Source organism: Lipophrys pholis (assembly GCF_963383615.2).
Source record: "Lipophrys pholis genome assembly, chromosome: 1".
NCBI classification, from domain to species: Eukaryota; Metazoa; Chordata; class Actinopteri; order Blenniiformes; family Blenniidae; genus Lipophrys; species Lipophrys pholis.
Genome location: NC_137635.1, coordinates 29,319,754 through 29,463,932, shown reverse-complemented (window position 1 = coordinate 29,463,932; position 144,179 = coordinate 29,319,754). Strand labels below are relative to the sequence as shown.

At 42.4% G+C, this 144,179-nt stretch overlaps 4 protein-coding genes across 10 annotated transcripts; 3 read left to right on the top strand and 1 right to left on the bottom strand.

Moving 5' to 3' along the window:
- The first annotated feature begins 52,039 nt into the window (after positions 1–52,039).
- Positions 52,040–104,043, top strand: kcnab1b (potassium voltage-gated channel subfamily A regulatory beta subunit 1b). Of its 3 annotated transcripts, none has more exons than XM_080488541.1 (15): positions 52,182–52,450; positions 64,823–65,304; positions 78,523–78,566; positions 83,458–83,495; positions 86,926–87,005; positions 87,445–87,489; positions 88,849–88,893; positions 91,543–91,586; positions 95,991–96,077; positions 100,468–100,553; positions 101,683–101,803; positions 101,894–101,988; positions 102,094–102,214; positions 102,297–102,385; positions 102,480–104,041. In XM_080488541.1, the coding sequence occupies exons 2-15, from the start codon at positions 65,090–65,092 to the stop codon at positions 102,567–102,569; spliced, it is 1,200 nt and encodes a 399-aa protein (XP_080344667.1). In that variant the 5' UTR covers positions 52,182–52,450; positions 64,823–65,089; the 3' UTR covers positions 102,570–104,041. The 3 variants fall into 3 exon arrangements, with proteins under 3 accessions (XP_080344665.1, XP_080344667.1, XP_080344666.1); XM_080488540.1 differs by lacking the exon at positions 52,182–52,450 and adding an exon at positions 63,689–64,172; XM_080488539.1 differs by lacking the exon at positions 64,823–65,304 and having other exon boundaries at positions 52,040–52,450; positions 102,480–104,043.
- A 1,874-nt stretch (positions 104,044–105,917) lies between these two features.
- Positions 105,918–122,862, top strand: pask (PAS domain containing serine/threonine kinase; the record flags this gene model as incomplete). Its single annotated transcript, XM_080463551.1, has 20 exons — positions 105,918–106,092; positions 107,519–107,718; positions 107,814–107,984; positions 108,111–108,245; positions 108,338–108,472; positions 108,649–108,838; positions 109,856–110,037; positions 110,127–110,256; positions 111,061–111,238; positions 112,021–112,181; positions 112,345–112,474; positions 112,591–113,129; positions 113,212–113,354; positions 118,848–119,015; positions 119,101–119,226; positions 119,771–119,905; positions 121,538–121,737; positions 121,819–121,952; positions 122,036–122,185; positions 122,258–122,862. 20 exons carry the CDS (start codon positions 105,918–105,920, stop codon positions 122,422–122,424), a joined length of 3,549 nt encoding a protein of 1,182 aa, XP_080319677.1. The 3' UTR covers positions 122,425–122,862.
- Positions 122,863–123,771: 909 nt separating this feature from the next.
- mterf4 (mitochondrial transcription termination factor 4) lies at positions 123,772–129,752 on the top strand. 5 transcript variants are annotated; one of them, XM_080480319.1, is made up of 5 exons: positions 123,772–123,826; positions 125,072–125,393; positions 125,437–125,990; positions 126,062–126,246; positions 127,946–129,380. In XM_080480319.1, the coding sequence occupies exons 3-5, from the start codon at positions 125,438–125,440 to the stop codon at positions 128,327–128,329; spliced, it is 1,122 nt and encodes a 373-aa protein (XP_080336445.1). In that variant the 5' UTR covers positions 123,772–123,826; positions 125,072–125,393; position 125,437; the 3' UTR covers positions 128,330–129,380. The 5 variants fall into 5 exon arrangements, with proteins under 5 accessions (XP_080336445.1, XP_080336443.1, XP_080336446.1 ...); XM_080480320.1 differs by having other exon boundaries at positions 123,785–123,873; positions 127,946–129,372; XM_080480317.1 differs by having other exon boundaries at positions 123,781–123,826; positions 125,072–125,990; positions 127,946–129,752.
- A 6,386-nt stretch (positions 129,753–136,138) lies between these two features.
- On the bottom strand, positions 136,139–140,701 carry LOC308122643 (ras-related protein Rap-2a-like). Its single transcript, XM_080484609.1, has one exon. It carries the CDS (start codon positions 140,332–140,334, stop codon positions 139,786–139,788), a length of 549 nt encoding a protein of 182 aa, XP_080340735.1. The 5' UTR covers positions 140,335–140,701; the 3' UTR covers positions 136,139–139,785.
- Between the last annotated feature and the right edge of the window lie 3,478 nt (positions 140,702–144,179).

The window sequence follows — 144,179 nt, the reverse complement described above, 5'->3', positions numbered from 1 at the left end:
AAATTGTGACATTTAATTAATCCTAAATGGAGTAAAAATTGAACAAGTGCATGAAACTAATTTCCTGGGTGTAATCTTAGATCATAATTTCATTATGAAGTCACATATAGAACATATTAACAAAAAGAATATATGTAAAACTATTAGTATTATTTACAAAACAAGCGACTATTCAAACAAGAAATGTTTGCGTAAATTGTATTTCTCACTTATAATGCCATATGTGACATATTGTGTTGAGGTTTGGGAAAATACACACAGAACACATACAGACTCCATCATTGAACTACAAGAATAGAATTACTAGAGTAATAAATAAAGTTTTGTATCATGAAACCACTTAAAAACTATTTATAGACTCTTGCACATTAATATTCATAGATATTTCTAACTTAAAAACATTAGAAATATTCTTCAAAGAAAATAAAAGACCCCACCGGTATTCTTTTTTTTTTCTTAATTAAGAGAAAATAATTCTAATTTAAGAGGATTGGGCGTCTTTGAAAGAGGTAGTGTGAGAACTAATGTTAAATACAGATGTGTCTCATTCTTGGGATTCATATTATGGAATCGACTTAACGACGACTGTAAATTGTTATTGTGCTTCAAAAAACAACAACATTGAAAGGTAAAATAATTAAGGGTTACAATGCAAAATGACTGACATCAGAAATGATTAAGAAAAATAACTTGGAGCAAGTTTTAGTTCTTTTTCTATTCTTTTGTATTACTGGTGTTCAGGGTAACTTTATGGACTTTTTAAGGGAAAAGCAAAAATAAGCCTCGACTTCAGCCTTAACCTATTTCAGCTACAGCCATTGAAAAATGCACCATAAATTGTCCATGAAAATAAATGGTAGAAAGTGGGCGTGTTGAGGGCGGGGTATGATCTGCGCAACCTTCAGGTGGGCTGTGATCAAGAAAGGAAAGTGCGCGCAGACGTGGAGTATGCACGGTTTTACCGATCCAAATTTTAAGGGCTGCATGTACATTATTAGTAGGAATCCTACGCAACATTTTATAGATGAGGCTCCTGTCCTGTAAACTGTAAATGAAATAAACCACTCATCCATTAAAAAAATCCTGGACTCAAGCAGTGAAACTGAAAACTTCCATTCAAATGTCATAAACATCCTACAGTCGTTCTGTTATTGCTTGATGAGAACCTTTAGCTGCTGGATTAACAGCTGCTGGATTAGCAAGGACTGTTTAGTCCACATTACACCAAAAACCAACATAACCAGCGGATTCTTAATCAAACAAAATACTTTTGTTACCAAAACAAAGAAATTTACAATATTGTAGAAGAAATCAGAAATGTGTAAAAGGAAAAATAAATTAAATAATTCAAACCTATTCTTAATGCAGCAGTGCCATCTACTGGCATGAACAAAAATTGCTCAACATGACGTCTTTCAAGCAGGAATGGTGTGATCAGGTATGGACTGTCACCCTGAACAGAAAGACCCTCCCGCTGCTCTAGGTGATTTGCCTTGTATTGCTTTTGTCTTTTCCAGACGGCTTGACACATCCAGTAAATGCATTGACAAAAAGCAAATGGAAAAGGCAAAGACAAATAAGCAAAGACAAGATAGAAAAAGAATATGACTACCTTTGTATATTTTTTGGTATTATTGATTCTCTTTATATTTCCACATTTATTTCCTTTTAAGTTTGGCACTCCTGTGATCACATAGTTTTACGCCCTGGGTGAATATAAAACTAACCTGTTCAGTCCAGTCAGAGTTGAACTGACGCTTTTCCTGATCGACTTTGTTCTTTTTCCCGCTGCAGCTCAGGTTTCTTTGTTTAATTTTGACTTACTTCGCGGGTTGTGAAATTGAAATCCGTGGACATCCGAGGAGAGCGCGCATTGACGCACAGACTCCAGCTCCGACTACAGTGTGGGATGAGGTCCAAACAAGTTAGACCAGCGCATTTTCCCACCACAAACACCACTTTATTTCACGTTGATGTGCAGCTCATGGGCCAGTGCGGGCCAGACAGTTGGCCGCGGGCCGCCTATTGAGGACCCCAGTTCTAGAAGCTCTCCTCCAGATTCTGACTTCAACTACAACTGTGTATTGATTAAAACCTGGAAATGTCCCAAAAAAGTCCAAGTCTGAGTTCAATCCAAGTTTCCCTCCAGAGACACAAATCCTGCTTCTGTGTGCGGTGGATGAACCAAACCCAGTCAGAACAATGGAGATCCTGTACCAGTCACATTCATGTGTTCATTCACACTTTTCCATACCTGTTCTGTGGAGCTTGATTTGAGGTTTCCAGATGGTTTCCAGCAGTCTGCGCCGACGATCAACCTCCTCCTCGTGCTGGACGATAGTTTGTTCAAACTCTCCCAAAGCCTGAACTGAACTCATTGTTGCTGCAGGAGATGAAATGTTTCCTCTGTGAGACACGACGACACAGCCGAGAGAGTCCAACAAGCTCCAAACAGTAGTGGTGGGCGGCTCGAGCTAAAATATCAATATATCGATAGAAAAGGTTAGTAGTATTGATCAATACTTGCGTGGCTCTGAATGCTCCTCGAACTCACGTCACTCGTGCTCGCTCCGTCCCGCTTTTTCCTGTTTCCGGTCTGACGTCACTCGATCACGGAGTTCTATGGTGATGCATGATGGGAGATAAGAGGAGGCGCAGTTTGGACTTATTTCACAGCTGCAGACCAAAACACTGCAAACTACGATGTCTGAACAAGAAAATAGTTCCTGTGGAAACACCACACATTTATTTAAACACTTAAAAACAGCCAAAAGAAAACTCTGAGCTGTAAAGCAAATAGAGGGAGGAGGAGGGGAATCCCCAAACCACTACTGGAACCGGCACAGAGACAGCAGTCACTGCCAGAGGCCTTTGAGCAAGGCAGCAATATCCAGGGAGCTGATCTATAGAAGGAAAGTTAGATTTAATCATCTCCAGCATTAATTAGTTCATGTTGTTTTTCTCAGTGTAATTGGTCATCGTCTTCATAGTAGTAATTACAGTAGACTGATTAACTATAGACTATTCAGAGAGAAGTAATATATTCAGTCAGTTGAAATAAATCTAAATTAATTATTTTACTGGAACTTAAAGATGTATATCTATGCATAGATATTTACCTTAAATATGAATATTTAGAAAAACCCTTTTGTGTTCACTGTCAAAGTAACATTACTGTTCTTATATTTAGGTTACATGCATTTTATAGTGTTCATTGTTTTGTTAACTCACCTAGAGTTGCACTGCCTTTATTTTTCACAAACAACTGTGTAGTGAAAGGGATTTTTTTTGTTATATTGATATTATTCGTATTTTTTATGAACAAAACCTTTCTCAGTTCTGCAGTGATACTTTTGTGCAGATTTCATTTACCCTGCATATATTGAGTTAGTTCATAAGTCATTTTTATTTGCCAACAAACTTTGTCCTGTATTTTATTATGGTCAAAATGAACTGATAAAAGAAAAAAACCTTCAAAATCATTCAAAGATGATGAAAAAGCTTTATTCCTATTTTCATTCAGATTTGCATATTGATGATGATTCGCTTCATAAATAATGACACATTGCTCTCCCCCACATTAAAGTACATTAGCTGCTTTTCTAAGTAAAAAGTATCGGTATTTGCAATACTAGCCCTGTACTTCAAAAGCCACCGTTCCACTGAGTAGTACATGCCAGCGCAGAGCAGTAGGCCCAACTCTGTTGCGCGGTCCCACTGTAGAAAGTACCGTGAAGATGTAGGCGGGGTTGTAAACAAGGTGGGGACGTGTTGGCTTCACCCGCCGCAACGCCGCAGCCATCCGAATAAATCCTTAAGCCTCGTTCTCTGTGACACAGCATAAACTTTCTCATTGTAAACTGCAGCGTCCAGCTCCTGCTGAATCTCCTCCTCCTGTTACTGAGAGGAGCGTCTGCACCTCGTTAGAAGACGCCATGTTGTGTCGCGCGCCGACGCTTCAATAAACCCAGTTAACAAAACAACCAGTGAGCACAATGCGGCGTATGTAAACAACAACGGAGGTTTACTACGATGAAATATTTAAATATCGCGGGCAAGTCGAGAGTGACGATCGGCACTGACCAATCAGCAGACGGCTGCGTTGTCGCTTCTCTTTACGAGACCCCTTCTTTGGTGCCCGGTACTTCAATTGATGGAAAATTGCAGCTCGTGGTCATGGCATTTTCCGTACCATCCACAACTTTTTCAGTGGGATCATGTGAAAACCTGCCCCGCCCCGCCCCCGCACAAAAAGTGTGGTGGGACCCAGTGGCGGCTGGCCAATAGAGGGCGCTAGGGCGCCGCCCCACCACATTATCTTCAATGAGATAATAAAACTTTATAAATAATAAAATAATATTTTGAGCTGTATGTGTGTATATATATTTAGATGAGCAACATAATAATTATAAAGTTAATGATGAGTAAAGTTGTTTTGTTCATCTGTGTTGTCTGACTGGTGGCGTGTTTCCACCGTGTTTCCACTGTGTTTCCACCGTGTTTCCACCGTGTTTCCACTGTGTTTCCACCGTGTTTCCACTGTGTTTCCACCATGTTTCCACTGTGTTTCCACTGTATTTCCACCGTGTTTCCACTGTGTTTCCACTGTATTTCCACCGTGTTTCCACTGTGTTTCCACTGTATTTCCACCGTGTTTCCACCGTGTTTCCACTGTGTTTCCACTGTGTTTCCACTGTGTTTCCACTGTGTTTCCACCGTGTTTCCACTGTGTTTCCACTGTATTTCCACCGTGTTTCCACTGTGTTTCCACCGTGTTTCCACCGTGTTTCCACTGTGTTTCCACTGTGTTTCCACCGTGTTTCCACCGTGTTTCCACTGTGTTTCCACCGTCTTTCCACCGTGTTTCCACCGTGTTTCCACCGTGTTTCCACCGTGTTTCCACTGTGTTTCCACCGTCTTTCCACCGTGTTTCCACCGTGTTTCCACCGTGTTTCCACTGTGTTTCCACCGTCTTTCCACCGTGTTTCCACCGTGTTTCCACCGTGTTTCCACTGTGTTTCCACTGTGTTTCCACCGTGTTTCCACCAGGGGAGCAAAAATCTTTGGCCACAAACTCTCATTAAAAGTTGTACATGCGCAGTAGCTCATCTACAATGCAAGAGATCGGAGGATGGTGGGGCGAACCTTTCCTGCGCCCCGAGCTGAATGCAGCTGGGCTGACGTCGCAGACGTCTGTCATAAAGTGCGGCTGATTGACGGGTCGAGTCGCGGGAGTTGGAGACGATAGGACAGAGACGCAAAATGGAGAGAGAGAGATTAGTTAATTCAGTAAAATCACTTAAGACGACACCTTTTGAGAGGAGAACATATCAGGAGAAGATCGACATCAAAGAGCGTGGACCTGATCAGCCGGACGTCACAGTCCAGCAGCAGTGAAAAGACAGAGGGAGACAGTCCAGCTGGTCTTTTTCCAGGACCTGGTTTAACAACAAGGCTTGACCAACTGCATGTAGTGAAGCTCCTGCTTGATTCTGCTTTCCTGCCTCCTTTTTCAAACGTCAGGATCCCACCCAGCATGGATTAATACAGGTATTCAATGGATGCAGCCTCACACCATCACTGGAAAGATGTGTGGATTAAAGGTCTTATTTTAGCACAACAAACCTTTTTTTTCCTTAAGGTGCTTGAAATTACACTGACAGCAAAAGATGGTTACACTTGTAAATCTGGTTAAAAGAGGTTGTAGTTTAATTTATTGCAAAACATTAGAAGATGGATGGATGCAATAGAAATACTGACATGCAGTTCCTCCTAAATCCAGTAGGTGTCAGTATGAAAAAGCAGCTTTAGGGAAATGGGGAGCAGGAGGAGGAGAAAGGAGTGTTTGAAGTACACAGCCAGTATTGCAGATACTTTTTACTTAGAAAAGCAGCTCATCTACTTTAACGTGGGGGAGAGAAATGTGTCATTAGTTATGAAGCGAATCATCATCAATATGCAAATCTGAATGAAAATAAAAATAAAGGTTTTTTTCATGATCTTTGAATGATTTTGGGACTTTTTCTTTTAATAGTTGATTTTGACCATGATGAAATGCAGGATAAAGTTTGAAGGCAAATAAAAATGACTTGTTATGAACTAACTCAATATATGCAGGGGAAATGAAATCTGCACAAAAGTATCACTGCAGAACTGAGAAAGGTTTTGTTCATAAACAATATCAACAATATAATAACATCAACCTTATAACCACAAATTCCCATCACTAGACAGTCGTTTGTGTAAAGTAAATATCTTTATAAAGGTATACATCTTTCAGTTCCAGTAAAATATTTAATTTAGATTTATTTCAACTGACTGAATATATTACTTCTCTCTGAATAGTCTATAGTTAATCAGTCTACTGTAATTACTACTATGAAGACGATGACCAATTACACTGAGAAAAACAACATGAACTAATTAATGCTGGAGATGATTAAATCTAACTTTCCTTCTATAAATCAGCTCCCTGGATATTGCTGCCTTGCTCAAAGGCCTCTGGCAGTGACTGCTGTCTCTGTGCCGGGGTCCAGTAGTGGTTTGGGGATTCCCCTCCTCCCTCTGTTTGCTTTACAGCTCAGAGTTTTCTTTTGGCTGTTTTTAAGGTTTAAATAAATGTGTGGTGTTTCCACAGGAACTATTTTCTTGTTCAGACATCGTAGTTTGCAGTGTTTTGGTCTGCAGCTGTGAAATAAGTCCAAACTGCTCCTCCTCTTATCTCCCATCATGCATCACCATAGAACTCCGTGATCGAGTGACGTCAGACCGGAAACAGGAAAAAGCGGGACGGAGCGAGCACGAGTGATGTGAGTTCGAGGAGCATTCAGAGCCACGCAAGTAACCTTTTCTATCGAAATGTCGATATTTTAGCTCGAGCCACCCTCCACTACTGTTTGGAGCGTGTTGGACTCTCTCGGCTGTGTCGTCGTGTCTCACAGAGGAAACATTTCATCTCCTGCAGCAACAATGAGTTCAGTTCAGGCTTTGGGAGAGTTTGAACAAACTATGGTCCAGCACGAGGAGGAGGTTGATCGTCAGCGCAGACTGCTGGAAACCATCTGGAAACCTCAAATCAAGCTCCACAGAACAGGTATGGGAAAGTGTGAATGAACACATGAATGTGACTGGTACAGGATCTCCATTGTTCTGACTGGGTTTGGTTTATCCACCGCACACAGAAGCAGGATTTGTGTCTCTGGAGGGAAACTTGGATTGAACTCAGACGTTGACTCTTTTGCATGTTTCCAGGTTTTAATCAATACACAGTTGTAGTTGAAGTCAGAAACTTGAAGAGCATCTAGAATCACCTGGAACTACCTGACAATACATTGAAACAAGGTTAAAATAATATGAGCAGCCATTGACAAAACGTGGAGGGTATTTCTGGACTGTTCTCAACGTGTTTTGTGGAGTATATTTTAGGTTGTGTACATTGTGATGAAATCCTACACAGCAGCAGCTCAATGAGGAAAATTAGTGGTTTGATCAGTTTTGAATTTTTCTACAGTAGATATTTGAAATGAAATGATACATTTTTGATAAGATTTATTTTGATTTTCTTTTTCTTCTTTTAAATTTTTAATTTTGTGAGAGCATAAAACAATATCCTTCTTACTTTCAGACATACTTACGTTTATATATAATAGGGATGTCCCGATCACACTTTTTTGCCCCCGATACCGATCCGATTTTTCAGAATTGAGTGTCCGCCGATATCAATACTTTCCCGATCCGATACTCACATTGCTATTGCAAATATACTCAACAGTCTATTTTTGGAGCTACTAAAGGCCCCTGCATACTCCCTTTTGAACCCATAAGAACAAGAAGAAAATTCGGCAGTGACGTCAGCCAGCAGCAGAAAAAAAAAAAAGCTTTTTCGGCAGGACTGTTCATACTCCGATAAGAAGCTGCCGAAGTCGCAGGCCACGCCCCCTCACTGCAGGCACAAGTCTGTGAAGCGGCGTTTAAACTTTTCAACTGCACAGTTTATTTCTGGCCTCCAGTGCTTTCAGAAATGCATTTCTCTGAACTTTTTCAGTTATAAAAAAGTTTTTGTCCGAGCGCGATGTTAGTCCAGTTTTAACTACAGGAGCTGACAGCTGTTCGTGATGCGTTCAGGTGCATCACGTCAGCCTACACTCCGGCATTTTAACGAGCTGCGGCGCTCGTACAGTAGCGCTGTTACAAGCTAAATATGATTAGAATATTATCGATAGTCATGAGCGAACTAGAACACGCATGCGCAGCACACGGCAGTACAGAAGTTTCGGCAGTGCGGCTCCTACATAGTTCGGCCAGGGCGGTTGGCACAGCCGAAAAAAATTTGTTCGGCCAGAAGGAGCTGGACGAAGGAAATGACGTCATTTTGTTCGACAGGACCCCGCACTGCCGAACTTTCATCTTGTTCTTATGGAGGATGAAGAGGCCTTTAGATGTCTGAAGCTAAAAGCACTATTGGCAGAAGCTTCGTTTAGCTAGAAATTATTGTAAAACTCACTTATTGAATCAGAATTCTTCTCAGAATGACTTAAGAACTTATTTAAACTTTATTCAGTCATAACAACAAAAAAAACCCAATTACACTCTGCAGTCTTGTTTCTCTTATTTATGTTAACTTAAACAACTTCACCTGGATTTTGTGGCAAAAAAAAAAAAAAAAAAATGAAACCCAGTGAATCAGTTTGACTAACATATAAACTATAAAAAAAAACTACAACATAAACAGTATTCAGTAAAACCAATCAGAAAAACTCAATTCCACTTCAAAGTGTCTTTGGCTGGTTGGGTTGAAAATAAGTCCTTAAAAAAGTGCAAATACAATAATAAAAATAAATAAATAAATCTTAAACATAAATGCTCCACTGTAACTTCTTTGTGTATTAACTTTCAGTTTACCTTAAAGCAGTATGAGAGGTTTGACCTGAATTGTCACAAAACATTTACATTTCAATGTGAATTATAAAAACTTAATTCCGCTTCAAAGTGGTAAAACCTGTTTGACAAAAGTACTCTGAACATATTCTCTCAAAAACTTAATCAGAATATGATCTTTGTCCTCCCTGGCCTTCTCCCAAAAACCTCCGTCCACACCTCACTATGAACACGGCTCAACACGAGGCTTCAGGGCATGTAGTACACATGTCTCGCCTTTAGGGGCGCTGTGACTCACCAAAAACAACAAAAAACCAGAAGAAGACAGACCACATACAAATGTAGAAGTAGGTTTCTGCACAGAACCACATAAACCACAATGTATAACTCTACTTTTATAGGTCTATGGCCCCGCTCCGCCTGCATCTAGCTTCTGCAGCTCATTTATTTTATTTTTTTTTAGATCAGCGGGGTGATCGGCTGGATTTGCCGATCCCGATCACTCACAAATCACCAATATCGGCCCCGATCCGATCTCTACCGATTGGATCGGGACATCCCTATATATATATATTATATATTAGTGCTGTCAAAAATAATGTGTTAATTTAACTAATTGATTTGAAATGTTTAACTCATTGAAAACATTTAACGTAATTAACGCAGTTTTATTTACTACTTTTACCGGTTTACTCCCTTACCGGGGCAGCAGCATGTGCAGCTTCTATGGGCCCAGCACCGTGACAACAGAGCAGCACAATACCGAGTGAAATAATATTAAGGCAGAAAGTTTCACTTTAAAAGTGACCTGAAAGCTGATTGAGAATGTGAAAGTCATTAGTTTTACTTTGAAAAGCTTTGCTCTGGTGGGCAGTCCTGCTGTCAGCATGCCAGTTGGACCCTCCCTCAAAACGTGTGGCCTTGTGCTGTGTGATCAAACTGCACATTTCAGAGTGGCTTTTTATTGTGGCCACCCTAAGACGTGCCTGTGCAATATTCATGCCGTATAATCAGCATCTTGATATGCTTATGGATTTTCTCGGCAAAGGGGAATTGCTCACTAACACAGATTTAGACAAATCTGTCAACAATGTTTAAGAGAAATAAGCCTTTTGCACACTTAGAAAAAGTCTTTCATCTTTGAGTTCAGCTCATGAAAAATGGGACCAAAAACAAAAGTGCTGCGTTTATATTTTTGTTCAGTGTATATAGTCCTTGCTACCACCGTTTTCAAAAATACTTGAAATATTGTTTGTAAATAGACTGGATGATTTTATGGAGAAATATGACCATCAATCTGGGTTTAGGAGCAACGATCAACTTCCTGAGCAGTGATGGAATTTATAGAAAATATATCTTCAGCTATTGACAGTAAAAAATACTCTGTAGATGTTTTTATTGATCTACGTAAAGCATGTGACACGATTAACCTCCTGACTTCTGCAGAAATTGAAGCATTATGGGATAAGAGGTGTTACACTAAATTGGTTAAGAACAGACATTAAAGAATTGTTGACAGTAGAAAAGGAGTTGATCAGGTTAAAAAGGTTTGATATTAATAAGTTATCGATAAATGAAAATAAGACAAAACTTGTGGTGTTAGAACAAATTGTGACATTTAATTAATCCTTCATGGAGTAAAACCTTTACGAGGGTATGAAACTAAATTCCTTGGTGTAATCTTAGATCATACATTCATTATAAAGCCACATATAGAATATATAGAAAATAAATTATCTCAAACTATTAGTATTATTTACAAGATAAGTTACTTTTTAAACAAGAAATGTTTGCATATATTGTATTTCTCACTAATAATGCCGTATATGACATATTGTGTGGAGGTTTGAGGAAATACACACAGAACACATAAAGACCCTGCCATGAAACTCCAGAAAACAATTATCAGAACAAAAAATAAAGTTTCGTATTGTGAAACTACAAATAAAGTATTAGAATCTTGCATTTTGATATCTGTAGATAATGTATACTTAAAAACTTTAGAAATATTATTTCGAGTGAAAAATAAAAATCCTTCCACTGGCATTTAAAAAAACTATTTTTAATTAAGAGAAAATTATAATATGAGAATATTGTATGGGTGAGGTTTTATTATTAAGGGTTACAGTACAAATGAACTGAAATAAGAAATGATTAAGAAGAATAAGTTTTTTGTTTGTTTCTTCTCTTCTCTTGTATTACTGGTGTTCAGGGTGACTTCATGGACTTTTAAAGGAGACATATCATGCTTTTAAATCCTTCCTTTTTACATATAAATCATGCAGTTGTGGTCTATACAACGCGAAACTGCAATGCTTGGGTCTGAATTCCTCATTATTATAGCTCCACAGGCCCCTTTTCTACCCCTTTTCTGATGTGCTTCTGAGAGCAACTCGTTTTGGTGCGGTCTCTTCAAATGCAAATGAGACACTTCATACCCCGCCTCCTCTCCAGGTTGCAGAGGTGATACTCGGTTCAACTCCACCCTGTTCGGCCATCTTTGTAGTTTGATAGAACAGATACAATTATCTAGCGGCGCAGAAACTTTATATTCACACATTATTTACAAAATGTCAACAACGGAAGATTTGTCCATCCAGCCATACATGTTGGAGCCAGAGTCGGACCCGGCGGAGCGAGATGAAAATGACGATGATGCACCTACAGAACAACGTCTTCATATGGATGTAACGCAATGGTGTGTTACTATATTTACACTAACTTCTCCATCCATGCCCACTACTACAATACTGCCTGTATTACAACGACTATTTAACACAGAAGTTACATTATAATCTAAATCGAGCACACAGCGCTAACATATGAAGACGGTGCAACTGCTAATGCTAACAAAACAATGACAGGGACGTCTTATCATCACACTTTTTAGCGTTATATACAGCTTACCGAAGTGCTCTGTTCGTCGTCTCCATAGATAGAAGGAACTGACCGCTCAATCAGACCAAGTCTTTCGGCAAATCCTTCTTTATACTGGCGGAGGTTGCTGAAGCAGTCATTCTTGAAGTGATTCGCGCACACAAAAATGACCTTACCCACAGATGTGGGTACATTTCTGTGAAAAATAAAACTCAACCAGGCACTTCGAAAAGGTTCTGATGCTGGGAGACGGTGTAACGAAGCTTGTGGGTTACTACATCCAACAACCGAACATTTCGACTTATCCTCTCGTAACTTCGGTTGCACTACAAAATCGCAGCGAGAAACAAAAATGGCGGATTGCTCGAAATGTCGATGTCCTAATTTGGCAGTTCCGCTGAGAATACTGTGACGTAATAGTTCAAAAAACGTAATAGAGAATAGAAAAATCGAAATGGATCGCAAAATATGACCAAAACAGAATATAAAGATATCAACGGAGCACCTGAAGAGACTACTTTGAACTTTTCTGTACTTCTAAACACTCTAAATATACAACAACATGCATTTAAGGGCTAAAAAAGTGGATTTAGCATGATATGTCCCCTTTAAGCCTTGGCTACAGCCATTGTTAAAAAAATAAAAATAAATTGTGTGTGAAAGCATTATAGAACTATGAACTGAATGAACATAATTTCAAGTTTTGCACTGGAATTTAAATAAACCATTCATTCATTAAAAAATCCTGGACTCAAGCAGTGAAACTGAAAACTTCCATTAAAACGTCATAAACCTCCTACAGTCGTTCTGTTATTGCTTGATGTGAATCTTTAGCTGCTGAACAGCTGCTGGATTAACAAGGACGGTTTAGAATGAACTATTTCTAGATGGTATATTCACTCATCTTCTCTCATCTTCTCATAACATTGTGTCAACAGTTTACCATGCTACCTGAGATGGAGTGATAATGAGACATGCTGCTTTTAAATGTTCTCAGGAAATGAATCCTCAAAAAACATCAATGTCCACAACTTGATGGACCAGTTCATGTGGGAAAATAGTGGTAACAGTTGCGTACGGTAATTGTTTATGCACCACTGACATACAAATTAAACAGTTTTTATTGTTTTATATATATATATATATATATATATTTAAATTGTGATAATTAAGGAACTCAAGTAATATGACAGGAAAAGTATCTTCTAATAGTTTGAGATAGTTCTTTATTGTCATGACTCATGTGCTAATATAATGAAAAGGTAAAAATCTTTTTTTTTTATAAAGTTTAAATATTTAAAAAAAAACGATTTCATTTCAAATATCTCCTGTAGAAACATTAAAAACTGGTCAAGCCACTCATTTTCCTCACCAAGCTGCTGCTTGTTAAACAGGGGTGGGCAAACTTTTTGGCTCAAGGGCAACACTGACCTTTAAAATGTGACAGACAATGTGACGGTCAACTCCAGATGCATACAGAGAAAACATAAACATAAAAAAGGCATTACGCTGTTAGTACTTATATTCACTTTTAACAGTGAACAGTGTTGTCAATACATTGAAGTGAGTTTTCTTGTTGGAGCAGATCTGAGGTTTCATTTAGGAACTGTGGCGATTTATTTCATTTATTTTTTTATTTTGAACATGCTCAAGTTCAAATAATACAATCAACAGTCCACATCAATCAATTGAAGTAATTTCACCAATCAAACTGAATAAATAAAGGAAGAAGTGTTTTATCAGGTTGCATGATAAACACAACTTATCTTCTCGCCTCTTCCCCGCTATTATATAAAGACTATCTGTTGAAAAGGTATAAATAAATCACATTTTAAAATAGTATAATGAAATATAGTCTATAATAAAGATAATAAAGTGTTATCATGATTATCAAAGGATATTATTTTAAATATATGACAAATAAATACAGATACATTTATTCTATCACAACAGACTTCATGATAACGAGCAGCAACTTTAGTTACAGACTATAATATTTAATTTGATTTATTTTGTAAACTTTATTTAGAAACTATATCTGTACATACTGTTTCTTCTTTTTTTTATTTTCTTTAAATCTTTTAGTTAATTATAGGTTGTTGGACAAGCAACACAAGCTTTTCATTGTACAGTATTAATGTCTATCTGTAAATGTGACAACAGCTTGTACGTGTGTGTTTAAGCGTTTGTGTGTCGAGTGTGTCGGTTGTGATTCACCCTCCTTTGGCTGTCATGTCAGGTAGACATGGACGAGTGGCCCGAACCTCCTCGTGGGCGAGTGTGTACGCATGTGTGTGCGCCCTGGAATCTCTTTTTCTCTGTACTGATTACCGCGCCGGGCCTTTTATCAGTCTTCAATGTATACGCCGATGCATTGGAACCTGGTAAAAAGACTTCAACTCTATCTCTATAGAATTGTGTTTTTATTTTTCAAAATGCCAAAACTGTATTTCTACAGAATTGCCTGTAAGACTGGACTCTTTGACACTTGTCACTTTTAAATTCTATTAGTCAGGTTTGGCACTTTCAGTCAGTAAATAACTTTGTTATTCCAAATAAAAATGACAGTCTTACCTGGTTAGTTTTGTTTAGTGCAGGATGTGGAACTGACAATCGATGATCCGGTCCCGGAGAGTCCTCCGTCCGTCAAAGTAATGGAGAAGTAATGTAACTTTTATTTTGTACTTTTTTTGTCCCTCCAGAGCTCCAACTGCACCGTGACTGTAGGGAGGAGAAGCTCTTTAAACCGGAAACAATCTCCAGTCTAGAGCAGGAACCTCCACAGATCAAAGAGGAACCAGGAGAACCAGAATCTCCACAGATCAAAGAGGAGTCAGAAGAACCAGAACCTCCACAGATCAAAGAGGAACCAGGAGAACCAGAATCTCCACAGATCAAAGAGGAGTCAGAAGAACCAGAACCTCCACAGATCAAAGAGGAACCAGGAGAACCAGAATCTCCACAGATCAAAGAGGAGTCAGAAGAACCAGAACCTCCACAGATCAAGGAGGAACCAGAAGAATCAGAACCTCCACAGATCAAAGAGGAACCAGAAGAACTAGAATCTCCACAGATTGAGGAGCACCAGGAACTCGGTACCAGCCAGGAGGGAGAGCAGCTTATACTGAAGCTTGAAGGTGATTCCTTTAGGGTTCCTTCTATTGAGGAGCAAAGTTCCCTGAGTGAACCAGAAGAAGTACCAGACACTGAGCAGTTCCTCTCTCATGACTCTGAAGTCCACAATGTGAAAAAACATGGTGACTCAGAATCAAGTAGAAATGCAGAGATGAAAAGAAGAAGCATGTTTCAGAGTGATTGTGTGGACAAGTTTCCTGTGTCAGAGAAGCAGGCTGAATGTGAAAAGCTTCTTTGTGAGGAAACATGTGGAAATATTGTCCAGAAAAAACGTAAATTACGTCAGAATTTAACAACTCTCAATGATGAGAAGAAAAGTGGTGAAATCTTTGTTAAAAGTTACACCGGACAGGATGGTTTGTTGGTGCATAAGAGAACTCACACAGGTGAGAAGCCGTATTCTTGTGAATCATGTGGGAGAATTTTCAGTAAACAGAGTCTTTTGACGTGTCACATCCGAACTCACACAGGTGAGAAGCCGTATTCTTGTGAAACATGTGGTAAAAGTTTCAGTCGACAGAGTGATTTGAATTGTCACAACAGAACTCACACAGGTGAGAAGCCGTATTCTTGTGAAATGTGTGGGAAAAGTTTCACTCAATGTAGTACTTTGATGAGACACAAGACAACTCACACAGGTAAGAAGCCGTATTTTTGTGAAACATGTGGGAAATGTTACACTCAATATAGTACTTTGATGAGACACAAGACAACTCACACAAGTGAGAAGCCGTATTCTTGCGAAACATGTGGGAAATGTTTCTCTTCAAGGAATAATTTGCCGCGACATTTGAGAACTCACACAGGTGAGAAGTCACATTCCTGTGAAACATGTGGGAAATGTTTCATTGATCATACTACTTTGATGATACACAAGAGAATTCACACAGGTGAGAAGCCGTATTTATGTGAAACATGTGGGAATAGTTTCAGAGATCGTAGAGCATTCCGGTGCCACATGAAAACCCACACGGAGATGAAATCATGAGACTATGGGAGATGTGTGAATGGATTTCACTTATAAAGTGCTTTTCCACCACATAAAAGCTGATTCATCCTCCATAAGAAAAAGAAGAAAGTTCGGCACTCCACGGTCTTTGCAAACAAAATGATGTCATGTTCTTCAGCCAGCTCCCTCTGGCCAGAGACATTTTCTTCAGCAGTACCAACCGTCCGGGCTGAAGTCTCTCAGTGCTGCTCTGCTGTGTGCTGCTCATGACTGTATCAATCATATTTATATAACGTTTAGCATGAAACGGTTCAGAGAAATGTATTTCTGAAAACATTTGAAGTGAGAAATAAGCTGCAGTTAAAAATTTTAAACGTTGTTTTCCAGAAGTGTCTGCTGTGAGGGGGCGTGGCCTGAAAGTTCAACTGCTTCTTCTCGAGTATGAACTCTCCTGCTGAACAAGCATTCTTTTCAGCAGCTGGCTGACGTCACCACTGAACTTTTCTTCTTCTTCTTATGGGAGTATGCAGAGGCCTTTAGCAGTCCCCAAAGTGCTTTACACTGTTAATCACATTCACCCATTCATTCACACACCAATGGAGGCGGCTACCATGCAAGGCACTCAGTCCATCCACTGGGAGCAGTTTGGGGTTCCGTGTCTTGCTCAAGGACACTTGGACATGTGGACAGGTGGAGATGGGAATGGAGCTACAACAGATCTGGTTCAGGAAGTCCAGCTTGAGCCCAAAATCACAAGGTATCATCCAGTTTGAAGTCAACATTGCTGATTTAAACTCTGTTGAGACGCTTCAGGAAATCATTTAGTTTCTGGTTTGTCACCAAAATGAGAAGATTTCAATCAGTTTGGTTTCCATTTGTGTTGAACTGCACAGAGGCTGACAAAAGGTCCCTGCTTGATAATGAATCTTAAAGAAGCACATTTCATTCTTATTTCTAACAATGCTGCTTTTTGTGTTTTGAAAAATGTGAGGTTAAAAATCTTGTATGAGCAGATGTGAACTTTGAAGAAATGGAATTAAAATGTTGACATGAATCCAATGGCTTTTGTTGTTCAGTGTTTTTATTTAACATAAATGTGGTGTAATTTCATTTTTGCACACTTTTGTGTAGGTTTGAGGCCTTCCGAGTTCTGTTAGAACCCAGTAAATTCTAATCGAGTTTTGTTCTGTCGAATTGTGCTGGGCTGTCCTGTCCTGTCCTGTCCTGTCCTGTCCTGTCCTGTCCTGTGCCGTACCGTGCGGTGCTGAGCGAAAAGCGAGTGCGAGCTGCCCGGTGCAGGGGGCGTGTTTTGGGCGATGCTTGGAAAGACGTCATTGTGTGTGATTAGGTGGCGCTGACTGCCATTTTAGGTGTACTGAATTGAACCGCGTTTGCGGCCATTTTGAGTGTACCAATAGGAGCTGATATTCTTCGTGGTGCAAAATAAAGACTAGTCTATAAAAATTTAATTAAAGATTGGTAGTTTTATAAGATAAGAACAGGGTTAAATTTATAAAAACAATGGAAAAAGGGACCGATAAATAAGGGATTGATTAATTACTTGGGTCCTTTTAAGACACTCTGGACCCAAGCGCCTTTAGGGGCCAGCGGAGATGGAGATGATGTAAAGGAGACGGGGGACGTTAGCTGATAAATTGAAAGAACTACTTCCAAGGGCAGAACAGGAAGTATTAAATACCAAATCGAGGTCGATAGAAAAAGAGAGTGAGATGTGGAAGAGGATAAGGGAGATGCAGACGGAATTAGAAAGAAAGATTGAATGAAAATGAGATTACCTTAGACGGGACCTGAGGGAGCAAAGTTAACAGGAGCAGGTCTGGGTGGAAGAGACACAGGGAACCAGGAAGTAACAAGGAAGGGCCAGAGAAAGTGATTAGAAAGACGATGGTAAGCAAACGAACGACCAAGGATAAGCTACACCGTAGTTCACCAGAAGTGTCAAGGAGGCTCAGAAGAGACTCGGTAAGATCACATAGTCCAGAAGGGGACAGGAGATCAGGCAAGAGCCAAGAGTAGATGAGCTTTTATTCAAGGTTGACTTTTCTACATATCACAACAACATACACACAAAGTACTGAACTGTGGAATAGAAAATATAACTCTAAGTGATTATGCTTCTGTCACATTAACCATTGATATAGGAAACAAGCCCCTTTTCAAATATTGTAGAATGAATGTATAGTCTGATGAGTGAAAGCATAGCAAAATAAATAAAACTAAATCTAAAGGAATATTTCCTAATTTCCACTACAGAGGGTCTAAAGAGCCACATGTGGCTCCAGAGCCGCAGTTGCAGACCCGTGGTGTAGATACTAGTACACGTCAGTACTCTATTACTCAGTACTTTATTAGAGCTGCTCCTTGAGCTGCTAATGACAGGACGAAGACGTCATCGGAAGTTACCACAGTCCATTTTCTCAGGTCGTCCACTCAGGTCACAATTAAGGAAGGATGAGGTAACATGATGCCGTTCGATCATCTCAGCTCAGTTTTCATGTTCCCACTTTAATATCCTGGTAGCAGCGTTGTTTGTTGTCTTTAATGGTAGTTTTATAGAGGAGATAAAAATCTCCGGGCTGCCGGCCACCACAACGTAATTTGTCGGTAACTGAAAGTGTTAAAGACAAAATGCGGAAGAACAGAGAATTAAAAGTGGGCGGAGCGGAATAAGGTCAATAGCTAGAAACGGCCCTGGGAAAGACCATTCTCCCGCTGATCCGACACCAAGAATATACAGAACCAGTATTTCAGATACAGAACCAGTCATTCCAGCAACAAAGTTTACAATTTCAGAAAAACAACAAATATTATTGACTCTAACATGGCAGGGATAAAAAAAAGAAAAAGAAAAAGGAAGTAAATAAACCAGTGTGGCAAACTTGAAAATGATATTTTGACTGTTTAGTTGTTGAACACCTCTCTGTGGATAAAGATCATTCATAAACTTTTTTTTTTTTTGTAATTGTAATTAACTTTAGAAACTCAAAATAATATTTAACCTCAATTGGAAACAACTTGAATCATGGAGCAGAATTTTCAAATTTACATTTATTGATATGAATTTTCCCCAATAAAATATAGAGATTAACAATAGTGCAGAGTTCCTTGTCATTGAATTCAAAATAGGAAATCAATTTTTTCTCTTCAATATTGACTTCATGTGTTGTTTTGTACGGAATATAGTTCTCCAGTTCTTTTCAAAGTGCAAAACTGTATGAGTAACCATAAGCTGTTCCTGAGCGATGACGTGACGTCAGACCGGAAACAGGAAAAGGAAGGGCGGAGCGAATACGCAAGCGTTCAGAGCCACGCAAGTATTGATCAATACTAATACCAAGGTTGGTTTTTTTACGTCGATATTTTAGCTCGAGCCGCCCTCCACTACTGTTTGGAGCTTGTTGGACTCTCTCGGCTGTGTCGTCGTGTCTCACAGAGGAAACATTTCATCTCCTGCAGCAACAATGAGTTCAGTTCAGGCTTTGGGAGAGTTTGAACAAACTATCGTCCAGCACGAGGAGGAGGTTGATCGTCAGCACAGACTGCTGGAAACCATCTGGAAACCTCAAATCAAGCTCCACAGAACAGGTATGGAAAAGTGTGAATGAACACATGAATGTGACTGGTGCAGGATCTCCATTGTTCTGACTGGGTTTGGTTTATCCACCGCACACAGAAGCAGGATTTGTGTCTCTGGAGGGAAACTTGGATTGAACTCAGACTTTGACTTTTTTGTACATTTCCAGGTTTGAGTCAAAACACAGTTGCAGTTGAGGTCAGATTCTGGAGAAGAGTGTCTTTAATGAACCGTGAAGTGTATTTTTTTATTTCTGGACAGTTTTGAACGTGTTTTGTGGAGTTATCTTTTGGATTATCCACATTGTGATGAGCAGCAGCAGCTTAGTGAGGAAAATTAGTAGTTTGATCACAGTTTTTAATGTTTCTACAGTAGATAATTGAAATGAAATTATCTGTTTTTGAGAATATTTATTAAAATTTTCAATGGATTTTTTTTCCCTTTTCATAATATTATCTCATGAGTCAGGACAATAAAAAAAAAGAAGAATATCTCAAACTATTAGATGATACTTTTCCTGTCGTCTTGCTTGAGGTTCTTAATGAACAAAAATGTACTATATATATGGAAAAAAACTATAAAAACTGTTTAGTTTGCATGTCATGAGTGCATAAACAAGTACTGGAACTATTACTGCTATTTTCCACAGAACATTTAAAAGCAGGACGTCTCATTATCACTCCATCTCAGGTAGCATGGTAAACTGTTGACATAATGTTATGAGAAGATGAGTGAATATACCATCTAGAAAAAGTTCATTCTAAACAGTCCTTGTTAATCCAGCAGCTGTTCAGCAGCTAAAGATTCTCATCAAGCAATAACAGAACGACTGCAGGAGGTTTATGACGTTTTAATGGAAGTTTTCAGTTTCACTGCTTGAGTCCAGGATTTTTTTTGATTTACATTTACATTATGTCGTCGGCGTAGCAGTGGAAGTGGAGACCATTTTCACGTATGATATTGCCAAGAAGGAGGATGTAGAAAATGAACAGGAGGGGACCAAGCACCAAACCCTGGGGGACGCCTTGCAGCAGAGGAGTGACGGATGAGGCACAGTTAGTGATGTTGAGGAATTGATGTCTTTCTGAGAGACATGACCTGAGCCAGGAGAGGGCGCTACCGGTGATTTTGAAGGATGATTCCAGATGGGAGAGGAGGATGGAGTAGTTGATGGTGTTGAAGGCTGCAGTGAGGTTGAGCATGATGAGGATGTTGAGGAGGCCAGAGTCTGCAGAGAGGAGGACGTCATTGGTAGCAGGACTGTCAAATGTTCATGGTGATTGCCAGGTGGTCGGAGATATGGGGGTTGAGGCTGGAGAGTTGATGTAGAGTGAGACCAGTGGAGCAGATCCAGTGTGTGACCACGGCTGTGAGTGGGGAAGTTGATGTGCTGCGTGAAATCCAGACATTGTAGGAGTTCTAGAAACTCTGTGGCAGATCTGCGGTTGCAAGGCTCGACATTAAGGCTTGTCCGAAGGTCCGGGGCTAGTAAAAGCTTTGCTCGGGCAAGTGAATCATCTGCCCACCTTGCCTGAACAAACTAGTGGTTTTTAGGGATCCGATATCAATGTAATTCACAGATCAGAAATTTCCGATCCAACCTGTGGAGATTTCTGATCCATGAAGCCTCATCTGTGCTTTACTCTGCTGAAATGACTCCTCGAGTGTTTCCCTGCTGCTGCTCTGCAAACTGTGGACTGGATTTCCTGAACGGAGGCGGGTCTCAATGAGACGCGGAGTAATGACTCAGGAAATCCATTCCACAGTTTGCAGCCAGCTTGGAGGGTAGCGTAGTCGCACTGTGCTATCCAACTTTTCATGACATGTTGCTGTTTGGACGTATTTTACGCTCAAAATACCACAAAGCAACACATCAACGTGGATGTTAGCAAAGCCGTAGTACAGCCAGGCGGTCGCTGTGCCGCCAGACGTCACTGTTTTAAAACTTCAGCTCTCTGAGAACGGCACTGACCGCGGCATCAAAACAATGGAAAGCAGCTCCTCCGCTGCAGCAGGCGATTCACACCTCCATGAAGCTGCGTCCCACTCCAAGCTAAACTCCTTGAAAATAGTCCCAGTCAGTTGTGTTGCGTTCGAGCTGGAAACACTGCTGTTGGTGCTGCGTTGCTAAAGAATTTCTCCAGGGATTAATAAAGTGATTCTGAGGTTTTAAAGATGGAACTAGTTTATTATGAGATGATGACATCACGTAGACCCCCACATTGTCCAAATGGAACAAAAATAGTTTGTACTTCTTCCTTTTCTGACCTGATACTAACCTCAAGTTGTCCTTTGAGAGAATACATGTATACATTGGTACATTTCATACTTTACTGTAGAGAGGAGTTTATTACAGCCTCACATAAAGTCAACAATCATGATAATAATAATATTAAAGCAAACAGAGCTCTGGTATCAGAATCGTATCAGTAGATCTACAAATTCAGGCATCAGGATCTGATCGGTAGTGAAAAAACGTGGATCGGTGCTTCCCTACTGCAGTGTAGGGTTAGTTCCTGAAGCTGTCCCTCCATCAGACACCTGGAATAAGAACATTTGAATGTTCATGAAATGTGCTTCAATACTTGTTTTCAAAATATTTTAGTGACAACAAACTGGATACACAGTTTGTGTTCTACATTACTGGACTCCGTCATGCTTCAGTTTAGTGTCTTTTTATTGGTGTACTCTAGTCACTGAATAATATCAGTTAATGTTTGATTAATTCTCTAGTATGCACAAGAATTGAATTCTTCCCTTTAAATCATCAATGCAGTACTTGTATGTAATACAGACAGTTGTGACTATTCTAATTATTCTAAGGTAATTGAAATGGCTCTGTTAATGTGTAAATAAATTAAATATGTAAATGAACTCTGATAGGCTAAATGTTTCAGGACTTTGTCAGAATCTGCACATCTTGGCCTCAGCATTGAGACGACAGGATACAGCAGAGGGAGTTCTTCATCCCATCACTGTCACTTTCCTCACTGATTGAGTGAATTCATTCGTTTTTGTTTATTTGGCAATCCTAACTGGTGTATTATAACAACAATTACAACAATAGTACTAATAAGTAAATTTATATGGCAATTTTTATACTTCAAATGCAACAGCCCACAATAACCAGAGATCTCTGGTTAGCTCCGGTTCAGAGTTCGTGGGCGTTTTCACGTCGCCCAAACGAAGCAGTTTTATTTTACATTTCACTGTATTTTGTACCAGAAGGTTTCATTAAAGTTGACGTTATGTTAAGATTGTAATCATTTTCAGTACTAACTGTTTGATCTTACAAAAATATAGACGATTTCATCACGTACACTGCGACCACAACAAAGACAAACTTTGAAGTGTAAATTTAAAGGTTATAGCAAAATTTTATATGTCTGGTCCACTCAAGATGAAACTAGAATGTATGTGGTTCCTGAAGTAAATTAAATCTTATTTAATAATTATTGTGTGTGTGTGTGTGTGTGTGTGTGTGTGTGTGTGTGTGTGTGTGTGTGTGTGTGTGTGTGTGTGTGTGTGTGTGTGTGTGTGTGTGTGTGTGTGTGTGTGTGTGTGTGTGTGTGTGTTAGTATTGGTTAGGTTATGTGCTTTTAAATAACCATAACATATTTGGTGTTTGGTTCGTAAAATATCAATTGGTCCTAATATTTGAGTAGTTTTTTTATCCTATTCATTGATTAATCGACCGATTAATCGATTATCAAAAGAATCCTTAGTTGCAGCCCTAAACTGATTTTTTGCAGAATTGCCTTAGTTTAAACAAGTGGATATTTTTATTTTTCGCATTGGGTATGTCTTAATTATTACTTGAATTATTTGATCCTTCGATAAAGTGCATTGTTGTAACATAAAACCCAGAGTGTTATTTACCTTTCAGTATATTCAATTCAATTCAATTTTATTTGTAAAGCGCTAAATCACATCAACAAACATCTCAAAGCCTCTTACAATGATAGAGGACAACAGAACCCAACTAAACCTTCCAAAGCAAGCAGATGTAACAAGCAACAGTGGCCAGGAAAAACTCCCTCGCATGGAGAGATGTTCATAAAAACTCCCTCTTCAGGAAGAAAGCGTGGGGCGGACCCTAGACTCTGGAAGGACGGCCATCCGCCTTGACCGGTTGGGGGGAGAAGTACATGTGATAGGACAGGGAGAGAGAGGAATAGAAGAGGGAGAGAGAGAGTGGCAGACAGGCCAGATAAATACTAATACTAAGAAAAGTCTATGATGAGCGTTGGTCTGATGATGAACCAATCTCAGCCTGGAGTTTAAGGGCCGTGCCGTTGCGGTGGGGTCCCGGTGCTGTGGTGGGGTCGGGTAGTAGGACCGTGGTAACTCCGCTCTGGGAGTCTTGGGTCTGATCCCCTGGATCCTGCTCCCCTCCTGTCAGGGAGAAAAACAGACGGCGGCAGTATCTGGTGGCTACAGTAATGTTGTTACACAGAGAGAAAGAAAGAAAGACGAGAAACAGAAGCTCCAAATGTAGAGTTACTCCCTTTTACAGGAGAGAGAAAATCCCCTCAGCAGTCTAGGCCTAGAGCAGCTCAACTTAGTCCTCCTATTTTATTCCTAATGAGAAGCTGTAATGTTATTTGCACGTCTTCTGTTATATGTTCAGAAAGTTGTCTATTATTTTTTCCTGTTGGGGCTGTTTTACATCAGGAAATGGTTTGTTGCACTGTTAAGAAACTTGCACATTAATCTAAAAAAATCAATCAAACAAAGAATCGTGATTAAAAAATGTAATCGTGATTTTATCACAAAAAATGTGATATACAGTATATTTGCCATATCATCCACCCCTACTTTATATGATCGACTAGTATGTCCTGCCAATCATGATTTATAAGATCTGCCTTCAATGCCATAATTGCCCCTGGTGATTTTATTGTAATCAAATTACTAGTCTGAGTCCTTTTAAAGCGGGAACTGTAGAAGTAATGTAACTTTTATTTTGTACTTTTTTGTCCCTCCAGAGCTCCAACTGCACCGTGACTGTAGGGAGGAGCAGCTCTTTAAACCGGGAACAAACTCCAGTCTAGAGAAGGAAGAACCAGAACCTTCACAGATGAAAGAGGAACCAGAACAACCAGGACCTCCACAGATCAAAGAGGAACCAGAAGAACCAGGACTTGTACAGTTTAAAAAGGAACCAAAACACCCAGAACCTCCACAGATCAAAGAGGAACCAGAAGAACCAGAACCTCATCAAATCAAAGAGGAACCAGAAGAACCAGGGCTTGTACAGTTTAAAGAAGAACCAGAACCTCCACAGATTGAGGAGCACCAGGAACTCGGTACCAGCCAGGAGGGAGAGCAGCTTATACTGAAGCTTGAAGGTGATTCCTTTAGGGTTCCTTCTATTGAGGAGCAAAGTTCCCTGAGTGAACCAGAAGAAGTACCAGACACTGAGCAGTTCCTCTCTCATGACTCTGAAGTCCACAATGTGAAAAAACATGTTGACTCAGAATCAACTAGAAATACAGAGATGAAAAGAAGAAGCATGTTTCAGAGTGATTGTGTTGACAAGTTTCCTGTGTCAGAGAAGCAGGCTGAATGTGAAAAGCTTCTTTGTGAGGAAACATGTGGAAATATTGTCCAGAAAAAACATAAATTACGTCAGAATCTAACAACTCTCAATGATGAGAAGAAAAGTGGTGAAATCTTTGTTAAAAGTTACACCGGACAGGATGGTTTGTTGGTGCATAAGAGAACTCTCACAGGTGAGAAGCCGTATTCTTGTGAAACATGTGGGAAAAGTTTCACTCAACAGAGCACTTTGACAATTCACAAGAGAATTCACACAGGTGAGAAACCATATTCTTGTGAATCATGTGGGAAAAGTTTCAGTCGACTGAGTGATTTGATGAGACACAAGAGAATTCACACATGTGAGAAGCCGTATTCTTGTGAAACATGTGGTAAACGTTTCACGCAATATAGTACTTTGATGACACACAAGAGAACTCACACAGGTGAGAAGCCATTTTCTTGTGAAACATGTGGTAAATGTTTAAGTCATCTCACTACTTTGATGAGACACAAGAGAACTCACACCGGTGAGAAGCCGTATTCTTGTAAAATATGTGGGAAAGGTTTTTGTCGACTGAGTGACTTGATGAGACACAAGAGAACTCACACAGGTGAGAAGCCATTTTCTTGTGAAACATGTGGGAAAGGTTTTTGTCGACTGAGTGACTTGATGAGACACAAGAGAACTCACACAGGTGAGAAGCCGTATTCTTGTGAAACATGTGGTAAATGTTTAAGTCATCTCACTACTTTGATGAGACACAAGCGAACTCACACAGGTGAGAAGCCGTATTCTTGTAAAATATGTGGGAAATGTTTCTATTCACAGAGTAATGTGCTACGCCACTTGAGAAATCACACAGGTGAGAAGCCATTTTCTTGTGAAACATGTGGGAGAAGTTTCCGTCATCGTACTTCATTGCAACACCACATGAAAATTCACAAAGAGATGAAATCATGAAAGACTATTGGAGATGTGTGAATGGATTTCACTTATGAAGCGCTTTTCCATCACATAAAGTTCGATTCATCCTCCACAAGAACGAGAAGAAAGTTTTGCCAAACAAAATGACGCCAAACAAAGTGACGTCAGCGCTGGACTTTTCTTCTTGTTCTTATGGGAGTATGCAGAGGCCTTTAGCAGTCCCCAAAGTGCTTTACACTGTTAATCACATTCACCCATTCATTCATACACCGATGGAGGCAGCTACCATGCAAGACACTCAGTCCATCCACTGGGAGCAGTTTGGTGATTGCTGATTTAAACCCTGTTGAGACGCTTCAGGAAATCATTTAGTTTCTGGTTTGTCACCAAAATGAGAAGATTTCAATCAGTTTGGTTTCCATTTGTGTTGAACTGCACAGAGGCTGACAAAAGGTCCCTGCTTGATAATGAATCTTAAAGAAGCACATTTCATTATTATTTCTAACAATGCTGCTTTCTGTGTTTTGAAAAATGTGAGGTTAAAAATCTTGTATGAGCAGATGTGAACTTTGAAGAAATGGAAGTAAAATGTTGACATGAATCCAATGGCTTTTGTTATTCAGTGTTTTTATTTAACATGAATGTGGTGTCATTTCATTTTCCACTCTTTTTACACTACGTAGGAAAAACTACTGTTTGTTTCCCTGCAACATGTGCTGAACTACATATCATGAAAGTAAAACATTTCAGTGGAAACATGCAATGATTTCCTCCTCTCAAATAATTATTCAATTATAATTTATTAGTAATTTACTATTACAACACATCAGCAGGGTAAAACTAACCTGTCTCACGACGGTCTAAACCCAGCTCACGTTCCCTATTAGTGGTGAACAATCCAACGCTTGGTGAATTCTGTTCACAATGATAGGAAGAGCCGACATCACTATGAACGCTTGGCCGCCACAAGCCAGTTCTCCCTGTGTGAACTTTTCTGACATCTTCTGCTTAAAACCCCAAAAGTCAGAAGGATACAATGGAAATACTGACGTGCAGTTCCTCTTAAATCCAGTAGGTGTCAGTATGAAGCAGCATTGGAGACATGGGGAGCAGGTGAAGGGGAAAGTATGGATCGTATGGAGCTCCATCGGAAAGGAGTGTTTGAAGTACACGGCCAGTATTGCAGATACTTTTTACTTTGAAAAGCAGCTCATCTACTTTAATGTAGGGGAGAGCAATGTGTCAATATTTATGAAGCGAATCATCATCAATATGCAAATCTGAATAAAAATAACAATATGGCACATTGCAAATCGAGATGAGTCAACAAAATAATTGACTATAAAATGCATGTAACCTAAATAAGGAAATTTCAAAGCTTACCATAAAACCATAAAAGGGCCATTAAACAGGATCAAAAATCTTAAATTCTGACATATTATATACCTCTAATTGTATTCTATAGAATACATGTAACCTAAATATAAGAAGAGTAATGTTACTTTGACAGTGAACACAAAAGGGTTTTTCTATAAAACCATATTTATGTTGAAGGTAAATATCTTTATACAAGTATTTATCTTTCAGTTCCAGTAAAATAATTACTTTAGATTTATTTCAACTGACTGAATATATAACTTCTCTCTGAATAGTCTATAGTTAATCAGTCTACTGTAATTACTACTAAGAAGACGATGACCAATTACACTGAGAAAAACAATATGAACTAATGCTGGAGATGATTAAATCTAACTTTCCTTCTATAAATCAGCTCCCTGGATATTGCTGCCTTGCTCAAAGGCCTCTGGCAGTGACTGCTGTCTCTGTGTTGGGGTCCTGTAGTGGTTTGGGGATTCCCCTCCTCCTCCCTCTGTTTGCTTTACAGCTCAGAGTTTTCTTTTGGCTGTTTTTAAGTGTTTAAATAAATGTGTGGTGTTTCCACAGGAAATATTTTCTTGTTCAGACATCGTAGTTTGCAGTGTTTTGGTCTGCAGCTGTGAAATAAGTCCACAGATTTTTCATATGGAGAAACAAAAAGCATTAAAAAAAGAACAACAGTAATAATGAACTCAGATGTTAAGGGTGGCCTTAATGTTTTTTTATGGATTCTTGTGTCTGCAATAAAGATAAAGATGATGATGATATGCAATTTTATTTGATTGTAAAGGAAAAAAATCATTTCAAACTAGTTCTGTGTGCTACAAATGTTTATCCACAAATAAATGTTAAGTATGACCTACAGCAACAACAAAAGTTGAGCAAGATGGCTGAGCGGGAGTTCAGAGTGACGGCTCCTCCACTATCTGATTGGCCAGGTTTAAAACCTGTGGTTTATGAGACTGTTAACGGCAAGCTTCTAGTTGAGGACGAGTTTTTAAACTTTCTCCTGGTCAGAATGAGAACAATGAGCCAGGACCATCTTGTTCTAACAGCTTCCAACACGTTGGACTTGAAATGGCTTGAATCCTGAAGAACGAGGCTGTTTGAACTCCGTCCTGACACCAAACAAACATGTGTGGCTTTTAAAGGTGATCAGAAAAACATCAACAACATTAAAAGTTACTTAAAGGTTTTGAATGAGTGCAGAGAAAACCTCCCACAGTTCGTCTCCCTCTATTTGGATGAGCTACCGCCTGTCACCTCTAACAGCATAGATTTGTCAAACTTACAGAGTAACATGGAGCGGCTCCAGAGTGAAATGTCTGCGCTCAGACATGGAGTGAAACTACAAGCTGGTGTCAGCGAGGGGCTGCATGAAATCACCTCGACTACTGAGCGCAGAGTTGCTGCTTTTAGGCACCATCTGAAACCAGGACATGACGGAGGGCAACACAGGGTTACGCCCAGCGTCATCGCACATGGCAGTGAGGCCTCACTCCCTGGAGCCTCTATTCTGGGTCAAAGACTGGTGAGGAGGATCTCGGCAGAGTTGCCGCAGCTTCTGTGGAGTCCCCAGTGGTGGGCTTCAATATTTGCTCCAACGCCGCTGTGAGAGCTTCAACCGTGAACGCAGGAGTGAGCCCTGCAGGAGTGAGCCCCGCAAAAATGAGACCTGCCGGAGCACCGCAAAGCTCACTGAAGTGGAGCAAAGTTGTCAAGCAAGGTCGGTGTCTGAGAAATGGCGATGGAGACGCCATCATGAGTAACAGCTCTCAAAACTTCCAGCGGAAATAGTAAGTGTTGGAAGGTTCCCTTGTGATTTCAATTCAATACTCTACTTCCTGGTATGAGATGAAAAGCCTTATTTAAAATATGTATGAAAGTATTCAATGAGGATCTGGTTGAACCTCTTGGCAGCTGGTGGTGCAAGAGGTGCAGCTGTTGGTTTCAACAGAAGAAAGTAGAACATCACTGACTAGTCATTCTTCTTGTAAAATAAAGCCCCTCATCTCGAATGAAAGGGTGATTAGAACTGGGTGAGGTTTCTCATTTGTCACTCATTTGGTTACTGTTCAAAGAAAAGTGTCTTTTGTTACCTAATGATTAAAGCCCTGAGGTATCTTCAGCCTTAAGTCCTCACTTTATTGCAGTGTAAACATCTACACAACTACTATGGTTTTAGTTGACATTAAATAATTTCTCTTGACATCCCAGGTTTAATATCTTGATTTTAGAATGGACAGACAGTCATGACTGCTGTCGGAGCCAAACCAGATGACGCCCACCACCATCCCCAAATGCAAGGTCAGTTGATTAATGTTTGGAAAAGCTCTTTCAAAGTGAAATCCGTCTGCCATTTTTAATGTAGTTGTAGTAGTATTTGTACTTTAGAACTGACGCACTGTTTCCTTGAGCATTTTTACTGGGTGTGTTCTTTCCACTCCTGCTGAGCTTTTTATACAATGCTTTAAGCTGTGTTGAGTTCTTCCTGGTTCGAGGAAGACATTTCTCTTTTCTTTCTAACACCTGACGAATCTTTCCACTGTGAACTTCCAGGACAGCGACGTCTGCACCGATGAAATCACAGGGTTCATCCAACAGTTCCTGCAGCAGTAAGTTTCTGCATCTTTAATGTAGAAAATAGTTTTTTTGGGGTGTTTGCATCAATTTGAATGCACTTTAAAGTCTAGAGAACCATTACACACTAAATAGGAATGATAGGAGTGAACAGCAGTTACTCACAACTTTGTGATGTGTGTCACAGGTACTACAGTATTTACGACTCGGGGGACAGACAGCCTCTCCTGGGTGCCTACCATGATGGGGCATCCTTCGACGTGAACACCTGCACGGTGAGTCCACGCTTCATTCTGCAGAGCGGCACGTGTCCCTGTCACTCTTTTATTTCTTTGTTCTTACTCTGCTTCCATCTTTTCTACCCACAGAACACGTTACTATCGTTCACTATCAGTGGAGTCTTCAAAGAAGGTGTGTCATTTATACCCATTTATCAGGTGTCATTTTCATTCTCTCCCTCTGGGGCTGTTTCAGTTGATCATTATTGCTCATGTCTGTATTTCAGTTGCTGTTGATGGTAAAGCTCGGGATACCACCATGGCCTTCTCTCGAGGGTTCATCACAGTCCCAGCAGAGAATTCTGGGGAAGTACAGAGCTCCCAGCCGCTCGCATTTTCCTCCTGTTGTCCTCCATCAATTTAACTGTGGTCAAGGACAAAGTAATTTTGTCTGTTTCAGCTTTGAACAAGAAGCTCTTTGCTGTGAAAATACAGTGAAGAGACTTGTAATTTATTTGTTTTTCTTCATCAAACCAATGCAGGAGGGGTTCAGTCTCTGAAATACAGAGAAAAAAGCTTTGTGGCTTCATAGAATGTCTGCAGTTGGATGGAGAAATATATTGGATTCAAGTGAATTTAAGCAAAATAGCTCTGTAAAATGCACTTAATACACATTTAACATCAGCTTACACTGATGGCAACGATCAACTATTCATTCAAAGACTCGGGCCCAAATTTCTTTCATTTGGTTCCAAATAGAAACATATTTGTGTTATTATTTTAGCTTGTGTGACTCAAAATAGAACTGATAGTTTTATATTTGCTATAGTGTTGTTCATGTTTTGAACTGCAGTGAAAAGACATTTTATCTCCTTGACTTTACCATAAGTCACTGCTCAGTAACTCCAGCAGCTAAATGAGGTGTGATTGTACTCCAGACTTCGTTTTGCCCTAATCCAAGTCACCCTGACAAAGCAGGACATTGTGACCCAACAATGAGGCAGTTTGTGGGATTTGTAAACTTCTACCAGACAAACGGTTAAAAAACCCTTCAAATCCTCCTCATTGATCGTCTTCTGTGTTCCTCCTGACAGTTTGCGCATCACCAATGACCAGCTTTCCATTCAAATGGCCACTGAGGAGATCCCCCGAGCGTCTGTGGCTCCTGCCCCGACTCCATCTTCCACTTGCGTCCCCACCCTCACTGCCCTGCAGCAGGAGATGCTCGCCGTCTTCTCACAGAAGTCGGGGATGAAACTGGAGTGGTCCCAACTGTAGGTCTCCTTTTTTACCCACTTTGCCTCAATGAGGCAAGATAAGCTCTGAATATCTCACCACTTGTTTCCTCTGGCAGGTGTCTGCAGGAAAACAAGTGGGACTTGGACAGGGCAGCACAGGTCTTCACTCATTTAAAGGTGACATTAATGTCTCCATTGTTTTCCTCTTAACTTTGGTGTAAAAACATTGTTGTCGTGCCAAAACTCTGAAACACTTGATCGTTTCTTTACAGACGGAGGGCAAGATCCCAGACGAAGCCTTCACAAAGTGAGACTTCAGTAAGGCGTCAGTGAAATAAAACTAGGGAAGTGTTTTTTCTATTGGGAAGTGTTTTCTGAGGTTTGTAGTGTTTTGCACTTCCAGGCCACCGTATAAAACTGGCAGTAGTATTTATGATTTAGTTTTTTTCATTCATTCTTTGCCTTTTTTGCTTAATTCAGAAAAGTTTTCATCAAGTTACATTTACTGTTTTATGAGGTATACATGTACATCTCAGAAAATGAGAATATCATGAAAATGTGTTTGTCACTCATTTCAGACAGTCAAACCCAGATATGATATAGGCTCATGACACGTAGAGCCTTTAAACCCTTTATTTCTTGAAATGTTGATGATTATGGCTTACAGATAATGAAAACCCAAAATTCAGGGTCTCAGAAAATGGGAATATTGTGGAAAAATTCAGTTTTGGAAAGTCATGGTGTCACACCATAATCAGCTGGTTAATTCAAAACACCTGCAAAGGTTTCCTGACGTACCTCGGTATCTGAAAAAACCATGATATTTCTCTGCGTTTGGGCCGCGCATTTAGACATAAACGCAACTACGACTTGCCACAAACAATGATTCCTGAAAACTCTGGCCACGGTGGAGATCTGGATAAAATCTGTGTCTCTGTTTGCATCTAAAGGGGGAAGGAGGATATTTATATCACAATTCGTGACGTCCTGTTTTTTGTCTAGGATTTTGATTGGTTATCATAGCTTCATGCTTCTTACTTACACTGCCCCCTACAGGTTTGGCATGTTCATAGCAGCTCTGAACCAACTGTATATGTGTGTCAGTGTAAATGAAGATTTTCTTTAAACATAGAGAGGGAAATATCTGTTTTGGTTCAAAACTGGGTGTAAACGTGGCCTCAGTCTGGGTCAGTAGGCTACATAATCATGGGGAAGACTGCTGACTTGACAGATGTCCAGAAGACAGTCATTGACACCCTCTACAAGGAGGATAAGCCACAAAAGGTCATTGCTAATGTGACGGCCCCTCCTCTCCACTAGATGCTTCTGTTCCTGCTGTTGTTTTTCTTTTTGTAGGGCAGAGGACTCATCAGTGGAATGAGTCACACCTGGGCCGGTATGAAGAGTTAAAGGCTCCCCTCCTCCCACACTGGGTGGTGTTTTTTCTCTGGCTGGCCTGGTCTAGCAGGGCATGGCTGCTGCTGCTGCTGTTTTGTTTTGTTTGCCGACAACCACACATACATACGTACATGAACACACTACTGTCTACTGTTTTCCACGTTTTTCTCAGTTGTCTAATTTTTGTAAAAATATATATTGCAGCTTGGAAACCTCGTCAGCCTCCCTTCATTTGTCGCAGTCTCAGAGCCGGGCTGTGACACTGAAGAAGCTGGTTGTTCACAGAGTGCTGTATCCAAGCATGTTCATAGAACATTGAGTGGAAGGAAAAAGTGTGGGAGGAAAAGGTGCACCAGCAAAAAGGATGACCGCAGCCTTGGGAGGATTGTCAAGCAAAATGCTTTCAAGAATTTGGGGGAGCTTCACAAGGAGTGGACTGAGGCTGGAGTCAGCGCATCAGGAGCCACTACGCACAGACCAATAGACATGGGGTACAAATGTCCCATTCCTCGTGTCAAGCCAGTCCCGAACAACGACAATGTCAGGAGCGTCTTACCTGGGCTGTGGAGAAAAAGAACAGGACTGTTGCTCAGTGGTCCGAAGTCCTTTTTTCACATGAAAGTAAATTTTGCATCTCATTTGGAACTCCAGGTCCCAGAGTCTGGAGGAAGAGTGGAGAGGCTCAGAATCTACGTTGCTTGAAGTCCAGTGTGAAGTTTCCTCAGTCTGTGATGATTTGAGCTGCCATGTCATCTGCTGGTGTCCCTCCACTGTGTCTTCTGAAGTCCACAGTCAACGCAGCCATCGAGCAGGAAACTTTAGAGCACTTCATGCCTCCTTCTGCTGACGAGCTTTATGGAGATGCTGATTTTATTTTCCAGCAGGACTTGGCACCTGCCCACACTGCCAAAGGTACCAAAAGCTGCTTCAATGACCCTGGTGGTACTGCACTGGATTGGCCAGCAAACTGGCCTGAGCTGAACCCCAGAGAGAATCTCTGTTCTATTGTCAAGAGGACGGTGAGAGACACCAGACCAACAATTCAGATGACCTGAAGGCTGCGATCAAAGCAACCTGGGCTTCATTACCCCTGAGCAGTGCCACAGGTTGAGGGCCTCCAGGCCACGCCGCTAAGATGCAGTAATTCATGCAAAAGGAGCCAACCAAGTATTGAGTGCATAGTAATGAACATACTTTTCAGAAGCCTTACAGTTTTGTTTAAAATATTCTTTTTATGTAATATTCAAATTTTCTGAGACACTGAATTTTGGGTTTTCATTATCTGTAAGCCATAATCAACATTTCAAGAAATAAAGGCTGGAAATATTTCACTCTGTCATGAGCCTATATCATATCTGGGTTTGACTTTCTGAAATGAGGGAAAAAAAATATTGAACATTTTCATGATATTCTACTTTTTTGAGATGTACCTGCATGTGAGGCGTTCGACCTGAGTACGTAATGATACGTGCTTTAGTTTCCACTGTCGCCCCAGTTTTTGTTCATCTGGATAGAAATCACTGCAGCTTTCATAGGAATAATGGCAGCAGATGGTGATTTACTTATGTCCACCTGGATTTGTTGCTTTGTGTTACAATAAAAATGTTTTAGATCAGACAGCTGACCTTTTGAACACTTGTCATGTCTGCGTGTTCAGTTACTTGTCAGTGACGTGTGTTGATGGAAACTGTTCTAGAGCGGTAGAGAAAACCAAATTCATTTTCAAATTGAAAAGCTGTTCCATACTAAGATAAAGTCACATCTAGAGCTGTGTGAACATTTGGGATGATTAACAGAACTTGTATCAACACAGGAGTCAATATCTTTATAGAAGCATTAGGTTTTAAGTATTTGGTATTTTGATGGGTCTGTAGATTACATGAGTGAACCGCAACCTAGAAATGATGAGCGTGTTAAGTCCAGTTTCCCCTGAACTTATAAATCCTACCCTGGTCCCTCCCACTCATGGCTGATGATGTGTATTTTTTATCATTAAATTGTACTTTATTCATCCCACAACGGGGGAATTCACTTGTTACAGCAGCAGAGAATAAAAAAAAAAGCTAAATATGCAATATACATTAAAGAGAAAAAATAAGCACAACTATGAAACAACAATATACTTCATGTAATGTTATTTTTCTGCAGGTTTTTTCTGTGATTAACTAGCCCCATACCGTAGCACAGACACGAAAAGCACATCAAAACATGTGGAACGTTTAGGTTGCTATGACTTTTCTTAACGATTCCGTAAACACTTTCTGGATAAAAAGCAAAAAACAGCTAAATAAATGTCTGATACAAAGTGGATGGAAGAGGCATCTCATGGAGGAGATCAGAGGATGTTGCCAGCAAGAAGCAGGAACACATTTCCTCGGGAACTTTCTTGGATTTATTTATTTTTTTGACAATTAGTGTTTTGTTAAATTCTACAGATTTTCTGAAGGTGTGTGGATCCTTAAATAGCAAGTTTAAAGAAAAATTGGTCAGTTCAGAATGAATTTTTTTCAGAATAAATAGTGAATTGTGACATGAGTTAGAGTGTGACTTCCTGTTTTGGAGTGAAATGATCACTTGTGTAGGGGTACGTCCGAATTGTCCCTCCTAACTCCTTCACTATCGGCTTTACCTTAACCCCGTGGATGACGTCACAGGGTTCAGGAAAGGTGTTAGGAGGCTTCCTAAAGGAGTTAAGGAAAGGTGATCACGTTAGTGTGGCAGTCGGACAGCACTGTCACTAGGTGACGTCATAATAATGCGACGGCGGCACAAGTTAGTGACGTCTGCCATGGTGGGGAAAGAACTAGAAGTTTCTGAAAATGGACTACAAAAAGTTCATTTGGGTTTTATATGATTTAAAGTTGTTCAAGGCAGATTATTGCTTTGGTAACTTACATGATCTGCTCCCTTTTTCCGACATCGTGAGTTTCCCTGAACGCTCCGATGAGCGGGTTTCTTTAAATGTAAAATTGTGGGGCAGCATGAGCTCGCCTCCTTTGGTAAAGGAAGCATCAGTGGTCCCTAGGCTAAAGGAGGCTCTAAAGGAAGCATCAGTGGTTCCTAAGCTAAAGGAGGCTCTAAAGGAAGCATCAGTGGTTCCTAAGCTAAAGGAGGTTCTAAAGGAAGCAACGAGCCTCCTTTCCTTTGCTTATTGAGAATTCAGACAGTCCTTATCATGGCCGCCACACTAAACAGTTCCGGGGTGAAGGAGAAGTCAATAGTTAAGGAGTTAGGAGGGACAATTCGGACGTACCGTAGGTCTCGTTCCGTCTCCTCTCTGTGCTCAGGGTGTGAATGCGATTGGTTGGCTCATGGGGCCTTCCAGTGGCTCAAGAATGTCGGAGGAGTGTCTTGTGAGGTCATCTTCTGTTCTCTGACCTTCAGAGCAATTCTACACCCTGTGGGCAAAATATCATTGCAATAAATTCTCATCAGTCATTGAGAAATGCTGATCAGGCAAATGGAACCTGCACCAGGCAACAATAGACATCACAGCATCAAACTTCCACATTAAATCATTTTAAGTTTGGATCAAACCATTAAAGGAAGACATAGATGTTTTGAGCTATCAACGCACTAGCCGGCAACCAGTATAATCAGCTTGTCTCATTTCTGCTCAGAACTGTTTATGACATGACAATATATGGGAGGATGCAACTACATACACACCAGTTCGTAGCATATGTCAAGGTGACATCCTGCTTGTGAGAAGATAGTACGATTGTGATGTCTACAACTTCTCAGGAGAGAACACGAGATGTAGCCAGTTTCGATAAAGACAACATGTGATCTCCACACCATATGTGCAGGGAGGAGTGAAAGAAATGCTTATAAACCAACGTTTTCATTTACTCGGGGCTCTTGACCATTTGAAGCCTGCTCCTCCCGGACAGACTGGTGCTTGAGCCCGAGATCTCGTTTTATTCCATGTATTCTGCTTAAGGTAAATATCTGTGAAACTGTGTGATTAATTCCACTCTTGTTTCCGCATCAATAAAAGAACACATTAATGACTGTTTTTCCTTCACCATAAGGACTGGATTGCCTCAGTTCTCCTTGAGGAAACCATGCTGGCTTTGTCTTTTGCCTGTTTCTTCAGGCGGCGCCGCAGTGGATCATTTGCCTCGACTTTATAAACAACCATCTCCACATTCTTTCACTCCATCTGTACATCTTCCCTGAGGTCTTCCTCTCCTTCCATCGAGCACCATCTCTCATGTCCCTTGTCCAATATATCCATGACATCACCTCTCTTCAGCACACGTCCAAACTATCTCAATCTTTTGTTATCATACAGTAATATGACCTCTTCTCAAGGGTGACGCAACTTTGGTTTTAGCCTTGAAAATAAAACTGTTTATTTAAAGAAAAAATACATTTAGAGTGAAACATTGACCCCTGGTGGCTTGAAGTTACAAAGTCTACGGCAGCAGAAACTCATAAAGGGAATTGATCTCTGTAACATAAAGTAGCAGTCTTTGTCCTGGTTGTCCACCGTTCTGCGTGTCTCACATGTCCCTCATTTTACCAGGAAGTGTCAACAAGTCACAGATTTCTTTCACACTGGAAACCAGCCAAATAAGACATCGTGGCTAAACCCTAAACACACAACAAAACATGTTTACGAGTACCAAAATAATACAATCTTGTTAATTAGATGTCTTATGAATCCCAACAAAACACATCCTCAGGTGTAATTCTAATGATGCTCTTGAATGTTGTAATAGATAGTCGTGTTTCCAGCTCAAGAAACAAGCAAACACACTGAACAGAACTCAATACCAACTTTGTTAGTGAGACACATAGGCATAGGAACCGGGAGGGACACGTCCCCACCAATATTGGAGACTTGCACATTTGTCCCCCAATAATCATCCCGCGGAAGAGAAAATTTTTTGATTTTGACATTTTTAACTCTCGTGCTTTTATTTTGACGGTGCCACACACCTACCTGCCACTGCCCCGCCCCCTCCCTCACCCCGCTCCCTCAGATATTTAATAACGGGACTTATTATGAAGGAGGTCAAACGCTCTGCAGGGAACCTTCCCACGAATATGGCTTGTTTATACTATCATGTTGTTAGTTTACATTCATATTTAGAAAGTAGATCTTCTGAATGAAATCCTCTTAATCCTGAGATGCTCATTGCTCCTTTATTTACCTGCAAACTTTGTCAGTGTTCCCAAGTATCGTCAAAGTTTGTCAAACTTTTCTGTCATCTTATTCCAGTACAACGTCCCCACCAAAGAAAAGGAGGAAACTGCAGCAAGACTTGCTTTGTTTTTTTAAAGAGTAATGTCAGCATGAGTAACGTTACTCTACACAAGGAGAACATTGAATCACCTCAACATTTATCAACGTGTTTGACTTTATATGAGATATTATGTGTAAAATGTCTGATCAGGAGAATGATAGAACATGGAGGAAGGAGGCAGGTGAAGCAATACAAAGTGGAGAGACTGAGGAAGCTCAGTTCAGCTCTGAAATTAATGAGTGAAATGTGGATTAGCTCCTTAATACTTTTGAAACATAAAGACTTTTAAGATGAGACAGCTCCAGGGAAGAGACAGGAGAGGTGGAGCGTCAGGGTGGATCCAAAATGGAGAACAGGTGAGGACTGATGTCAAGTTGATTTTCTAAAGATAGATTTTCAATACTTATTTCATTATTTCACAGTAATATAACGGTTTGGGTCAGGTTTTGATGAAGTGATCAGCTGCACTAGAATACCTCACCAGTGTCCTGCACATTTCTATGGTGAGATTCTCCATAGTGACCAATCAGTGGATTCTTTTCTTGTTTAGTTTTAAAATGGTTCACCTTCATGCTCAAGAGCTGCACCTTAGATCTGCATCTCTGAAGACATCCTGTATGTTTAGGAGCAGGAAGGCAGCAGCAGGACGGAGACAGGAGAAGCAGAAGTTCAATTCAAAAGAATCAACTCCATTTTCAGTCACCTTCAGTAAATGTATTTTTTTACTGATATATCAAATGGACCAATAAAACATCGTAAACTGTGCACCTGTGTGTGCTACTAATTTTGTCTTTGTGTGACTGAAATATTTCGCTTTCTAGTACCAGTGCTGCACCTGATAAAGTAAGCGTACTGTCCGGTGATGACATCATCACTGTGCTTTGACGAAAGAGGGAGAAGTGTTTTCTCTGGGTGGCTTGCCCACATCTTAAGATCATAAAACATTTACATACAGATATACATGTATGAATATTGGTGAGCACTATTTTTACCAGAAACATTTGAAAAAGAAGAAAGTGAAAGAAGAGCATTTCGTGAATGTTTTCCAGTGTCGTTCATTCATGACATATTTCTGCTCAAACTATTTACGGATCTGTCAGGTTTCCAATATGTGTCCCCCCCAATGTTAAAGTAATTCCTACACCCTTGATTAGAAGAACACGTAGTAGTGGACTGTGTGTGTGTGTGTGTGTGTGTGTGTGTGTGTGTGTGTGTGTGTGTGTGTGTGTGTGTGTGTGTGTGTGTGTGTGTGTGTGGTGTGTGTGTGTGTGTGTGTGTGAAATAGTTACATTAAATTGAATAAACTCACAGCACAGAAAATCATAAATATGAAGACATGCTTGTGGTATTGGTGTGTACATCTCTCTCTCTCTCTCTCTCTCTCTCTCTCTCTCTCTCTCTCTCTCATTTTTACAGGCGAACTGCGCTTTCCTCAGTTTAAATAAATGCATTGGCAGTGCATGTTGCCCCATCCAAGATGGCGTCACGACACGACGTCACTCCAGTATACAGCGCCAGTCAATGCGGCGTCTCTGTCTGTGGTACTGCCTTTTTTCCTTCTTCTTTTTAAATCAATAAAGACTTAAAAAACAAACAGACAAAACAAGATTTTTTTTTTAATTCACAAAACACACAAACGAAAAAATAAGGTCTTTACACAAGACAAATAAATGTTCATAATACAGGTAGTTATGACACAGAATTCTTGTATAAGCATTGTGCACAATAAAAACGTGGAATTTTAGACAAAAACATTCAAGATATCACAAATTCAAAAACGCATTTCTTCTCATGTAATTAAAACATTTTTCTCTCTGAAGAAAAAAATATCCAGAGTTCCTAAACGGTCGCGTGACGTCAGACCGGAAACAGGAAAAGGAAGGGCGGAGCGAGCACGAGTGAAGTGATAGGAGCGTGTGGAGCCACAAAGAAGAGAATAGAAACTGAAACTTAACGATCCATCTTATCACGCAACTATTGATCAGTACTAATGACATCGTTGGTTTTTATACGTCGATATTTTAGCTCGAGCCGCTCTCCACTACTGTTTGGAGCTTGTTGGACTCTCTCGGCTGTGTTGTCGTGTCTCACAGAGGAAACATTTCATCTCCTGCAGCAACAATGAGTTCAGTTCAGGCTTTGGGAGAGTTTGAACAAACTATGGTCCAGTACGAGGAGGGGGTTGATTCTCAGCACATACTGCTGGAAACCATCTGGAACCCTCAAATCAAGCTCTATAGAACAGGTATGGAAAAGTACGAGTGTGACTGGTGCAGGATCTCCATTGTTCTGACTGTTTGGTTTATCCACCGCACACAGAAGCAGGATTTGTGTCTCTGGAGGGAAACTTGGATTGAACTCAGACTTTGACTTTTTTGCACATTTCCAGGTTTTAATCAATACACAGTTGTAGTTGAAGAAGAGTGTCGAGAATCACCTTGAACTACCTGACTATACATTGAAATAAGGTTAGAATAATAATATGGGCAGCCATTGACAAAACGTGGAGGGTGTTTATATTCCTGTACTGTTTTGAACGTGTTTTGTGGAGTATTTTTTAGGTTCATTATAAATAGGAAAATTAGTGGTTTGAGCTCAGTTTTGAATGTTTCTACAGTAGAGTTTCTGAGAATATTTACTTAGATTTTCACAATTTTTTCCCTTTATATAATTTTAGGCTCGTGAGTCACGACAATAAAATAAAACAATTTTTGCCTTTACCTTTAAAAGTCCATAAAGTTACCCTTAACACCAGTAATACAAATGAATAGAAAAACCCCCCACAAACCTAACTTTTTTTGGAAACACAAGAAAAATGTACACAATTTTAAGTCATTGATAAATTGATATAGTATATAATAACATAATATAACTCAAAAAATGAAACGCATCTGTATTCAACATTAGTAACTTCTCACACAACCTCTTTAAAAGACAACCAATCTTCTAAATTAGAATTATTTTTGTTAATTTTAAAAACATTTTTTAATACCGTGGGGAAGACTTATTTTTCACTCTAAGTAATATATCTAATGTTTTCAGGTATACAGTATCTACAAATAATAACGTGCACGATTCTATAAATAGTTTATTTGTGGTTTCAGGATACCAAATTGTATTATTATAATAATTAATAATTTTCTTCTAGAGTTTAATGATAATGTCTGAATGTGTTCTACGTGTGTTTCCTCAAACCTCAACACAATATGTTTATATATGGCATTTTAAGTGAGAGAAAACAATATAGACAAACATTCTTGTTTAAAAAGTAACTTGTTTTGTAAATAATACCAGTAGTTGTAGATATATTCTTTTTTTATATATTCCATATGTGGCCTCCAACTGAATTTATAATTTAAGATTATACACAGGAATGTAGTTCAATTTGTAACTCCATTTAGAATTAATTAAATGTCACAATCTGTTCTAACACCACCAAACACCATAAGTTTAGTTTTATTTTCATTTATCGATAACTTATTAATATCAAACCTTTCTTTCTTTCTTTCTTCTTTTTCTTTTCTTTTTTAAATTTTCTTTATTTGGAGTCACTTAACAACAAATACAAAACCTTAAAATCGACATTAGAAGTAATCCTTTTTTTTTTAAATTAAAGTAGAATGAATAACACAAATGCAGAGCATGGGGTGTTTTACACTATGAAAAAATGGAAAATCGGGGTTGCACAATGCGTACTTTACAAATGAAGCAATTACAAAAATGAGCAAATCTAAGTGGAATATATTACAAAAACTAACGAAAAATAATTAAATAAAACAAAAGACGGTCATTTTGGGGAAATTAAGTTTGTGGAGGTGTGAATCACCTGCTTCAGCGGAGGAGCTGCTTTTCATTGTTTTGATGCCGCGGTCGGTGCCGTTCTGCTCGGCGAGCTGGAGTTATAAAACGGTGACGTCTGGAGGCAGAGCGGCGTCTCGTTGTACTACGGCTTTGTGGTGTTTTGAGTGTAAAATACATCCAAACAGTGACATGTTTTCATGAATAGTTGGATAGCACGGTGCTACTACGTTAGCCTCCTAGCTGGCGGTAAACTGTGGAATGGATTTCCTGACTCATTACTCCTCATCTCATTGACACCCGCCTCCCTTCAGGAAATCCAGTCCACAGTTTGCAGCCAGCGAGCAGAGCAGCAGCAGGAAAACACTGTGGAGTCATTTCAGCAGAGTAAAGCACAGACGAGGCTTCATGGATCAAAAATCTCTGCAGGTTGGATCGGAAATTTCCGATCCGTGAATTACGTTGATATCGGAACCTGATACCGATACTGGATCGGCCCCATCCCCAGTTGTTGTTTACCTTTTAGTATGTTTACGTTATTTGCACATGTTGGCAAAACTGCACATATTATATAAATTAAAATATGTTCAGAAAGTTCCTTTGGCCTAAATTGTGTTTTATTTTCTTCTGTTTTACGTTGTGAAATGGCTTGGTTACATTGTTCAGAAAATAGCAAATTAATCTCAAAAATCAATGGAACAAAGACTCATGATAAAATTGTGATTTTATTACAAAAATGTTGTGATATATTTGTGCCATATCGCCCACCCCTACTTAATATGATCGATTAGTATCGTCTACAAAAACGTCCTGCCAGTCGAGATTTATAAGATCTGCAATTAATGCCATAATTGCCTCTGGTGATTTTATTGTAATCAAATTACTCGTCTCAGTCATTTTAAAGCAAGAACTGTAGAAGTAATGTAACTTTTATTTTGTACTTTTTTGTCCCTCCAGAGCTCCAACTGCACTGTGACTGTAGGGAGGAGCAGCTCTTTAAACCGGGAACCAACTCCAGTCTAGAGCAGGAAGAACCAAAACCTCCACAGATCAAAGAGGAACCAGGAGAACCAGAGCCTCCACAGATCAAAGAGGAACCTGAAGAACCGGAACCTCCACAGATCAAAGAGAAACCAGAAGAAACAGAATCTCCACAGGTGAAAGAGGAACCACACGAACCAGAACCTCTACAGATCAAAGAGGAACCAGGACTTGTACAGTTTAAAAAGGAACCAGAAGAACTGAAGTTTGAAGGTGATTCCTTTAGGGTTCCTTCTATTGAGGAGCAAAGTTCCCTGAGTGAACCAGAAGAAGTACCAGACACTGAGAAGTTTCTCTCTCATGACTCTGAAGTCCACAATGTGAAAAAACATGTTGACTCAGAATCAACTAGAAATGCAAAGATGAAAAGAAGAAGCATGTTTCAGAGTGATTGTGTGGACAAGTTTCCTGTGTCAGAGAAGCAGGCTGAATGTGAAAAGCTTCTTTGTGAGGAAACATGTGGAAATATTGTCCAGAAAAAACCCAAATTACGTCAGAATTTAACAACTCTCAATGATGAGAAGAAAAGTGGTGAAATCTTTGTTAAAACTTACACCGGACAGGATGGTTTGTTGGTGCATAAGAGAACTCACACAGGTGAGAAGCCATTTTCTTGTGAAACATGTGGGAAAAGTTTCTATTCACAGAGTAATTTGCTGCGCCACTTGAGAACTCACACAGGTGAGAAGCCATATTCTTGTAAAACATGTGGGAAAAGTTTCAGTAAACAGAGTGATTTGATGTGTCACAGCAGAAGTCACACAGGTGAGAAGCCGTATTCTTGTAAAATATGTGGGAAATGTTTCTATTCACAGAGTAATTTGCCACGCCACTTGAGAACTCACACAGGTGAGAAGCCATATTCTTGTGAAACATGTGGTAAACGTTTCATTCAACATAATACTTTGATGAGACACAAGAGAACTCACACAGGTGAGAAGCTGTATTCTTGTGAAACATGTGGTAAACGTTTCATTCAACATAGTACTTTGATGAGACACAGGAGAACTCACACAGGTGAGAAGCCGTATTCTTGTGAAACATGTGGAAAAAGTTTCAGTGGATCGAGTGATTTGACGAGACACAAGAGAACTCACTTAGGTGAAAAGCCATTTTCCTGTGAAACATGTGGGAAAAGTTTCAGTGAACGTTGTTCGTTGCGACGTCACATGAAAATTCACAAAAAGATGAAATCATGAAAGACTCTATGGGAGATGTGTGAGCGGATTTCAGTTCTTTTCCACCACATAAAGACCGATTCATCCTCCATAAGAAGAAAGTTTGCCACCCCAGGGTCTGGCCAAACAAAAAGATGTTGTTTTCTTCAGCCAGCTCCTTCTGGCCAAAGACATTTTGTTCAGCAGTTCCAACAGTTTTAGCTTCTGGTTTGTCATAAAAATGAGAAGATTTCTATAAGTTAAAAATCTTGTATGAGCAGATGTGAACTTTGAAGAAATGGAAGTAAAATGTTGACATGAATCCAATGGCTTTTGTTATTCAGTGTTTTTATTTAACATTGAGTTGTAATTTCATTTTTTCACTCTTTTTGCACAACGTAGGAAAAACTGTTTGTTTACGTGCAACACGTGCTGAACTACATATCATGAAAGTAAGACAGTGGAAGCAGGCAATGATTTCCTCGTCGCTGTCGGCCCCCGTGTGTCTCACCTCATGTTTCCAATCAACCTATGATCTTCTCCCTCTGTGAGCTCCCTTCGTTACGAGTTCCACCTGTGTCCACTCTTTCCCTGAGTCTTTAAACCTCTCTCCCTCTGTTGTCCTTGTCGGCTCGTCTTGTTTACATGTCGCTGATCTTTCCCCCCGTTTTCCCTCAATGGTTTTCTTCAATAAGCACCTGATTTTATGGAACTCTGATTCTTCGCTTGGGTCCACCTGCAATTCTCTGATGGTCTCAAACTATTTATTCAAACAACTGGTGGGTATACCACAACAAAAAATGTCAATGTATCTGATTTGGAATATTTTGACTTCAGTATGATTTTTAAACTTCAAGTTCCTTTAAACACTCTTGTTGAAAAGGTCAAAGTGCTTTGACATTAGATGAGGTTCTGAGGAGTCATAAACTAATTGCTGGACGTCCCCACGCACCAGCTGCCATGGAACGACTTTGTGGTTGTTGCTACCAAATAAACTGAAGACGACTGCAGTAACGTATTTGTCTATAACAAACAGTCCAGACCTTTCAAATGGCCTCTGAGGCTACGTCTCAGGTTGGCTTTCTGCAGTTGAACAGATCAAAAATGAAGCATTTGTGGTGGTTAATACACTTGTTGAAGCAAGTACAAAGACATTTTCTGCAGCCTCTGTCGCTGTGGTAAAAAAACCATATGCCCTTTCAGCTTCTACTCCCACCCACCTTGACCCACTTATGTATTCGCCTCTCTAAAGTGGTCAATAAAGAAGGTAAATGATGAAGTAATTTAGCAAATATAGAAAACAAGAAACATAATTAGCATAAATGCAAAATAAATCAAATTAACTTAAGCAAAAAAGGAAGAAATTAGGCTGTAACCAAACTTAAGTCTAGATTAAACAAAATACAAATGGCTCCAACAAAGACCAAGAACCTGAAGCCTGGAGCGGGTTTCTGGGAGATGCTGGTCTTGATTGGAGGATCACAGAGTAGTCCGGCCTGTGAGGGCGGGGGGCCCAGACTAGCGCCGGGGCTGCAGGGAGGTCGGCCGCCGCCGCCGCCGCCAAGTACTTCTTAACAGGGAGTAAGTGCTCAGTGTTGCATGAAAAATGCAAAGAATAAAATGCTGCTTTTAATTTGCTTAATATTTCTGTTATTGATAATATATATTATTAAAATCAATAAAAGAAAAGACGGAGGAGATCAGCAAGACACTTTGACAGTTTGTCAAGAAATGCAGCGTGCCTGGGAAAGCATTTTGTGTTGACTGACATGTCATTCACTCTGGTTCCCGTGGCTGTGCAGCGTTGTTAGATCATGCATTGACAGTCGAGGAACATTCAGAAAACCTCACATTACATCAGATAAATTATTTTATGCAGATATCAGAAAGACTAAGTGGATTTTTCACTAAATATGTAAGATCTGCTGCTCAAACCACTGCTATTCCATGTTCCGGAGCTGTACTGAAGAGTCAACATGTCCAGCAGAGCAGCTTGTTGCGCTCCGGCTAGCTGTCATCCAGTTGCTGTTAAATTCGCCGCCATCACCTCCAGAATATCAGCTGTGTCATTTCAACAGATAAATTATTTTCTGCAGATATCAGAAAGATGAAGTGGATGTTTCACTAAAATATGTAAGATCTATTTATGGTCTTCTTATTATGTTGTTCTTGCACAAAATACAAGATAGATACTTTATATATCCTCAGGGAAATTCAAGTATTCAGCAGCCCACATGCAACCACAAAGAAATTAAAACGGGCAGGTTAGTAATCACCAGTAGCGTGCGGTGGTGTTTCAGTCAGGGCCAGCAGTGAGAAAATACAACCCCCCCCTTCCAAAAAAATTATTGTTGCCTATGCCGATCCTGCCAATGCAACAGCCGCACATTATGTCCTCCAGTAAAAACAATCCGAATCCGATGTAAGGCCACTATCATGCATCAGTACTTTATTAATACCAACATGACAGCTGATCAAGGAGAAAGAGGCTATGTGGTGATGAATGAACGGAGCGACATTGCGTTGGTCTGACCTGAAACCTGACGGAATTGTATGGGAAACAACACTTTATAATCAGAAACAGCACCAAATGCCAACAGCAGCGCCAATCTAATCCAGAGAAAGTAAAAAAAAAAAACTAGCACTCACCCATCACTAGTCGATGAAATCCATCCTGCGATCCTTTTTGATGAATGGCTCTATGAGGCTGCTATAACCGCTGCTATTCCATGTTCCGGAGCAGTACTGAGGAGTAAACATGGCCAGCAGAGAAGCTTGTTGTGCTCCAGCTAGCTGTCATCCAGTCGTAGTGTTGGTAGTTTCCCGCTGTAAAATGCTGCACAAAGCTTTCGGTCTTCCTCGACTCACAATTTCCATTTCTTCTGCAAACAGGCGCCTTGAGAAAGGCCCCCCCCCCCCCCAAGTAGGTCCGCTATCGTATCACCCGGTCTTGCTGTTAAATTCGCCGCCATCACCTCCAGAATAGCAGATAACAGTGCGTCATCACGCACCTTCCCATGGGCCAATCAGTGAAGCTCATTTCTATGACGACACCAAGACCAGCACTCGAAACTCCGCTTGCCCTGGGGCGTTCCGTCAAAAACAGATCAACATTTGATTGGCTGATGAGACTGTCAGTCAACATTTTAACTCAATAGCAGCGTCCAGCTTCGCTCAGAGGTTAGCAATGTATTTACTGCTGGCCCCAGCAGAGGAAAGGAGCTGTGATGCGTTTTCAGGACATAGGAGATTTGATCCTTACAAGATATAACCAGTCGTTTTCTACATAAAGTTGCATACTGATTCATTCCAGACAAAGATTTCAGAATCACTTTTTATTATAAAAAAAAAAGAAAAATCATTTTTAACAGGGCTAGCTGTGCTCGCGATGCTGCCCCTGACTGCACACCACTGCTAATCACATTGCCAATAATACTAAAGTTTAGTACAGAATGTATTTTTTTTAAATCTACAGAATCAACACAAACATACAGAGCTCCTAGAAAATTGGGAGCAGTTTAAATGTTTTTTTAATTAAACACTAATGCCTACTGAGTCCCAGATATTTATCTTTCTTTGTTGTGAAGCTGAAACCACTTTGTTCCATGTCATTTGAAATGGGGTAACTAATGGTGAGTCTGTGCAGGAAAGAAGGGCTGAAATATTTCAGGGGCGTAGGCAGGATTATGTAAGGAGGGTGGCGGGGGTTGGGTTGAAGCAGTCATGGCAATTTTTGAGGTCGACATTTTGTGTGATCAGTAGCGAGGCCCTGAAGGGCCGAAGCCCTGCGGCGGGGGGGTGTAGGGGCCACTCAAGACCCCCAGAAGCCAACGGATATTACATTGCCAAATGACAAATTCTGAGCATTTTGGGGGTTATTTTACATTTATTGGGGTAACTGATATGAGGTAAAAATTTTACTTTTACATGACACTTTTGTTTGAGTTTCTGACTTTTGCAGTACATAGTACAATTACTTAGAATTTATATAATGGGCCAATCAGATTTTTTTACCACTTGTCACCAAAAACAACATACTAGTATAAGCATGGCAATGCCAGTCCTGCATCCTCAAAGAACCGTGGAGACGCTCAATGTTTCTCCTGTTGGAGATGGTTTGACCCATTTAGGTGTAAGGTTCATAGAAACTGCTGTCATTGGTTTCTTCTTCAGGCCGAAACATTATAGCAGTGGTCCCCAACCTTTTTATCACCACGGACCGGTCAACGCTTGATAATTTTACCGCGGCCCGGGGGGGGGGTGCCAGTTTGAACCGTCAGCCGAACACTCGCTGACTCTGGTCGCTATGTTAACGTTTCCAAATCTGATACAGATACACCACAAAAACGAACATAGAGTGAAAGAAAATTTTAACTCACCATAACGCCAAATCAATGGGAGCCCTGAGCTTGTTTTTCTGCGCTCAAGTGACCGAGACGTAACCGAGAGAATCCGGTCATTTTTCAAAATAAAAGATCGTTTAGACACAGATGATACGTAAAACGGAATTACTTATTTATTTCTTGTGCGGCCCGGTACCAATTGATCCAAGGACCGGTACCGGGCCGCGGCCCGCGGGTTGGGGACCACTGCATTATAGGACATTGTACAACTTTTCATGCCACATCAATGAGCCACAGAATTTCCCCGTCTGCTGATCTGGATGAGCTGTGTCAAGGGCTTCCAGGGATCGTTTACCTACTTCTCCAAAGAGGAAAGGCATCTTGTTGAATCGCCATTCAGGAATGCTTTTCTTCACCATATCTGATGAAATTTCACTGGCTGATTATTTCAAAATTATTTTTTTCCTAATTTCTTTAAAACTTGAACTTCATGGTTACAAACAACAACAACAAAAAGCATTTATTGACATTAAAGCGTGTGTAACACATGAATATACAGTATCTTATCCAGGTGACCTGTTAATGTGTGACAGCTGAAGGCTCCAGAATGTTGGATGTCTGATCTTTAGCGTAGCATTGCTATGTGTCTGAAGCACCGTGGTGTTGGTGGGAACAGTGAAGAACAGATTCACTCATTCAGGACTGAAATAGACTAAAAGCTCTGCACCTGCCTCTCACATCCATCTGAGTGGGAGGACACAGCAGGCTCATCCAGCATCTTCTCTTCATCCTCTGGCTTTTTCTTCACACGGTGACCGTTTTACCTGGTAGTACACCCTCCAGATGCCTCCTTCCTGATGTGGAAAACACAGAAATGAGAAATTAAAGACAATAATACCTTTGCAAATGTAAACTTTAAATGTGCTTTTTGAGTTGCAGTTCTGATTATGTCCACCAGGGGGCAGACAGACACAAACAAGCAGAATTAAGAAAGCAGGGCACACTTACAGCTTCACACAGCTACAAGAGTGAATCAAAATTTTCTTTGTTAGAATAACCTATTATCATAATACAATAGTATAATTGTATTATTTTGGGACTAAAAGTTACTTGTATCAAGTTGTTTCTCTCAAACTCTAAAATCAGTCAGTAGGAAAAAGTGACATCGCTTTATTTTCTGGGAGCAGTGAACGTCTCACCCATAATCTGATAGCAATCTCTTTGGGAACATGTTGAAATATTTCCCAATAAATGGAAACTGTCACCTGCTGGAGGGACCATGAAAAAAAGATCAGGGCATTATTAAAGTGTTGCTTCAGGGTGTCAACGATACAGAGCCAAATTTCATGTTTCTTCCTACTGTCACAAAAATCCAATGATGTCAACCTTCGGGGGATGTTTGAGGAGCAACCAGAGGACTGATAAAGTGTGATGTTCATCATCTGAGGGCCACGAAACCTGATGGAGCCTCAGACATTTTCAGATAGTGAGAGACATTTCAAAACAGCAAAGAAGCACAGATCAGCCCAATATCATGATCAATTATTGTGTCCCCTGTTACCTTCCTAACAGAATGGGCAGAAACTATAGATCTGGTAGAATAGATCATGATCCTGGTGATGGATGACAGGATCATGACTGTGATTGATGTTTTTGCTTCGTTGAATCACTCTTGTCAGATGCTCACCACTGCAGACCAGCAGAGTTAAAATATCTTCTGTCTTATGAACGTGGATACATTAACTGAAGAACGTCTACACTGAAGGTCGCCATGACATGTTTTTTCAAATGCAGTCTCGACCAGGGGGACAAACATCTGGTCTGAACGATGACTTTACAGAGAAGACAATGAAAACTCAATTTTAACCTTGAAAGCAGAAATCCCACGAATTTGTTAGATTTTTATTTCTAGGTGGTATTTTGAATCTTCAGCCAGGAGGTATTGTCAGGTTTCAAAGGTCCCATATCATACAGTTTTCCAACAAATTCACAGAGGTGTCAGAGATCCAACAGAACTGTAGTCAAAGTGTATTCCCTTAAATCCAGCCTTGATCCTGATTTTCATCCAGTCTAAAAGTCCCTCTAGAGCACACGTGTCGAACTCCAGGCCTCGAGGGCCGCAGCCCTGCACGTTTTGCATGTCTCCCAGCTTCAACACGGCTGATTGCAATGAGCAGCTCGTTATCTGGCTTTGTGCTGAATGTGATGATGAACCATCAGGACATTCAGGGGAGGGAGACATTGAAAACGTGCAGGGCTGCGGCCCACGAGGATCTGAGTTTGACACCCCTGCTCTAGAGCCTAGACTCTCTCTCTCTCTCTCTCTCTCTCTCTCTCTCTCTCTCTCTCTCTCTCTCTCTCTCTCTCTAGATATTGAATTTATTCGGTTTATCAGTAATCTTTGTGTTTTTATCTACCTGCGGGTGAGTCAAAGTGAGCGTCCACTACCAGAGGGAGTGGTTATTTCCCTGCATGATGTCTGATGTCTGATTCTCCTGTATGAGTGCATTCACTAAAAAGTGGAGAAAGCCAGTGAGGGAGATGACAGACGGCCTCACACACAGGCTGTCGGGACATATTACTGCTAGAAAAATAATTTCAAAGTGAGTTTTGCATAATATGGGACCTTTGAAAACTGTTTTTATTTATATATAAAAAGAAAACACGGCATGAAGAAACCTGTAGAGGCACTGGATTAAGAAAAACACCCCAAGCAGAGAAGAAGACATGGAGTCTACACATGAAACTTAACAGAGTGCTGTTGCCAGGTTTCAGCGCTTCAAGGCAGAGAGACGGAGCTGTGGCTGCCAGCTTGGTGTGGACATAACTAACGCCCGTCACAATTAAAACGTCTGTGGTACATAAACACGTGTTGATGTGGCCTCAAATATATTTGCATGTACCCATATTTCTTATAACATAACAAAGTCAAAACATTCAGTCTTAGTTATTTACTGATTATTTATAGATTATTAAGCTGTCCTTTTACTGTAGATCAAGCTGGGCTCTGAGTCCCTCCTGACCTGGTAATAGAGTCTCTCCACAGTCGTAAATGTCAACAATAAATCTGACGGCTGGCAGAGACACGCACACATTCAGTTTGATTCCCGCTTTAGTCTCGCCAATCACATTAAAAGTGAAGCTCACCCTTATTTAACTCTCACTCTCTTTATTATCAATGACAGAAATTCTGAGGGAGGTGAGGATTACGTCTAGATGAGATGTTTCTTCTTGGAAACCATCCTGGTAGCTGAGTATTCATTCAACCATCACACCTTCCCTCTTCAGTCCGTCTTGTGGTTTGATATTGTGCATTACAGACATGCTGCAGGAACAGACAGGGTGCTTCACAATCTGCACTCAGATGCATTTTGCATTGGCTGTCCGTGCTAGAGATATACCAGGCAGACACTTCTGACAAGTAGACATAAATATCCGGGAGGCTTTGTTGGGCTTCTCCCACCGGAGCCAACAGGAGCTCAAACAAGAGCCGCCTTTGTCTTTAAATTTGTCAATCATCTAAGAATAAAGTTGACATCACGGGTTTGGCACTCGGACGTTCCCGAGCTCGTCTCTGTCAGCTCCTCTGGGGCTGTTGGTGTGTTCAGCAGCTACATGTAAAGTCTGTCTGATGCAATGGTGGAAAGTGAGTCTGGGTATTACTGTAAATCACACGATCAGCCGCAGGCATGACAAATACTCTCCAGCATTGAGTACAGAGATCCCACCGTTGTCCAACATGGCTGCCATTGCTCTGTACTTACATGGAGACGTGATGACTAAATATATTGAGAGAGATTTGCTATGAAAAGAAAGCGCCCGTCAAGCTGTGTGAGGCGAGTCTGATCTAAACATGTATCTGAAGGCAGCGTGCACGGAGGTCCCCGTGCTCAGGGCAAGAGGGGGGCTGAGGCTGGAGCGCTGCTGCTCTGTCCAGCAGAGGCAGGGTGTCGGAGCCAGGCTGCACCCCTCCAGCCCTACCAGCCCCATCAGCCCCACCAGCCCCTTCAGCCCCACCAGCTGCCCTTCAGAGGGCTTCCAAGCCAGCAGACCTCCAGAGCAGCAGGCTTCGGACCAGCCTCTTCATGTGCAGGGCCACTTCTTCCAAGCTTCTCCCGCTCCCTGCTCCCGTATGGTCTACAGGTAGGACATGGCTTTCTGCACGAGACGCTCGCACACACCGGAAAGCTCAATGTCAGAGGGTTGGATGAGTGCTGGAGCTTAAAGGAGCCATCACCTGGTATTCTCACGTATCCAGTTCCCCTTAAATGATCTTTAGGTCAATTCTTAAAATGTATTTGGAAAAAAAAAAATAGAGCTCATTTTGACCTTTTTTCACACTGCAACTTCCTATAGCAAGAGTACATGTGAGATTCTAACTGGTACGGATGTTCGGCCCGTGTTGATTGGCTGCAGGAAATCTCCATAATGGATAGCGAAAGCATAGCAGTCCTTTACTCGCATGAAAAATAAAAATCAAAAACAATCGTGGAGCCGTCTACAAACATCCACATCACAGAACAACACTCTCCGGAGATTTGAAATGAAATACAGGGATCATCTGCAAATCACATGGAGTTCAAAGTTTAGACTAGTCGCGCAAGCGGCTAGCGGCTAACCGCCTAATCTATCAGAGGTTTATGACATTAGCCTCCTGTGTTGACAACAACTTAGGAGCATAATCAAATAGCATTTTCCCTTGACACAGTTCTGTCACTACTCGTCTCGCCTTGACTCGGTTTTGGTTGTTTTCCATAACAATAAAGTACCACCTCGACATTGGTGGTGAGAATCTGCATCCCCTGCTGCGGAGCGGGCTTCCACTCTGAAGGATGGAGTTACAACTCCGTGTTGCATATCAGCTCAAATGATCAATATTGTGAAATATGGATTGTTACGATCTTGCTTTTTGGCCAAAGGTGTGTTTCACTGTCCGGTGCTTCGGTTTAACTGATTCCCCTGTTAACTGGTGACCAACTTCTTCAACCAGCTGATGTTAAAATGAGACAAACAAACGGTAAAATACTTTAAACTTTAATGGAAATGTTGTAAAATGGCGTTGGCCAGGACATCTACAGATTTTGCTCGGTTTTTAACATCTGCTGTGACAAGGGGATGCTCGAGAACCCCAGCCACCAGGTAACAAGGAAACCGGTTAATCCAAAAGACCGGTTGTATCTGTGGCTCGCAGACCTTCTGATGCTTGTAGCGGGTCGCTACGTCTCGCTCTGAATGCTCAGGTCGGAACTAGGGATGGGGCTGAGCCGATCCAGTATCGGTATCGGGTTCCGATACAGTGTAATTCACGGATTGGAAATTTCCCTAAAAATAGTCCCAATCATTTGTGCTGCGTTGCTAAATAATTTCCCCAGGGATTAATAAAGTGATAAAGTTTATTAAGAGATGATGACGTCACGCAGACCCCCACATTGTCCAAATGAAACAAAAATAGTTTGTACTGCTTCCTTTACTGACCTTATACTAACCTCAAGTTGCATTTTGAGAGAATACATGCATACATTTGTACATTTCATACTTTCCTATAGAGAGGAGTTTATTACAGCCTCATATAAAATAAACAATAATGATGATAATAATATTAAAGCAAACAGCTCTGGTATCGGAATAATATTGGTATCGGCAGATATCCACATTTAGGTATCAGGATCGGATTGGAAGTGAGAAAATGCGGACCGGTGCTTCTCTAATCGCAGCGAGACATCGAAACGCCGGCACCTCATTGTAGCTCCACGGGGTTGATTTCTGTGCTTCTATCTCTGTTCCTGAGCTTTCTTGCTGTTATTAGCTTTTAAATATGGCGGATGAATGAGCTGCTCTCCTGACTCATCTGTGTCCTCAGGCCCCGGCCAATCAGCGGCCTGCCGTGTGCCGAGGTCACAGTGCCTACTCGACTCAGCTCGCTTGGAACCTCAGGACCTAGGTACTACAAAAGTACTCGGTATCAGGTACTAAAAGCCTAAAAACCGAGGTGAGGCGAGGCAAGCTGTGTACATGCTAGTGGAAAGACCCTCAAAATCTGCTGTTTGGGATGTATTCTGTGATTCTGGTTTGAACAAAGAGCCCAAACAAAACAACTCTGCCTCTTTCAAACTCTTGATTTATCAGTCGAGTTTCCACTGAGGTCCAACACCAATATACTGTACATGGAAATGTAAATTCTGGGTGATGACTCCTTTAATGCAGCATTATCTCATAGTTTAAATCAGCTCTTATCCACGACACTGCTGGCATCAGATTTCCAAACTGTTGGAAAGTGTGAATTGTGCATTACCATTCGACCTCATCGCCGGTCTACTCCAATTTATATCTTTTTAAAACCACTAAAAGTTAGTATTTAAGCTGAAATCTGCTCAGCAGGGTGCCTGTCTCGTTAAAATCCTGAAACTTTCATCACTTCCTGATAAGACAGACTGTTAGCTCAGCGAGATCGAGCACTAATTCCCCGCCTCAATTAGACTTTAACTTTAAGGCTCATGAGGCCGCTGTCAGGACAAACCGCTTTCTCCTCCAGGGAATTCAGCACTTTTCAGAGATTATGAGTAACGACTCACAATAATCTGTTTGATTGTCTTTGAAGAGGCGGCACAATCGGCACTTGCATCATTCGATGAAGCGACGTTTTCCAGAAGTGAGGCGTCTCTGAAACAAGGCAAAGTCCTGGGTGTGAATCTCCAGTGATCAAATTGACTGACGGTCATGTTCGTGTGCACAGAGGACTTCAACCTTTGGGATGAACTGATTTATCTTTGTGCTAAGCTGCGTTGGCCGGGGGCTAAAGCTTGAGCACACGGGTGGAAAAGAACATATCTTGATTTCCCAAAAAGACACTTAAGTGAACTCAGAGAAGGTTAATATATATCCAAGCTTTTAATGTATGCACAAATAATTGTTATATACTTAAAGTATCCCTGTATGGATAGAAAATTCAGGTCTATCATGAAATAACATCTCAGACGTCTCGAGCTCATCTTAGTTCAAAGGCCACACAGAGTCCAATATGGTGTTGATTGAGTCGCAACAGGAAAATAAAAAAAATGTTTTTTAGTTTTTTATTCCAAACTTTCCCTTTGTTTGAGTACAGGGCATGACACATATGAAAATCTTAGTGAAATATAGTCACCTGAAAAAAATGTATCCTCCTGTTTTACTTGGAATGAACCTCCAACATGTGTTTGTATTATTAAAGTTTTTAAAAACCTTTAGTGGATAGAAATCCCCACTGAGGTCACTTCAAACTAAAGTCCATTAATAACAGTTTATCAGTAATATATGATCATATTTCTATCACCAAACGCTGTTGGTCATGCCTACTTCCAACAGCACACAAAGACAGGTTTGTTTTCACATGTGGAAGTCAAATTTGTGATCTTAGATTTCGTGGTAATACACAGTAATAATCATAATGTGCGGACAATAAAACATTAGTATAAACCCAGTCTCATCTGAAAGACGTGATGACGAACAAAATGCTATTTCTGTCTATATACAATATGAATACCATTACCACAAAATGAAAATGCTGAAATACAAGTCAATCAATTAAAAATTGTGACAAATTCTAAATACTATAATCATAAACAATTTAAATAACCACCCATTAACTTTATACAAAACCTATAAAAAATACCTATGTGCAGAGCTATATAATATACCTATATTCAAATGTTTTTATCTTTATATATTCTTGTGGTCCAACATTTATACACACTGAACTTAAATATATCCAAAGTGCATCTGAAGAGAGAAAAGGAGCATTACAGTTACAGTTACTGTTACCATTATGTAAAAAATAATGATTCCTAGACAAAAAAGGAGAAAAACTTAACAGATACATGTTGTCTACTAAGCATGTATAATATAGAGTATTTTTCTCTGATATGCATTTTAGATTCGATACAAATTTACTGTCATTACAGTGAAATTTGATTAGCAGATACAAAGAAGCAGTAAAGTCCCCCGGCTAGCTCAGTTGGTAGAGCATGAGACTCACAATCTCAGGGTAGTGGGTTCGTGTCCCACGCCACCTTCCTGTGGGCTCACCACCTGCAGGAAGGTTCTTAAATGGTGCGATGCGATCTGGGTGACAGTGCTCAGACTGTCACCCCCGCGAAACGGATAAGCGGAAGAAAATGAATGAATGAATGAAGAAGCAGTAAACTGCAGTTTCACATGGGGGGGATGCCAAGTTATGGAGCATTCCATTATTCATAATCAGTAACAACAACAACTTTTATGACAACTACAATGAAGGAGTTGTGGCGCCCCCTGGAGGCCACAGCGCTCTTAGCATTTGCCTATGTAGCCTAATGGGCGAGCCAGCTCACTGGCTTCTCATGAACTTCCACAATGCGTGCACACAATAGAACGTAGATCAACTCTTTCAAAACCACAATTTTTCAATTCAAGGAACTTTAGAATACATTTCTGATCATACTGGAATAAAAGTTACACTGTGAACGACAGGTTTACGTTTCCCCCGACTGGTTCGGGCTGATTCAGGCTGTAAATGCAAACATTTGTCTGCAGGTACAGAAACCTTTCATCGACACTGGATCAATGGACCACTGACTGTTTGCACCGTCACAAATAAATGGCTGAGCATTCACATCCTCATATCGTTCAATACCTCAATACGAGCCTGCTGGGCAGGCGCATAAGGTCACAAAGCATCTGAGACGATCCACATGTCAGCATCTGTCAGAGTCACCCCATGCAGCGGCAGGAGCAGGCATGATCCCCACGCTGGTGATCTTAATGGGAAATGTCACGATGGCAGCAGTGAAGACGAGGATGTTGATCTTAATAGCAGTAACAAGTGTGATGGTGTGGCGATAATACCACTGGATGACACACGTGATGGGTTTGATCTGCAGGGTGACCTTGCCTTTCCAGTTTTATCATCATGCCAAAGTTAAAGTTCTCCATCGGTCTTTTATGTTCGCTTGATGGTTGAGGATGAAATCTGCAGAGCTCAATAATTGTGATGATTATGTCTACAGAGACTGCTGCACCCTGCTAGAGCAGATTAGAAAGCCGGAGCTTCCTCCGTGCTACTGCACGCCAAACGCATCACAATGACTTGCACTGTTGGACTAATCTGCAGCGCAGGGACCCGACTGGAGATTTGGACTGATGAGGATTGAGACTGAGAGGAACACTGAAAACAGCAGAACAAGATAACAGAACAAAAGACCTGAGCAAAAAGACGAATAAATATAAAAATTGGAACGAGGAGAGACACAGAGAGACACACAGAGAGAGAGAGAGAGAGAGACAGACAGACAGACAGACAGACACAGAGAGAGAGAGAGAGAGAGAGAGAGAGAGAGAGAGAGAGAGAGAGAGAGAGAGAGAGAGAGAGAGAGAAGCTCTACTGCAGCACTGACGTCATGAACTGCTTCCAGAGGTTTCCCCTCTTATTGTCTCTCATTTTCTCAACAGGAGGTTTGCACTGATAAGTACAAGCATCTATTAAACAATGAAAAGCCGGCGGATTATAAAAAAGTGTGACAGAAATCTTTGAGTCGAGCAGGAGACCTTTCAGAAGGGTCTAATTATATGACACCACTAATGCTAGTCAGCTATTAGGAGGAAACAATTGTCTTATTTCCATAGATAAATGCAGTATTATGGTTAATAACTAAGCACAGGTTACTGCATCGTGAATCCATCCGTCTCCTCTGCACCATCAGCAGCACACTCACCATATGGAAGCTTAACGAGACGTTTCCAGCGAGACAACGCTTTAGACGAGATCAACAGGGAGGAAACTGAAGCCTCTGAGGCTGACATTAGAAAAACGATGTGCAACTCTTGGCAGTAAAAATGAACCAGACCGAATTTTAACATCCATAACAAGGACGTCAGGTAATCATGGCTGTGAATTCAAAGAAACAAGACCAGTTGTGTGTCTGTGATTCAACCAACATGGACACATGTGACGTTTGGAACAGATGGAATCTGTTTTCCAGATTAAATTGTCCTGTGAGAACCAGGAAAAAAGAACGAGACGGACAACAAGTCGTGTTTTTTTACCTGGCAGAAGCAAAACTGTTGACGTTTCCCAACTTCAATAGTGTTTCACAACCAAATTGTGTAAATTTCTTTTCTTTCATATACAAATTTTTGCAACATGGCAAATAAAATCCGTAACATGTGCTAAAAATTCAGATGCTGGCAAGGTTGACATGAACCATCTTAACACAGAATAGATACACGATAAGAGGAACAAATGATAAAAACTGAACTTTACAGATTTTGAGGAGAGTAAATGGAGCCTTAAAAGGTAAAAGAGGTTAAAGTAGCCTGCAAGGCTAACACTCATTAATGTCTTGGAACACGGAAATTACAATGAACAAATAAAAATACACATACTGGCACCAAAACCACCATCATTACGACATTAATCAAGTCACAATGAAGTATAAAAGTTTGTTTTGACATGACTTGTGTTTTATGACGTTAACCAACCTGTGAAAACCGGGAAAAAAGCGTGAGACTGACAGCAAAGGCTGCTAAATACACCAAGCCATCCCACGAGCCCCCTAGTGGCATAATATGATACTACATTTGAAATACGCTATACACAGATTACAATTAAAAATGCTCCTATTCACAGATTTATGCATAATATTCAACACATTATAACCTACATAAATTACAAAAAATTGATCACTCATGTCTGTGTGTCACATATTTTTACTACGAAACAAACTCTATTTCGCTGCGTTCAAAATGACCATCATTCATGTAAAATGGCTTACTTGTGGCACAATATGGAGACAGGGACAAGCGATCTGTGTCTGCATTGGATGGATGCATTGGAGCACTAAGAAACAATATCATCAAACTAAAACCTGTAACACACTGCCAACCTGTTCAGGCTGTACCCTGCCCTCGCCCACGGTAGGCTGGGATCGGCTCCAGCGCCACGCAACCCTGAACTGGATAAGTGTGATAGAAGATGGATGGATGGATGGATAAAACCAGGTGGAAGATATAAAAGATTATAAAAGATGTGGGAGTGGTGGAGTCATGAGTGATTGAGCAGTGGGAAAATTTCCCTTATGTCAGATTTGTGTGTCTACATGAGGAATGGTATGGGGATTTTATTGTGGCAAAACTGTTTGTCAACCGGCTTCCTGTCAATAATATTGACTTTACAAGCATAATTGTGATGTTGTGTTGTTGTTGTTGATGAGGATGCTGTTTGTCATGTTATTGAGTGAAAGTGCCTCGCAGGGTAGATATTATTGGAATATTGACCAATGATTTAATAGTTCTTGCTGATTTTAAATGTAATAAAGCCAACAACATAATAATTTAGTGTAATAAATGTTTGAAAAGAAGTGAATATATTGCACAGCTGGTTATGATCTAATTGCAACCGTGTTTAAAAAAATCAGGTGAATATTTAATAACTACAAGTGATAATGTCGTGATAGATACACAGGACTTCATTTCTTATAGAATATTTTGTGCAGTTTGCTCATCAAAAACATGTATATTGAATATCATAGTCATTATGTTTTTTCATTAAAGCTGCAGCACTTTTTAAGTACGGATGTTAACTCTTTTTACAGTTTTATTGAATTATTAGCTATATTTCATTTAAAATGGCCATAAATATGGTTTATTTCACATTATTGGTCATTATCTGGTTTCCCAGGCTAAAACTAGTGTTTTTATTTTACTTTATTTACTATTTTCAATTTTGATACTCATAGTGGAGAAGGCTTTTCAGTCAGATATATTTTAACAAATGACAGTGTCAGTTTGTATTATGGAGGCAGTGAGCATTAATATCTTTGAGCCTTCGCCTGCCTTAAGGACTACACACAGACAGATCAGGATGCTCATTTAAGCCTCGAGTGCAGAGGTGTCAAATCCTTCAGGTCCTGGAGAGCCGCTCTCCTGCATGTTTTCAACGTGTCCCTGCTCCAACGCACCTCAGTGAGATGAACGTGTCATCGCCACGCTGTGATGAAGCTGATGGCCTCCCATCACAAGCAGGTGTGTTGGAGCAGGGAGCCGTGGAAAAACAGAGCCAGGATGATGGGGCACTGATGCAGCGGTCTGCAATCAGCAATGACGTGAAGGATTACAGTCCTGAGGCCTCAGAGGACAATCTGACTGATATCGAATCATAATGTTCATTAAAACCTGGAGTGCGTGAACATGTGAGGTATATCAAGACTCGACCATCAGAGTTGAATGATGGTGCTCGTCTGGGAGCTGCAGAGGAGAATTTCATTGATTTGAATTCAGAGCTCTCAGAGGCATTTGGAACTGCCTCAGTGATGTTGTGTTTGTGATGTTAATCATAGCAGTAGTTCTCAACCGGAGGTCCTGGACCACGTTGATGGCAGGTGCTAGAGACCGAAGCTGCCCGATGCTTTGCCTGCTCTGATTTGCACATGTTGAAGAACTCAAGAAACCTTTCACCATCGCAATTAGAGTGGGGATACAGCGCCTTGCTTTTATGTTGAGATTGTGGAAATGTCTGTGTGTGTGTGCGTGCGTGCGTGCGTGTGCGCGTGCTTGTATTCAGGAAGTAGATGTGCTGTTAAGCAGCTTTTGAAGTGAGATAATTGACATTCATACTTCATCTCATTTTCATACCCAAAAAGAAAAAAAACAATAGTTTTCCATATTTTGATATATTCATTGATGCAACCGCTCACTGTGGTCCCGGGAGGTCCAGAGTTCCAGATATTGCAATGCAAGAAAGAGTTCTGCAAAACACTGACGAGCATACATTCACCCATTGAGGACTTACTTCCCTTTTAAGGGACACATCTGAAGACGTTGCCTTCTGATCAAAAGACAGCTTTCGAGTGTGAGAGTTGCACCGTCCCTGATGAAGATATAAAGTCCACAGAATACAAAGGAGTTCTCTCTGTCTTCTTGTGAGCTGCTTGTGGGCACAGAGCCAGAGTCCTCTGCAGACAAAACATTTCATTTGATTCTTTAACTTTGTACTTTTGCAATAAATGTCCTCAAAATGAAGACGGATGACTGTTGACCCTCATTCCAAATCGGAACGACACACTCAAGATGCAATCATCTTTTGGCTTTTTTTAATATTGATTGAATGCAAGACTTGAACATCTTTTTCCATATTCAATTTTACATTTCACAGCTGGGACCACCACGCCACAGAATGAAAAACATCACTCATTAAGCACTAGACAGATGCTTTTGTTTTGTTAGATCTGGTAAGCCTTTATTTGTTGGACTTTTCCAAAAATAACATTTATTTATCAGTATTATACTTACAATGAATTCATTTTTGTGTTTTTTTGATCAAATGTTAAATAGTCTTAGCCAAAAAGCAGAAATTACAGCCTCCGCCCCCCGACATTATAGCCTCTGGCACCGCACAGGAACCCCCCCCCCAACCAAAGAGTTGTTGGACTACCTGGTGACCTCCATCAGGGATATGGATGAGGACACCCCAGAAGCCACAGGCCATGCCTACTGTAAGGGAGACATGTCCGCCGGGTTCAGGACATCCACAAAGCGTTTCTTCCCCGTCAGGAGAATATCCTCATTCAGGTTCAGTGGATGTATTCTCTTTCTTACAACAGTTTGAGGAAGACCCCTCAGACCCTCCTGATGGCGCCGCAGAACCGACAGCTGTGGTCCCGTTAACCTGCTGATCCCTGCTGAGCCAACCAGGCCCTACAAGGCATCCTTGTTTGCCTTGACAGTTTCCTGAACTGCTGGTGTCCACCAGTGTGTCCTTGGGTTTCTAACATGACAGCCTCGGGCCACAGCTGCTCAGGTCCTGAGCTAAAACTAAACCAATTATACTTTATTAGATCCCTTGGGGAAATTCCTTTTTTTCCACATTGCCAAACCCTATTTGTTTAGTCCAGAGGTGTGGCCACAGTAAGGCGCACTCGGGAGCTGATGGGAGGTCCAGGGTCTGGCTCAGCAAAAGAAAGCCTTTCAGACAGAGTCCTCTACTCGCCTCCTCTGCTAGTCTGCTAGAACGTACTCGCAGATTACTCAGACATTGCCGATGTCAACGAGGATGTTGCCATTGGCAGTGCACTTTCTAGGACCTTGCCCAGTGGCTCCAAGAAGGCTGAATACTCTGAGCTGCTGTTTGGTGCATAAGAACAAACCACACTCAGTCTTTTTTCCACGGTCAGAGTGACATTCCATGTCCCAATAGCTAGTGTCTGTTTCAGAGGCCCACTCCCACACAAGGTATGAGTAATGCACCTCTCCTCCATGTTGGACTTTACTGGTGATGGGCCCACATAGCGCTCCCATGTTGCTCGCTCGGCTCTGCCAGACGGGGACACGTGAGTTAGCCATTCACCAGGTGCTTGCCAGTGAACACCAACCCGGGCCTGGCTCCAGGGTTGGGTCCAAGTGACCCAAGTCTGGACAATCTACATGATTTTTGTTATGTTTCCTATTCATGGTTTAGATTTGGATGTATTTGTCTGGGCCTTCATTCCACACCTGTCCCCATTGACTTTCCCAACTTGGAGCATGCACTCCCTATAGGAGAGCTCTGGAAACCAGTAGACCTAGAACTAGATGTTCTAAGCTTCTACTGTATTAAACTCTCACCTCCTGTAATGCTCCTGGTAACCTTACAATCGTCCTTGACTTTGGAGAAGAAATGATGGGCCCTTTTTGACTCATACGTCTTGCGAGTGTCGACTGTGATCAAATGCAATCTTCATGATCTAAATAAAGCTGCGTTGGCCTGGAGGTTTGTGGATGCTCAATGAACCATGAAATCCTGCATTGTCACATTACTGCTCAGTGGGGGAGGAAAGTAAGACGCCGCTCTGCTTGAACGTAGCCTTCTGCGTTACTTCACCGTAACACTTCTACTGGGTGGTGAGGCGTTCGTCAGTGTTGGTCTTCCTTCCACCCTTCCACAACAGCAACGTATAGCCTTTTTTTTTTGCAGTGGAAAACATGCAGCTTGTTCCTGCTGTAGATATTTGTGGGTCACGTCTTGGCAGTGATCAGAGAGAAAACCGTGCTGGAAGGAGGGCATGAAGACAGACAACAAAAAGTGGGCGCAGCCAGAATAAACGCCTCATCAGTGGTGCACAATATAGTGAAGCGTGCCTGTGACATGTAGGTTCGTGTAATTAAACAGTTTTTTTATTTCACTGAGACCCTGAATGAGGTTGGTTTGCTTGAGTAAATGAATACTCGTGCATCATGCCTCTCTCTCTCTCTCTCTCTCTCTCTCTCTCTGTATTGCTCTCCCCCTCTTCTCTCCTCCTCCTCTCTCTCTCTCTCTCTCTCTCTCTCTCTGTATTGCTCTCCCCCTCTTCTCTCCTCCTCCTCTCTCTCTCTCTCTCTCTCTCTCTCTCTCTCTAGTGGCACCATAGTGAAAATCACTGCAGTTCTCTGAGCCAGTCATTCAGAGCTGGTTCTCTGTACTCGACGTCTCTCTCCCTCATTCAGCGCTTGGCTCACTGTCTTCAACACTGCTCGCCTCCTCACTGCATCTGTCCTCCTCTCCCCGAAGTGAGGTACCATGCATCCTCCTCTCTCCTCCTCTTCCTCCTGCTCCTCCTTCTCCTCCTCCTCTTCCTTTTCTTTGCCTGTCCACTTCCATTCCAGTGTCCCTTTATCAAACCGAGGACTGTTGCTGCACAGCCGGGCACCATAAAAAGCTCTGCCATTTGCTGGAAAGGACTTTGGAGTCAGCGTGCCGGGTCTGGAGACGGCTGCTCTTGTTGGGATGCAGATCTGCGCGGGACCTCTGCTCTCTGTGTGACGCCGCTCGACGCCCTTCTCAAAGTTACAGGAGAGAAAGTCAAGCTCCTCATCCTCGTTCTCACGGAGCGCTGGCAACTGTGTAAGAACTCAGTCTGTATTATGTGAGCTTGTGTTGTCAGCGGATACATTCACATCAAAGATTTTTATGCATGTACAGTTATTTTTGCAAGAATTTGTCTTTTGGTGAAAGCATGACCTTTTTTTAAAAAAAAAAAAACGTGAGAGGAAGTGTGCATGCGCGTGTACAGTGTCCAGAACACAGTGTAGCTTTGAAGTCATCCTCCCCTCACTCCAGGTGTTTGACTAAACGGCTTTGTCGTGGTTGAAGGGCATGAAAGTCTCCCCAGACACCCACAACTCCTGGCAGCACGACAAGTTCACACACTAAAGACAGAGAGAAAACAGAAACGCACCAACTGGAGAGCAGCAGGCATCTGTTTTGGAAAGAAGTGTAAAACACACAGAGAGGTGAGGGAGATAAAACAGCACAGACCCAGGAAGAGAAAAGGGAGACAGAAAAAAAAAAAGTAGGGCAGAGTTGTGCTCATTCTAAACGTGGTTACATCAGAGGAGCTCAGAGATGTGAACAGAAGCTCTTAAACTGGGAAAACAGAGGTTTTCAACGTCAGACTTGTTCTGCTTTGACAGGATCGTTTTCTTGCTCTGGGCGATCACTTTGTTCAACCGTACATCTTCTTCACACCCGTCTCTCCTCTCTCATGTTTTCAGGTGGAGTCAAACCAGTTCAGGATTCCCATCTCAGCTCGTGACACACTGACCGGGACTGCAGCACTGACATGTTCGATCTCGACCTGATATCAGCCACTGAATAGTCCCATGCTGCCTTCTGTGGTGCCCTTATGAGATTCAGCAGCACCAGGCGAAGCTGGCCTGGACCGCTGACTTTCAACCTCACGTACGGATCGACAGGAAGAAACTGACCCTCGAGCAGTCTCATTTGTCTCGGAGCGGCTGTCGTGGTGTCTGCAAACAGCCATGCAGGTGTCCTTTGCATGCACGGACCACGGCCTGAAGGCCCCTCGTAATGGCGAGCACAGCAAGCAGAACGCCACCAGCCCCAACACTGCCAGCCAGGCCAGGGCCCGCTTCCGCACCGTGGCCCTGATCGCTCGCAGCCTGGGCTCCTTCACCCACCGCTACCACCACAACCTCAAGGAGTCCACGGCCAAGCTCACCGGCATGAAGTACCGGTACGTACACTGGAGGAGACTGTGTGAAAGGAGAGCGAGTGAAGAGGATGTACTTATATTAGTCTCTTATCCTTGAAAGTAAAACGTGTGCGAACCTTCTGCAGCCGCGGTGTGAGCAAAAGGTAATACATGAGACCTGAAACATATCAAAGAAAGAGGTGGGAGGGAAGCTGAGGATATATGAGCAGTGACAGGTGATGAGTGGGCTGGTGCGTACGTCCCTGTGACCGCGTGTTTGCTTCAGGACGGACAGACAGAAATACAGAGAGCCGTCGTCTGATCCTGGACTGCTCATCTCACGTCTTTCTCTGTTTCATCAACGAGCGTGACCCATTTCATATTTTACAATTTGACAACGATCAGTTGAAGGAGTCCGGAAAAACAGATCAAAAGTTTGAATATTAATTTAAGCAGTGGGCAGGATCAATTACCTAATACTATAAAAATACCAAATATTTAATCAGTGAATGTTGGTGCCATGCGAAGTGCTCTCTCCATCCAATGTGAGCAGTTTGGGGTTCAGAGTCTAACTAAAGGGAACTTTGGCACGTGGACATGGGGAGATGGGGAATTGAACCTGCAACCTTCCATTTCAGCAGCAATCACTATACCAGCTGTGTCACAGCCAGCCCAGGATACATTTAAATATTGAAAGTACCAAAGTAGAACATATGGTAGAGATCATACTTGAGCAAAGGTTGAACTGCATACTTCTCATTACTTAATTAGAATAATGTGAGAATTTGTGATTTGTTTCCGCAAGAAAATCAATTTTTATAGATGAACAAATGAAGAAATGACATACAAATAAAGCGATTTTCATTTTTCCAGAGATATTACAAAAACATTTCGTAATTCAAGTGACCTTGTTTGGCAATTTCAAAGAAGTTTCAATGCATCTAGAAAATCATATTTAGGCCCCTGAACCTTCGTATTACAGCAGAACTCAGAAGTGCATCAGAGACACCTTCAAGATATAAGACGTGAAATATGTGAGGATTTTAATTCATCTTTTATCAAATGTGATTGACATATAAATGTCTTCATTTTTAATGATTCTATTTGCCATTTATTTAATTTCAATATCCTACAAGAAACAATTTCAATGATGAATGGGGCAGAAACAGAAACAGAAGACGTGTGGAGGTTACCAGATATTGTTACCGGCCGATGAAGAGAAAATAATCTGACGACAGGAGAAGAGTAGAAGGTGTGCACATGTGCCATTGAAATGCAAATTTGATATTGAGACAGTGAGCATGAATCAAGCTGTTAAATATGTGGACCAGCTGTTCAGCACACGTCACTGAAGGTGTGCAATATGGGCAAAGGAAAAAAAATAAAAACCTCAATAATTAAAAAGAAAGTTCCATCAAGTATGGATGAACACAAAGTTTCAGAACAGCAGCTGTTTATTGTTCTTAAAACATGTTAATTCAAGAGACTCACAGTCAAACTCCAATGTAGAGACATTAAATGGGTAAACATTCAGGTTCTCTCTCTTCCGAGGTAAACTGTACAGCATGCAGGTGTGCAGCAAATAAGTGACACATCTTCTTGTTTTCTGGTATTTGTAATTATAATAAGTTTATATCCAACACAAAATATTAGCTCCAGTCTTCTGAATGCATGTACCCTCTGCAGCAGGGGACACAGATTTCATCGGGGTTGACTACTTTGGCATGACACCAGCATATTCTGCAAATAACTTAATTTTAAGTGACGTCATTTCGTTCAACACGGAACCATTTCCAGCCTCATGAGGTCGACTCACGTCTCGTCATTAATTCATCCGCTGAGACCGGAGATTCACCCATATTTCCTACATGCAAGGCTTATCCATGTGTTCCTGTTGACGCCCGACAACGCTTGTGGGAGAGCGGGTTATCGTCACGTGACGGAATCCTGCCCGCTGATTGGCTCCTGAGGCATCTCATATGTACCTTATGCACCTCGATGATGTAGCACATCGTCAAAACAACATTTACAATAATATCGTAGACGATATATATATCGCACACCTAGTAAAGAGACGTGACGAGTTTGGTTGTAGATGTTTCTGCAGTGGAAAGACGGTCATGTACCAAATAATACAGCCAACAAACTGCTCGAAATGATGATTTTACACAAGACCTTCTGATAACAGTAATCATTCAGGATGTTAAGTTTATCACAATTAATTTCCTTCCAGTCTGTACAAGTCAAAATGCTCCCTGGATGATTAACAGACTGATGATTGGACATAATAGAACTGAGTGTACCAATGGCACACCATAAACAAGACAATACATTTAAATGACAAATTGAACTTCTTTGTGTGTGAAAAAGCAGATACAATGTGATCCAAGCCAAAAAGATAATAATAATTACAATTGACAAAATAAATAAAAGGTGTGGAAAGTAAGAGCAAAAAATAACTAATAAATTCAAGTTAAAGGTTAATATAGTAAATGACAGAAAAACAATAATTCATCAATGAAGTAAAGTAATTCAATGCAATAGATACCTGATATATTATCAAGTACATTGTTCACAATTTGCCATTAACTATTATTACTTAACGATTAGGCCGTTTAATATATCATACTTGATTTCAATAACGCCATTCAGATGGTACAAATCAAAATAAACTGAGTTTGGCTAAACTGGATCGATACTAGAGGACCTTCTTCAGGATGGACCTCAGTTTGGACCAGATCCTCCTCAGAGACCATCAGAGTCCGTCTCCACCTTCCCCACGTCACTGGACTTTCTGATGAGCTTATTGAGCCTGTTGGTGTCGGACAACCTCAGCCTGCTGCCCCAGCATGCAACAGCACAGAGGATAGAGTTCAACACCACAGACTCAGAAGACCTTCAGTACATAGAAAACCTTCAGTACATAGAGGACCTTCAGTACATAGAAGACCTTCAGTACATAGAAGACCTTTAGTACATAGAAGACCTCCAGTACATAAAGGACCTTCAGTACATAGAAAACCTTCAGTACATAGAAAACCTTCAGTACATAGAGGACCTTCAGTACATAGAAGACCTTCAGTACACAGAAGACCTTCAGTACATAGAGGACCTTCAGTACATAGAAGACCTCCAGTACATAAAGGACCTTCAGTACATAGAGGACCTTCAGTACAGAGAGGACCTTCAGTACATAGAGGACCTTCAGTACATAGAAGACCTTCAGTACATAAAGGACCTTCAGTACATAGAAAACCTTCAGTACATAGAAGACCTTCAGTACATAAAGGACCTTCAGTACATAGAAAACCTTCAGTACATAGAGGACCTTCAGTACATAGAAGACCTTCAGTACAGAGATCCCCTTCAGTACATAGAAGACCTTCAGTACATAGAAGACCTCCAGCATAGTGTTTGAGATGTTAACGGACCTCAGCCGCCTCAAACAAATAGAGACGGCTTTGGCCCGTCTTGTAAGGAACTCCAGTGTTGTGAACCTAGTCCAGTTTGGTGTCTATGACCACCAGATATTTGCAGTCCTCCATGATGTCCACTCAGGTCATCCCTCAGCTACTTGGTCTTTGTCACACTGAGCTGCAGATAAAGTTGTCCACAGTCACTCTGAACTCGGCCTCATCAGCCCCACTGGAACATCCAACTCCTGCAGAGCCGTCAGAAACCTTGTGGAGGAGGTCCCAGAACGGGAGACAGGGTTTCTATTTTCTATTCTATATACTGTATGGGCTAAAGTACAGGGTTCAATAAAAAGCCGAACCAATGAGGGATACATTTATTTAATTCTAATTAAGTTGATTTTAGTTTCAATGTTTTAATTGATGAATAGAAGAACAGGAGAAGAGCAAGAAAGAATTTGTCTTTTTTAGTAACTGTAATTGAAAGTTGTTAATTTCATCCAGTGTATTTTGTCAGCATGTGGCTCCGTACAGTTGTGTGTGTGTGTGTGTGTGTGTCATGTGACAGTCAAGTCGAGCGGAGCTCCACATGTGTCTGTGTGGGGGTTTTAACCAGGCCGGGCCAAGTAAACAATGCATTGTCATCTCAGCGAGTGGGCTCTTAACCCAGACCGCAGGAGCAGAATAGTAGCTTTCACCTCACACTGTTAACTCGCTGGAGAGAGCGACTCCGCCGTTTACAGAGAGCACAAGAGGAGGAGGAGGAGAAGGAGGTGGAGGAGGAGGAGGCTGGGAACGGATGAAGTCAGAAAAAAACCAACAGTGGGAGATTTGGATGAATGAGAAAATTGCGGTACGCAGGTCAGCGAGCAGAATGATTGAAAGCAGCTAAAATGTGATAAGTGTCTGCTTGTCACACAATCTCATCTCGTTTCCATAACAACACAGAAACAGCCAACTTCAATCTGCCCCCGGCACCCAACAAGCCTGATCGCCGTGCCAACTGGTTCCCATTTATAAACACTTATTATCAAGCACCAGGAGTGAATTAAGATTTGTTAAGCTCATTCAAAGTTTCAATGGAATCCTCCAAATAGCCTCACTTTTATGTAAAACAATCAAACACCACTTCTCAAAGACAGGAACCTCATGGAAAAGTTATCATCAAACTTACCCTAAAAATGTGATGTTTCAAGCATTTTGCAGATTCAAGTTCTAATAATTTTGGTTTCAGGTTTAAAAAGAATTTAAAAAAATATTCCAATATTTTCAGATTATAATTTTTTCAGTTTCATGACTGATAAGTTAAACGGACCAAGTATGAAGCAAAAAGGCTGTCGAAAAGGGCCTATTTATTTATTTATTTATTTATTTATTTATTCATTCATTCATTCATTCATTCATTCATTCATTCATTCATTCATTCATTCATTCATTCATTCCTCTGATTCAAACAGGCATTCTTTGATTCCCCTGCCAGAGAAGAGGCCATCAAACAAACCATCCATCCATCCATCCATCCATCCATTCATCCATCCATCCATCCATTCATCCATCCATCCATCCATCCATCCATCCATCCATCCATCCATCCAGGACAAATGATGAGTGTGTAAAGAGTAAAATTGAAAAAAGAAAAGAATTGATTGGATTTTCTTCAATAGAAATAACTGTAGTTGCAGGATGTTGATGTTATCTGAATAATGGACTCTGAGGATGCTGAGAGTGATGAGCAGTTTGTGACGTATCATCAGCATTACAGTCAAACAGCCAAACATGAGTGCTGCAGTCAGAGACTTTGGTTTTCTTGGTTTCACTTTCATGTGCATCAGGAGGCATAATATTAAAATTATTCTTGTTTTTCGTTGTTCATTTCAACTTTGTGAAAAGAAACTTTTTCACGTTCTGCTCATGCTACTAAACATAATGAATCTTTCTGTCATGCTACTGATGGAAAGGAGATAAAAATGGCTCCTGGACCGAGCAACAGGCTTAAAATACTTTCTACTTTCCAAGTAGAAGCTTAAAATAAACACAACTGCTTTTCATTGTCTGCGGATCCAAACAGCCGTTTTAATCTGAAGCACAAAGATTACCACTCGGTGTAACAAACAAGTAGTGAGATGTGTGACTTTATTACGAGAGTTTTGCGTTCCAGAATTGGCAGCTCTGCTTGCTTACATTTTAAGCATTTTTTGTTTTTTCATGCAGCTGATCATCGATCAATATAAAAGGGGGATGGATTAACTTATTGTACCCTGCTTGTATGGCTTCCAAAGCCATCTGGCAGGAACTTTTTTTTCTCCTGAAGTAATGCCAACTTCCTTGAAGTTAATCTCTGTGTGATAGCAGATCACACTCAGGCATGTTCTCCAAGATGAGAGCGTGAGGATTTGTGGGCGTACGCGCCGGCACATGGCATCACATACATGAGTACACGTATGTGCATCTGATTTGCGTGGAGCCGAGGCGCCACACTGGAACATCTGAAGGCGTAGCAAGTTGAAGCACAAGAAGTAATGTGCAGAGCGAGCGAGGATAAACTAATAATACCACCACCCCCAGCATTTTAGTTGTCATGGCGATCCAAATATAGTGTAGTAGCATATAAACGCGGTGTCCCCCGGTTGAAACCACGGAGGGCAGTTGACCTAAACCTTCTTTCCAAACATGTGATGCAGCAAAGCGTGCGGCAGATTATTTCTGGTGTGTGGTGGGGAGGGGGGGGTGGGGCACGCCGGACGCCTGGACCGAAGATCATAACGCTCATTAGGCAGCAGAAGGCCTTTTGACGATCCAGGAGGTTTTCTGGAAGGTTCCGCATGGTCGGTTCAGAGTTGTGCTGCAGATGGGCATGAAAAAGCCCGTCTGTTGGTCTTGTGGATGCCAGAGCCTGCGAGCGCAGGGTATACATCACTGTTTCTGTTTGACAGAGACGCATGGAGCAGCTTCATCAGGTGCTTCTTTTGTGACGATCATTTCATCTCCCAGCTTCGCTTTGGTCTCATTTCCTGCCGGGTTTTTTGTCCCTGAAGTTTGTGGAAGAAATTGAATTTCTGTCCCATTTCAGCCTCATAGTGAATGTCATTCAGAGAAAAATCTGCTTCCCCTCGAGTTGGATCCTCGAAATGGATCTTGTTGTTTTCTCCTTCCTTTGAGCTCCGAAATATAACGAGCCAACAGGTGACCAGACCTCACAGCCAAAACACGGATGTACGCGAGTTCATTCCTCCTGAGTCACTGAAAACCAACAGCACCGGATGAATTGTCTTAAAAACACATTCTGAAGCAGATCTTTTGACATGCCCAATTCAAGGAAGTGCAGAGGCTCAAGTAGAGTTCAAGGAGACTTCCTGGATTGAAGTTACAAGAAATTATCTCACACATGAGACTAGAAAGGTCAACATGATCCATGATGATATAATAATAACAGTTGGTGAAGGACTGAAATTCAGTGGATGCAAAGATAAACAAAACAAACAAACAAATATTAACTAACAGGGATTAAAAACTGCAGGTTCTGAAAATGTACTCAAGTAAAAAGTTAATGTGCATTTTAACATTGAATTGTTAATACAGTGACTGTCAACTATACAACTGCCAAGTTCCAGAAGAACATGGACTGGGAGTCATGACACAACGGAGGAAACGTTGTTCTCATTCTCAATCTACTGAGCATGTGCAGAAGAACTATTTACTACGGCCGTGGTGCGGTAGCAGCAGTTTCCGCCTGAGCATTTTCCCAAAGTGTGGTTCTCACCCATCTACATAGAGATATAATAGTTCCAACTTGGGATTTCTCCTTAAGACATTCGTAGAGCACCGTTGTTGTGTAAAGTGACACCCAAAACACTATGAAAGTTTTGTGTTTTTACGCGAAATCGTTGCTGTGTCAGCGTTCCCTCATAGCCTTCAGGCACTCAGATTTTGTGGCGTCACACATGCAAAAAATGATGAAATGATTGTCTATTTAACATTCAACAACACCGGAAGAAACAAAGTGTACGCACCAGGTCGGTGAGGAAACATGACGTATTAATGTCTTAATGATGCTTCAGTTAAAGTATTTTCATGTCCCTCCAAACAGTCCGTCACAACTAAAGAAAAGACTCTGAGGCAAATCAATATCTTTTCCCCTGAACCACCAAAAACTAAGTAAATAAATAGAACAACTGAATAATTTATACTTCAAAACAATAATGTGTGTCTTACTGAGTTATTGAATGAATCTATTCTGATGCACAATGTGTTGGGTGAAAAGCAGCAAAACAATAGATCCCAACATGCAGATGTTTCTTCTGAATTTTCTTAATGAACCAAAGACTAAAATACTGGTGAGTTTTGATAAACATCATCATATACATAGTCACTGAAATCAACAGCAAAATAAAGATTTAATAAGCTTGAATTAAAGAAAATTACATTAAAAAATGACTAATAACTTACATTATGTACAGTCATTCAGCTACTCAGGAGAAATAATTCCACATTTACCTTTTATAACAAGAATGATGATGATGATGATGATGATGATGATGATGATGATGATGATGATGATTATTATTATTATTATTATTATTATTACTGTTGATGTCTTTTTAACATTTGTTTTTGTGACTTATGATATTACTCTAGAATTTTCTGTCCTCAGTTTCACACTCTTATAGTTTTCAAACTTGTTCTCAATGCATCTGTCACACTATCTGTAACTCTCACTTCAAAGACTGTATGTTTTATTAATAATGACCAGACTATGGCACGTTTATTCTGATCTGTGTGATTTTTAATGAGGAGGCATCAAACCAACGACAAACAGATTAACAGATAATATTGTGTCGAGATGAAAACACTGAAGATCCCACTGAGCTTGTGACAAAAGATCACATCTCAGACTGATGCTTGGTGATTTATTTGCCTTGCTGTTGCGCTCTGTATGTTCATGTTTGTGTTTTTTGTCCGACCCCGAGTGTCTGCATGTGTGTTTACATGATTTCATGCATCTCTGCCTCCACTGCTGCAGCACAGACCTTTGGTGTGTTTCCACTCTCCGACTCGCAGTCGTTGCTTTATTTTTCATCATACATCAAATGTCCTCATCAGCCTTCAATAGAATGAAGTTGTTTTCTGTTCCAACATGGGTTGTTTCATCCCTTGTCTCGCCCGATTTGCTGCGATGTGCAGCTCTAATAATGTGAGCCAGGATGTTGCACAACAGGGGCCCCGTGGCGCGGAGCTCCACTCCACCTAAAGACCAAACAAGCCCCCGAGGACGGGAACCAAACAAGCTCTCCGTTTTAAAGAGCCAGGAAGTTTCTGGAAGCACAGCTTTTTAATTAAAGGTCAACGCTGCACTGCTTTTCAGTGAACATAATGATTCTATTTAAGTGTTGACTTGCAAATGTAATTTTCACTTTTCCCCTTAATTGTCCTCTGCGAACAGGCTGTAATCTTTCAGATAATTGGACGTATAAAACCGAAAGAAACTCTGCCATGTGCGCCCCAGCAAAGGAAGGCTGTGAATTAGAAAGCACTGAATAATCAGATTGAACCACAGCCCGGGGAATCGATTTCAGACGTCTTTACTCGTCGTGTAAATTTGACAGTAAACACGAATCGATCGAGGTAAATTGCTTTGAGGCCGGAGAATGTTAGTCTGCGTCACATATTAGCCGTTCTGTTCAGCCAGTCATCGTCATGAGGTCTGAGGAATCCACAAAACACTGAATCAACCACGTTTTTCAATCTACTAACAGGCCGCATGCTGCAGTCACGTTTCTCTGTGGACGAGCTTTTCACCGATCGTTTACCGATCAACAGTTATATTGATGAAAAAGATGCATTTGAGCTTTTTGAATCGCTGATCAGGGAGAAAAACTAACGGCAGCTGGATTGGTGTGTGTGTGTGTGTGTGTGTGTGTGTGTGTGTGTGTGTGTGTGTGTGTGTGTGCGTGCGTGCGTGCGTGCGTGCGTGCGTGCGTGCGTGCGTGCGTGCGTGCGTGCGTGCGTGCGTGTGTGTGTGTGTGTTTCCACAGGGTCCAAGTCAACATTGTTTTGTTGTCTCTTTCATGCAGCACACACACACACACACACACACACACACACACACACACACACACACACACACACACACACACACACACACACACACACACAGAGGCAGGGCCCTGTAGGGAGCTGGCGGCTGTCATTTCCTATTTCCCGTTCACTGTCATATAGAAGGGCTTTATCTGCGGAGGGCGTTTGATCTGCTCAGACTTGGGGCTCGGACTTGCAGCTCTGCAGGCTCTCTCAGTATCCCTCTTTCCCTCTTTCCCTCTTTCTGTCTTCCTTGCACTCTACTCATATCTCCTTCTCTGATGAAGAATCTGTTACACTCTAAATCTCGGCAGTCTGTCTTTCATATTTAATCGTATTTTCAATCTCAAAGTGGTCAATTCCACGTCTTTCCACACCCACACAAGTTCTGGTTTTTAAACGACATTCAGTATCTAAGCAGTGCTTCCCTCCGAGTTGATATCGTGGCCTCCACTGAGGGAGCGATGGGAAGTGAGGAGGTGGGTGTTGTCTAATCCGTCCGCCCATCAAGGTTGACTCGTGTGGGTTTGCTTAGTCTACATTAATCCCCTGCGAGTGAGGAGTTTTATCCGTTTACTGTCAACCTTGACAAAAGTGTTTGTTGGCAAATATTGATCGGAACAATTTGGTGTGGGGGAATAAATTAGGAGAAACACCTGTTGATGCGAGTGGAGAGTCTTACCCAGGTGAGGATAAGCAGGAGGTGATTCCAGGTTCAATGATAAACTAAATGCATCATCCAGATGTTCACTTGGTTTCAGTCACTAATAATAGAAGGGGCTACATACAGTAGCAGCTCGCAGGACGCTCATAAGTGGTGACAGGTTTGTGTGAGGGGGCGTCATCAAATGACTCATTTGTCATTTTACTTCAAGGCTTCTTTTGGGCAGCATCCAAGCATGAGGGGCTGAGCCACACTCACGGGCTTGCACAGTCGTCCATGTGCAACTCAGTGTGTACTTGTCATTCTCCCCGTGTGTTTGTGTGCTAGCATTTACAATAGAATGGTAGATACTCGTGCATCTCTATCCGAGCAGCCCTTTTCCCCTCCTTTTGTCTCCCACGTACTCACAATCGCTGCGTTCTTCTTTGTCTTTTCCTTTGTTGAAATTGACATGCTGTAATCCCCGAATCATTAGCTTGTGCATCTGCACTTTCCAGTCCTGGGTAGATGTACGAATGCAGCGCGGCAGACTGCGTGCATAATAATCGGGTATGGCCGATGCTGCTGCTTCCTGGTTTTCGAAGTGTCAGGAACACAGAAACACGGCAGCTTCTCCAGCTGTTCAACATCAGCTTTGTACGCCCTCCTCTCTCATTAAGTCACCCTGCATGTATTCAAACCAGCACATAAAGGATGCAAATAGCTCATGGAGCGACTCCAACGTGAGCCTTTTTCCAAGGACAATGGAAACGAAGCGTGCCTGCCAGCTTGCTTAATGTGGTGGAGGATGTGCATGAATGAACCACCGCCAACATCAAAACGGTATCAGTGGAGACCCCAGGCAGCAGCGGAGACCCCAGGTAGCAGTGAAGACCCGAGGCAGCAATGGAGACCCCAGGCAGCAATGGAGACCCCAGGCAGCAGTGGAGAGTTTACAGTCATTCAGACATTTTTCCCACAGCAGTAACTTGCAATAAATGCTGTGTCAGACTTTGTGTAACTTCAGTGGGGGTTGTCCTCAGTAACCCAGACTAAACTCCCACAGATCCACAGTGCAGTCCTACCCCCCCCCCCCCCCCCCCATAGCTTCCACTCTATAATACATCATACAATATCCAAACTCCTCCAACAAAGTTCAGACAAAAACGCAACCCACGACTGGTGACAGCAGTGAGATCTGTCTCCTCGTTTTCTCCCGTCACGCTGTTATCAGGGTCTTGATTACAACCCACATCAAAGCAGTCCAGAGATTTATTCAATCTACCTCACTTCACATGTTAACATTGCTGTTTTATATCTCTGGTGAACTAGTGACTTCACGACTGATGCACCCTCACGCTGGACACCTAACTGAATCGGCTGAAGGCACATCTACACAGCACAGGCTCGAATTAGTTCGCCTTCATCTCAACAGGCGCAGGCTATTAGTTGTTAGGCACGGGAACATGTCTGCAGGCTTCTTTTCTACAGCCTCATTTATTGTAATGAGTAAATGCCCTCAAACCCCAGCTCAGTCCCGAGACCTTAATTGGAGATTGTTTCAGTTCCTGTTTGGACAGATTTTCCTCCCGAGACGAAGTGCTTTCAGAGAGGGTCTTTTTTTTTTTTTTTGCTTGCATGTGGCCTTGATGAGTCTGTCAGAGCTGTATGTCTCAATTTCACAGCCCTTGCCTCGTGTCAGTTCCACTATCTGATGACCGCGGCGTCGATCCCCTTGTCACAGCTTTCTTTCCTTGACGGTCTGCATCCATCACGCCGAGGGGAGACACCTGTGGCGGCCGGAAGGAGAGCAATCTCCTCCTGCAGTCGTCGGCACTGAACGATTAAACATTTTGCTCCACATGAGTTTTTCCCTCCGTCTGGCTTGATGCAGCACAGATTGGAAACCAAAACGTGCAGGTTTTTTACTCTGCGGTCTGATGATGCCTCGATTCATCTTCCACACTGGTAATGAGAGTAGAAAGGGCCTCATGGCCTCTCGGGCAGATCAGTTGGATGTAAACAAACCGTTATTGAGGAGACATTCACCAGTATTCTAACTGTATTACTGTGCAGCTAGTAGGGGTGGGACACATCAACAAAGCAGAGAGTGAAGCAGTTCATGTCCTGGTACATGCTGATAGGACGCAGCATCAGTGCTGGAGAGAGAGAGAGAGAGAGAGAGAGAGAGACGAGCTCTCTGCATTTCTCTGCTTAAGACAATAACAGTACAAGGCCTGAGGACTGAAGTGCTTCCTGCTGGAAGAGGAGAAGAGGAAGAAAAGAGGAGCGAGGGGGGAAGCAAAAGTCAACATGTCTCAAAAAGTAGCAGAACAAATCTGCCACATCCAGAGCGCCAGTGTTTTCTTCTATTTGTGGATTATTTTTCAAGGTCTTCAGAGGGTTCCACACTGGGTTCTCACAAGAGGCGGGCTTATTCTCAACAGCATAAATAAACTGCCCCGTCCAGTAATCTCTCATTTATAATTCATGATTGACGCTGATCAAGGTGACCCTCGGATCCAGTGAATCCCCTCTTCATCCCACTTCACAAACAATCAGACATTGCTGTTGTTTCTACTGGAGTTACAATTGATTTTCTTTTTGCCTTCTTAAGCTGGATTTTGATTGAATTCTCCAGTGAGGTGAAATTACGCCGTCGCATGACAATTTGCTCGTTTTATTCCTAACTTTTATGTGTGGGTGGTTGGCAGTTCACAGATCAGTTTTCATGCTTTCATTTGTATTTGTTGAGAAATTCTGGGAATAAGAGATGTAAAGTCGATTTGTTTGGGATCATTTAGGCTGATTGTCTATTAAATGAGCAAACGAGAAGAATCCCAGCATCACATCCTCCCAGAGAGTGTCTGAATTCACATTTACTCAGCATCAAGTCGTTCATGATGGAGTAATATCACAATCTCCCTTTATTTACCATCAACATGCTTTTGGACAGCTGCTGTTTTCAGTTTGAGTCTTTCAAGTTATAATTTGTGAACCACATCAGTTTGACTTTGTTTATGCATGAAGTTGCCCTGAGCGAAATAGAGGAGCAAAGTAATTGCGATCACTTTTGACGGATGACATCTTAGCTGAATAACGCCGCTTTTCTCTGTTTATCCTCCACAGGAACCTGGGGAAGTCTGGGCTGCGTGTGTCCTGTCTGGGGCTCGGTGAGTGCGTTTAATTAGCATGAGCGCATGGAAAAATGCGTCATGATATTATGAGCACACGGTTTCTCGTCTCATGTTGTGTGCGTGTGTGCGTGTGTGCGTGCGTGCGTGCGTGCGTGTGTGTGCTTGCACGCGATATAAGTGGTATATTTAAATATGAATAAATATGAATAGAATGATCTCGAATATATTTTGATGAGTAATACCACTGTGTATTACACGGTGAAATGCTGAAGGATGAACACAATAAGTCATATAACACCCTATAAATCATTAAATGTGTGTGTGTGTGTGTGTGTGTGTGTGTGTGTGTGTGTGTGTGTGTGTGTGTGTGTGTGTGTGTGTGTGTGTGCCCAGCTGCTTAAGGGAGACAAAAGAAAAAAAAAAACTTGGCAAAGTGAAAGAATGATGCAGTAGCGTGCAGGCTGAGCAGATACAGAGACAATCTGTGAATGAGTTAGTTAATCGTCTCCATAGTGATTTATTTTTTTTCAAGCTTTGGCCCGTCACATTAAACAGTGGGGAGGAATAGCAAGGAAGAACATTCATTAGCTGAAACAATTACTTTCATGCTTCACTGTTGGCAGGCTGCAGCTGTACAGCTGTGCCCTTGAGCAAAACATTGATTTTTAGCAGTAGCTGTTTCCCATCCAGGAGAAAATAAGCACTATTTCACTGGTGGGATGGGTTACTTTCAGAATCTAGGTTTTCAGTTGCATTGTGAATAATATATGGCTCATCAATTCATTTTTGATTTGCCTTTCACAACCCCGCCGCATCCATGTGGAAGTTGCTGCACACGGTGCATCACTGAAGGGGCTCTGTGCAATAATAACACTTGGCTCATGGCTGAATTTGACCCATGATGCACAAGTGTTTATTGCTTAGCCTTAATAGCACTATTACTTATGAGCTGTTCCAGCGTTTCACAGATGACAGGTGCTGCGTTTGTATTTGCCCCAGTTTAAATGCCAGACGTAACGTGAGGCGAGTTCACACTACTTCACACTAGCACCTTTATTCAGATGAAGCCTTTAAAATGTTTGAAAGTAAACAAAGAAATAAAGACTAAAACATAACTAGGACTCAAACTGCCTGACAACTTTTAGTTTAGATTAGTTGCGTTATTGTTCTTACTGGTACAGAAGTATTAAAGCCCAAAATACATAACTGTTTTGTGTGATGACAGAATTGAATCAATAATGTAGTGAAACAGACTCAGAGACAAAAAGATTTGAAAGTGGACAAAAATTTCATGGATTGATCAAATTAAAAACTTTTGAACGAAGCATGAAATAAATGGATAGAGAGTAGGCAAGTCAAAATGTCTCTAGGTTTCCACCGAAACACACTTCCCTAATCTTCACAGACGGGGCACTGACACAGCAAAGCTGGCTTACGACCAGGGATGAAACTGGAAGCACAGCAGTCAGGAGCAAAGCCAACACAAAGGTGAAAAACAGGCAGCAAAAAACTTCAGAATCAGAGAACCACTGTGGGAAACAGACATCTAAAACCACCGGACTGTGTAGGCGGGATGGTCATCAATAAGCTGGACGGAAGGACGGGGTCTGGCAGGAAGCCATAACTGACTTTCTGAAAGTACTTTTACTCGAGAGACGTGGAAAACAGGATGCACTCTCATAGAGTGTGACAACTTCAGCTTGATAGCATAGGGGTTGATAGTTTTGTCAATGATAAAGGGTCCCGAGAACCAGGGGCAGCTTTTTGGAGTCAGTCTCCAATGGGATCTTTTTTGGAGGAAAGTCAAACTTTCTGACCTGGTTCATCGGATGGATTTTCTTTTGCTGTCCATAGAAGAGCTGCTCTTGCTTGTCGCTAAAGTCCTCAACAATGGCACAGAGGGAACTGGACAAGTGGGATGAACAAAGGGGATAGGTACCCCAGAGGTGCTTCAAATGGAGGTCGGCCTTTTGCAGAGCTCGTCAGGGGGTTATTGGCATACTCAATCGAAGGGAGATGTTTGGACCAAGATGACATATTAGAAGCAGTTATGCAAGTTAATGTGCATTCCAGGTCTCTTCCGGTCATTATTTGGGGGGGAGGGGCACCCAGAACAGAGGTTCATTGTGTCTCTGAGGTCTTTGCAGAATTCTCTCCAGACTTGGGAGGCAAATGAGGACCTCGATGTGATGCAAGGTCAGCTGGGATGTCATGACGTCAAAAGACACGATGGACCAGTTGATCAGCTCTTTCTTTGGCTGTGGATGGTCGAGGCTAGGCAATGAAATGTTTAAACTTGGAAAAATCAATGATAGTGAGGATGACAGTCTTACCTTGAGATGGTGGCAGACCAGTAACAAAGTCCCGTGGACAGCTTGTGACTGTAAGGGGTCTGATCAGGCCAGATGGTGGTCGGTGTGAGGTCTTGACCTGAGTGCAAATTGAACATTCATTGATAAACTCACAGGTGTTCATTCCCACCTGGGACCTCCAGAAATGTCTCATGAGAAACCCTAAGGTGTGGTTGATGCCAGGATGACAGGTAGAATGGGAGGCATGGGCCCATTGCAGCACCTCCCACCCCTGTATCAGATGCATTGACCTCAACCACAAATTGGAGGGAAGGGTTAAGATTAATCACTAGAACTGAGACGAAGAGGGACTTCAACTCGAGGAATGCTTTTTCTCCTTCTGGAGACCAAACAAAGTGGACAGAGGCCACAGCGAGTTTGGTTAAAGGGGCTGCCACCTTACTTTCCCCTCTGCATGTCCTCTTCGTAAAACTCCTCCAGGATGTCCGGAGTTATTGCGGTGATATTAGCCGGCTTGAGAGCCAACAGCTGTTCCCTCATGTACACAAGCTGACCAGCCATCGGAACCCAGAGAAGTTGAAAAAGTGGTCCAGTCACCATTAAGCATGCAAAAAAAAGGACATATTAGACACAGCGTAGAAAAGCTCACCATAACACTTTGAAAAACGAAACAAAAAAAGTTGAAATACGGCAAAAACAGAGAAAGAATCCGGGAGCAGATGCTGAAGGTAGCATGCATCTTGCACGTGCACTAATTCAATAACCAAATGAGAATATAATGCATCATGTTAACATAAATGTTCAATAGTAAACCTTTGACCTTTTAGCGCAAGTCAATTTTTTTTTTTTAAAAGCTCAATTAAAATTCAGCTGTAAACAAACACAAACCTGCTAAATAGTGAAGTGGCAGAAAAACTACTAAAACTTCAACACCAACACCTGTAATCATGAAGGACAGAGGTCGTGATCTCCTGAACAGTTTCATGTATAAAAACAGACACACATCTACAAGCTGATCTACTGACTGAGGATCACATATGACAGAAAATATAACACACTACCCATTTAGCACGTTTGTTTTCATGAATATGAAATGCCGGGTGTGTTTGCCAGATGGCACTAAATACTGGGAGAAGTTTAAACTAAAACATTGATGTACTGGGGCGCAAGTCGGCTCAGCCTTCAGCAGAGACGCTGCTGGTGTTCTGCTGGCTCGCCACCACTCTTACATCTAGACTTTATTGTATAGCTGTATTTTTTGTGTCTTGTATATCAGGTTTTGATGTTGCCACCATTCATCTCTGAAATTGCTTTTTTGTGCATTATTCAGGATATTTGCCATAAAATTTGAACATATCTAGAACTGCCTCCTCCAACTTGTGCAGCTCCATCTGTCGCTCATCATGTTATTCATTGGAAATCACACAAATGTACAGAAACTGACAGTGCCTTAAGCATTAACTTAGTAAATCAGGTCCTTTCTGTAGAGTTTATCCTCGTGACATGTAACATGAACTGTAGTGGCAGTAAAAGAATACCTGGATAAGAATATGTCAACATATACTGTACTCTCACACAAGTACTTCCCCCAAATACCGTCACAGTTTCACAGAAATATGAAATTTGTCATAAACAGTGTAGGACACATTCCTTTAATAAATAATTAGTGATCGTTACTATAGTTACTTCTCCAAAAGGTAACGAAGTCGGTAACTGAATTACTCCACTATTAAAGTAACTAGTTAATAGGGAAAGTAACTATTACATTACTTTTTTTCTTCTTCAAATGTATATATGTCTACGAATTTGAGTAAGTTTCATGAGCCAGTTGCAGGGTAGAAGAGCATACAGGGAACTGTTCATATTTACTGCACCTCAACAGGTAGACTGGTAGACATGCTGTACTTCAAGTATTTTCTTCATCACAAAAGTAAACGGTGGAACATTATGAAGTTAATAGCAGCAGCATGTTCTCCATGTTAGCAGGGCTCACGTTAGCCACGACAGCCTCAACAGCAAAGGTTTTGGCCTCTAGTTCTGTAGAAGCTTGTGCTGTTAAGAGATGCTTCATTAGATTTGAGTTGCTGACAATGGACGTGGATTCTGATTGGCTGACCATGAAATCTTACTCCACCTCAGCCAATCATCATCCCTTTGGCAGATGTCCCGCCCCCTCACTGCAGGGGAAAACAAACGACATCTTTGCAGCTCTTGTGGCTGACAGCTTCAATGAGTTTATTCACTTCACATGCCACAACGCACCACGTTTCATTGTCGGTCACAATGTCAGGATGGAAATATGAATTTGTTTGATTACCCGTTACCAAAAAAGAAATGCCGTTGGTAACGCTGTTTATCTTAACGCCATTATGCCCATGACTGCTCATAAGTCACTGGGAAATCTCCAGTTGGCCTCCACTGACCCCAGGCTGACAGTGAGCTGTGACGTCTTCACGGCAGGAAGCTTTATTCATCACTGCCAAAAAAATGTCATGTCAATTAATGCCCAACGAAAAAGGAAAAAAATTCTTGTGTTAAGTGTGAAAAGGCTTGTTTTTATGTACATACTGATGTTTTTTTTCCCCAGACTTTGACTTTGACATTTCCTTCCACAGGAACATGGGTAACGTTTGGAGGGCAGATCTCTGATGAGGTAAGACTTGGTGCCAGATTTGTTGTTAAGCTGTCACAGCACATGAGTAGATGTGTGCTGGAGCTAAAAACAAGCGGCGAGTCACATGGTGTCAAATGCTGCTGTGTCGTGATGTCTTCTGAGGTCTGCACTGGGAAGCTGAAGCAAGTGAAATGAAGTATTATGAATTGAATCTTATGAGTACAGAAGTACATGCAGGAAAGGGGTTGGAGGATTTCAATGAGAAAACAGAAGACCTTGTTGGATAGGATACCTAAAGGAATCTCATGTCAAGGTTCATTGTCGCCACTTTTGTGAGTGGTGTATCTCACTCTATCCTCCAATCTATTTCTGCTCCATGATTTTATTTTCGATCCACCTCTTTACTTGGACTGCAGGTGGACGAAATGCTCGAGTAACTTCATGAACAGACTGTTCTCCAAAGTGATGCTACAGGACCAGAAGGGCCAGGATTTCTTACTTAGCCTGATTGCTTCAGTAGAGACAGCAGGAGTAGATGCATGTACTGGAGAGGAGATAAAGAACTTTGTTTCCCTCTTATTCTATCATTATTATTATTATTATTATTATTAGTAGTAGTAGTAGTAGTAGTAGTAGTAGTAGTAGTAGTAGTAGTATTATCATTATTATTATTATTGTTGTTGTTGTTGTCCGTGTTAGCATTTTTAAAAAGTCATCATACAAAATACAACAAATATAAAAAGCAGCACAATCGGTAATGTAAAAGCATTAATCTGTAATGTGCTTAAGCAGGAGTTTATATTTATTATTTATGCCTTCAGAATGATAGCAAACAACACAAAACATTCTTTTAACCAGCAAAAGTGTCAAACGCAGTCTTTGTGAAGAGTTCACACACTTTATTGTTCTATAATTTTACTGTAAGTGAAGAAATGCACTTCTTTGTCAGGTTTTTGTTGGTTCCACTTCTGAATATCTCTCAGATCTGACTGACAAGCCAATAAAAAGATTCAGACTGAAAAAGACACTGACATAAAATGATGAAATAAAATAATACATTAGTTGTTTTATTTTATCGTAAAAAGAATTACGTTTCTGAACATTGGGTTTCACAGGCAATAGATTTATTTGAGGATGATAATCACTTTTATTTATAAAATGGTTTGTTTCTGCAGAACGACAATTGAATTGTTCTGCACAATAAGACATGTAAGGTAGATGATTTCATGTCTGTTGATGGACGCAGGAATTATGCTTATAACAAAGGTTTGATTATTTACTTTATCTATTTCTAACTTTTCTTTAACAATATTCAAATGTTCCTTTAAATGTTTTTGACAGAGCAATTCAAATTTCCATCATATACACAAGAAATAGGTTGTGGTTGTTCTTGTTGTTTTTAATTGATGTATGTTGTACCTGTTGAAATCAGTGAAAACTTGTGCAGTTTAGTCTGCATGGATTTCTAGAGACAAAAAGTACCATTTATAATAATAGTAATACTTTACCCTTTGGCTTGGTTGTGTGAGTGATGTTTGTGTGGTTTCATGTTTGCGTTGAATTCCATGAATTCCCCAGCTTTGTCTAAAGGTACTTTTAACCTGAGCCTCAAGTCTTTGTTAGTCTGTTTTTTGTTGTCAGTCTATTTGATTCTTCTTCTTTGTTTTTCTCTTAATCCAACTTTGATTTTGATCTACTTTCCTTTATACTGTAGATTGATTTTTGTTAGAGATGCACTGATAGCGACACCAGTATCAGGTACTGGGTTCTCTTGCTTAAACTCGTGATAGATCGCCGGCACAAAGTGGCGTGGCATCATGCGTCAGCGGCGTCACCCGCAGGTACGCAGGAGAGCAGGAGCGATGTCCACGGTTTGGAGATTCCTTAATATTAATGAGAATGACAAATGTAAGGCAGAGTATAAATTATGTTCTGGCAAATTCAATTCCAATTCAACTTTGGTATTTATATAGCACCAAATACAGCACAGTCATTTCTAGGTGCTTTTTACGGAGAGAAAACCAACAACTCAACAAAATATCAGCAGGACGAGAAAGAGAGTTCTTACAACACCAGCAGCTTAATCACCAGAGACATTTGGACCAGCAGAGTTGCCCGAATGTCGCTCATTAGTTTACCTGCTCGGTGGACCCATGAGGGTTTCACTCCGAGCCGTGCTACATGCGAGCTGGAGCGTGTGGCGCCACTCAGCGAGCTCGGTCCCTCGGTCTACAGTCCACATAGCGCAGTGTGTAGATATACGAATCGCACTATAGGCGTACTTTCTGCTTTTGGAGGTGTGCCTATTGTCGACACATCAGCTGTGCGCGGGTTGTTCGCAACGAAGCATAGTCTTCGCATGACGTTTGTGAATTAGGCTTTATGGAATTTGGAAGTATCATACTCAGTATTGGAAAGTAATTGTGCTTTTCCACTAGTTTAACCGTTTAACCACATTTCCATTCAAATTGAAAGTATCATACCGTCTGTTTGTCTTATTTTAAATTCAGCTGCTGCAAATGCTAGTGGCAGAATCACCAGCTAACAGGGGCACCAGTGAAACCGAAACACCGGACAGTGCACCACCATCGTAACAATCCACATTTTGTATATATATATATATATATATATATATATTGTAATGGAAAATGACAGAGGTTGAGGCGAGGCGGGGCAAGGCAAGTCGAATCGAGTAAGGCTTAGTAGGTACTAGTGGAAAAGTGCTATTAGTAAAGGTTACTCCTACTTGTCCTGCTAAAAAGTAGAATTGGTGCATCCCTAATTTTGGTGTCAAACTGTGTGTTTGGATCCTTTTAGCAGATTTATGTTCGAATTTCTGTGTGACCAGTGTAAGTTACGTCCTTTTTTCAACCCAAACATTCATCTTCCTTCCAGTCCACTGAAGGCGCTCAGCCTTTACCTTGTTATAGCTGAGATGATCTTCATTTTGACAAAGCACACGTGTTTGACAGCTTGAGATTGCTGCGATCGCATGCTGAATCTATAGCACTCATGGGCGCAATGTATCGTAACAAGATGTTAAAGTGCGTAGGTGTGCAGCACCACAGTAATCATTCTGGTATCAGTATCACAGCAGGCTGTTAAATCCCTGCTCATGCCTCGCGCTCAGGTGGAGACCTTTTCCATTGATCTGGACTCTGAAACAAGGACAGCTCGGGACGGACACTCACTGACACAAACAGAAAATGAACTAAGAGAAGGGTGATCGGGGAGGACGTCATCATGACAAAGCTCCTCTTCAAAATAAACATCAGAAGTAGGTCAGAAGATTCGGGGGGAGACGCTGAGCTGTAAACAACTTTGATCAACAGTGATACTGGTGGTCTGAATCAAAGCAGCAAACAGAGTCACTCTGCTGGGAGTTTCGTCCTTTTTGGACGTGATATTTATAGCAGTACACCAAACCACCGTGAGGCTCCCGAGGTGAACCGTTTCCTGTCTGTGGCAGGTCGCGGAGCAGTTGATGACGATCGCCTACGAGAGCGGGGTCAACCTGTTCGACACGGCCGAGGTCTACTCCGGGGGAAAGTGAGTGGCGTCTCCCGTTTATCCGTCTCACTTCCACAAAGCTCTTTTCCCCGCAGGACATGGGACGTTAACAAGCTTTTAGCCTCAAACAAAAGATTATGCTCCCGTAGAAGTCAGAAATGGAAGGTAACCCCGAGTCTAATGTGATTTACATAATCCTATTCATCACCGCAGGCTCCCTGAGATGTCCACTGCTAAATCACACGCGTCCAACCTGGACATTGTCTCTGTGAATAATGTGGAACGGCCTGCACCCGGGGGGGGGGGGGGGGGGGGGGGGGGGTATTAATTTCAAGGTTGTTGGTGAAATTTAGGCATTCATCCTTAATCTTGACTCCTTCTCATTTTTAATCTGGCACTCATGCTGCAGATGTATGGCAGATAAAGCTCACACTTAGATTTAATCTCAGCATCTGGTACGGTTTCTTTTTCTCCACAGAGCAGAGATAATCCTTGGAAACATCATCAAGAAGAAGTGCTGGAGGTAAAGTGTACTCAAAGAAAAATCCATTTCCTGTCACTACAATGTGTTTTGGATGGCACAATGTTTTGAGCATCCGACTCCCTTTAATTCATAACATGTAAAGGAGTCTGCTCCGCTGGGGCGGGTTTCTTCAGAGATTCGCTCCCATTCTGTCACGAGAGCATTAGTGAGGTCAAGGGTTAAGTCTGGATGATAAAGTCTGCTTCACAGCCGGTGCTCCGATTCATCACCAAGGTGCTGGCCTGATGTTCTTCCATCCAGAAAATTCTTTATGAGCGCCGTCACGCTGGAACGCCATCAGTGAGGATGGACGCTCTCCGTTGTCCGAGTGTTTCATTCGCTCTGGACAATCATTCATGGCATCTCTGTGTACACAGACTAAATTATTAACAAATCCTGAACTTATGGTGGACCCAGAACATGTTCAGAAAAAAAAACCCACGACGAAGCCAAGAATGTCAGCATGAAATGTCAACAAAAAGCAGAGAAGGTTTAGCCTGCAGGTTGTGCAGGAGAAAATGTCACCAGATCACAGAGGTAAATTTGATTTAACTAAAGGGAGCTCCCAAACAATGCATGTGTATGATAGCAGAATCCCTGATTGATTTTTGAGTGATTGATTTCAAACATGTACTGAAAGGGAAGTGGGGGTTACTGTGGATCAGTGTAAATTTACAAAAAATATATAACCCACACATCTGTGAAATCTGATCGACGTCTGGAAATATAAACCTGGAAAACATCAAATCTGTTTGTCAAAACGTGTTCTAGTTACTGTCTCTCCTTTGCCATCGACAGCATCAGCTCCTTTCTTGTGATAAAAGTGGGAGTGAATGTGCTTTTAGTCTTTACAGTCGTTTTGTTTCTATCCTTATAGTAAATTGATGGTTTGTTACAAAGGAAGGTTACATACATTCATTCTTCCTTTTGCTTCTTCTTCGTTCATCATTTTGGAATCTTTTGTTTTGTATTGTTTTGGGGTTTTTTGTCATTGAATGAAAAAAAACTAAAGTAAACTTCGAGGCTGTCGGTGCTCACGCTGCAGAGATAACGCTGAATGATATCGAACACAATTCTCAACAGTCTTCACCTCAACTCACTTTAAATTATTGATCACTCCAGCGAGTGGGGTTTTATAGTGAGAGCTCTGTGTAGTTCAAAGAGGAGTCACTGTGTGGTTCTTCACCAGCGTCGCCCGTCTGCCGAGGCCTGCTGCAGGGCAGAAAGTCAGGGCGCTACAAAGCAAACATGCAGGGAACGTGGACATGTGGACATCATCATGCCAGCACACAAACATCATGAGAGCAACTTTAAAGTCCTTTTCAATGTGTTTTGATGTGTGTGTCTGTCCACCCTCAGGAGATCCAGCCTGGTGATCACCACAAAGCTCTACTGGGGAGGAAAGTAAGTGTGTGTGTGTGTGTGTGTGTGTGTGTGTGTGTGTGTGTGTGTGTGTGTGTGTGTGTGTGTGTGTGTGTGTGTGTGTGTGTGTGTGTGTGTGTGTGTGTGTGTGTGTGTGTGTGTGTGTGTGTGTGTGTGTGTGTGTGTGTACTCAGATGTTGTGGGCAGCAGCAGCAGCAGCAGCAGCAGCAGCAGCAGCAGCAGCAGCAGCAGCAGCAGCAGCAGCAGCAGCACATTGAACCTGCTGCCTCCAGCTGCAGAGTGTGACATGGATCAAATATTGTTCAGGAACCGGCCACAGGCGCGCAGATGTGCGGGACGACAAGCCCCCCCCCCGTTTTCATGCTGTCTTACCCTTCGCCTCAGCTTTCCTGGGCCAAACTGCCAGGAGTCGTATCAGCCTCTGCTGTCGTGCTGAAGTGTTCTGCTCTCCGTCCACACCACTTTTATTCCTCTTCACAGAGCTCTTCAGGCGGGAAGTGGACCCTCCACCACTATACAGTGTATACACTTCTTCTGTACAGGCATAAGGCTACTGTGTGTGCGTGTGTGTGCATGAGACAATATCTGAGGACAATCTTCTACATGGGACGGTTGACCAAAAATCCAAAAGTTCTTCAAACTCTGGAGGGGCAGTGGTTCGGTTCAGTGTAAATTTCATTTTCACCCCGAGGAGTGCGGAACAAATGGAGGCAGAAAAACAAAGCGTGAAATGAAGCAATGGGACATTTAACAACTGAGCATTAGAAACACACTGGGGCGGAAAGAGAAGAACAAAAAGGAAGAGAAAAATTGCAGGAACTGTGAAAAACCGTGACGTGATGGAGTAAACACAGAGCCACTAACAACAGTAAACAAACATTCTTACCGGCTGATGTTTGCAGCCTTGTGAAAGCCACCGTTAAAGAGACTATTGGGTTATATGGATCTTTATTGATTGGCTTGGGACATTACTCTCAAGGAATTTTAAATAAGAGCAGCAAAGAGGACAGCAGCACAAAGTTAAAGCTTAAATTAAACACAGAATATCAAGATATAAAAGTGAAACCTGTTGATAGAAGAATATAAACGTACATAATAAACAAAAGTTTCATATTAGGCACTGAATGATGATTTATGTGTAGGTGTTAATGAAGCTGCCACAGAGCAAAGATTTATTTTGCCTTTCATTTAGAAAGAAGTGATTTGAATTGCACTCTGCACTCCAGCTATTAGAAAGGTATCAGAAAGTAATACATTACAAATACTGACATTACAGAACCCCCTCGGGTCATACAGATGCCTTTTCACAAATTATGTTTACCATTTTAGTTTTTCACACCAAAAAATCATCATAAGACTAAATAAGCGGAAGGTAAAACTAATGCTTATTTAATTGAAAGACATTTTCAGAAAGCAATCTATTATAAAACTAATGGAGACATTTCGGAATAACAAAGCAATCTTTTGTGCAAAACCTGATAGAAACAGTCGTGAGAGCTGCAGACTAAACGTAAACACCTTCCAGCACATATCCAGCACAAGAAAACGAATCTTCCTCATTCCCTGCCTAATGAAAACTGCATTCATTATCAAATCTTGTAAAAAAGAAAAAAGTCTTGTGTTCAAATGGCGACCTTGTGAAATGGTGGTTGTTCACATGGGAAGCTGAAGCAGACGAATGCAGCTGATGGTGTCATAAATGAAGAAAATGAAGGAAATGTTCACCTTGTTGGAGAAGAGCTGTGAAATTCTAACAGTGTTCATCTCATCTTCAAAAACTACCCACTGTGACCATAGTCTGCATGTGCAGTACTCTGAAAGGTACTTTTCCCCATTTCCAGGGAGTGGTGTGTTTCGTAATGATTGCACTCTGGGAGACATTTTCAGAAACACCAAAAGGAAAATGAAAGTTGTTGCGTGGGCCAGGCCTTCATGCATATGGATCCCAACAACTCTTAGCAATGATATCATTTGTTGTATTTATATATACATGTGTACATAGCACTTGTTTGCCTTTTCATTTATTTACAGGTTATTATTCTGTTTGTACATTAGTACTTAATGACATAGTTTTATTGTTAATAATTTACATGTTTACATCAACTGTTTTCTAATTAAATATAATGACGCCATTGGTTATTGACTGCTGTAGTCTTTAAGTTCAATTTGGAATCCCAATCTGGGCCTCAACATATCCTGTATATTGAATCCAAAAAACTGAAGCATTCCACCAAATCCTTGTTTGAAAAGTTCTGAGTTTAGGCGGTGAAAAGCCCAAAGTGTGCGGTAAACATCTTAAACTGACTCTGTTCCTTCAGTCTTTGTAACCTGTCTGAAGGATTAGGCCGTTGATCCGACATATATTTGCCTGCTAATCGCCGGCGTCCTGCTAACCGGTGGCTGTGAATTGGAGATCAGGGCAAACAGGGACAATAAGCATCGTGTTTACTTCCTCACTGCACAGACACAATTTGTTCTCCAGCTGCAGGCACGTTGAGCACACTGATGGCTGCATTTCTCTTTTGCAGTTTAGAGGTGATTTGTAATGCTGGCGCCTGGTTGGTGTGTATAAGGACCTGAATCACTTTGCCAATTGTTTTTGAGTGCATGAATGTGTGTAAGTGTCGAGCACCCTTGACTTGTGTGTTGTTGTTTTTTTACTTTTTGCAGAGCAGAGACCGAAAGAGGCCTCAACAGAAAACACATCATCGAAGGTAACGAGTCTGTTTTGTTTTCTCCGCTGTGTCCTTCATGTCACCCCATCACTCACAGCCCCGCAGCGCTCGCCCTAATCGCCCTCTTTTATCTGTTTTCCTCCTCAATCTTTGCAACCGTCCGTGTCTAATCTTTCTGTTTTATGAGCTGCATTAATCAGCGTAAAACCAGAGTGTTTTGTCTGTTTGATGGTAAAACCTTTACACGTGTCTGTTAGAGAAGCTGTTGCTGTGTTGCCTCCCTCAAACCAGAGCTCTGCCTTTGCCTGAGCCTGAAGCAACACATTTTTCTCATCCCCCTGGCGGCATCCACCTCATGCTCCCAGCAACTAGCCACTCCGGCCCACAGCGCAATGCACCTTCTGCAATGACTCAGCTCTCTTTCACATTATTAACATTCACCACAGCCTCTGCAACTTTCCCCCCACTGTGGAAATGGGGAATAAACCTCAGAAAGGGCTAAAAGAGAAGGGCAGGGGGAAACAGAAAGTGGGAGACCAGAGACTTGGAGGGGAAGGAGAAGTGACGGTGCAAAGGAAAGGTTTTGTGGGGAAAACGGTGCAGCGGCACATGACTTCACAGACTAATGAACCTGCTGAGCGAAGCATCTGCCGGCGTCGCTCTGGCGTGTAGCAGCCACCACGGGCCTGTCAATGAATCATTCGATCGGTTGAGTGACATTTACTGGGTGTGATCGGATGTCAAAACTTGACGATCAATTGCAGGGATGAAGTGCAGATAAACCCCGAAGTAACAACACGGGTAAATGTCAACAGTCTCTCGAGCAGCGAACACGTGTGTTTGACATTTTATTCGCCGGACAAAAGCATTTTGTCGTCTTTGAGCATTTTAAATGCCCTTTCATGGAAAGCATAATTAAATGCATTATTCAATGCAGATGCCCGTAGAGTAGCTTTGTTGTTCAACATCTTTTCTCGGTTCCAAAAATAGACTTCCTTCGCAGCCAATAAACTCCAGCTAATCCACGAGACAGCGGAAACCGCTAGCGATGACGGTGCAGGCTCGGATTAGGACTCTTGTAATGGGTGTTTCTGGGATGGGGGGGGGGGGGGGGGGGGGGGGGGGGTAGTGCAGATGACAGAAGAAGGAATAAGTGGTTTCAACGGCAGTCGGCAGAGTGTAACTCTCAGCTGGGATTAGTGGGTGATGATGAAGCCCCTGGCACTAATCTGCCACGCATGCACACTTACTCCGGAGTGCTGGAATCTGCCTTGTGTCTCTGTTGCACCGCTGTCCTGGTTTGTGACAGTCTTCTGTGTGTGCTTCTCATCTTTCATCTGGTCTGTGTGTGTGAATTGAGGCTGATCTGCTCACAGCACATTGTTGTCATTCCTTATTAATTTGTTAATATGCAGAATTGTTCCTCCAAAAATCCCTGAGCAATCATTTTCTTTCATTCCTCCACTTTCTTGTCGTGCTCTCGGCTTCAAAATGTTTTTTCTCCTGCTGTCATTTATGTAACAAGGATACAACTGCACAGGTGTGAGGCTTTTTCCCCTCAAAGATCTTTTTTTTATTTCTTTTTTTTTTTATCAGGACAGTGTGAGCACAGCTTGGAAGTGATGAACTATTCAAATTAATCACTGGAGTGAAAACTGGTGTCTGGGTAGTTCTGCAATTAGCCAAATATTAAGAGTAATTAATAACAAATGTTCCATTATTTTCAAACGGCTCATGAGCTTCTCCCACACCAGAGGGAATGTTGTTATCGTCTTTATCATGAAGGTTGTTGATACTTACAACCTTGTTGATGTTCAGTACAGCTACACAACCAGAGGCCTGAACTGCCAAGCAGGATTATTTTCTTATCAAGGTAACTTTAGGATTAACTCCGGGTGTTCTGCCCTACCACACGGATTAACTTCCTACCGGGTAAATCAGCATGGTAACTTACTCTGAACCTCTAACCTGCTCCTGAGCAGGTTATGTTCTGAATAAGAGATCAACCAGTACAAAAGCTCCGCCTCCTGACCATTCAGATCTCTTGAAAAATGAGTTTTCGGGGAGAGATGCAGTCCTTTAGGCATGTTAAAACATAACCTTGTCACTGAACTTTGAAACATGTTTTGTTCTTCTTATCCTGAGATAATGAGCTTAATAATGGTCACATGGCATAAATGCAGAAACATGAATTTATGAAGCGCAGATCCACTTGTGCCGTCACGGTGCGGAATCAATACTCCAACACAAAACATGTTCACAAAGGGGAAACTGGTTTAAACTGAAAGACGAGCAGTGAGGAAGCTCTGCTCAAATATATATATATAGAAAGATTTGTGCACGTAGACATAATCCATTTCAAGTGTTCTCTTTTAGGTTGATATTAGAATTCAATAAACTCAATAAATATAAACTAAACAAAGTGTGATATTTTCATGTACAGAAAATGTTCATAAAAAAGTTTGAAAAGATGAAAAGAAAAGTGAAGAATTGATTTGTTTTAGGCAGAAACTGAACTGAGGATCTTGGTGGTTGGATAGTTTCCCACATTAAAACTCAGTGTCATGGGCGGACTGCAGCTCGAGGACATGAAACTTATTCAAACACGCTTACTGCTTCAACCACGATTCCATCCTCTCAGTTTTCAAGCCGCCAGCAATTGTTGTGTGATGTCATTGGCGACGTTGGGTCAAACCATCCTTTTTTTTTTTTTTTTTGCATGATGACATTGAATACTAACCAGAATACAGATTCCACATATGAAGTCATACAACAACTTAAAAACGCACATAAACTTACATTTTGTTAGTATTTTTAAGGCTCTTCAGTATTTAGGTTGTTTTTTATAAATCTCCTCAGCTTTAACCAGCTGAGGGACACACACATTTACAGCTTTGGGGGATTTTAGACACACCAACTTACCTCAAGTGTGTGTTTGAGTGGAAAGAAACTGAAATACCTGGTGTAAACCAATGCACGCACAGGGGGAACATGGAAACTCCACAGACATAAAATCCTCCGAGAATCGATCTTAGTTCCTCCTGACTGTGAGTCCAGAACCACAACATCACTGCATGGTCCAGTATACATCTAAAACTTCCCAACTTTATCAAGTCAGTTTGTATATTTGAGAAAACTAACAAGTAAAATCCACATACTCAAACTGCCTGAGTGAAAGTGGGTTTAACTCCGGTTGAAATAGCACTTACATAATAATGATGACAGGATATATAGGACACTGAGGCTTTTCTTATTCAGACTAATTATATCAGCTCTTATTGAGCACAATGTGAATGTGTCATGAGAGTAATATTATATTTCATTTGTGGGTTGTGTGGGATTTAAACAGTGTCACATTTTGCCGTTTGGCAACCAGAACTTGTAGTTAACTCGGAGTGGTTAACAGCTCTGGTTCACATGTGAGGAGAGCTGGACTGAAGGACGCGCCAGGCTGGCTCCAGCTGCAGGCTCCAGTCACATGTGATCCGCTGTCAGTTTGCCCGCTTTAGGAGCATGTTTTCTTCAAATCCCCCAGGATCTACTTCACCCTATTTCTGCTTTTATTTCACCGAACCAGAACCGCATCATTTCTCCTACACTGATAGCGATTCAAAGCTCACAGAAAGAAGAGGGATTGAGTTTGTGCGTAGATATGAGTCATCATGGGGGTCTACACGGGTTTTACTGTGTGAGCATTCAATCACAGTCAAATTTCACCAGATCTTTTGACATGCGGTCAAACAAAAACTATGAACACTGACGAAATGCCAGATTTAGGAAGTGGAAGTTTTCTGAGAAAATGTGAATGAACCTCTTACTCATTGCGTTTTTTTCTTTTTTTAATTTAGGTGCTTTGTACATATGTACGGATGGGAATTAATAGGATTTTTAAGATTCCCATTCCATTTTCGATTTTGCTCAACGATTTGGTTCTTTCCAGATTCTCATCTAGAACTGAAACCTGCAGTATTACCAGCAGAGGACATGTTAACGTTGCTGCTGCTGCTGCTGGGTTGAGAGTCACTCCGGAGCGGATCCAAAACGTGACATTCATTCAAAGTTATCGCTGTTGTGTGTGTAACATTCTTCTGTTATGTGCGCAAAGAAGATCGTTCTTCGCAGGCCCCGGGGGTGGCGTACAGAAACACAGGTGGAAACAGCCCAGCAAAACGTTACGGTGATGGCGCACCAGGAAGAGACAAAAGCAAATACCCCTTTAATTTTATTTATTTTTTTCACACCTTCAAAAAGAATTGTACGCACAGTGTGTACAGGCTTCTGGCTGGCGGCGCCACTAGTTGTAGCCACAGCTGCCCTGGGGCATACTGACAGAGGCGTGGTTGCCATTTCGCGCCAACGGCCTCCCGACCACCACCAACATTCATGGTCCGTTCATACCCAAACATACGATCGCTAATGTTTGCTCTCGTACTCTCGTTTCAGGTTTGAAGGGCTCCCTCCAGAGGATGCAGCTTGAGTATGTGGACGTGGTTTTTGCAAACCGGACAGACAACAATACTCCCATGGAGGGTGAGTGATGACTGGGATGGGGAGGGGGGGGGGGGGCTGAGATGGGAACAATGCATGTTGTTCAGTAACATTAGAAGGTGGCACATACTGACGAGGCTGCTGCCCTTGACGGACTGGCTGCATTTGCGTTCCAGCGTGGGCGTTTTTCTCCGTCAGAGACACACACACACATACATTACCAGTGATGTGACAATCTGGCCTCCCATCCACTTCTCTATTTTGGTCCAGCAGTCTCCCTCCATTCCTCCTCTGTCTCGGTGGGATTGCGAGTCTCCACAGGGTCTCCGAGCTGCACCCGCTCCCAGCCCTCCCTGTTCTTCAGAAGCAGGATTATCTGGCCCCTCCAGGGGGAAGCTGGTGTATTTTTGGGCCGGTCTCAGTAGATGCAAGCCCTACTGTGCGCTCCACTGCTGTCTCCTCCCACACATCTACCTTATGCCACTAATCATTTCTTTAAGACACTTCCAGTTTCTCCCTCTTGAAGATTCTTGGACTCCTTTGCAGGTAGCTGCAGACCGGGAGGTCGGAGTCCTGCAGATGCAACGAAAATATTTTCCTTTTGCAGCCTTTTCCCCCCTTTTTGCTTCGTCCCCGGTGAGCCAGCAGACAGTGGGAGGCCAATCTGTCATATTTATTGTTCTGGAGGCCTTGTTGTTGCCGGTCATGCTGGTGACTGCCAAGCAGACCCTGCACTCACTCTTTTAAACCTCCCCACTGTTTGACCCCGCAGGCAAAGTGGTTTCTCTGCTGATGACAGGAAGCGTCATCTGACTGACGCATTGATCAGTTGAATCGCTGATGGTCTGACAGGACGGAGAGGGGGAGGCGTCAGAAGAAATAGGTCTTTTATAAGAGCCGCCGTGTTGGTCCATTAATCTACATGCAACATTGTTGGCGTCTACTTCATCATTCATGTCAAAGGAGCAAGGACGCCATCATAAATCACAGCATGGAGGGGCCGTCATTGTTAACTGCTCATGAGATGCTCATTCACTGCCTGCCCTCGTGTGTCTGCACTGTAATAGTGCCTCTAAATTTGAACGCTATCTTACGTTTCTCTGTTTGCACACGTGTGAATTATTGAGTCATGTTACTGAAGCCTAATTTGGATTGACAACATCAATCAAGTGCACAAAGAAGCTACAAAGCAGGAACTGTGTCTAACAATGAGATTTAAAGATGAAGACGAATGTGTCTGCTTGTGTTTCTGTTTGCATTGGTTTTGGTGATTGTAACTACTCCCGACTTTGTGTGAGACAAGTCGCGTCCCCTCCGGGATCAGGCATGATGTCATGGCTGCAAAGTCTGCCTTTGTTACCGTCATTACGTTTTTCACCCATACCCTCGTCCACCTCGACTCCATCTCAACCCACAATCCCTTTTTTCTTGACTTGCTTTTTTTTCTGCTTTATGTTCGGTCTTTCAGCAGGAATCGACCAAATGTGTGTCGCAAACATCTAAATTCCGTCTGACTTCCCCTTCACCTCTGCTTAGTTTCTTCTTCCATTGATGAGACTCTACAGCAGTTTTCCCCAAACTGACGTTTCATCTGAGATGTCACCAAATTCTCACATTATACTAAATATGATTAGAAGGTGCCTCAAGGAAAAGCTGCAGCCTTTTTATTGTAATAAGTACATCAGAGCCTGAGGAGGAAACTTTCCAAGTGTTAGCGCTCTGTCGTTTTCTAGTCACTCAATATGTTATTTAATTTGACAAAGCAAATTGAATCCAGTCAACCGGCTGAGTGTGAAACTAATACAGGAGAGGAAGTAAAGGCAGAAGGAAAAGATTTAGACGTCAGCCGAGCGTTTCTGTCTGAAGAGAAAAGGAGAATTGTAGTTCCACAGCACCAACTCTTCTCTGACACCGTCATCCAGTCAGGACGTTCCCTTAAGTGCTGGAGACTCACCTCTACTGAAACTACTTCCACACCTCCATCCGTATTTCTGTCTTTCACTGCAAACTCAGAACAACTTCTGCACTTTGTTCCGCTCTCGTCGCTGCTCTGTGATACCTGCTCGCTGAGGACGACCAAATGTTCCAGACTCAGAGCCGCGCCGCTAAATGTGGACTCAAAAGCAGACAGGCCGATGCGCTCTCACAGCTCGGTGGTTCGCAAGTTTCATATTTTCTATTTAGATGCAAATGAGCGCACTGTGGCGGTGCATTTCATGGGTTTTAATCTCACTGTACAGACCTGTCTGCTTTCAGCCATTGTGCTCAGCTAACTGGCTGCTGATGTACGACAGAATCAGCCATTTTCTCTCCCCGCTTCATCTAGGTTAGTGTTGTTGGGGGGCTGGAGTCTATCACTGGGGGTACAGGTCATCACTCCATCAAAGGGCGAACACGAGACACACAGTCGCACACAGGAGCCATTTACAGTCACCAGCAACCTGAACTTCTGTGTTGTTGTGTTGTGAGAGGAAACCAGAGACCTTGATTCAAACACTTTCTGCTGATAGACGATAGTGCTGTACTGTGCAAAGATTTATGTCAAAATGGGGAACGGGGGGGGGGGCTGGTAGACCTAGAAAAAACACACACAAGTGCAGAGGTAGAACATGCTAACTCCACATAGAAAGGTCCTCAAACCTGGATTCATACTGAGGACACCCTCACTGTGTGTGTATTTACTACACACAGCGTGGTGTGACTGCTGCATGTCGAAATGTGGAGCCGACATGTAATGACAGCTGAGTGAGCCTCACTATTCCTGCTGTCTCTTCCACTGGTTTGATAGAGTCTAAGACTCCAACTATCTGTAAGGAACAACAAATAATCCAAATTTAGGTTTAAAATTTGATTTGATAAAACAGAAGTAATACAAATAATGTAATCATTCATAAACTTTTTTTTCCCTATTTTTTCGAGTATGCATACATATATTAAATATATATTTACCCCCCCCCCCCCCATAAGGGTTAGAACATATGAACTATACACAGAAAACCCCCTGAGCCGACACAGTGCACTCAGCTTGCTCATTCAATGGTTTAAAGAGTACACACACACACACACACACACACACACACACACACACACACACACACACACACACACACACACACACACACACGCACAAACACACACACACACACGCACGCACGCACACAATCCCATTGCCCACAACTTCACCCACGTCACCCTCCAACAATCTGCAGTGGGTTGCAGTGAGTGGGGTGACAATGGTGTTTGCTGGATGTGTCTCTCACCTGATCACCGCTCTGTGTGGTGTTTGATCACTGGAGCTGATGATTCACCACAGAAACTGCACGTTAAGAAGGCTGTGAATCAAACACCCCTTAGCTGGTACTGAGATGGATTGTTTAAGCCTTCGCAGACTTTTTATGAAGTGTGCGTGTGTGTGTGCGTGTGTGTGTGTGTGTGTGTGTGTGTGTGTGTGTGTGTGTGTGTGTGTGTGTGTGTGTGTGTGTGTGTGTGTGTGTGTGTGTGTGTGTGTGTGTGTGCGTGTGTGTGTGCGTGTGTGTGTGTGTGTCTCGTTGGGAGCAGATGTACTGTTGTTCCTCTCCCCTCCCACCTGCTTCACCCACACACACACTTGCTCTCTGTCTCTCACTGAGCTCCATGTCGGTCCACTGAGAGAACCACTGATGAGAAGGAATCACTCTTTTTTAATCACACCAGGCTGCGGTCTCGTCTCCTCAACCCGGTCTCCCGCCGCGGCGCTTTACATCCAGATGTTTGCACTATGTGCTTATGGAGCAGATGTTTCATTAATGCATTTTAATGCAGTTACTGAGGAAATCAAATTCATTTGTCACGTTGTCGGTGTTCCGTTCGTTGTGATAAGAAAGTTTGTGCAGAACGATGCATTAAAATAAGAGCTACTTCCCCCTTCTCATTAGAGAAAGCCTTGGTGGAAAACTCCTCTGAGAAAACTTCACAGGACTCTATTATTAAAAACAATTTTACTTATCTACTGGTCCACCAACCATTACCTCCCTGCAGCACACACACACACACACACACACACACACACACACACACACACACACACACACACACACACACACACACACACACACACACACACACACACACACACACACAGTGGACGAGTTGTTCCATTGTCAAAGCTGGACAGGTCTTCTTCATTCAACCCCCGCTGGATCATTAGTGTGACCCCGGAGACCATCTCTGCTCACACATGACAACAACACACCGAAAACATGTCAGGCATCCAGCATTCAAGTTTTGCCAAGTATTTCTTTCAGAAATAATGGTATTTTTCTGTTTATGTGTATGACACCAATTAATATAATGATCTTTGTGCAGGTTGTACAAATGTTGCAACTGTGGCGCCACCACCTGACCAGTTTTTGACGGTGTACATATCTGCTCTTTAATATTTCATTTTGTACAGAGATTGTGAGAGCGATGACACATGTCATCAACCAGGGGATGTCCATGTACTGGGGGACGTCACGGTGGTCTGCCATGGAGATCATGGTGAGCAGTAGAAATCCTCCTTCCATGCACCCAATCACAACCACAAGCAAGTTCAATAAATGTAACGCAGCTCCTCTTCGGACGGAGGTCTTCAACCTGCGGCTCTGCAGCCACAAGTGGCTCTTCTGGCCTTCTGAACCTTTCACAAAATTATGCCTAAATTTTGCCTTGTTTTTATTTTATTTGTGCACACAAAGTCATTTTCAAAACGAGTTTTAACTCTTGGTTAAAATGGGCTTTTCAACAATGCATTAATGGCTAAAATCGGGGGGAAACCTAAAATGACCAGTATTTCTTAAAAAAAAAAAAAAAGAAGCTTAAATTAGTGGGGAAGAAATACACAAAAGTGCTTAAGAAATTAGGTAAAACAGCTGAAATATCAACATTGTCTAAAGATTTTTGAAAATGAAGGTTGAAACTGTAAAATCAGATGGAAAAACAGCTGAAAATGTAAGGAAATGTTTACCATCCTAAATTGTAATTGAAATTTCATAAATGCAACGTAAGACACAATTTTTGTTCATATATCAAAACTATATATGAAACTTTAACAGCTGTGTTTTCCTCATTTCAAAAGTTAAATGTTTGCAGCTCCAGTTAAATTTGATTTGGTTTAAAGAGACCAAAATGGCTCTTTTGGTCTTAAAGGTTGCAAACCCCTGGAAAAACAAAGGAGTCATTTCAAAACTACCGAAAGAAACATTTGTTTCATTCATAAAAACCGAGCCTGAAGACGCTGCAGTTTGATTTTATTGCTGTCAGAAGATTTTCCCATTTTCCTGCACCAGCAAACATATATACTGTATATGAAGAAGTGTGTGTGTGTGTGTCACTTCTTTATCAAACTCTGGGCCGTAGTTAAGTCAGGTCACAAACTTTATTTGTTACAAGCATAGTTATACCATGCAGTGAAATGTGTTTAGCACCTGTTCCAGACCTCAACACACAAGAAATAGATGGATAAGTGTGGAAGATAAGCAAAATGAGTGAATCTAATGAAACCAAGGTGAAAAGTGGACGGTAGATTAGCTGTAAAACATGGATGGAGCACAGTGGAAAGATAACAAATCTTTAATGTATGTAGGTTTCTCCTCTATGGTGACTTTATCTCCCCTACTCTTTCTATTAGGAGGCATATTCTGTGGCCAGGCAGTTTAACCTGATACCACCCGTGTGCGAGCAGGCTGAATATCACTTCTTCCAGAGGGACAAAGTGGAAACTCAGCTTCCTGAGCTCTATCACAAGATAGGTGAGTCTATCCTGCAGGGCTCTCTTGTCCCCAGAGGGAGACATGATGGAGTTTGTGCCCTGCGACTCAGTTTTCATGGCGCTTTCACAGGTGTGGGCGTGGTGTCGTGGTCTCCTTTGGCCTGTGGGATTATCACAGGAAAGTACGAGAACGGCATTCCCGAGTGCTCCAGGGCCTCCATGAAGGTAGAAGCTGAATCCTCAGAGCGTCTCTGCCCACATCCTGCCAGAACACCGTCCAGGGAGACTGTTCACATGTCACTAATGCTTCTTCTTGCTCTGCTCCTTCAGCCATACCAGTGGCTGAGGGATAAAGTAACGAGTGAGGATGGAAAAAAGCAGCAAGCCAAGCTAAAGGATCTTGCCCACATCGCGGAGAAGCTGGGGTGCACGTTACCACAGCTCGCCATAGGTAAGTAACAGCCACGCTCGTGTGTACGAACTCAACTCTGCTCCTGCCTCAAAGCCTAATCATATTCTGTGATGGTCTTCAGCCTGGTGCCTGAGGAACGAGGGGGTGAGCTCAGTGCTTCTGGGGTCCTCCAATCCGACACAACTGACAGAAAACCTTGGAGCCATTCAGGTGAACAGGAAGCGACTGTGTGTCATAACGGCTCGTGATTCCATCGTCTCGTCCAGCGTTGACGATGTGACCTTCATTTGTTTCTTTCGTTCAGGTGATTCCAAAGATGACGGCAGGCATCGCCACAGAAGTGGATCACCTTCTGGGCAACCGTCCGCACAGTAAAAGGGACTACCACCATTAGAACAAACCCCATTCAGTGAACTTTGCTCAAACGGCTTCTCAAAGCTCCCGTTTCACAGCCATGGCACCGCAAGCCGTGCCCAAGTGTGTGTGTGTGTGTGTGTGTGTGTGTGTGTGTGTGTGTGTGTGTGTGTGTGTGTGTGTGTGTGTGTGTGTGTGTGTGTGTGTGTTGTGCTCTGCTTGGCTCTTTCAACAGTCCTCGTTCAGTGTTAAGTGAGCTCCTTGCATGTTGCAGCTACAGCAGCCGACCACTGAGCTAAACAGCAGCTGGAGGATCAGGCCCCGGTGATTTCTGAGGAGGAAAAAACTCTTTGCCTCCAACAAACTGTGCAAAGGTGCTGAACCACGGCAACGTGGCACAACAGCATTACATAATCCAGACGTAACGCGCGAACGTGGCAACCAGTGCTAAAGAAGCAACTTTAGAGGAACTTATTACCCTCAGAATCATCACATTAAGCTCACAACAGTAAGTACATATTGAAATAGAGCTGTATCAAAACGTACTTATTGGTAGGAAAAACCTGCATACTAGATGTTTGTGGTGTGTGATGATGTTTGTCAGGTGGCCTGGCCTCAGCAGACTGGATGAACACTGGCCGGTTTCAGCTGGAGCTGAACTGTCAGCGTGATGAATGGTTTCAGTACCGGGTGAACTGAGATCCTGCTTACAATTGTTTTTCACGGATACCAAGAGAGCTAAGTTTAACAAAAAACATGTCTAAAGAAAACATCTGTACTGACTGTTACATATAAATATATATTTCCTTAATAAGCAGCTACGTCAAAATGAGATTTGTGTCTCCTTATGTTGTTTTGTTTTTTTCTTTTTCACTTATGCAAAGAACCGCAGAGTGTACTTTCCTCCAGTGCTGCTCGTCCACTTTTAGTTTGTACTCTGCCAGATTTTCTGTCAGTACCAATCATGTCTGATTCATTTAATGAATGTCTGTGTTGTGGCTGCAACATTTTTCCAGTCAAAACTGGGGAGGTGATGCTCCCCTGGGGGAGTTTGTGGATTAAACAAAGCCATGTAGCTGATGCAAACGTTAATGAAGAGACTCGGTTAAAATAACACCATATGGACCCTGCAGTAAGTGCACCTGGAACACTAGGATTTATTTCATTTCTAACCGAGCTCTCCTAATAGCCAGTTTTATGTATGTTATTTTCTGTTTATTCAGACAAGTATTTTTAGTGTTGTTCATCAGGTTTGTACATGAAAATAAAAAGCTTATCATTCTCATGCGATATATCTTAAAGGTGTGAGTGGGATTTTTTCTATCCATGTGCAGCTCATGTCATATTCCTGAAGTCGATATGAGAAACTAATCTGAAGGTCACATGTACATGTGTGTATATTTGATGGTTCCTTGATTTTGAAATCGAATTTGAAAAAATCGAAAATTGAAACTGTATGATGATCCTGCAAGTTGGTTTAAAGGTTAATATGCTCAGATTCTGGGCTTGAGGACTTTTCTGTGTTGAGTTTGTACGTTGTCCCAGTCTATGTATGAGATTCCCTCCCATAGTCCAAAGATATACAGTTTAGGTTATTTCATCACTATAATTCATGTGTGCATGTGGTCACATCACAGCACCAGGTTGGATAAAGAGGTGTAAAGGATGAATGAGAAGATGAAAAGAACACTCTTTTGAGGGAAATACTGCAAAACAGTATATCCCCAAAATATGCACTGGGGGTCCCGGAGCAAGACCCCCCCCAGGTCCCCCCCAGCTCCCCTCGAGCGCTGCTCTGTGCGGCTGCTACCGATGGGTCAAGCGGTATGAATTGCCCCTCGGGGATTGATACAGTTCTATAAGATAAAATAAAAAATAAAATAGAATTAAACAAAGGTGAAATAACAAATTCAAACATACAAACAAACAACACTGCATCTCTATCAAGACAGTATAAATACATAGTTTTAAATCAATCAATCAATAAATAAGTAATTTCTTAAAAAATGAAAAGGGACCAAATAATTTCTTAATTAAATTCTTAAAATATTTTTTAATAACATTTAAATTTTATTACTATTTTTAAAAACATTGAATAAAGACGTGCTACTCATTCAGATATGTACTTTGTCATCAGAAATTATATCGCCCTCTGAGTAAAACAACAAATAGATACTTTGATAAGAAATTCACACAAAAAGAAAATAGTTCCAGACAGAAGCTGATTGGGATTGGCATGCCGTACAATTTGGATTGTGTTTATTGGATTTGTTTCCATTTTGAAGATTATAGTTTTGACAGGAACTATCAGTATACTTCATGTGATATTCACTTTCCAAATGTTGCTCCATGTAATTATTTTGCCAGTGCTTCATTGATTTGATGATCCAGGTTTATTTAGTATTTGATGTGAATGATCCCCGTGGTGTATGACCCTGCATGGTGGAGAAGTGGTTAATGCTCTAGCCTCACAGCAAGAAAGGGCCTTGCTGTGTGGAGTTTGCATTTTCTCCACCCACAGTCCCAAAACATGCAGGAGAGGTTAAATGCTGAAACTCAATTTCCCCGAGGTGTGAATGCGACCGTGTGGGGTTATTTGTGTTGACCTGTCCAGGTGTACCTGTCCTGGCTCATCGTCAGGTGGGATTGACTCAGCACGCTGTGACCCTGCACAAGATAAAGCGGTAAAGAAGACCACCACAAAGTGTCTTCTCTTAACGTCACCTGAATAAAAATTGCTTTTTCAATTTAATGCCAGGCTGTTCATAAAAGTTGTTTTAATTGCATGTTAAGTGAGTATTTTCAGAGGATTTTGTTCGTCGCCGAACTGAAACAAGAGGAAACGCCTGTCAATGTTTGAGGAGCTGAAAGCTGTTGCTATGGCAACGACGCCGTTCACTTCCGGTTAATTATCCAATGAGCGTGTCCCGTTTGGTAGCTTGACGTTTGATTGGCTGCAGGAGGCTGTCTGTCGCAGCCCGCGGTTTCCAAAAACAAGCTTTATGAAGCGAAAAGGGCGCAACAAAATCCGTTTCTCGTCCAGGCTGAGCCGTCTGTAGTCGTCCAGGTCGAGCTGCAGTCTGTCACAGTGGCTCAGGAGAAGGTTTGAATCAATGCGAGAAGATTCACTGCGCGAGAGCCGGACGGGCTTTGTTTGTGTTAGCATTAGCAGAGAAGTTAGCCGATGGCGAGTGAGCAGGAGAGCTGAGGTTAACTTAACCCTGGGCAACTAGAGTCAACCTAAACTGTCTTTAACCCGCCGACAAGGAGGGGATACGGGTGAGTCTGGTATTAAACCATGTGTGTGTCTGCTGGGCGGATGTTCTGAGCTATAAACGCTCCGTTCTCCACAGTGTTTGCACGACTGCTTCCTGGCTGGATCAGAACGATGTGGTCTGATGGATGTTCAGAGACGAAGCAGGACACCTGTGAGAAAAGACAGACTTTCTGTGTGCTGCGGGATCTGTCCTCTTACTTGCTGGAAGGTGACTCTGGCGTGAATAAGTCCCATCCAGTGTCCAGGAAGCCCAACCTGTGTCCTCTGTATCCTGGATCCATGAATGGTACGTGCACCTGCTTTGTGTGTGTCCTGCGATCAGAGCTGATCTAACATGCAATTCCATTTTATGTGCATATGGCAAAGTGGAACACAGTCACTTCCAGGCACTTACTTCTACCTGATCAAGCATAAGCGACAGTGGAAAGGAAAAAAAAACATTTTAACAGGAAGAAGCCTGCAGAACCAGGCTCAGAGGTGGAGATTCCTGCTGTTCCTGTTGAGGTTAGGCGATAAAAGGGGTGAAATAGATAGAACAGACAAATTGTGTGGAGGGATTCTGCATTCAACACAGCAGATAGAGATCAGTTCGCTGCAGATGGATGGAGGCAGGAGGATCAGAACTCAAACTTCCAGTTCCACTGTCCGAGATGCAGAACCGACTACAGTAGAGAGATAAATGTTAGTGACATGTAATGGTGAAACACTGCCAGTGAGAAAGGAAAGAAGCTCATTGTAGGTCCTCCAGCAGTCTAAACCTACAGCAGCTTCACTAGAATATGGTCCAGGGTGGCCCTAACTGTAAGCTTTATTTATTAGAAAAGTCTTAATTCTAACCTTCAAAGTAGAGGCGGTCAGCCGGTTTCACATGAGAGGAGCCTGATAGATAACAAGTCAGAAATAGTTCATGAATAAGTTTCCATGATCTTGGAGATATATTAGATTTTATTCAGTATTACTCAAATGCAAATTGTTATTCCCAAAGATTAAGTGATTTCTCTTGTGGGGAAACGGCAGGTAATTGTTTCTGGATACAGGAGATGGATAGGTTGAAGGTAAAGGCAGATTATTTTCTCATGGGAAAAAATGATCTTATGATGGGGGCGACTGGCTAAGAGATAAACTGTCTTCACAATGTGGAGTTCACATAGACATATTTTTAATTCAGCATGGTTTATTGTAAGTTCTGCATTCAATTAAAAATCCTCCTCTTAGCGTCCAAGGCCAAAATATCTGTCTGGTCTCCACGTTTTCACTCCCTCCTGTTCCCTTAGATCCTCTTCCCCATTCACCCGTCTGTCTCCTCCGCCTGTCTTTCCATCATGGGGAACAGAGCTTTCGGCCATCTGTCTCTTGTATTGTTTTAACTGTTGTTAATGCTCTGTTTTAACTCCGTTTGTACGGCGTCCTCGAGTGCCAAGATAGGTGCCTTGAAAAGAAAAAGTATTATTATTATAAGTGACATATACTGATTCATTCTACTAAAGAGCTTTTATATTTTTCCTTCCTAAAACCACCACATTTGTGGTTATTCAAGCAATAAGCCTCTATTGATTTGCTGAAATCTTCATTTCAGCTCCAGACAACAAAACATTTCATCCATTCATCAGAAAATACTGTGCTGACAACAATGTGATTGCCTGCTCTGATTACAGGGAGGACGAGGGGAGAAATGTTCTCCGAGTTTCTGAAGCCTCAGTTTTTGCTTTCAGGTGAACATCTGGATGTTTGCACATCTGTGGCCACGAGAAGTCACCCAGACTTTCAGAATGACTCCCTGCCCGCCGTGTCGAAGACGGAGGAGGAAAGCCTCTTTGATCAGCTGATCGCTGGAGACTTCGGTTTGTCAGAATGTCCCGCTGCCTTCAACCTCAACCGAGTCGTTCTCGTGGTCGACCATGAAACCAGAGAGGTGCGAGAACATTTACTGGCTGATGGTGGTGGAGCTTCATGTGTTTTCCTTTGACATTTTAATCTTTATTTTGGCTTTTTTTTTTTTTTTCTTAGGTCTTATCAGCAAACGACTATGCCTACAAGCTGTTTGAATGCACGACTGATGAGCTGATAGGACAGAAGCTTTCCTGCTTTTTAAAGAAAACCAGCCAGATTGTAGATGGCGTGCTGGAAGAAGATCTGCTGCTTGTAGATGGAACCGTGGCTCATGTGTCCGGGAAAGTGGTATGAAATACATATCATGGATTTACTGAGATGTTCTAGTACTGCTGCCACGCAGTGAAAAGACTTTAAATCTCTGCTCCACCGTTACGAGATGAGGTGTGTTTTGTGTGTTGCTGTTGTCTGTAGGTGGACGCTGTGACGCCATCTGGCGAGGCGTCCGTGTCGGTGTTCACCCACAGAGAGTCACAGAATGAAAAACGCTGGACTGTCGTCATTGAACGAGTGGAAAGCTTATCTGCCTTTTTGTCCTTCTCTCAAGATGTAAGCGCACGCTCATTTAGCGGCCCAGTGATTCCTCTGTGGATTCTCTTCACATGTTGATGCTATACATTTGCATTCACTGCCGTTTTTAGGGCATCATCCAAACCTGTGACTTTGCCTTCGCCCACCTGCTCGGATTCCACCACCCAGAGGAGTTAAAGGGAGTGTCTGTTCAGGAGCTAATCCCCGCTTTGAAAACTTGTGTCCACAGCCATGCATTGCCCAAAGTAAGCCTGCTTTACAACTGAAACTGTTTACCTCAGCTGAGCGCCGCTTCCCCGTTTAAATCAGATTTACCAATGAGCTTTACATTATTTAGTGACGCAAAGAAAAAAAAATGTTTTAGTCAACGTTACAACCTCGGGTATTTCTGCCATCTTCACTTGTCCTTTATTCGTTTTAGACGCTGAGGGTTCAGAGAGTGCACGGTAGAAGCAGAGGAGGCGCATCAGTCCCGCTCTGCGTTAAACTTCAGGGCGCAGTCCTCTGTGGAAGCCCCCGGCAGCCACCAGGTGGATCAGTAGATAGCCTGGAAATCTCAAAGCAGCCGTGCTCCTCGCTCAGCACCTCTGATGTCTGTCGGCGGCCTTCAGGTAGGCGGATTGTTCACAAAGGGATTAAAGACATGCTTAATTCTGAGCAAACGATTGTGTAATTCCCTGTCCTGCAAACACATGAAGCACCTTGTAGTTTCAGACCTGAGCCTAAGAAACAAATAGATTGGGGCAGGGACGATAATCACAACTTTGTAAGACTACGAATGTTGCTGAAATATATTAAAACCAATGTAATAAATGTTGCACGCTCATTTTTAAATAACTACAAGGTGTTTTTGTTGGTTCCTGGAAAGAAGACGGTTTTCCAGGAAGTAAACACCATTTTAATCTCGTCCAGGCGTCTGCAACCTTTATGACCAAAAGAGGAGTTTTTATTTTTCTTTTCTTTTCGATTTTCCACCAAATAAAAATAGTCTGGAGCCGTATACTGATCCAAAATGAAGTAAAAAACAAAAATATAATTTTTGATCTGTAATAGTTTACCTTACCTTACATACATTTTATTTTCTTCCGTGGCTAATTTGAGCAATTTCTCTTTTTTTCATGGATTTTTGCTTTAACTATTTAAATAAAGGTGTTGTGCATTTCTTAATGGTTAGAATAGTTTGAGCTTTATTGGCCATTTACAAAAAAAACTTGGCCGTTTTTTGTAATTTTAGCTTTTTTGTTGGGGGAGTAATTTTAGCTCTTTAATCCATTTTTAGTACTTCTGGCTGTTTTAGCAGTTTTAGGTTCTTTAGATGTTTTTTCAGTCAGGAGATTAGATTATTTTTGAAACACGGCGAGCTATGCATATATAATTAAAGTGAAAGCAAAATGTAAAAAAATTTTGTAGAAGTTTCTGGAAGTTTGAGAGCCTCTACAGAGAAGCTAAAGATCCACATGTGGCTCCAGAGCGGCAGGTTGCAGACCTCTGGTCGACTTTAACCCAGATTGATCACTTTTTATTTTATGAGCTCTCATCAGCACATCAGCACTGGAGGCCATCACAATGAGCCTCCAGCCTGTTTTTTAAAAAACCTTCTTGTTTTGTAATGTGTCTGTGTTTCTCAGATGTAAACGTGGACAGCACCGTCCTCTCCACCAACCCGACAATGGAGTACTCTGGGACAGTTTGGGTCTTTGCTCCCACCAACGGTCTCCTCGTGCTGCGTCCCGATGGCTCCATCTCCAGCATCCACAACCACCTGGCTCTCAGTCTGTTTGGCTACAGCCGGGACGAGCTGCTAGGGAAGGTTAGCTAACACGAGCAGCTGAGCGAGGCCGTTTGGACCGAGCGGCGTGCCCACTCTCACTTCTGTCGCTGCTGCTTTGTCATCCACAGAGCGTCACTTTCCTGGTGCCTGGCTTCTTCAGACGGGCGTCTTACTCGGATGTAAAAACCAGCCTTCTGGATGGTTCTCACTGTGCGGCTGGTCGAGGTCCAGCCGCATCTAACGTGTCAAGAAAGTCTGGTGAGAAAACCTGTCTGGGAACCTTTTACAACCTGCTTGATTGGGGGGAAAAACAATCCTTAGAAATGGAGCCGATGACACAAATCAAGATTTTTCTGTTAAAATTTCCACTTAAAGTTCCTCTGCCAGAATACACACGGAAAAAATGAAAAATGTAGGAGCTGGTTTTTGTTGTTGGTGTACATCTCTAATAAGTTGTCAATACCTTTCTTGGGGAAACTCTTCATTACACTCAGACAAACGCGTATTTCCAGCATTTACATTTCGCCCACGTTTGTTGACATCTTCACGGAAACGCCCGCAGATTCCCGAGAAAAGATCCTGTTTGTACACTCGATCTGGCCAGATCTCGATTTGCACTGAAAAAACTATTAACGATCAGGTTCACAACATTTCAGACTATTCTCGTGGCTTGAAGACTCTTTCTGTTGGGAAAGTATGTTTATTTTTCCGGGCTGGACTGAATCAGTCAAATAATTCATATCTTCACTGGAGCTGATGTGACGCCATCTTTGATATCCCACAATCCCTTGCGGCAAGTTTCCAAAGATGATGTCAGTTGGCAAAACCAAAACACAGTTTGATGGTTACAAATTCCGGTTTGTTGGTAAAGATATTGCCTTTGGTGTGACGGATGAGTGGTGATGGTCTTGTTTTCCTGTATTGGTTTATTCTCTGTGCAGAAGTGAGGCCTTTTGATGGGAAGTTGTTTTGTGTTTTTTATTTTTTTTTTATTTTGGGAGAGTAACTTTAAAATGTCTCCCTCCTGTGTCTAAACCGTGTTCTTTTTCATCTTCATATCAGTGTTGGACCCGTCCTCACTGGTCGCTGGAGACATGGGCATGGTGCACCAGGCCATCCTGGGCAGGACCTCGACAGGGAGGGGCCGGATCTTCACTGGAACCAGCAACACGTTGGACAAACAGGGCAGCGCTCTCTCCACCTTATCTCCACCTGCGGTGACTTCTACCCGGATGGTTGCGTAAGTCCAACGGGCACCGGAGGCTCGTCATCAGATGTGACTCGGTCGCTTTGAATACCTGAGGGGCAGCAATGTTTCAGACCGCTGCATCACTGATGACGGACTACCTGCAGAATTGTTCAGTACTTTATGTTTTGAATGCGGTTGTTGTTGGTTCCTACCAGTGATGGAACCTGTGACTAAAAATCTGAATAATAACTCGCATTATATTTTCATGATCGATTGCAACTTAAATATCTGAGAAGGAAGACAGTTATTTTGCCTCCTGCTGGTTAAACGTTATCTCAGTATTCAAAAAGAGCTAATACACACTGCAGCGACTGAAGGTTTGTAACATCTCTTCAGTCAAACTGTCAATTAAAATAAAATAATTTGTCCCACAACAGAAAAATGTCCGTTGTTGCAGCAGTGAATGGACAGTAAATAAGAATACTAATAGAAAAGTGTACAAACAAAAAATACATATGAAAAACAATAACGGTAATGATGTATAAACACAATAATGGTGACAGCGTTTTACTATATTATTGGAAGTTATTCGATTGAACACAAGAGATTATTGCTCAGAATATATTACTGTATATTTAGAGTAGTAGGACATGGATATGTTTTCTGAACAATTATGATCTATATATACAATACTGAAGCAATCATCCACGAATTTTTGAGATTATATCTTTTCCAAAACCATCAATTTTCTCTATCATTCCATAAAGATTCGACTCACAGTTCTCTTTTCCAGCTGAAACTGAACAGTGATATTTTCCCCGATGTGTCCTCAGGACCAATGACACCAGAGAGCTGATGGAGGCGGCAGCCCGGGTCGCCCCCTGCAGTGTCCAGCTCCACGGCGCAGACGACACCCAGGCTCTCCTCCACACACTCGGCCTGGTGGAGCCTCCTGTAGAAGACTCCTGCTGTCATGATCAAGAACTACAGCTGGGTGAAAACATTCACAATAATCGACCGACTACCAAGACAATGCCAGGTGGGATCAAGTGGAGTTTGTGTTTTATTTTAATGCAGGCTGCATATACCTTTTTAATGTAAAGAAAGGACACTGAGGTTGAATGTGTTGTATAGAGGAATGTTTTCTGTCCCTGCAGAGCCTTGGACTCAAGACGGTTGTGCTGCTGGAAGGATCCTTTGCCACTCTACTGATAAAGAAACTGAGCAGCACTCATGTTCTTCTTTCCTCCAAAGCTCGAGCTTCGAGGTCATCTCGCTGGCGAGCAGGTGAGAGACGGCTTACCACTTTGAAACTGGACAGGAATCAAGTCTTTCATTTCACAATGTTTTGACCTGAGCCCCCGTTCTATAATTACTTGGTTCATTCAAACGTATTTTCTCAGATCTTCCTCTGGCTTCTGTGAAAAGTCCCCAGCCCCTGGCGTGTCTGATCCGCCCCAGGCAGACGGGGCCAATTCCGCTTGTGCTTTTGACTCGGCCAGCTGCTTCCTGGACATCAACACTGATGGCGACGTGGTCACCCGGGCGCTGGCTGACCTGGATCTGAGCAGTAGTGTGGAGGTGATCAGCAGCGGAGGCTGCCCCAACCAACACCCCATGTTGTCCTGCGACACGGCGGAGCTCCTGCAGACTCCGTCAGCATGCGTTATCGACTCGGACCAGGAGGTGGAACCATTGGAGGGAGAGGGACTGACTCCGAATGAAGAACAGAATCACTACACAGATCGTTCTGCAAGCGATAAAGGAAAATGCTCAGACTGCTGTGTGCAAATGAATGACGGCGTTCAGCCGGGGATGGAGGTTCCTGCAACGTCCACTCCCAAGCAACTAAAGGTGAAGAAGCAAGCGTCCACAGACACTGCTCGTATTCCAGAGGGACAATTCGAAGGAAGTGGCTACCACAGGGATGGCACGCGGATAGGTTGGTACTAATGAAGTTTTTACACTTGTAATCTTTTCATGAGAGTCATTAAGAAAGCGGCGTGTGCTTTTTGTCTCTCCAGATGTGTTTTGTGACGTGTGCAGGACAAACCTTCCTGACGGGAGCTCCATGTTCTGTCTGTGGATGAGCAGGCGGGTCCAGCAGGCGAGGCCACTGCAAATGGAGGAATCACTGCACAGCCAATCAGCAGTCAGTTTAGGACAGGTCAGTGGCTCTCAAACGGTCCTGATGGCCTCAGAGTGGTTCTGAAGAAGTGAATACACCAGGGCTTAACTGCTACTGGAATAGAGCTTCCAAGATACTAATGTATATTTTATCCTCACACAAACACCCATGAACAAAACTGTCACATTATTCGCATTTTAGCTGCAGTCAGCAGATCAATATTTTATGTGTTGAGGAATGATGAAGGTAGAAGTGACACTGCGACATTCTGTCACTGTTGTGTAAGAGTCCGCAAAGTGAAAAACCTCTGATAAAATTGTTGAAGGTGATTTTTATCTCTTAACGTGATGCAAAGTGGGTGAACAGATGAGAAATCGGTATCGGTGCGCAGTTTATTTATTTATTAACAGGATAACCCCTTGTGGTGTAACATCTCGAGGGGGTCCTACATCAAGCATCTTGAAACAAAATGATAATTAAAAATGTCCAAACAACAACATTCAAAACACGCAACATGCATACAGGACAGTGGCTTTCGGCAATTGTACGGCCCCTCGTACCGACTGTAGGATTTGGTACAAAGAAAAATACCTTCCCATGAGCTAATTGTATCCTAATCAATGGATGAAAGCAAAAGACAATAACAAATTCAAAGTATCATAGTAGTAAAGCTGCAGAGGCAATAAAAATAGATATTGTAACCATCATTAGCTTTCCCATTAAGTTGAAATAAAACCAAAATGCACCGACAGCAAAGAAGTTATTTTTCTCTTTTGACCTGGAAAGTTTTCATCACTTCCAGCTCGGCTCTCATGTGATTCCTCACATGATTTTGTTCTCAAGAGGAGTTTATTCACTAAATAATGTAAAATTATGCATGAAATGAATAAATTCTTATTTTATTGTTTATAATAGGCTCAACATGGAGCAGGATGCAACATTTGATATTTTCAATAAAAATTGATTTTGATGTTTTAAAAAAACTAAAAACATCTCAAATTGAATAAACAATTGAACATTTGTGAACAATTAACTATTTCCACAAAATGCAGAAACTATCGGTCAACAAAAAATGTTAATAAAGAGGAAAACCATATCACGGCAGACATTTTTGCCAATTCTTTATCAACTGTCTGGTTTTAATGTGATCAGAATCGTTGGTGTAAACGGTCTCACAGAGCTTCAAGGGTTTTAGTCCAGACTTCCGAGGCCAGAGGAAAAACACAACACGTTGGCTTGAGTATTGCAAAGTCATTCATGAAATGATTAAACAAACAAACAAACAAAAAACTCCAAACAAAGGATGTAAATTAAAGGTACTTAATGAATGAATCTGCACAAAAACCGGTTCAACAGCAAAGAGGGGGGAAGTTCCTTTGTAACATCGACGGCTGGAACAAAAGTGCAAAGAATCAAAACTAATGATAAAATCAAACCATGCAGTATTTTCCATGATGCAAAGTCCCGTGACGCTCCACAGAGCAGTCCTCTAACCACATCCATTACTTCGCCTGTGAAAACTTTAGATTGACTGTGATTGTAATGAATGAAGCGGACACAGCGTCACACAACTCCTCATGGCTTCTTAAGAACAGGATTACATGCTGCTGCTGCTGCTGCTGCTGCTGCTGGGTCACGTGATCATCATTCAGTTTGACAAAAAGATGATCCAGTCAGCTTTATTTCTAGAGCGCTTTAAAACAGCTGCAGCTGAAGCCAAAGTGCTTTACATAACAGAGTAGTAATGATCACAATAGAAGACGAACCTGGAAAATGATAAAATACAGTAAAACAAACAATAAAAGCAGGCAGAGAAGACTAAACACATGTTTTAGCATGTAAAATGTCAGTGACCTTGAATGAATAGTAATGTATTTGTACACATAAAGACACATAGTTCCTTTTGAAAAGTAACTTATCATGAGTTTAAAATCAAGGCCGAGGAAAGAATAAAAAGAGAAACTGTCCACCCGTTCCCGACCTCCCATGGCTTGTAGGACAACTGGTCCAGAATTTATTTGAGAAAGTCAATTCTGTACAATGTACTTTTACAAATTGTTATTTCTAATTGATCTTTTATATATTTTTCATACATCTATTATCTGTCCATATACATTTAGTCTAGTATCATATGGTTTTTCATTCTCTTGAGAATTACTCAAATTTAGCTTCTCACACCTACACTGGCCTGGTCACACCTCAGATCTAACCCCAACCCTAAAGACGGCTTCATAATGAAATATATATCTTGTTTTTGTGTCGTATTTAATAATCCTTCCAATCAATAATGCTGAAACATTTAGTCGTGGAACCATGCACTCGTCCGACGAAAACATATATATGGGAGGCGTCTTTTGAGGTCTAATGAGAAACGTGTGTGTGTGTGTGTGTGTGTGTGTGTGTGTGTGTGTGTGTGTGTGTGTGTGTGTGTGTGTGTGTGTGTGTGTGTGTGTGTGTGTGTGTGTGTGTGTGTGTGTGTGTGTGTGTGTGTGTGTGTGTGTGTGTGTGTGTGTGTGTGTGTGTGTGTGTGTGTGTGTGTGTGTGTGTGTGTGTGTGTGTGTGTGTGTGTGTGTGTGTGTGTGTGTGTGTGTGTGTGTGTGTGTGTGTGTGTGTGTGTGTGTGTGTGTGTGTGTGTGTGTGTGTGTGTGTGTGTGTGTGTGTGTGTGTGTGTGTGTGTGTGTGTGTGTGTGTGTGTGTGTGTGTGTGTGTGTGTGTGTGTGTGTGTGTGTGTGTGTGTGTGTGTGTGTGTGTGTCCGGGATTAAACCGACTGATCAGACACGTCGTCAATGCGTCTCTACAGGTTCAGCTGAACAACTTTAGATTTAAGTCAAAGAAATGATAAAACAATCTAATGTAGTTTTCATGTTAAATTGTTGCAGTAGATGATCAGATGTGTATTTTTTAAATATTGTGTTTTTAACTTCTTGGAGAAGGGACAGAGTAATTCTGATCTGAGATGTTGTGCTGTAAATATTTCCATCTTTAGATGCAAAGTACAAGTAAACCCTTAACGTTTTTTTTATGTTTGTAACAGCCGCTCCTCTTTCTAAAACATCAGTTAAAACTGCAGTTTACATTCATTTCCATACCCCGCCCCCACCACCACCACCTTACAGTGTAAAAACACAGATAATCCCATCATCATAATCACCCCTGGATGATAAACAAAAAGAACAAACTCCCACGTGGACTCCGATCTTCACTGAGAGCCGCCTCCTTCGGCTCCGATACATCAGGAGTCGTCTGAGCAGCGTACAGAGAAACACGAATCTTCTCTGGACGTGTTCTGGCTCAGATTCTTCTGTCTCTTTATAAAATGTAAATCTCTCTGAGGTTGAGATCGGCGCTCTGAGGGGGTTTTACCGCAACTTCCAACACTTTAATTTGTCTTTTCAACACCGAGATACTTTGATTCGGCTGCAGATTGAATTTAGAAATAATCTGATGTTTTGTTGTTCTTGCACGGTGGAATATTTGCATATTTACATAAAGTGTCTTCATGCATTTAGATCTCCAACTAGAAACAAACATACATTTATTTTTCTGATATTTGGGGTCGATTGTACATTTTTCATTCAGATCGTGGTTCTGCTGTTTCTTGTCATAAATGGATCTTTCTCGGATCTTTAAGGTTTTGAAAATGGTTCAGCTCTAAAAGAAATAACAATTCCAGTGCGCAAGAGTGTGAAAGACCCTCCAGAAAACTTTGTTACCAAATGTGTTTTCTACATTTTTAAATTAAAACCCAAGAATTCTCCTACAAAGCCAACCTCCCAGCTCCATAGGGAGGCACCACAGAGCTGAAAATATCCTGAAAGTGGTGGAAATCAGCCACTAAGCACAGCAGTACTCCAGATCAAGTGACACCATTTCCACCTGGGGAAGTTCTAGAAGTACCCAATGTTGTAGGCAAAGCACCGTCAATTTAAATGTAAATATGCAAATTACAAAAATGCTAATTAGGTCCCATCAATGAAAGAGGCTTTCAGTCCTGGTGCAGAACCCAAACTTTCAGTTGCAGCTGCTACAGACTTTGGGGGACGACGGCAACTGGACATCATGAGTCCACCACAGACCGTAAAGCAGGATGGAAGGACGACTCGTCCACAAAACTGAAACCCGGGAAAACTCGTCCAAGGATGAGATTTCAGAATTTTTTTGAGAAAATAAATCTAAATAATATTTTATACATTTTTCATATACGTCCATTTATATTTTGTATAGTATCATATGGTTTTGTTTACCATTCTGTTAATGGTGAACAAATTGAACAAGTGCATGTAAATACATTTTAAGGAAGTACTTTTGATGAAAAGCTCAGTTTGGAAGCCGCAAATAAATACTCTGAAGTAACAATTAGCAAAAAAATATTGACCTCGTGTAAAATCAGATCAGTATTTGATCAAAATTCAGTCAACATATTATATAACTCCCTCATTCTTCCATGAGAGTTATGGTGTAGAAATATGGGGAAATAATTCTAAAACACACATTGATCATATATATATATATATATTTTTTTTTTTTTTACTTCATAAGAAGAATTGGACTCAAATCAAGCTGATTATTATTTTGTTCCAACAAATCCTCTGTTTGGCATCAAAAACCCTAAAAATACACGATATTGACGACCTTAGTACACTGGCATGTTTTTGTTTCAAATATACTTAATAATCCTTCGAAATGTGTCAAATATACTTTGAAATCCTTCAAATCAATAATGCTGCAAAGATTAGTGGTAGACGAGGTGTCCGGCGCCACATGGACGAGTTGTCCAGGGTTGCAGTTTTGTGGACAAGTTGTCTGCACCGTAGAGCAGCACCCTACGCATTGTTTCATCGACTCTATTATTATGAATATTTAGGGAAGAGCTCACTGTTTCAGAAGACTTAAAGCTTGCACTGCATGTCAAAGAGAAAACATCAACATACCACTAGATGTTTGGTGGAGGGGGCATCATGATGTAGGGCTGCATTGCTGCGTTGGCCTGTACAGCCCGTCGGGAATTCCCAGATTTATCGGTGCATCGTCATCGGGGTTCATGTCGGAGCTCATAGCTGAATCCAGCGGAGATACTGTGGAGGAGGAACCTTGATTTCAGGGCGGCATTGCTAAGATGTTGGTGAGAGAAGACCTTTGGTTTGAGGAAGCTGTGACAGAAGCGTCCCAGGTTGGACTGGATTGACCACCTTTGCTTGAGGCAGGGAACTTCAGAAATCCCATCTCATTTGCAATTCGGTCCCTTTGTCTCCCCAAACGACTCTGCTGCCTTTCATAGAAACCTGGCGAGATAAAAACTCACCTGGTCGCAGTTCCTGTGACACGACGATACTCATCAGGCCAGGTCTCTGATACTGTACATAACAAAGGGCTCTCAAGTGCTCCTGCACCGATTGGTGGGTTCACAGTATTTCTACTGGTCTCTCAGGCCAGTGGGTCAGAAGTGACGGAGCCTTGAGAACTTTGAGAGCCTTGACCAGGACCAGAAGCTGCTGTGCCTCTCTTTTATTCCTCAGCTGTTCTGTTTTCAGAGGATCGGCGAGGCCGCTCTGAAGGACACAAAGTGCTCCACCATGGACTTCGAGCAGTCGCAGGCGTGTGACGGCCAGTTTGAGGAGGAGTACCAGCCGCTCAAGTCCGTGGGCAGAGGAGCCTTCGGGTTCGTGTGGCGGGCGGCGAGGCGCTCCGACGGACACGAGGCAAGAAAAAAAGACTCTTCTCTCACCAAATGTATTTTTAAAACGCGTCGTGTGGGTTTTTCTAAAGCAAAGCAACCGTCTGCAGGTTGTGGTGAAGTTCATCAGCAAAGCCAGAATAGTGAGCGACTGCTGGGTGGATGACCCCATGCTGGGACGGGTGAGCCAGGAGATCGCCATCCTGACGCGAGTGCAGCACCACAACATTGTCAAGGTCAGTTTATTATTGTTTATGAGTTGAACCCTGCGGCTTAAACAATGACGCGGCTAATTGATGGATTTTTACACGAGTTTCATTCCACCGATACGTGGGTGGTGCATTCAGGTGCATCACGTAACTCTGACCCGCTGCGCTCTGTGGCTGAACAACCGTCCTCAGAAGAAAATCTTCCTCCTCTGAAATCACAGCAAATAACCCATCAAATACTTTATCAACAGAGATAAAACCCTCAGTCTTCATGTAATTCACTTGGTTTCTCTCTCCCACCTGCAGCCCCACAGCACATAATTTTCTTTATCAAAAAAGAAATTTAAAAACAAAAAAAAAGTAATCCTGCAGTAAAAGTCATGTGACCACATGGACACCTGCGGCTTATAGACAAGTGCAGCCTATATGTGTACAGTGTTTTTTGTGTGTTTTTGTTGTGTGAGGCTTATATTCAGTTGCGCTCATTAGTCCGGAAACTCTGGTAATCTACTTTTAAGTTCGACTGTCTTTTTCGCGGTTTGTATGATGTCCAGCCGGTTTGTGTCCTCAGGTGCTGGAGGTGTTTGAGAATGGGAGCTACTTCCAGATGGTCATGGAGAAACACGGAGACGTCTTGGACCTTTTTGAGTTCATCGACATGCAGCCGAGGCTGGATGAGCCTCTGGGCAGCTACATCTTCAGACAGGTAGAATCTGACAGTAGAACAGGAGCTGACATGAAGAGTCCTGGTTGGTTCCTGGTTTAAAGTGACAGTTTTTTTTTACCAGACTTTTCTTATAAATGGGCAAAAAGACTTGAACAATCAATATATTGAGGATGATTGACAAGCGTCCATATCAGGTCCGTAACTACTTGTAACCGGTTGAGAGAAACTCTGTAGTATAAGATACTTCACAGGCTGCAGATTACTCCTGTCATCTTAAACAAGATTCGCCTCTCTGCACTAAATGCAACTTGGAAAGGAGGACGTATCTCCACTGCTTCTGGGAATGCAAATTCATTTCCAAATTTTGGTCACTAGTTTCAAAAGAAGTCAGTGGGATGTTTATTAATTTTATTTTTAGAGACCCTGGGGTTTTCCTCCCAGGTTTTCTGTCTAGAGTCCAACATCTCTCCACATCACATTTTAAGCTGTTTGAAAAACTCCTAGTTGCTCGGAGGTGTAATACTGTGATACTGAGTCACAACACTCCCACCCAGTGTCACTCTCTGGTACAGGGAGCGCTTTAATATCCTCCCTCATGAAAAGCTACAAGCTGCGGTAAAGATCAATTATTTTTAACAGTTTGTTCACCTTTCCTAAATTATTTACCTGCAGGTCGGACAATTCTACTATTGAGGAGCAGACAGTTTTCTGAATGGAATAAAATCTCCCCTATAACTCGAACACAGAGTTTAACGGCCGTTTCATAACTGGCAACAGTTTGTTTTTATTTTTTTATCCTTTATATTTTGAATTCACTAAATCTAGTTTATTAATCTAGTTTAAAAAAATTTAACTTGCTCTCTCCAACGCTCTTAAAATAATATTACTACTATTGTCATTATTATTGTTATTTAGTTGTTACTGTTCTTGTCAAGTACTCAAGGACTATATTTAACTTTTCTGCTTTGTTTTTGTGTGCATAAAAACTAATATTGCTCCGATAACAATTTTGTGTCCCGATACCGATACCCGGTTGCATAGTATCAGCCGATACCGATACTTTCCTATACCACAGTGTTTAAAAAAAGATATGGCCTGTTTTTCTTCCATTTCTTAAGAACTGCATACACACTTTGTTGTATAAATCATTTCTATCATGGCTTCATCTGGCTGCTTAACCCTTTGTGAAACAGGGAGAAAACACCAACACAGTAAATGTAGGACAACTTTTTTATTTCCTACCTGGTATGGGTGAAACTGAAAAAAGAATAAACTTTTCTTAAACCTGAGTTTTAGCTCACAAATGCCCAAAAATTGTGCAATATCCATGTACGGGTAAATACATGTAAAACAGTAGTGCCATCGCAGTTAAATTTAAATTAAAATAACAAATAATATAGATATGAGGCTTTCCTTGGCATGCACTGAATACGTCACCATACATGGATCAGGAGTCGGGGCAGCAGTGAGTGAGAGTCGGGAGAGAGAAAAACATGCGGCGCTGCGTATCGGCGAGTTAATAGTTCGGACCTGCCGATACCAGCTTTTAGTGTGGTATCGGCCCCCCTTCCCGATACTGGTATCGGTATCGGCACAACGCTAATAAAAACAATAAAATGTCTTCCAAACTTCTTTTTTTTTTTTTAAAGCGACTGTTTTGCCTCTTCCCAGCTGGTGGCGACAATCTTCTACCTGAGGTCTAAAAACATCCTCCACAGAGACATCAAAGATGAGAACATCATCATTGACAAGAGCTTCCACATTCGGCTGATTGACTTTGGCTCCGCCGCCATGATGGCTACCGGGAAACTCTTCCATCGGTTCTGCGGCACGCTGGAGTACTGCTCCCCGGAGGTGCTGCAGGGGAACCCGTAAGTGTCGCTGTGAAGCTTAGAACAGCACATTCCCAAAGCCATGTTGACATGGTATCAACATGTTGTTGATGTTTGCAGATACGAGGGTCCAGAGCTGGAGATGTGGTCTCTGGGAGTTCTGCTCTACACTCTTCTGTTTGGCGAGAATCCTTTCTGTGACGTGGGAGAGATCCTGCAGGCCCAGCTGCGTCTCCAATATCAAGTCTCTGAAGGTTTGTCTCCACTGTCTCACTCTCTGTGACGTTGGTTTTCTTTTTTTCCCAGAAGCTTTACCAGCCTCGTGTTTTGCTTTCAGATCTGCAGTTTGTGTTACGAGGACTGCTGCACCCGGATCCCACTCAGAGGATGACTCTGGACCATCTGCTGCTGCAGCCCTGGATCAGCCAGCCCATCTCCCTGGCAGAGTACAGCTGGTCCGAGGTGGTTCCTCCCAGCCCGAGCCACCGTGAGTCTTTTTAACGCCGGAGACATCCAGCCAATGTTGTAACACACCAACGAGCCTCTCGTCTCCACACAGGCTCGCCGGGTCAGGAAGCCAAGCAAGACCCGCACGTCGGACCGGACCTGTTCCCAGACGATGGTGATGAGACTCTGCCTGATGATGAGGAGGAGGAAGATGAGGAAGAGATGTTGTCGAGGGCCGCTCTGGAATCCGAGCTCCAGAAGTATCTCCACCAGGATTGAAGCCTGGATTTCATAAACAAACACGTGTTCCTGAAACATTCGGTCCACAGGAGTGAAAAGCAAAAGTTATCAGAGTTGAAGACGACGAAGACTTTCAGCCTTTTCTCCCTCATTACTGATCACAAAGGGCTTCTTAACAGATTTCTAAGAGCTTCACTGGAGTGCTTTATATTTCCTTTTTTTAAAAAAAACTGTATCCATTTTATATTTATTCTTTTAAGTTTGTGAGGAGTTGAAGCTGTGAACTTTTAGAAATGGTGACCTGCAAAATCCACAACTTCAAGCTGAGAGGAACCACACAGGAGGACTCCGACTGTTTATCAGAACAGGTTCCTCCAGCCGTCCTTCCCTTCACCAGATTTCATTATGAAGATGTGAATAAGATATTTACAAATTTTTATCTATTTATTTGCATTCAACAATAAATATTTTACCACGAACGGATTGTCTGTCTTCTCTGGGTTCAGACCCGTTTTTAGTCACAGCTTTCTCCTGTTGGATCAATCCAAATTTTAAGTATTTATTAAACTTGTTGGTTGAGCTTTGTTTTTGTCTTTAATGAAAAAAAACCACCCAGCTTGCTTCACATTCCAGAAATCAGCATCACTGATGGTACAAGGTTGAGTTACTGCTGATGAAATGAGCGTCACACACATCAGGAAAGGCATTATGAAGTATTTCCCTCTGCAATTTAAAAGGTAATTCTATTCTAAGTGTTAAAAGCATTGAGATGTTTCCGCATCTGCTCCCATGTGGGCATCTTTATAGGGAATGTACTGAATATTTGAACAAAACTTTGCTCAACCTGATTCTGCATCCATCATGACAATGTTTCATGTTCTGCTGCTACTGCCTGCTACTTTCACCAGTAAAGATTAAAGTCTCGGCATCTCTACATCAGACAAATGTCTGCATTACATGTGTAGATTAAACTATGGGTTTATGATGTGTTACTTAGTGATGAACCTCAAATAAACATTTTCTTGGACAATGACTAATAAAACCCATGCACGAGAAGAACATGCAACTGCCACACAGGAAGGCTCCAAGTCTGCTCAACCTGACATTTCTGAGTATTGAAAAAACACTACAATATATATAACTTATTCAACACTGAAAGTTTTACTTCATAAGCAAAAAAAAACAAAACTCTTTTTTCGAGATTTTAATGATAAAACAAGTTATTAGTGAAGGGAATAATATGTTAGCGTCAGCTATATAAAAGCTAACAATAAAACTGTGAAAACAGTTAATTAAATGTCTTTGTATTATTTTGTTTATATACCAACATAAACGGAACAGTGCAACGCGGAACCTTTGGTCGTTAACCTCAAGTTGTTGCACGGAACACTAAACGGCGGACTGACGGACCAGAATGGGATCCTGTGTTGTTTTGAATCAGGTGAAAAATGTTTTAAAATTATGTTCTCAGATATTTCTACTTTAAAGGTAACTATTATATTGTACGTACGTCTTTTGGAAAAGCATAACATGAAACTGCTGTAATCCTGTAGCGGACTTTATTCACGTAACTTTTATGTTTGTTAACTGGAGCTAAAAACAGCGTTTTACCTTCAGTTCACTGTAACGAGAGTACTCCGAAGTAATCTGAAAGATTACTCCCCGCTATTGCTTCACTAGCATCCAACTTGCTTTTTCCAGTCTCCATTCAGCTTTAAACGCAAATGAAGCTAAAAGAATTTCATGTATGGTTTTCAACAGAAAGATGCTACATGTAGTCAGTGTCCCTCAAAATGTCCTTGGATCTCTGAGACTGAGGAAAAATACAAATATCTCAAAATTGTAGTACAAAATTATGTCTATTTGTCCCTTATCTGGTTCGCATGTACTTCATCTGTGTATATATATATATATATATAATTATCTACTTATATGTACATAGTCTCTTCTCTTATCTGCTTCTATCCTAACTCTCTTTAACTATTTGTGTAACGTGGAGCTGCTCCGATGAGCCAATTTCCCTATGTGGGATTAATATAGTCTATTCTTTTCTATTCTAGTCTACTCTATTGTGCTTATGAAAGCCAAATCCAATGTTGCTTTTCTTTGTCCTATCAAATCCTGCTTTACACGTCCCACCAAACAACTCCTGGTTAGAATGACATTTCTACTAATCTTAGATTCTGGAGAGTTAATCTGCAGATCTCCCTAAAAAATTATCCCTTTTTCCTATCCTGCTATTCACTTTTTGTTGAAGCTCCATCCCGTATATGGACACAATTTTCAGTCCATGTTCCAGTAGATTCATCAGTCTGTGGTCCCCAGTTCAGTTTTCTGCTTCCAACGACTTTAATCAACTGCAACAGACCTTCATACTTTACACATTCATTCTACAAATAACATCACTGCACTTCCTTTTAGCTTTTATTGATTTGTTTCTTAATATATATCACTGTCAACATTGACAACATCTTATAAGATTCTTATACGATGATGTGACACAGTTTTTTATATATATATGTATATATACACACAATGTTCTTCGTGCCACATTGCTGCTTTCTGGCCATCAAGTAAATGAGAACTTGCTCTCGATTGACCTTCGTGGTAAAATGAAGCTGAAATAAATAAACAGTGATTACTGTCTGTTACAAGGATTTATCTAAATAACAATTTCTTTCCACAGATTCTTCATTGGACTGTGAGAAACGTTACTTCATCTGGAAAATGTCGTCTCCCGGCTCCTAACAGCAGCTGCAGGATGCTCTGCTCCTCCAGCAGGACGCTCTGCTCCTCCAGCAGGGGGCTCTGCTCCTCCAGCAGGGGGCTCTGCTCCTCCAGTATGTTGCTCTGCTCCTCCAGCAGGGGGCTCTGCTCCTCCAGTATGTTGCTCTGCTCCTCCAGTATGTCGCTCTGCTCCTCCAGCAGGGGGCTCTGTTCCTCCAGTATGTCGCTCTGCTCCTCCAGCAGGGGGCTCTGCTCCTCCAGCGGGAGGCTCTGCTCCTCCAGTATGTCGCTCTGCTCCTCCAGCGGGAGGCTCTGCTCCTCCAGTATGTCGCTCTGCTCCTCCAGCAGGGGGCTCTGCTCCTCCAGTATGTCGCTCTGCTCCTCCAGCAGGGGGCTCTGTTCCTCCAGTACAGGGCTCTGCTCCTCCAGCAGGGGGCTCTGCTCCTCCAGTATGTCGCTCTGCTCCTCCAGCAGGGGGCTCTGTTCCTCCAGTACAGGGCTCTGCTCCTCCAGCAGGGGGCTCTGCTCCTCCAGCGGGACGCTCTGCTCCTCCCGCATGAGGCTCTGCTCCTCCAGCAGCCATCACCAGGACTTGACTGCTCTGTCCAGGAAGGCGGTCCCGGAGCTGTCCCAGAGCTCTCTGGCTGAACTGGGCTTCACGGAGGCCCAGTCGGAGCAGATCCTCCGGGCTGTGTCCAGTTTGAAGAAAGGAAGTGTTGCCAGAGAGGTTTTGCCTTCGCTCACCGTCCTGCTTGTCCTCGGGTTCAACTGCAGCAGTGTGCTGAAGCTGCTGGAGAAATGTCCTGAACTCTACATGGTGAAAGAGGTCCAGCTCCAGCAGCGCATCAACAACCTCAGGAAACTGGGTTTGATAGAAGGTGAGAGACGGAGCCGTGTGTCGTAGCGTCAGTAACACTGGGGATGTGTTGACCGTCTCTCTCCCTCGTAGGCAGCCTGCAGAGAACGGTGGCTCATTACCCCGACATCCTGACGGTTCCCGTGAAGACGGTGAGAAGCGTGGTGGACTTCCTCCGGGAGAAGTGCCTCTTCACCAGCCAGCAGCTCGCAGAGATCCTCAGAGACAGTCCAGCAGTGACTCTGGAGGACCTGGACCAGCTGGAGTACAAGTTTCAGGTCAGACTGGTCTCAGCATGCTGAGGACGGTTTAATACCAACTCTAATTGAACCAGGACATTTATTGGATCAAACAGCAAGTTGCTCAAAAGGTACTGGAGCACAGAGCAGTTGGACAGTCAAACGTTTAGAGAAGGTCACATTAAGGTCACCTTGAAAGGTTAAAATACATTTTAGGTTCATCTGGAAATTTCTCCCCGACTTTTTGTGAGCAGCATCATTTCGAAAAATCAATTCCTATTTGTCACATTTGCCAAAATCACACTCCTTATAGTTAAAACCGAAAACTTCACCTCCCTGCACCCAAAGTAGAACCGAACCCACACGCACAGCCAGAACATAGAAGTGTTGGAATTTCACTTAAAGTAAGTGAAAGTAAAGACATTCTAACGTAAGACATTCGGATGAAGCCCTGCTGTTTCAGATCAGAGCACAGCTGCAGTGCGCCCTCTGCTGGTTGTGATTGGACTTGGGGAGAAATTAAGATGATTTTCATCACATTTTCATCTGTTTTGAACGAGTACGGCGACCCAGAGAGAAGAAAAACAACCCAGAGAGGGAATGCGTGAGCAGTAGCAGCTGCACACTGCTGAATCTCTGTCTGCACGATGGCGTTTGCACTGTGGTGACCGGTTTGGGCCACCGTACAGAACTGACCACTGATAGGTGTCTTAGTCCAGCATTGAGCCGTTCACTAAGTCCTGAAAGTCCAGGCTCACTTGAAAAAGAACATCAGATCCTCTGAGGCTCAGCTTCTCTGAAACATCTGAAACATGAATAATTGAATCTGGACAGGAGCTGATGGCGATGAAGTGAATAGATGCATGTCTCTGATCATTATTCTGCTCTACGTCCATCACAGCTACATGTTGATGTTTTCCTTCGTCAACAAAAGTTCAACCGAGAAGTTTTCTACTGCGTATATTGATTTATTTATTTATTGGTTTGTATGTATCTTACCAACTTTTCCCAAAAACTACTCACCCGAATCCCATGAAATTTTCAGCGATGATTTGTCATCATCCAAGAACCAATCCATTAGATTTGGGGACGTTAACGGCAAACCGCTTCCGAATAAATCCCAAAAAACTGGTGAAAAACTTCCCATCGATCTCCTTTCATCTCATCACACTGAAATTGCTTTGAAAGTTTCTATTAATAACAGAACTAATACATCTCCCAGGAAGCCTGGCAGCCTCTCCGTAACATGGTAGCTGAGCTGTTTCCATAGCAACAAGTCTCGTTCCACACGGTGATGTAGCTACCTGAAATACCTAGTCAGCGTCGATATGAGCTAACGGCTATCATGCCAGCGATGCTAACTCTGTTCCTCAAACAAATGTGGCGTTGGCGAAGCTCCGCGCTCTACCGAGTGTAGCTCTAGTTATGAATGTTTTAAAAGACTGTATTTCTGGTATTTAAACCTGAAGTTTAACACCTCCCAACGTGAAACCAACTTCACAACGAAACAGTCTTGACTGTAGCTCAGATTAAAAACTAAATATTGTTTGATTGAACAGAAAGTGAACTATCTGTCTGTAAACAAAACAAAACAAAGTATTGGAGTTAAGAAGTGAGAATGTGTATTTTCCCTCCTCCACTCAGTGTAGTTCTGATCTCGCCGGGAGAAACCTGCTTTCAAATTCCCGCTGGTACGAGTCGTGTTTGAGTGTTGTGTCGTCTCTTCGTCTCTCCACAGTACGTCTACTTCCGAATGGGCGTCAAACAGGCCGACATGGTGAAGTTCCGCCTGTTCCGGTTCCCTCTGGACGAAGTTCGCTGTCGACACACTTTCCTGGAGCGGCGAGGTTTCTACCAAACCCCCGACAAGAAGGGACAGACCACCATCATCAACCCCCGACTGGACGCCGTCCTGCACTCCGACCTGGACACCTTCCTCACGCAGCTGGCCCAGGCCTCCGGCGAGGAGTACCACGTCTTCCAGAAACTGCTGCCAAGGGAGTGGCAGGAGGAGGAGCTGCAGCTGGGCAAGATCCAGGCTGAGAGGGAGGAGGAGGAGGAGGAGGAGGAGGAGGAGGAGATGACGGGAAAACGTGGATATGTGAAGAGGAGAAAGCGATGATGAGTCCGTCTCTGTAGAGCTCACATCTAACATGATATTGTAAAGTTTTAATTCACTTTTTCCTTCTTTAAATTCGATGACGCCTGATTCAGTATCGCTCTTCAGGTAAAATGTTTGACAAATCTTTACTCTCCATAGTTTTATCTCTATGTTTGGTTCTGAAGTTATCAAAAGATAACAGACCAATCAGTACTTTTATTTTGTGATACAGGTTACAGCAAGTTGACCGCAGCTTTTACACACAATGTAAGAAAGAAATACTCCTGATAATAATAATCCAAAGCAGCGGGACACTAAAGGGGCTCAGGTGAGCTTGATGGATTAATGTCTAGACTTCTTTGTCTTGTGTTTTATTTGATATCATGAAGTTTTACGAGGAGACGAGCGGCGACGTCGTCAGGAAAGAGACAGAAGCTGCAGGTGAAGTTTAAATAGATGATTAACAGATTAAATCCAGAGACTGAGAATTACTGTCTGTTTTAAATCTGAATAGGAACGGAAAAATATCAATAGTAGAACTGGAACAGAGCCGATGGAGCTCAGGACTGAATCACAGGATGTGGGGGGAAAATAAAAATACTCCGTTTATATCAAAAAGTACTGCAGATATTTAACTCATAATTCAACTGTTTAACACTGTTGGATTGACATCAGATTGGGTCTCTGAGAATATTCCCGTAGTTCTTCCGTCTTCGGTCTCAGCTGCTCTACAATGTCCTTTAACTTTAACATGGAGTTACTGTCTGACTCCAGGCCATCAGAGCCTGAAGCTGCCATGTAGACACACACACACACACACACACACACACACACAGACACACTCAGCATGTGCTAATCTACAAGGAAACACTACAACTCAAGGTCGCCTGCAGTCCATAGTTCAGTTTTTATTGATCTGCAGCCAAATGATCATAGTATATTTGAGAAACGACTTTAAAGTTACAAACTGATTTCAGAAAAAGCCTGATAATTGTATTCATGTACGTCTCACTGAGTGAATGTTCTGCTCATTTAAATAAACTTTGGACGGTTAATTCCCCTGCACTGCTGGAAAAAAACCTGATCATTTCACACAAACGTACCTCACACTGATGGAGTCGCTGTTTTCTGCCTTTATTTAGATGAGTGGATCCTGGGATTAGTGAGGCGGTGGGAAGCAGCAGCTCCAGAGTGAAAGAGGAAGGAAACGGCTGGATTAGTGCCGACTAAGACTGTTTAAAGCTCCGAGGCTCTGTTACTTCATAAGAGTGGGAAATGTCCTCGGTGCAAATGAGTGGTTGAAATCTGGAACCAGTTTGAAGTTTGACTGCATTGGCCGACACTCTGGTTTAATCTCCCAGACTGAACTTGGATTACAGCTGAATACCTTTGTAATTCCAATAGAGGCAGGAAGTCTGAACAGGATTAAATTCATTACAAGTTGATAAACTTTTCTGAGCAGTTTGGTTGTTTCAAGTGTCCAGTATTGTTTATTTCTTTGAGCCAATCTTTACTTAGAAAATATATTTCTCTACAGCCATGACCAAATAGATCTATTCTATTCCAATGCAGGACTTAGATTCATGACTGCTTTTGAAGGTAGTAACTGTAATACTGCAGACATTTGCAGAGTTGCACGTTAGTCCTGTACAGTAGGTGGCAGTAGTGAGTCAATGCGGTACCTAAGTGTCCTCAGTCTTTTGATTCTGTCGTAGTTTTGACAATTTGTCTTTTAAAGTTGAACTTAGCGGAGCTCCAGCCTGTTTTCTTCAATGCTCAATCTGATATTTGTCTTGTTGGACTGAGGACCGACTGAATTTAAAACCGAGCAGCTGAGACGAGTTGCATCCACCGCAGAGTTCCCACAACACAAAGAACAAATAGGGTGGAGGTGGAGGTGGAGGAAGCTATGAAATATCAACACAGCAAATCACAATTTGGAAAACAAACAAGTGTGTGTGTGTGTGTGTGTGTGTGTGTGTGTGTGTGTGTGTGTGTGTGTGTGTGTGTGTGTGTGTGTGTGTGTGTGTGTGTGTGTGTGTGTGTGTGTGCCCTGTGATGGACTGAGGTTGACTCCAGTCCTGATGAGTGGACGAGCTGGATTGTGATTCAAGGTGGAAGAAACACCCCAGTCCTCGAGCTGCTGCCAATAAAAACACCAACAATACAAGGTTTGTGACGGCTGAACATGGCAGGGTCCTGACCGGCCCTCGTGCACCAGTCCAGGAGTCTAATGCAACGTCTCCCATCAAAAGAGCCGTTCAATGATGGTGTGAATGTGAGTGGACTTGTTTCCATCTGTACCTAGTTGATCCCATGAAGGATAACAAAGCATTTTGATTAAATGTCCACTCAGACACGCAGTAACCGCATAAAGAGACCAAGAGACATTTTGAATTCAAATAATTCAGACAAAAAGAACATCGTCTCTATTCTTGGCTGTGCGTGGCTGCCCTCTTGTGGAGGAAAAAGATACTGCGCCTCACTGAAACAGCAGCATTCATGATTAGGCTGCAGGGCCAAATGGAGGGAATCAACAGAAAGCACTTGGACAGGGGAGGCAGACGCTCCTCAGAGTGTCAGTGTTGCCTTCAGTCATTATGTCTCAGCATTTAGTGACGGCTGGTGAAAAAAACCCAGACTCAGGGAAACCATGCAAACTGAAAGGCCCTGTCGGCCTGCAGGCTCGGACGTGGAGTCTTCTCGCGGTGCTGTCCGCTGTGTTGCACAGGCCCGACTGTGCGAGTGCTTTTCAGCCGAGGATGAGGAGGAATTAGAAGCAGGCTGAACGTGGGGGAGCTGAGAGCACCTCTGTCTGCTCGGTCCTCCCACTCAGCTGGAGTGTGAGAGGCAGACGCAGCGCGTTCCGTCTATTTCTGTCCTGGATGAGTGAGGTCTGTCCTCCACTGTTCCCACCAAGACCACACTGACTCATCCACGGTCTGAATCCTGCAGGACAAAGACGGATTCAGAGTGTCACCTCAGAGTAACGGTGGAGACAGACAGTCTGTACCATTTGTACATCGCAGGAGTGAAACACGTGTCGTCGTATCTTTCTGTGTCATCTTATCTTGTTTTTCCTGTGCGACGACTACGAGCTTGATCAGTTTTATTAATGCTCAAGCAGTAAAGTCATTTCTCTTTCACATTTGAATAACTCATGACTTCACCTCACATGTTCTTGGACTGTGGGAGGAAACCCACGCACACACAGGGAGAACAAACAAACTCCACACAGAAAGGCGCTGGGCTGAACCCACGACCTTCTCGCTGTGAGGCCAGAGCGCTAATCACTGCCCCACCGTGCTTTAAATTCATTCATAAAATTTCTTAGGAAAAATATCAAAGATAGCGCTCGTTCTGACCCTTTTCATCAAGAAGTACTTGTGAGATTTTGACTGGAACGGATTTTAGGTGCACGTTAGGAACAGTCAGTCGTTGATAGCATAGCGATAGCATAGCGATAGCATAGCAGTCCTTTGCTCACACGAAAAATTAAAAAAACAACTATGGAGCCGTCTACAAACATCCATGCGGCAGAGCAACGCTCCTCGGAGATTTAAAATGACACGCAGTAAATTAGTAAATCACACGGGGTTCAAAGTTTCCTCTGGTACCGTTAGCGGTTAGCGCTGGCGGCCATTTTGGCCTGAAATTAGTGAAACATTCTAACACAAACATGAAGAGCAGCTGGGAGAGTCGCAGGAACATTGTTGTTGTAAATAAATTTAAGAGGAGTGTTTATAACCACTTTGGGGTGCGCCCCCTTGTGGGCGGTTTGAACAAAGAGCACAAACAAACAAACAAACAAACAAACAAACAAAAAGCCACTTTCAAACTCCAGATTTTCATGCAAGTTTCAACTGAGGTCCAACAACAATAAACAAGGGAAACATGATTTACAGGTGGTGACTCCTTTAATTGAATTAACTTCAGGATTCTTATTTGGCCTGAAGTGAATTAAATTCAGGACACTTTTGATCAAAACACATATTCTAAAATCCGGCGCGTTTGCCTCAAAAGGTCAATGTTTTCAAGCGTGAGTTCGGCCTCCTGTGTGGGGTTTGCATGTTGTCCCTGTGAGGGTGTGAATATGAGCCCGATGACCTAAATTTCTGCTCCAAATAACCCAATTCCAGTAATACATAAACTCAAACCCATGTTGATACATCAAAAATATTTAATTATCTATTATAGATTAAAGTAAATAGATTAATCAAAGTCAATAACTTCAAAAATCAATTGGAAAGTTTCTTACTTCCATCTTCCCTCCATGTAACAGTGGCAGCTGCTGAAAACTATTCTAGGTAGAGCTGTGCTTCACGAGCTCCACTATTTCCTGACTTACGTTAAAAGAAGAAGAATCCTTCTTTATTACGTACATCATGATATAAGTAGCCCATGTGGGGGGCAGGGGGGGCATCGCCGCATTTTGCAGTTCATGTCGTCGTCCTGGCTCCGTCACATGACGGCCGCCAGCGTTCACTGGAACGGTTCCAGATTCTTCCACTGAGTGTGAAGCTGTTTGTATCAGGAGTAGGAGCCGCTGCTCCTCCACATTGAGAGTTGAGGCAGTCCATCTGATCAGGAGGCCTCCTGGTGTCCCCTATTAGAGGTTTACCAGACCCAACCGACTTGTTGGGGGCCCCGGGGTCGACCCCGGGTCTCTGGAGGGATTAGATCTGTGGTTCGGTCCGGGAGCAGCTGGAGAGCTGGAGGACGTTGTGGACAGAGATCTGGGCTCCATTATTCTCTACTGCCACCACGCCTCCAGCCGGACGAAGAGGAAAAGATGCTTTTGTATCATCAGAACATTTAATTTGTTAAGATGGAGCATCAGGGTCATTCACAATGTACCTCCTCACTTCAAACAGCAGGATCCCCAGCAGTGCTGCCGCTCGTACTGATTAGTATGAAGCAGGATGTATGCGCCACTGGAGCAGCTTTTAAACCACCAACAATGTTGTTGGTCCGTCAACAAGCAAAACCTCCTGAGCGTCACGGCCGAGAATCAGGAATGAGGTTTAAACAAACCATGAAACCAGTGAGCAGATAAATAGACTTCTGCATTTTCTCGCTCTGTGTGTGTGTGTGTGTGTGTGTGTGTGTGTGTGTGTGTGTGTGTGTGTGTGTGTGTGTGTGTGTGTGTGTGTGTGTGTGTGTGTGTGTGTGTGTGTGTGTGTGTGTGTGTGTGTGTGTGTCAGCTGCCACGCTGACACCAGTTCATGTGATTGTCGGTTTCATAAAGTATGAAAAGAAATAAGTCCCTGACGCACCGTGAGCCTCTCATAGAAGCAGAAGAGTTTGAGAAGAGCCTCTGTGAAGCTTTTCGTCTGGTGTCCTGATTCCTGGTTCCTGGTTCCTGGTTCAACCCTGAGATCAGAAGTGCCGTAGCAGCGAGACGCCGCACAGTTTATATTGTTTATTGACACTGATCAGCTCCTTCTTCCTTCCTTGCTGACAGCTCACAGATACGCCACATATCTATATTTTCTCCAGGCGTTCACTCTCTCTTCCAGTCTGTCAGGTGTTTTCTTGTAACTCGAGGTTGGGAGGAAGTCACTCGGAGGCTGCCGGGGTCATGCCCTGTGCCGCCTGCACCAGCTGCAGTATCTATTCTGCACAGCGAAGAGGAACCATTTGACTGTTTCGACATCTCTTCAATCTGCAGTGAAAGGTGCACAGGAAGTGCCTGATCTTCCACCCTTCCTCTCTTGTACTGTATACTCACAAAATGCAACATATCTGTGTGTGTGTGTGTGTGTGTGTGTGTGTGTGTGTGTGTGTGTGTGTGTGTGTGTGTGTGTGTGTGTGTGTGTGTGTGTGTGTGTGTGTGTGTGTGTGTGTGTGTGTGTGTGTGTGTGTGTGTGTGGATAATAGTTGTGACTGCGTTGTGTTATGCCAGGCAGCTTGTGAAATTCAGGATGAGCAGCATGTTTGTGTAATAGTGCCATGAGCAGACGACGGCGTCACGTTTCAGGCAGATCTCCAGGCCTGGGAGGTGCTAGAAGCACAGCGGCGGAAATGTTCTTGTTATAAATGTTTGTATGTTTGTCCCAGTGAAAGACACAACACACTCTTAAGCTTCTTTTATTTTCTTTCTTCTAGCATCTGAGAGACAAACTGCACTGTATGTGTGTGTGTGTGTGTGTGTGTGTCTGTGTGTGTGAGGAAACACGGGCGTTTTTAACAGTCAGGACTGTTGCCTCGCGTCAAGAGGAAGTTAAGGAGTTTCCCCACAGAAACCCGCTGAGTCATGTGACTGAAGCCCTGCAGGTATGAACCCAGAGCAGCCTGGCGGCCCGACCCAACATTAGATATTAGCACAGCGGCCATTTTCTAAAATCTTATTAAATCAGTGTGGAGGGATACTGATGGAAGCCAAGTTCCTGCACCACTTCATGGAGGAGTGAGTTTTAACAATCCAGTGTGAACTTCTCTGACTAGTATTTTGTATTTCTGTGTCATTTGGACCGGGGACCTGTCCAGGTGTGTCCGTCCTCACTTATGGCGCTTTTACACTGGAACCTACTCAGACCTGCTCGCCTCGCCTTGGACACTTTTCCCACTGCGTGTACGTCCCCACCGCCAGGTACTTTCGTGGTACTCGCTCCACCGAGGTTCCACCGAGTCAAGGTGAGTAGAAAACGTGACGTTGGCAGACAGCAGCCTCTGATTGGCCGGAGCGTCACGACACAGATGAGTCAGGAGGGCGGCTCATTCAGGCGCCATTTTTAAAACCCGATCCCAACAAAATCGCTGACAAACAGAGATCGACACACAAATATCCACCCCGTGGAGCAGCGACGAGCTGCAGACGTTTCTTTGTCTGGTGGCGACCAGAGGATTCAGAAGATCGACGGAGCGACATGCTACGAGTATCAGGAGGTGTCCGAGCCACCGGTGTTTCAGATTAACTGGTTTCCCTGTTAACTGGTGACCGGCTTCCTCCAGCGTCCCCTTTTCATAGCAGATGTTAAAAACCCAAACAGAATTCGTAGATGTCCTGGCGAATGTCATTTAACCGCATTTCCATTAAAGTTTAAAGTATCGTAGCGTTTGTTTGTCTTATTTTAACATTAGGTCAGCAGTTCACTGAAACACCGGACAATGAAGCGCGATGGAAACGATCCACATTTTGTAGGATTATTAATAAACATATAAAACTATATACTATTTAATATATTGGAGTTGATATCCAATGGCTGTTCGCGCCGCATCATATCGGGGGTTGTACTGTCGAGCCGAGGCAAGGCGAGTAAGGCTGAGGAGCTCATGGAACGGCGCCATTATGGTGAGCCGTGATTGGCTGCAGCGCCCTGCGACCAGGACAGATAGAAGACTGGTGGATAGATGGCTGATGCCTGATCTCTCTGAGCTGAACAAGTTAAAAGTCCCACAACACAAGATTTTTCTCTGGAATCACAGAGACTGGAGTTTGAATGTTGCAAGAGCGTCGCACTTCAAGCATTCACATCACATGACGCCGGCTTCATACTCCAACAGGATTTGTGCAACACTGACAACGAGCTCAGGAATTGTCTTGCAACAGATGCAGAAATGTTGTGCAACACTTGAACCAGAGAAATGAGAATTGTTGACGAGATAAATTTGGGTTTTCTGCGCCGTCGGGCACTCGTTCTGTCATGGTCTCAGAAAAGAAATGCAGAAGCTGCTGGATGAGGAGCAGACAGACGAGCTGAAGCTTCAGACTCTGCAACACTCGGAAACTAAATTAAGGAACAGTTCCAGACACACACGACAACCATGAGATGGTCAAAGAAAGAAAAGTACAAAAAAATAAGAAATGAGAGAAAAGACGTGCACATTTCTCAAACATGTTTATAAATGCCAGTGTTTGTTTCTCTGGAATGTCTTTGTTGGATTCTCTTCCCCACATTTAACAATAAACAAACAAATAGGCTGATTTGAAAATACACATTCACAACTTGTATAACAATTATATAACAGTCAGAAAACCCTGGTTCGATTCCCGGCTTGATTCCTATGTGATGCGTTCTCCAGGTACTCCGGTCCGTCATCCTAAACGTTCCCCTGTATATAATCCACCGGCCAATGACCTTGTGACAGCCACCACACGGCATCATGGGTAAATAAAGGTACGTCCTGTTGCCTTCAGTTGAATTCTTCTGGTGTAAAACTGAAAATAAACTTCTTTGAAAAACAGTTTCCTCAGCTGTGCCTCAGTTCAAGGACGTGACTCAACATTTTGAGGCTGCAAGGTTGAAGAATTACATGAACTATTGAAAACATTTTGGCCTTTTAGGAATAGATGTTGCTGTTTGTTTCTCCCAAAGCAAAAGGGGCGGAGGTGTTTGTTGGATGCTGAGCATCACTGATGGATGTTTTCAGTTCTGAAACACTTGAAGCTTCTTGTTCAGTCCGACTCGGAGCGGCGGAGATGGGAAAGTGACTGAAGCAGCTGAATGTAAAACCAGAGCCAATAATGTCTGATTACAGCTAGAAAGTGATTAAGTTTGACAGAGATTAAACAATTATCAAAGTTAATATTGATTAAAAAAGATATAAATAAAGAGCTGATTGTGGTTTTGCCATGAGAGCAAGGTCTTGTGGGTAATGACGTTGCAGTGTTTATTGGTGGATATAGTCTGTCTGTATGAATCCTCACTATGTTTTGTTAAATAAAAATATTAATATTTTGTGTGGTTCCAACGATGAAGATGTAAAGGAGAAGAATTAAAAATGTTAAACCTCTTCCTACTTCCTTCTGGAACATGTGACACAAACGTTGTAAAATTGGAGCGTGTGTCACGTGACCTGCAGATGACTGTTTTGGATCATTGTCTCGCTTTTTTTTTTTAATTTTGTCTGTTCAATAAATAAATAAATAAACAAACTTTCACAAGCTGATGAAGTGATATGGAGGTTGTAATGAGCAGTGTGAACACTTTATCTTCAGTCACGTCGGTACAATTGATGACATTCATACTTTCCCCACTGATGTTTCAAGAAGAAGGTCGTCTATTCATGAACAACACATTTGTTGTTTTTGAACTTGAGCCACCTCTGTTTACCTTTAATGACCCTCTAATCACAAGACGGGATTCAGGAGCTCAGAGAAATCCCCTGCAGACAGTGGCAATGAAAACAGAACTGGTTTGACATGAACTGAAGCGGCTCTTTCTCCAGCCAGGCCTGAACAGCACACACATGTTTCTCAGGGAGAATTCGGTTTTTGTTGTTGTTGCTTTTTTTTTTCTGATCTGGCCTGGAATCTGTGCGGTTAAAGGGACACTTGAAGCAGCGGATCATTGGCGGGACTGTGGAGCGACTTACCACATGCCAGCCTACAGTTTGTATGGCTGATTGAACTTGGCCACCAAAACAAAAAGCTCTCTCTTTCCCTGCTTTGCAGCCCAGAAAACATGCAGCAGGAAGCGGGAAAGCAGCTCTCTCCCAGTGAAAACACTCCTGCTGGAAACCCTCCACAGCCGCCCAACAACTGCTTTCAGACACTTTGTATTCACGCTGACTTACTCTGTACGGCCAGAAAGCTTCCAGAGTCAAACCCTTAGTCCATAAGTCCATTTTCACCTCAGTGAGAACACCATGACCTAGAAAGAAGGACCAGCTCTTCCTTTCATTTCAGCGAAAGAAAAAATCCTAAAAAAGAGTGAGATGCTTTCTGCCGGCGTTTCTCTTCAGTCTGTTGCTTCTCAGAGCGCACGACTTGTGCAGCTTTTAGCAGCTTCTCAAGCTGAAGCTGAAGCTGGAGCTGAAGCTGAAGCTGGAGCTGCCGGCCCACCTGGAACACCTCCGGCAGCTCCGGGGAGTTCAGCTCAGGAGTGACGACCGTTCTGGTGCTCAAGGACGTCGGTACACTGCAGCACCTGTGAGGTTTCAGTTCAATCAGCTTCCACAGTGATCCTCACGGCTGCTGAAACGGTGGCTCCTTCCTCCCCAGCTGCTCGTCTACAGCGCTGAGTCATCGATAATAACACATCTATAAAGGAATCACTAACTTACTCTGGGCCGTTGATGAATAGTTGGTTTTTCTCTCTAAAAGTGTCTTGAGTTGACCGTATTGTATTTGCCAACTACCCAATCAAACTGAATACTGATCACGGTTCTCCTTGGTGATCCTTCGTCAAATCGAATATATTTATACTCATATTGTAAAGGTTCATTTCTAGACACCTTGAATCAAACTGCTGTTTCTCTCATTATGTTCCTGGTTTGTCAGTTTAATGTGAAACTTGGTTGAAAGTCGGGATAGAAATAAGAGTTTAGAATAGACTGTTTGAGGTGACGTGCTAATTCAGCCCAAAAAAGAAACCATAAGAGTTCCTGGTTGGTTATCAGATGGTTCCCCGTCACAATTCTTGACCACAAAATTCATGAGCAGAGACGAGCAGAGAACACAGTGTTACATAAAATGCATTTCTGTATTACAATTATTTCAAACTGACAGATGGATGGCAGAAGAGTTGTCCAAAGGGAAAATTACAATTATGCTCAAGTCAAAAATGTCACATTATTTTAAAAGACTGGAAAGGAAACCTCTAGATAATACATACAGACATGGCTTTGCTATTCACTGAACCAATAATCCCAATTCTTCTGTTGTTCACGTTGGACTAGTACCTCGACTGAAAGGCCTGAATTTGACCCAGAAACGGCAGCTGAGCTTCCTGACGGTTAAATAGGAAGAGAAACAGAAACCCAAGGAAAGGATAAAGTTTTGATTGCCATCAAGACGCACTGCGGAGGAAGTGGGACTCATCGGTTGGCACAGTCACAGCAGAGTTCTTAAGAAGGCACTTGCCATGGGGGGGTCTGGGTGCAGCTGAGTGCAAGCTCCATGATAAACCCACCTTCAACAAACCAGAAAGGAGAGAGGGCGACTAAAACAAGAACCACTCCACTGGTGGTGGTGGTGGTGGTGGTGGTGGTGGGGGGGGGTTCGTTGCCACTCGGGTCATTCAGAGGAGTGAAACTAAATTGGAGTAACCTGTGCAAGGCTCCAGTGGTGATTGATTAGATTTCTGAGAGATTTCTTTAAAAAATACTTTCAGGCCTCCTGCAGCCGAAAAAAAAAAGAGAAGGCCCCGAAGGTGAGCGCCCCCACCTGTGCCTGGGGATATGGCGCCCGGCACCACCTCGCCGCCGCCGCCACCCCTCCGGCCCACGAGATACAAACAGCACAACTCAAATTCAACAAACAGGTTTCTAGAAAAGCACAGAAAACAATGTGTCTCTTAGGTTTCACGGTAAGACATTCCCACTGAGGCACATTTCCAGAGAGATGTCAAATACAAAGCTGTAAAAACTAAAAATCCCAAAACATTCAAGTAGTTTGTCATGTAAACACTTTCCAGACTATGGTACATAATCGATTGTTGTCGTGGATTTCTGTCTGTGTGCAACAATAAGACAACAGTGTGAGGAGAGAGAGCGGCTCTGGTCCTGGTCCTGGCTCTGGTCCTGGTTCTGGTTCAGAGCAGGACGCAGGAGCAGCACTGGTTTCCGCCGCTGGGAACCGTGGAGTAGTTCATCTGTCTCACGATCTCCGCAAACAGTTCGTCCACCGAGCCTTTATTTTTGGCCGAGGTCTCCATGAAGGGGCAGCTCCAGTCCTGGGCCAGAGCCTTGCCCTCCCCGGAGGTCACCTCCCTCTCGCCCTCCAGGTCCACCTTGTTGCCCACCAGGATCATGGGCACCCTCTCGTACCTCTTGACCCGGATGATCTGGTCCCTCATGGGCTTGATGTCCTGGAAGCTCTGCTGGTTGACCAGGCTGTAGACCAGGATGAAGCCCTGGCCGTTCTTGATGTACAGGTCCCGCATAGAGGCGAACTGCTCGGTCCCCGCCGTGTCCAGGATCTCCAGCACGGAGGGCGAGGAGTCCACCTCGATCTCCTTCCGGTAGAAATCCTCGATGGTGGGGTCGTACTTCTCGATGAAGGAGCCCGTCACGAACTGGACCGTCAGCGCGGATTTACCGACTCCGCCCGAGCCCAGAACGACCACTTTGTACTCCCTCATGGCTCCGGAGAAAAAACCCAACAAAACAAAACAAAAAGGAAAAGGCAGACGCCTCCTTTTTCCGCGACGAAGCCTCCCCCTCTCCCCGGTCTCTCCCCCGCTCCCCCCCGCTGACCAGCCCCGATGTTTTCCCAGCGAGCAGGCCGGGTGTGCCGCCGCCCCCCCGCCCGGCTCGGCTCGGCTCGGCTCGGACTCACTCCCCGCTGGATCCGGGCAGAAAGGCTCGGTCCTGGACTCCCGGAGTCTCGAGATGCGAGGCGCATTAACGCGCGTCTTTCACGCTCCGCATTGTCCGCTGCTTGCTGGGGAGAAGCGCGATCGCTCCTGCGCGCTCGCCTCTCGCGCGGCGCTTCCTGCCCACATCCTCAGCCGCGAGCACAGGCTCAGTTCCGCTTTCTTAAAGGAGCCGTAGCCCCCTAATAGCGAGCGCTTGCATCCCCCCCCCCCCCCCCCCCCCCCCCCCCCTCCTGCTCCCGTGCACAATCCGCCGAGAGATACAATTAACCACAATGAGGAGATTCATGAAGTTAATCATCAATTTACACGTGTCTGTGTATTGATGCGCGCCACATGACCGCCACGTGATCACATGAACAGCTCCTCCATCCTCCCGAAAGTCTTCCCCCAGTGAGGGAGGCTCCACCTGGACACCTAAAGACCTGGACACCTAAAAATCACCTGGACACCTAGACACCTGAACACCTTGACATAGAGACATCTGGACATAGAGACATCTGGACATGTGGACACCTGGAAAATCAAATACCTGGACACCTCGGCACCAGTGGCGGAGCCAGAGATTTGTTTCTGCTGGTGCTTTGGTGGAACTCGATCGGTGACGGTGCTGTTGGGGATCTCTAGTTGATTTCCTACTGTAGCTCTGACAATATGCACACACCTCACCATGCACATAACAGTCGTGCACATGATGGAAAAGCTTCCTATTTAAAACAATATTATGCGACACAATGCGCAAGATATTTAGCCAAAGTGATGAAGGAGAAAGGTTTAGAAGTCGGCCACTGAAACTCACCACTGAATGTAAACTTTAACAGCAGAATGTCACTGATGGAGCCTGAACAGCAGCAGGAAGCAAAACACACAGCAAGTTTTCATTTGGGCCTCAAACACAAAGACACTGACTCCTTCTGCCAGTCACCAAAACCTCCATTGAAAGAAAAAATATTTGGTTCACTGGATCTAATGACATATTAATAAACACTGCATAGAGAGAACCAGGAGTCAGAACACGGATCTCAAACACCAAATAGGCAATAATCTTGTACTCACCATGAGATGTCATAATAAAACGATACGTCGGTTGTTGTGGGTGAGAGCGAAGGCGTCTGTGATTTGGTCACTTTTAGTTTATTTTTTGCAAAAAGCACTCAAAGTTTTATTGCTATAAGTAAGTTACACAGTCACCAGGAAAAGTGCACTTTCAATAACAGGAAGTAGTAAGTTCAATGGTTAATGTGTTTGGCTGAATCAGATCGCACTACTTTTTAGTTAAAAAAACATCAACATTTTATTGGTGTATTCATTAATTTCCCAGACAACAAATGATATTGTCACACATTTTGAAAAAAATCTGAATACACCACTTTATATATGTATATATTTCTTGGGGGTGCTTTGGGAGTGCTATGGCTATCCTAGGGGTGGCTCCAGCACCTGGACACAAGGACACCTGGGTATCTAAACACCTGGACACCCAAAGACCTGGACACAAGGACACCTGGACACCTAAACACCTGGAAAACGAAACACCTGGACACCCAAACATCTAGACAAAAAAAACATTGGAGACCTAAACACCTGGACACCAGCACACCTGTACACCTAGAAAACCAAACACCTGGACACCTAAACATCTAGAGACCTATGCACCTGAACACAAGGACACCTGGACACCTAAACACCTGGACACCTAGAAAACCAAACACCTGGACACCTAATCATCCAGAGACCTATGCACCTGAACACAAGGACACCTGAACACCTGGACACAAGGACACTGGGGCACCTCAACACCTAGAGACCTAAGCACCTGAACACAAGGACACCTAAACACCTGGTCACCTGGACACCTAGACACCTGGACACCTATACACCTGGACACCTAGACACCTGGACACCTAAACACCTGGACACCTAGACACCTAGACACCTGGACACCTAAACACCTATACACCTGGACACCTAAACACCTGGCCACCTGGACACAAGGACACCTGGACATGCAAATACCTAAATACCTGGACACCTAAACACCTTGACACCCAAACACCTAAACACCAGGACACCTAAACATCTATACACCTTGACACCTAAACACCTGGACACCTATAAACCTGGACAGGGGGGCCAGCTCACGTAAAGATTTCTTATTGGTTGTTGTTTGTGGGCTGTGGGAGGAACCCCACACTCAGGGAGAACGTACAAACTCCACACAGAATATATCCACCTCAAGATATATGAAGTTTGCTCAAAGATGCCTCATAATTTCAAAATTAAAGGGTTGAAAATTCAGTTATATGACAAAATAGTTTATCACTGTATATAAAAAGACATTTTAAGTGTCACTTGAGAAATTAAAAACATGAAATAACCGTGGGAATGCTCTTTTTTTTAAATCCAGCTTTAATAAAATACTTCCTGTGGTTTATTCACTGCATTAAAGTAGCACCAAACAGCAATTCACTCAGAGTGAAAATATTTGTTTCTGAACAGATAAGGATGCTTATTCAAACTTTTAAAGGGATAAAAATCACATTTAGCAAGTATAGATTCATCTGGGATAATTTAATCTGATGGTATCATGATTATTTAATAATAAAATAGGAGAAACTTGATCCAATGAAATAATGTAACATTCGGAGAGATTGTGAATTTTTATGAGTCACTGTTGCATGGTGTGTGCGTGTGTGTGTGTGTGTGTGTGTGTGCAAGATGATAAACACATTAAAGAAGCAGTGACCAACACAACAGTTGCATGAGCAAATCAAATGTTGTTTTATTCAGATTTTTTTTTTCATCCATACAGCAAGAGTCAATTATGGCAACAATAAACTGTGCATAAACAAATCTGAAGACAGAATAGTACATCATTGTGTGGCGACTGTCAGCGAATACATAATCGGTGGGTGCACTTACGAGTAAGAAGCAGTGAAAGCGAACATGTGCGCCCAGCAGGGAGGAGAGCGACACGGAGAGTCTGGTTTGGAGAAAACGGTGCTTTGGTTCTGTAGCGACTGAACACAGCGGCCTCCACGCTGACCGGCCGCCGTTACATTCATTTTCAGGACTAATTTGCCAAATAAAGCATCGGGTGTGGCGAGGCCTTCACCTGCTGAGTGCACAACGATGGCGGCAGGGGCGGCTGCTCGCGAGTCCGTGTGGGCGGCAAATATCTGGCTGTGAGGACGAATCCGGGGTGGATGAGTGCTAATATTTCATCATTCTTTAAATAACATGTCCGCTTGGAAAATATTAAAATCACACAAGAGTAAGATGACTTATTCCAAAGTGTTATTCCTCCCCGCTGTGGATGTTATCTACTGAATGTATAATTTGACGAAAACAAATAACTCTGTAGTCTGACACTGGTTTCTTTCCTTATAATATCTATGCAGTTTCTTTTGTATTTTACATGCAGTCAAATCAAACTAGAATAGAATATACATCTTTTTTTGGATAGATTTATGTATCAACTGTACCATGGGAGCAGCAATGCTGCGAGACCAAGTCCAACAAATGAGCTTTGTGGAAGCGTCGTCCTGGCGAGGGGTGAGGTTAGCGTGACGCGGGGACGTCGACTCCCCGACAACATTCTCTGGCAAAAC

Bases quoted from the DNA above. Each gene is read 5' to 3' on its own strand.
- kcnab1b (XM_080488539.1), top strand. From the start codon at position 52,161: ATGTATCTGAAGGCAGCGTGCACGGAGGTCCCCGTGCTCAGGGCAAGA. The intron at 91,587-95,990 runs GTAACGAGTCTG...CTCTCGTTTCAG, and splicing joins CAGAAAACACATCATCGAAG to GTTTGAAGGGCTCCCTCCAG. The intron at 100,554-101,682 runs GTGAGCAGTAGA...TCTTTCTATTAG, and splicing joins GGTCTGCCATGGAGATCATG to GAGGCATATTCTGTGGCCAG.
- mterf4 (XM_080480317.1), top strand. From the start codon at position 123,800: ATGGGATCCTGTGTTGTTTTGAATCAG. The intron at 123,827-125,071 runs GTGAAAAATGTT...TTCTTTCCACAG, and splicing joins CCTGTGTTGTTTTGAATCAG to ATTCTTCATTGGACTGTGAG. The intron at 126,247-127,945 runs GTCAGACTGGTC...GTCTCTCCACAG, and splicing joins AGCTGGAGTACAAGTTTCAG to TACGTCTACTTCCGAATGGG.
- LOC308122643 (XM_080484609.1), bottom strand. From the start codon at position 140,334: ATGAGGGAGTACAAAGTGGTCGTTCTGGGCTCGGGCGGAGTCGGTAAA.